The sequence below is a fragment of the Camellia sinensis genome, chromosome 3 (assembly GCF_055761805.1).
Source record: "Camellia sinensis isolate YWXY chromosome 3, ASM5576180v1, whole genome shotgun sequence".
Lineage (NCBI taxonomy): Eukaryota > Viridiplantae > Streptophyta > Magnoliopsida > Ericales > Theaceae > Camellia > Camellia sinensis.
Window position 1 is genome coordinate 52,323,170 of NC_138963.1, and position 144,179 is coordinate 52,467,348.

General features: G+C 40.1%; 4 protein-coding genes across 6 annotated transcripts; 3 read left to right on the plus strand and 1 right to left on the minus strand.

Annotated features, from left to right (window-relative positions):
- Nucleotides 1-38,008: 38,008 nt before the first annotated feature.
- On the plus strand, nt 38,009-41,116 carry LOC114312204 (uncharacterized). The gene is made up of 3 exons (XM_028258410.2): nt 38,009-38,511; nt 40,145-40,318; nt 40,428-41,116. The coding sequence occupies exons 1-3, from the start codon at nt 38,107-38,109 to the stop codon at nt 40,605-40,607; spliced, it is 759 nt and encodes a 252-aa protein (XP_028114211.2). The 5' UTR covers nt 38,009-38,106; the 3' UTR covers nt 40,608-41,116.
- A 3,553-nt stretch (nt 41,117-44,669) lies between these two features.
- GAF1 (Polymerase/histidinol phosphatase-like protein) lies at nt 44,670-69,534 on the minus strand. 3 transcript variants are annotated; one of them, XM_082919744.1, is made up of 7 exons: nt 69,011-69,534; nt 68,844-68,921; nt 67,779-67,859; nt 62,560-62,714; nt 61,326-62,470; nt 60,748-60,876; nt 44,670-45,103 (listed from the first exon to the last, which is right to left on the minus strand). In XM_082919744.1, exons 1-6 carry the CDS (start codon nt 69,440-69,442, stop codon nt 60,752-60,754), a joined length of 2,016 nt encoding a protein of 671 aa, XP_082775870.1. In that variant the 5' UTR covers nt 69,443-69,534; the 3' UTR covers nt 44,670-45,103; nt 60,748-60,751. The 3 variants fall into 3 exon arrangements, with proteins under 3 accessions (XP_082775870.1, XP_082775869.1, XP_028114214.2); XM_082919743.1 differs by lacking the exon at nt 44,670-45,103 and adding an exon at nt 59,669-60,054; XM_028258413.2 differs by lacking the exon at nt 44,670-45,103 and having other exon boundaries at nt 60,496-60,876.
- A 20,064-nt stretch (nt 69,535-89,598) lies between these two features.
- LOC114312218 (uncharacterized) lies at nt 89,599-91,617 on the plus strand. Its single transcript, XM_028258418.2, has one exon. The coding sequence runs from the start codon at nt 89,599-89,601 to the stop codon at nt 91,615-91,617; it is 2,019 nt and encodes a 672-aa protein (XP_028114219.2).
- A 1,665-nt stretch (nt 91,618-93,282) lies between these two features.
- LOC145821521 (uncharacterized) lies at nt 93,283-94,830 on the plus strand. The gene is made up of 2 exons (XM_082918042.1): nt 93,283-94,273; nt 94,442-94,830. The coding sequence occupies exons 1-2, from the start codon at nt 93,283-93,285 to the stop codon at nt 94,828-94,830; spliced, it is 1,380 nt and encodes a 459-aa protein (XP_082774168.1).
- Nucleotides 94,831-144,179: the final 49,349 nt, after the last annotated feature.

Below are 144,179 nucleotides of genomic sequence, written 5' to 3' on the forward strand. Positions count from 1 at the left end.
CGCCCAAAGCCCCGAGCCCAGGGGCCCGACCCACTAGGCCTAGGCTTGGGCTTAGGCCTAGTTTTCTGGCCCGTGTGCCGACCTGACCCAACCCAGCCCAGATGGGTCGGGCCGGGCTAAAATTACCCCCTTATATCTCTCCATGCAATTGATCGCACAGAATAACTGCTCGGACACAAGGCTGCATGGCCTAACTGTGGATATAGCAAATGTATTATTATTGTCATTTACCAATAGTGGTGTGTGTATATAAATTAAATGTATAAATTAAAATAAACAACAAAATAAAATAATTCAGAAAATAATTATATAAATTAAATTCCGAATTAAATATTTACAGAAATTAAAGTCGAGACTTGTGTTGGACACAATCTCTTTAAAGTAGATTTCACCCTTGCTCCGGTGCTTCAAGTTTTAACCAGCGTCTACTTCCCAGGATACAACGACTAACACTTGAATTTACAACACTACAAAATCAAGTCTAGTGAACTAAAACTCTGTTGTGACTCTTTCTTTTTTCTTCTTAAAATAAAACACAGAATAGATGTAGAAACAGGAGGACGAAAAGAGAAAGAAGAAAGAAAAAAAATTGTCCAAAAATTCAATGGGAATGAATGCTGTATGGCCAACTATTTATAGGAGGTATGATGGCTATTTGAACAGGTACCAACAGGAAAAACCTGTTCAGAACAAGAACAGATCTGCTCGAGTGGAAATTGCACATATTCAGGTGGACTTTTTAAACCTGTTCAACAGATCTACTCGGGTGGAAATTGCACCTGTTCAGGTGGACTTTCTGAACCTGTTTAGATGTGGACCATATGAACCTGTTCGGATGTGTTTGGGTAAAGAAAAAACTGGACCAATTTATTTTGAATTTTAAAACTAAAATTAAAAATAAATAAATAAATTACAAAAAAAATTGGCCCAAAAAAATAAGTATTTGGCCGAACAAACCCAACCCGGACGGACAACGGCGGCACGCATGTGGTTTTTGTTTTGGATCCAATGAATCTAACGTACTTTATCCATAACCTCACCATTCCACAAACTTAAGTACCCCTTGAGGCTCATCCCTAGTATTCCAATCTAAGGTATATAAGCTCATTCAAAACCTTAAGTCTTTCTAATGTGAGACAAGCATATTTTACAAATGTATAGGAAACCCACCTAAATCTATTTCCATAAACTCGAAAATGCGCATTGAATTCTCATTCATCCGGAAATGATTTTGAGCAACCAAATACACGATTTTATTCATTACGCGGCATTAAACATGAACCCGGTGAAAAAATTTAAAAATAATACTTGGATCTCACCTTAATTAATACTCAAAATTAACAAAAAAAAAAATAAGAATTTTACAAAGTCATTTTCCAACAATTACAAGTTATAGTATGAACAAGCAGTGTAGATTTTCTTCACTAGAGTGGATCTGGAGAGACAGCACTTCAAATCATTTCAAGAATATTAGAGAGAGAGAGAGAGAGAGAGAGAGAGCAATCTTATCTTTGCTTTAGGGCTATTTGACATTGACTTTGCCTTGGAAATTTTGTTCACACAATCACAAAAATCAACAAACCCCTCTGATCCAAATATAGGAGAATCTTGACATTACAATAAATAAATAACAAGCAAATATTATTTATTGAGTGTAAGTCACGATATATTTAATTTAGATTTTAAATATTTTTAAAAATATTTTTCTTAAGTGCAAGTGTTGTTAAGCACATACATACATGGGCACACAATCACACTTTCTAGTGGAGAGACTGCCGCGTTGACCCCATTTGACAAACCGCAAGACTAATGGTGAATATGGGTTACAGCCCAATATTTCATGATCTTTATTGGTATCTGCTAATGAAAAAACTTATGGTAGGCCATTGCCTATATATTTTAGTTACGGGTAATGATACATCCCATTAAAAGTGGTGCTTTAAAGCGTCACTAATGAGTTGGCAAACACTTTAACCAAAAAAAAAAAAAAACACAAGACACAAACAGTGGGTCCCGTCTACTACCACATCACTAGTGGTGCTTTTAGAACACCACTTTTAATGGTCTCAAGCATTATTGTTTTAGTTACAGAGATTTGGTATCTTAGTTATGAATTGATATGGGTGCATAGTTATGAAATTTTATAATGGTCAAATTTATAATAAATTTGATTACCAAACTTTGTGATGATTAGTTATAGAACTTTTCAATTGATTATGAAAATCTATAGTTATGAATCAGAGTGACCTTAGTCATGATATAGTATTTTAGGGAGTCACTATTCTAATTATATTTTGCTCTAAATACACTCTTGTTTTTATCCTTATTATATATAAAAAAAAATAGTGTAATTAGAACAAAGTGTAATAGAAATAGCGACTCTCAATATTTTATTATAAACTAGAGTGGCATTGACTATAAGACTTTTGTGATGTTTCTGTTATAAACCTATTTTAAATGGATCATAGAAACAAATAATATAAAAATTTTAATAATTTCAATATCCTTTTATATATTTTTATATAGATATAGATTTTACATATTTTTAAATATTAACAATAGTCTTATGAATTGTCTAATATTTTCCATTTAAAATTATTAAGGCTTAATTTGGACTATATGTATCTTTAGATGTTGTGTATGGCATAGTATTATTTTTTTCTCTTACCAATTATCTTTCATTGCATTTACAAACTGAAAAAAAAAAAAAAAAAAAAAAAACCACTAAAAATTCGTTTAGAATTTTCAATCAAAAACCAAAATTTGTTCTTATTATGAGCCCACAACAACGACATTAAATATGCACCATAAATCTACTATTCTTAACATTTTTATGATTAATTCATCTGAGACAATAGATTTTCGGGATATCTTTTCATCTAGAAGAATATTCCACCTTGTGTTTTTTCTATATATGTTCTGTTGTTTAAAATTGTGTCTTCGATAAAATAAATAAATTCAAAATTATCAATTTAGATTTCAGAGAGGAAAACCAACATGCTTAAAATTATAAGATTGACAAAACTACATAATAAATCAAATGGCACAAAAGAAGTAAATCGAAACCTGCAATAGACAGTGTCCTTAAAACACATTTGTCGCCTCACCAGTTAGGTGCTAGAGATTGTTTGACGTCTGTCTTTTAGGATACGACAGTTGGACCAACTACAGCAGGGCACCTACTGAGTAGCTTCGGCGAACAAAACTAAAGCAACGCTCTCTCACGGTAGGAAGAATGGAAAATTGGAATTTTGGAAGAACACAAAGAAAGCAAAAAAATTTGGTGTTGAAACCTGAAAAGGAGGGCCTTCTTTTATACACATGGAAGGAGAGAGGAAGAGACTCCTTTCATCAAATGCAAAATTTAACTCTGAGAATTAACCTACAAAACTAATGGATTAATCCATCATCATTATAGAGGAGTTACACACATTTTACACACACGTGTAATGTGTATAATTCTGCAACTCACAAATCTGACTTAGCCCAAAAGAATTTAAGATAGATGGGCCAAGCCCAACCCCCACACCTAATCTAGTCCAGCAAGCCTCAAGCCTTAAGCCTCAAGTCCCAAGATCCACGATCCATGACCTGCGACCCATGACCCACAGACCTGGACCCGGCCCAGTCCAGTTCGGATAGGCGAGCGGCGCACACACGCGTGTGGCAATTTTTTCATAACTAACTTGAACCATAGTCTTGGCCCAAGTCCATCCTTGAGGCATCCATAACTCCCTTCTTCTGAAAAATTTGGATGCCCCAAAGGGCTACCCTTAGGCAAAAAATGGGATTTAAATACCCATCAATACTCTCATCTACAATCAATGTGGGATATAAGGTTTTACATCTTTCCAAACACCTCTTTCATGGGCCAACTTAACGAGTCAATTTCTCATTCAAATCTTAATGGTTTTTGTCATTCTTTTTGTGGTATAAAGATTTCACTACAAAGAATCTAAACCCACTTTAATCCACCTCACTTGAGAATTGGCACCCACTTTAATATTGCATTAAAGTCATCAAAAAAAAATCAAAAATCACTATTTTTCAACAATTCCCCACATGAATAAAAATTGACCGAATAACAACAAACGGACAACACTTAACAACAAAGACTCGAAGAAAGAGTGCAACGGAATAACCCCTATATTGGAAATGGTAGCTTTTGACGTTGAACCCCTCCTAGTAAACTTTATCGAATTTACTGGCTGCCTAATGAATACGAAGTCTTGAACTATTCCGCCGTTTATGTAAACCAAAACAACAGACCTCACGTAGGAATTACTCCAACTATCGTTATGTTCTCACTGTTGTATCCGATTTGGCCTTGGAATACTAGCCTGGTTTAATGAGTCGTTTAAAGAATTCTGCCTTCGCAATTCTTATAGAAGCAGTCCCACTTCACACTTGCATAGGTGACTCTACCTGAGTATCCTATTATACTCAACTCAACTACTCAACACACTAGAGTCATTAAAATCTCAGCTTAACCTCTACAATTGCAAGTATCACTGATAAAAGGAATGGCTGGAGGTTTAACTTCCTCAATAACATATCATCGTTACACACAATTAAGTTGTCCCATTAAACCTAGATCTTCGGATCTCCAGTTAACTAAGTTGGGTTTCCATTCCGGTAACACCTTACACTAAAGGCCTTAAACCCATTCCTTCTGATGACTTCTCCACTAATAATCAATTTAACCCTTTGGTTAGCAGATTCACAATGTTGTCCTTAGACTTTACATAGTCTAAAGTGATAACCCCGTTAGAGAGTAGTTATCGTATGGAATTATGTCTACAATGAATATGTCTAGACTTTTCATTATACATATTACTCTATGGCCGTTCAATAGTCGATTGGCTGTCACAATGAATACAAATGGCTGGCACATGTTTCGACCAACGTGAAATATCTTCAACGAATTGGCGAAGCCATTCGCCTCTTCTGTTCCTTCATCCAACGCTATAAATTCTGATTTCATGGTTGATCTTGAGATACACGTCTGCTTGGAAGATTTTCAAGACACAGCTGCCCCTTCAAGGGTGAACACATAACAACTAGTGGATTTTGAATCCCTAACATTATATATCTAATTTGCATCGTTATAGCCTTCTATTACTGCTAGATATCTGGTGTAAGGTAACCCATAATCCCGGGTGAACCAAAGATATCTTAACACTCGAATGATACCCTTCTAGTGAGTGGCATCAGGATTGTTCGTGTATCTACTAAGTCTGCTAACAGAGTAGGCTATATCCGGCCTTGTATAACTCATCAAACTCCCAATGACCCGAGAATATTCCAACTGAGAGACACTCTCACCATTATTCTTGGTCAAGTGTAAACTCAAGTCTACCGGTGTCCTAAACACACTTGTATCTGATTTACTAAATTTCTCAAGTATTTTCTTAACATAGTGAGATTGAGAAAGTATAATACCATCACATGTTCTGGTAATCTTAATACCCATATCTTTCATGTCAAACTTAGAGTTTAACAATCTCTTAGTAGTTCTAATCATCTCATCATTACTACCAACAATGAGTATGTTATCAACATATGGACACAAAATGGCATAGCCTCTATCAGTGTCTTTGACATATATACATTTGTCACACTCATTGATTTTGAATCCATTCGACAACATAACGTTGTCAAACTTCTCATGCCATTGCTTGGGAGTTTGCTTCAAACCATACAATGATTTGACAAGCTTACAGACTTTCTTATTTTGTCTTGGAGTTAAAAACCCCTCTGGTTGCTCCATGTAGATTTCTTCATCTAAATCTCCATTTAAGAAAGCTGTCTTTACATCTATCTAACGTATCTCCAGACCACGTAAAGCTGTTATCGCAATCATCATGTGAATAGATACAATCCTTGTCACAGGTGAATACGTATCAAAGTAATCCAAGCCTTCTCGTTGCTCGTATCCTTTAATAACTAGCCTAGCTTTATATTTATTAATTGATCCATCCGTTTTCACATTTCTTCTAAAGATCCACTCACTCCCCAAGGCCTTACTACCTGGGGGTAAATCAACTGACTCCCAAGTATGATTCTGTAAGATGGAGTCAATCTCACTCTTAATTACTTCTTTCCACAAAGGACTTTCAGGTGAAGTCACAACTTCATGGAAAGTTCGAGGTTCTCTCTCTAACATATAAGTCAAGAAGTCCAGACCAAAGGATTTTGCAGTCTTGGCCTTTTTACTCCTTTTTGGCTCATCTACTTCCTCAGCTTGATCATCAACTTGATCATCTGCTTGATCATTTATGTGACCATTTTCACCTTCAACCTCTTTTATGGAACTTGAAACCCCTTTTTGGATACGATAAGAAAATACATCTTCAAAGAAAGATGCATTTCTTGATTCCATGATAGTATTCTTGTGTATATCTGAAATAACAGACTTAAACACAAAAAATCGACATGCACTGCTATTATGTGCATAGCTAATGAATATACAATCTACGGACTTCGGGCCTATCCGAACTCGCTTGGGTATAAGCACCGCCACTTTCGCAAGACACCCTCACACTCGTAGGTATTTATATAAAGGCTTGTGGCATTTTCACAACTCATATGGAGTCTTGTCTATATTCTTCTGAGGTATTCTATTAAAAATGTAATTAGTAGAGAGAATCACTTCTCCCTACAAGTTTTGTGGCAACCCAGAACTTATTAACATTGCATTAATCATTTCTTTTAACGTCCTATTTTTTCGTTCAACAACCCTATTTGATTGAGGGGAATAAGGCGCTGTAGTTCGATGGATAATCCCAAATTGAGCACAAATCTCAGAAAATATAGATTTATACTCACCACCACGATCACTTCTTAAAGCCTTGATCTTACGGTTTAGTTGATTCTCAATTTCATTATTGAAAAGAATAAATTTATCAATTGCCTCATCTTTGTAAATAAATATAACAGTATTTAGTGTAATCATCAACAAAAGTGATGAAGTACTTGTCACCACTACATGATTGTACGACTTTTAAGTCACACACATCACTATGCACTAAATCTAAAAGCTCGGTACTTCTTTCAATAGAGTGAAACGAAGTCCTTATCGATTTTGCTTCTACACAAGTTTCACATTTGTGATTTGGATTAATCTTAAAAGATGGAATGTGATCTAATTTGATTTATCTATGCAAAGAGTTAAAATTTACATGACCCAATCTACCATGCTATAAATTAAATGACTCAAGCATATAATCAGCAGAAGAAGAAGTTCTCTCATTAATTTTAGGAATAAGAGTCATTATATTAAGTTTAAACATACCGCCTAACATATACCCCTTCCCTACATAAACCCCACTCTTCGTCAACACAACCTTATCAGCCTCAAACATCATGCAGAAGTCATGCTTACTTACGAGCGACCTTGAGACAAGGTTCTTACGAATATCCGGCACATATAGGACATCGTTTAGAGTCAGCTTTTTTCCTAAAGTCATCTTCAGGACCACATTGCCTTTACCCTCAACAGTTGAGGTCACCGAATTCCCCATGAACAACTTCTCCCCGTTTCAAACCGGTTCAAAAATTATAAACATCTTCTTCTCGGCACAGATGTGGCGAGTGGCCTCAGTGTCCACCCACCATTTCTTCAGGTTAGACCCCACCATATTCACTTACAAGACGACAATTGATAGATGCATGTTGTCCACATCTTGAGACAATCCTCCATCTCAGCCATGTGAGCCCAACCTTTGTTTTGCGAAGCGTTCTTCTTGTAGGGTTTCTTCTTCTTGCGGCAATCAACCACCCGATACCCATTGCTTCCATTGTTGAAGCACTTTCCATTGAACCTATAAGTAGGTTCCGGCGGCTTGTAGACCGGCCTCTTGAAGACTCCACCTCTAGCCTACAACTTCAAGCTTTTGCTTGTCGGTAGCTTTTTCTTTACCTCCAAGGACTAGCCATGCTCAACCACGTTTACTTTCATTGTGGAGGTACTCCTCCCTTTCTTTCTGGTGTTTTCCTTAATTCAGAGCCTGACAATGAGCTCTTTAACTGTCAGCTCTTTTCATTGTGCGTTAAGTAGTTCTTGAAGTCTTTCCAACCGTTTGACAGCTTCTCAATCAGCGCAGCTGCCTGAAATGATTCACTCAAGAACATTCTCTCTGCATGAATCTTGTGCAGAATTACTTGGAATTCTTGGACTAGACTAATAACGATTTTTGGAACGACAAATTTCTTTGCCCCAGCATCCTCGGTTTTGTACTTCTTGTCCAAAGTATCTCATAGCCCCTTTGCCGACTTCTTGGCATTAACCATGTTAAAAAGTGAATCTACCAAGCCATTCAGAACATAATTCTGGCAAAGGAAGTCTGACTGCTTCCAAACATCTAGAGCCATGAGCTTTTGCTTATCTTGCTCATTCTCTTCCATGACTGGTGGATCTTCACTCAAAAACCTCACAAGGCTTAGAGTAGTCAGGTAGAACAGCGTCTTCTGCTGCCACCACTTGAAATTCATTCATATGAACTTCTTTAGGCGCTCATAATGGTTGAGCGGGCCTCCCGGAACAGCAGGAGTAGCAACAGGGTTGATCACAGATGTTACAGCAATCAGGTTAACCATAAAGGTCATAGCAGCATGGGTTGGCAAGCCAGTTGCCCCGGGGTTCTGATTTCCACCAACATTAGTAGCAGCAGCAGCAGTAGCATTGGTGACAATTGTCATTTCTGAAAAATACAAAAGAATTTCACTATTCTGCGTTTTCAGAAATTAAACTTAACACTAGAAAATTCCAAAGTTAGAAATTTAATTCAAAACTAGTCTCACTATTTCCCTAGAATCGAACATGGTTAGGAATGTTTCCATGAAGACTGGAGGAGTCACATCGGTCTCACTTAAAATCTAGTTAACCTTAGACAAAACTTTCAAGAGTATATTGACTCCTAGTCCATGGGAAATAATTTCTAGAATTAAGTTTTCAAAGGGATGAACTAGGTTAAAACAAACCAAGTTTCAAACTAACAAACAATTTAAAAATTACTAACCAAATTACAAGCAATGTAAAAATTTGCTACAACAATTACAAGCAAATAAACCTTGCTTAAATAAAATTGGCAATTAACCACTACTAAATCTCAAGAAAAAAAAAAAAAAATTGCTTCAATGATATAAAAAGTAACCAATCTATAAGGATTTTATTTGGTCCAAAATCCTTTCCACGCTTAGGCAATCTTGTTCATCACAAAGGTTAGTAGTCCAAAACTTTAGTTTTACAGTTCCAAATACTATCCACTTGGATTTGTATTTTTTTTCCCCCCTATTCTCTTTCGCATATGTATTCCTGTAAAGTAAGTTAGCAGAAAAACACAAAAAAATACAAACCAAACAATCTGAAGAAACTATAAATATAACAAATTATTTGAAACCATCTAACAAACTATTTAATAATAAAATTAACTAACAAATTAAGATGTTAGATGAGTTATAAAAATAAACCTATAACTCCATAATTAAATTAAATTAAAATTTTGATAGCCATGAGTTATGTATGAAATTATTACACAACTAAAACTTCAAAAATTAAATTTACAATTTAATTTACACAATAAACATGTAAAGAAATAAAGACAAGTTACAAACCTTTATAACTCCAAATACTTAAATTAAAAAATTTAATAGGCTAGAGTTATATAAGATTTTTACAAATCAATAACTATGTAAATAAATAATTCTAGAAATTATAAAACTATTAGCATGCAAATTACACTAAAAATTAGAAAGCAATTTAGCATGCAAATTACATTACAAATCTAAAAATTGTAAAACATGTGAATTAGCCTAAAAATTTAAGATCTAATAAACATGTGAATTTACTAGGAAAATAGAAATAATGCGCATGTATAACATATTCGAAACATAGAAACTAATTAGTATGTAAATGTATTAACATCTCATGTAAATAATTTTAGAAATCATAAGCATTTAAAACATAAATCAAAATCTAGAACAATTTAGAACATACACATTAACACATATATGAATTAAACAAGAAAAGTAAAACATATTTAGCATGTCAATTATACTATGAATCTATAAAAGAAATACACATACATATCACGGCAAAAAAATAAAATTATACTCATAAAATTAAATTATATTAGAAAGCAATACTAGGACCAACCACCATAAGACATACAATTATTTACTAAATTTGAAGCCAAATAAAGAACCGTGCAGTTTATGATGCAAATCAGTGCCATTTTCCAATAAAAAGCAACAAACAAATTTTATATTTGCTAAACAAAAACCGAATAAAATTATGTATAATTTGCTTACATAAATTAGAACCAAAATATATATATATATATATATATTTTTTAATATTCTAATCGTGCACGTTACACACCAAACGGCGGGCCTCGGAAACAGTGCAAGCATATATATATATATATATATGATACTAGTATCGTCTTTTATATGTAATCTGAAAATGATCAGTAGCTCGAATGTGTAGAGTTCGAATGGTTCGAATGATACGAAAAATATTATCTTATCGGTAAGGGAATAAATAAAAATTTTAAAACGACGTCGTTTTAGAATTTCGAGCCATTCGAACCTTTGATATTTCGAGTTACGTAACAGAGCCGATATGTAATCTAATGGTAAAAAAAAAATTTATGATTATTTTTATAATATTTTTTTTCATGATATCTAACATTACTCATTATACAGTAGCTTGTTGTACTTCTTTCCTAGGGATAAGCAACCTAAGGCCCTGTTTGTTTTATTGGATATAAAATAGATGATATAATATGATATGGATTTAATCAGAATATATAATGAATAGGATATATGTATTGGATAATATATTTCCCAATTCATGTTTGTTAACTTGATATATAAGACTGGATATATATTATCCTTGTTTATTTTATAAAATATATTGTAGGATATAAACAGTAATTTTCAAGATTGCTTTCATAATATATTTTAAATACCCATATTAGAACTAATGCAAATAAACAAATTCAAAATTCAAAACTAATGCAAATAAATAAATTAAAAATTTATATTATTTTTCATAATTAAAGATTCATGTTAAATTCAATAATTTTTCTAAACAAAAAAGAAATTATATTATATTAATGTTAACCGGATAATGATAAAAAAAATTATATTATATTAAATTCAAAAAATTATATTAAATTCAAAAATTATATTAAATTAAATTCAATAACATTATATTATATTAAATTCAAAATTTATATTAAATTATATTATATTATATTATATTAAATTCAATAATATTATATTATATTAAACTCAAATTTTATATTAAATTATATTATATTATATTATATTAAATTCAATAATTATATTATACTAAATTCAAAAATTATATTATATTATATTAGATAGACTAGAGGGTAAATTGAACATTTTAAATCATATCCCAACCTAGGGGATATGATATAATGGAGAGATGGTGGTATTGTATATTCTCTAATTTTGGAGGATATACGATTCCATAATATATTATATCATCTTCAAAAAAAAAATTATAAACATGAGATACGTAGACCTCACAAGATATAATATCCAATCACATCATTTATATCCTGCAATCGGGCCTAAGTAATTGAAGCAGAGGAAATACAGAAGTTAGGTCTTCATGGGAGTACAGGCGCTGGAATCGAATAACATGAATCTATTTGCTCAATTTGATGGAAAACCTAAAAATCTGTTTAAGAATGTTATTTAAAATTATCTACTTAAATAAAAATAAATAAAATAGATCATGCTAACAATCGGCTACTCTGGAACCTGGGTCTACGGATGCCATAATGACATCTCAGAACATCCTTTTTTTTCGTTCAAAAAAATGAATAAAAATAAAATAAAATAAATAGATTTAAAATTACTAATCTAGATTTTAAGGAGGAAAACCAATACACTTAAAATTAAAAAATTGACAGAACTACATAATAAAATAAAATGGTATAAAAAAAAGTAAATTGAATCTTAGACTAGACAGTATCTTTAAAACAGATTTGCCGCTTCACCAGTTAGGTGTTGGAGGTTGTTTGACATCTATCTCCCAAGATACGACGGTTGGACCAGCTACCGCAGGGCACTACTGAGTAGTTTTGGTGAACAAAACTAAAGCAACACTCTCTCACAATAGGAAGAATAGAAAATCGGAATTTTAAAAGAACACAAAGAAAGCAAAATTTTTGGTGTTGAAACCTGAAAGAGGGGGCCTCCTTTTATACACATAGAGGGAGAGAGGAAGATGCTCCTTTCATCAAATGCAGAATTTAACTTTGAGAATTAATCTACAAAACTGATGGATTAATCCATCATCATTATAGGGGAGTTACACACATTTTATACACATGTGTAATGTGTGTAATCCTGCATTGGATGGGCCAACCCCCACACTCAATCTAGTCCAGCAAGTCCTAAGACCCCCAGACCGGATCCAATCCCAAGTCCCCCGGACCTAACTCGATTCGAACAGTGAGCGTGTGACAATTTTTGCATAACCAACTTAAACCATAGTCTTGGCCTAAGTCTATCCTTGAGGCATCTATAACTCCTTTCATTTGGAAAATTTGGATGTCCCAAAGGGCTCACACTCTTAGGCAAAAAATGAGATTTAAATACCCATCAATACTCTATTTTACAATCAATGTAGGATAGAAAGTTTTACACATTTCCCAACACCTCTTTCATGAAATTATCTTAATAAGTTAATTTCTCATTCAAATCTTAATAATTTTTTGTCATTCTTTTTATAGTGTAAAGATTTCACTACAAAGAATTTAAATCCACTTTAATCCACCTTACAGGATTGACACCCACTTTAATATTATATTAAAGTCACAAAAAAAAAAAAAAAACCACGCAGTGTGTTTGGTTTTGAGTTTTCTGAATTAAGTTTTTTAAAAACTTAGTTTTTTGGTTTTCGTATTCTTTTGTTTTTAGTGAATATTTTTTTAATTTTAAACATTTTTTTTTTACTTTTTTAAATGCATCTTAGTTAGATGTATCTAAAAAGTAAAAAATTTGTGAAAAAATATTTTAAAAAATTAATAAATACATATAAATACAAAAAATATATTGAATTCTTGTATTTTTTTGCATTTTTGGTATTTAGTGAATTTTTTTTAAAAAAAAATTACAATTTTTTACTTTTTAGGTATATTTATGTTAGGTATGTCTAAAAAATAAAAAAATTGCTTAAAATATTAAAAGAATTCAGTAAAAATAAAAAATTACAAAAAATAAGAAAGTAAAATTTCTGAAAGTATTTTCTGAAAAATGAAAACAAGTAAGCTTATTTTCCAACCTGTTCCGCACAAGAAGCAGAGGATCATTACCAACCAGTAAGGTGTAGATATATAGGCACGCATTATTCTGCATACCCTAAGACTACTAGGCTTGACTTTCATCATTATTTTCCCACTAAAATAATAATAATACTAAATAAATAAATAAAAATATAGGAGGAGGAAAATTAACTCAATTAATTCTCTCTTTTTCTAAGAATATCTCCCCATTAGGCCTATATGATCCAAATCAGCCTGAAGCCTATAAATTTATATTTTTTAGTATATGGTTTAGGGGGGTAAATTTCAAAAATATGATATGTGTCAGCCCATTGATCAATCAAAGTGAATTGACTTAAGTCGATGTAATTTTAAGATTGGATCGATTCACTGCAAACACTAATGAGATAAAAGTAAAATTAAAATAGATTTAGTAAGTAAAATATTTAATGTGTTCATCATTGAGTGCCTTGTACTATTTTACAAATTATACTAATAAAAAAGAAAATAAAAGTCATATGTTCAAGTCATTGTCAAGAATGGCCAAACCAAATTAACTTGTTTGTAACTTGTACGTAAAATTAAGAGCTTTCAAATTTAATTCATAATTGTAGGACATCACAACAAGTGCATCAGCTGACCAATTGTAGAGAGTTTTCAACTTTAATTCATGTAATTGTGGGAAATCACAAGTGCATCAGCTGACCAATTGTAGAAATGGGTACAGTACTCCGTGGAATTGCTAGCTTCATACGTCTCAACACTATGCTTTAATCATAACTAACCTTTTTGTCATTCTAACGATGATTAACCTAAATTTAATAATCACTAACCTAATACAAAATGATTGAGATTATATATGCTCCTCACATGATCATCTATTAAATTTATGTTTTAGGCCTCGTTTGGGAACATGCTAATTTAGTAACTTTTTGATTATTTGGCTAAAAAAGTAGGTAAAAAAACTTATATGTTTTGGATGATTTTTTGACTAATTACGAAAATATGTGCAAAAAGTAGAGAGAAAAGAGAATCTTTGACTTTTTGATATGAATTATTAACTTTTTAACTAAAAAAATAACTTTTTGACTAAAAAGATAAGTCCCCAAACGAGGCCTTAATCTCTCTCGAACTCGAATCTGAAGTGGTGGGGCTTTACTTTATCTGCTGTCAAAGTGCAAGTTGCTTCTAAATCATTGTCGGCCAAAAAAACAAAAAAAATCACAAATGCAAAGACGTACTACTTTGGACCACATTGAATAGGTGCATTTCTATTGGAGGGCTTATGAAATAATCAGAGAAATGTTATATGTAATTGGGGAAAAAATAAATGAACTAATGTGTAGTTTTAATTTATTTTAAATGTAACTGTTGATATCATATTTTGTGCTTGTTTGGGATCGTCTATAATAGGTAAAAAGTCAAAAAATTATTAAAAAAAAAAAAAAAAAAATTAACATTATTTACTAATCAAAAAGTCAACCAACACAGAGGACAAAAAGACTAAAAAGCCCTTGTTGACATGCACACAAAAAAAAAAAAAAAAAAAAAACAGCGTATCAGTCAACAGTCCAATGCACTAACACAACACAATGCAAGTCAATGCTCAGAAAAGCACTTCTGTAATTTTGCTAGTTGATACGATACTTTAATACATATTTTTTCGTAAAAAGTCAAAAAATTATCTCAAACATATATCTTTTTTTCCTCTACTTTTTTAGTCAAAAAGTGTACTTATATAGCTCATCCCAAACAACTCTTTTATTTTCTTGTCAATTGTGACCAATTAATTGTGGCTAAATATAATCTTATTGTGGTTTGTAAATTAGATAGTTACAAGCCAAAAAAAAAAAAATCCACTACAGATGGCTATAATTTGAAAGAAGTTTGAGAATCTTGTTGATAGATTTGTGATCCATTGATCAGTCACAATTTATTTCTTACTACTTTTATAGCTATTTATGCTTTACACACACACACACACACACATATATATATATATGTGTGTATGTATAGTTCAAAATATATATACATACTATGAGTGCATGCATATTAAGAGGGTAATTTATGTGAAAATTGGGCCGAGCTGGGTAATGGGCCGTTATGAGCTGCAGTACAAAGGGCCGAGTAAAATGGCCATATAAGTTACTCCAGTCGTATGGATATTTTGAATCTAGTCCGGTCCTAAGGCCGTGAAGCTAGTCCGATCCGACAGAAGATCGAAGTTAGATCGGTCTAACGGTACTTTGGAGTTAGACCGGTCTTGGAGTTACACCGGTCATGAGATATTAGTCCGGTCTAACCACACCATGGGTTGTGCAGGAGAAGCCGATGTAAGAGCAGTAAAAGGAAGAGCTAGTTCGGCTTATTTTGTGGCTATGCATAGTCATGTTTACTTCGATCATATTGGAGTTCGGCCATGATAAAACCATCTCACTTGGTTTAAGCAGTGAGGGGGGTGTTGAAGGATAAGCATTATCTTTCAGGAGTATGAATCCTAGGAGGATTCTGCATGGAGAAGTAAAAGTCCTACTAGGATTGTGCCACACGAAATCTATAAAAGCTCACAACATCACCTTTGGAGTGGTAAGACACAACTTTGCTTTCTGAATACATAGAGCTTTTGTCTATTTGTCAAGCTTACTGACTTAGGCATCAGAGAGGTTTCCGGCACACACCCGCCGGCTAGCTCACGTTTGTGTTTTCAGGTGATAAAGCGACGACGTACGGAGGAGCGCAGACTTGATCAACAGGATTATACGAGAAGGTTTATTTCTTTCCCGTACAATTGGTGCCGTCTGTGGGAATTTCAGACAGAACAAAACCTCTTGATCAAGCTTTACCTCTTTAGGAACAATGGCGCACATTGAAGAATTACCACAGTCCGCCATCGACGGGCAAACACCAGATGGGGGTGCAAGGCGTGAAGGATTACCTTCTATCCCTCCCATGGCAGACTTGGAGCCCTAACGACATAACTCCAGGAGAGATACTAGGGGAAGGCGGACTCACAGCCCCCATCACTCTCATTCACAAAGTCTTGACAGACAAAGGCGGAGGATCGATCCTCAACTTCTGGAGGACCGCGTGAAGGAGCAAGACAAATTAATAAGGAAGATGGCGGCGGACATGGAGACCTTGAAACGCCAGATAAAGGGAAAATGAGTGGCGACAAGAGAGGGGCGCAAAAACAAGACGCCCCTTCGCCGCTCAGAAGGCCATTGAAGATATTCCACACCATCACAAGCAGAGAGTAGAAGCCTCAGGACAGGCGATACTCGGTCTAGAACCTCCAGAACTTGTTACTCCAAGTCTGAGAGAACGAGATCATTGAGGTCTTACACAGAGGGAAGTACCTACCGACCCTCGCACTCGCATCAGACATCATCCAAACAGACGGAGTTGCCCAAATCATCCGATTTGCGGATCATGCTGGAAGAAAAGGCACGATGGAAGGAGGACACCAGGGCGCGCGACCCTCGCAGAGTTTCTGCCCTTCAACGATTGGCTCCTCAATCGCATGAAAGCATCGAGGTTAGAATGCCCCTACCACGCCCTGCCTACGAACCAACGGACAAGGCATTAGCAAGGCTGCAGACCTCACCGTTCATTCCGGCAATCGAAAACGCGCCCCTACCTACAGGCTTCCCTCAGCCCAAATTCACTACGTATGAGGGGAAGACGGACCCCTACATTCACCTAAGCCACTTCCGCCAGGTTATGGCGGTATATCGGCGAAACGAGGCTCTAATGTGCATCCTCTTCCCGTCAAGCCTTGGCGATCTAGGCTTGACTTGATTTGAGAAACTTCCAGAAGGCAGCATAGCCTCCTGGGCGCAATTGGCAGAGGCGTTTGTCACAAGGTTCAGAACAAACACTAAAACCCCGGTGGAGATTGACCAATTACTCTCCATCGACATGGGCGACAAAGAGACCCTAAGATCCTACAATAGTCGCTACTGGGAGACATTCAACCAGATTGGGGACTGCCCCACCAACCTCGCCATTGCACAGTATAAAAGAGGCCTTCCAGTCGGGAACAGACTAAGGGACTCAATCACCATGACGTCACCCCTTACCATGGAAGCCTTGATGGAAAGAGTGCATCAGCACATCAGGGTGGAAGAGGATGGCGTACGTGCAAAAGCAAAATCTGGCGCGACCACAGTACAAGAAAAGAAGACCTTAGCAAAGGTCAACACGGTAGATCGACCTAACAGAAACAGACGTAGCAGACGAGACAACGGAAAGGACCTAGATAAAAGATGGTTGAGGGTCTGCACGGCCATAACCACAGTATTCAAGAAACCGATCTACCGAATTCTAAGTGAAATAAGAGATGAGCCTTTCGTCAGATGGCCAGCCAAACTAGGGGAAGCGCAGAAGGACTATGACGAAAGATCACGGTGCACCTTCCATAAAGAAAAGGGGCACCGCACTGAGAATTGCACGCCATTGAGACAGCACCTGGAGGAGCTGGTGGCAGTAGGACACTTGGATAAATACATTGAAAGAGGGACGCAACCAGCCCCCCAGGACCATAATAACCCCAACGGGATGCCAGTCGACGCCCCACCTCAAGGCATTTATCAATGTGATACATGGAGTCTTTGAACCTGAGCGTGTATGCGAGCTCAGGGGATATGCGAGCTCAGGGGATCAATCAAAAAGGCTGAGCACTTTAGAGAGGTGTTAAGTGCCCAACCTGCCATCAAGAAGGGGAAGACAGAGGCCACAAACGTCATGTCTTTTTCGGATAAAGACTTGGAACGGATATATTGCCCTCACAATGATGCCCGGGTCGTCACTCTCCGAGTCAAGAATTTTGACGTCAAGCGGATTCTGATTGACCAGGGTAGTTCATGTGAAATCATATACTACGAAATATTTAAACAACTGAAGCTACAAGACAAGGAACTGGCGCCAGCCGTATCTCCCCTAATTGGATTCAACTCCATGCCAGAATGGCCTGTCGGCAAAATAATTCTTCCAGTCAGAGCAAGAAGCGTGACGAAACAAGTGGAATTCTGGGTATTGAAGGTCTCCTCCACCTACAACATCATCTTGGGCAGAACATGGCTGCATGTCATGCAATCGGTGGCGTCATCCTACCACCAAGTAATGCGGTTCCCCAACGATACCGGGGTAATTGAAGAAGTCTATAGAAATCAGATCATGTCAAAGCTATGCTTCGTCACGGTGAATGGCAGCCGCACTGCCAAAGGATATGTTCATTCGGTGGAAGAACCTAAGAGCAATGAGCTATTCGCAGATGTTGGCAAAGTGGCGGATCAGAAAGCAGTGAAGGACTTGGTAGAGGTAAAAATAGATAAAAAGAACCCAGATAAGTTCTTTTTGCTCGGTTCGTCGTTGTCCAGCATTGAGAGATTAGAGGTCTTGAAATTCTTAACCTCTAACATCGAAGTGTTCGCCTGGATGCCCTACGACATACCAGGCATTGATCCAAACTTCATCTGTCACCAACTTAATGTCCACCCATCCGCCAGACCAATCATCCAACGCACACGCAGATCGGCACTCCACCACGTCGAGATAGTGGCGGAAGAAGTAGGTAACCTGCTGGAGGCAGGAGCAATTAGAGAAGTGCATTACCCAAGATGGATCTCCAACACAGTCGTAGTGCCAAAAAAGAATGGCAAATGGCGTGTCTGCGTCGACTATAAAACAGTCAACAAGGCGTGCCCAAAAAACAACTTTCCTCTACCACGAATAGATCAACTGGTAGACCTAACGGCGGGACACAACCGACTCAGCTTTCTGGATGCATACAGAGGCTACCACCAAATCGCCATGCATGAACCAGACCAGGAGGTCACATCCTTTACAACTCCGAGAGGACTATACTGTTACAAGGTCATGCCCTTTGGCCTGAAGAACGTAGGGTCAACATTCTAACGAATGGTCACCAAGATGTTTGAACCATTGTTAGGAAGAACGATGGAGGCTTACATTGACGACATGGTGGTCAAAAGCAAGGATGAGAATGACCATCTCAAGGACCTAGGAGAGATGTTTGAAATCCTAAAAAAGCACAAGTTGCGCCTCAATGCATCTAAGTGTGCATTCGGAGTAGGATCTGGCAAATTCCTAGGCTTCCTTGTGACCAACCGGGGCATAGAAGTGGACCCCTCCCAGATCAAAGCAATTCAGGATTTGGAGAGACCAAACTCAGTAAAAGAAGTACAGCATCTCACCGGCATGGCAGCCGCGCTCAATCGGTTCATAAGCCGATCATCAGACAGACTACGACCATTCTTTCAAGCTTTAAAAGCCAAGTTCGAATGGGACAAAGAATGTGACCAAGCTCTGGAAAGCTTGAAATGTCCTCTCCACCGTTGTTGGTCACCCCAATACCAGGAGAAGAACTCTTCCTGTACCTGGCAGTCTCTCAGCACGCAATTAGCGCAGTGTTGGTCCGTGCGGAAGGAATTCAACATCTGCCTATCTATTATGTCAGCAAGACATTGTTGGGAGCCGAAACAAGGTATTTGCCATTGGAAAAACTGGCATTAGCCTTGATGATGGCCTCCAGGAAATTGGCACACTACTTTCACGCCCACACCATAGTCGTCCTCACAGCTTTCCCACTAAAAGCTTTGTTTGAGAGGGCGAACTTTTCTGGGCGAATTTTGAAGTGGACAGTAGAGTTAGGACAATTCGACGTCAAGTTCCAACCTAGAACCGCAATAAAGGCCCAATCTTTGGCAGACTTCGTCGCAGAGTTTACTCTTGGAAGTCATCATATCTGTCCAATCGACCTAACTAACACAACCAAACTAGGGATGGAAGTTGACGCCGGAATAGCGCAACCCCTGGCAAAAGGCGCTCAGTCAGACTCCAAGACAGACCAGACTGAAGACAGCAAGGAAGAAGCAAACCAAGCTACACCAAACCAAAACTCACCAACAAATAAAGACTTGGTACAATCAGATAGCGAGGGGCAGACAGCACGCATGGACCTTGAAGAAAACACCAGCAACATTCTTGACCCCACAACATCATCCGACCCCTCCACTTGCTGGAAGTTGTTCGTTAGTGAGATGTGGAAGCTCTTTATGGATGGAGCATCCAACCGGCATGGTACAGGACTTAGCATAGTCTTTATCTCACCCGACGACCTGATTGTGGAGCAAGCAATCAACCTTGGCTTCCCAACATCAAATAATGAAGCAGAGTATGAAGCACTTCTTGCAGGACTCAAATCAGCATACTACATGAAGGCCACCGAATTAATGGTCTACAGCGACTCACAGCTGATGTTAAACTAAATTTCTGGCGACTATGAAGCAAAGGATGATAGGATGGCCAAGTACCAAGAATTGGTCAGAACAGAGATCAAGAAATTTGAAGTAGTAAGGATAGAACAGATAGGCCGGGAAGAGAACGGCAGAGTAGACGAACTAGCAGGCTTTGCTTCAATGGCAGATACATCTATCCCTCATCCCTTGCTCATCGACTACTTACCAAGACCAAGCATCGAAGACCCCGAAGCAGAAGAAGTATGCTGTGCCGATCTAGGCCCCTCATGGATGGATCCCATCATACTATTCTTGAAAGATGGCGTCCTACCGGAAGAAAAGAAAGAAGCCAACAAAATTAGAGCAAAGTCACAGCGATTTTGGCTCTCCCCATCTTTGGCATTATACAAAAAGTCGTTCTCAGGACCCTATTTAAAATGTGTCCACCCCAGCAAAGTGGAAGCATTCTTGTACGAGATACATGAAGGGGTGTGCGGAATCCATCAAGGAGGAAGATCGCTAGCTTACAGGGCCATTTCACAAGGATACTGGTGGCCATACATGCAGACAGACTCAGAAAAATATGTGAAGAAGTGCGAGAAATGCCAAAAATTCGCACACCAAATACATCAACCAGCTAGAGAACTCCTACCATTGACTAGCCCATGGCCTTTTGTAATGTGGGGCTTGGACATAGTAGGACCACTTCCAACAGCACCCGGCAATAGGAAGTTCTTTCTCGCAGCAACAGACTACTTCACAAAGTGGGTGGAAGCAGAAGCATTGGCATCAATCAAGGAAAAAGATGTGAAGAAGTTTGTCTGGCAAAATATCATTACTCGATTCGGCATACCTAAAGCCCTCATATCAGACAATGGCACCCAGTTTGATGGCAAAATTTTTAGAAGCTTTTATGAAGAATACAAGATAGAGTTCTACAATTCTACACCAGCGTGTCCTCAAGCAAATGGCCAAGCAGAAGCATCAAATAAAGTTGTCTTAGATGGACTGAAGAAAAGGTTAGAGAAGGCAAAAGGCAAGTGGGCGGAAGAACTTCCTCATGTTTTATGGGCTTACCGCACCACACCTCAACGATCAACAGGAGAAACACCATTCTCCTTAGCCTACGGAATGGAAGCAGTAATCCCACTGGAAGTTGGCCTCCTCACAATTCGAAGCGAAAATTTTGATCCCGACTTGAATGGAGAAGCCATAACATTGGAGCTCGACCTCGCCGAAGAAACAAGAGAAAGAGCACTAGTCCACATTGCCTCGTATCAACAAGAGTTATCCAGGAAATACAACAAAATAGTACATCCAAGGCAATTCAAGATCGGAGATTGGGTGCTGCGCAAAGTAATGGGAAACACCCTAGTGCTAGGAGATGGCAAGCTAGGGCCTAATTGGGAAGGTCCTTACAAAGTGGTTGGGTTAGCAGGCAAAGGGGCATACCACCTAGAAGACAAGGACGGCAAAGCAATCCCTAGGCCATGGAACAGAGCCAATCTCAAGTTATTTTATTTTTAGCTTTCCTCTTTCAAACATGTGTAATTTTTTCTTTCCTCAATAAAACAAATCGATTCTTTTCAGCATAAGTTATTCTCTGTAAAAGTTAGCTTTAGTGAAGTTAGGTATATTGCAAACATTATTCTAAGTTGGCTGGAAAAACTAACTTAGAGGTTGGCTGGATTAAACCAACACCCTTCCTAAGCCCAGGATAAGGATCCAAGCTGCAGGACGTTTGGTTAGAATAACCAAACATTATTCTAAGTTGGCTAGAAAAACTAACTTAGAGGTTGGCTGGATTAAATCAACACCCCTCCTAAGCCCAGGATAAGGATCCAGGCTGCAGGACGTTTGGTCGGAATAACCAAACATTATTCTAAGTTGGCTGGAAAAACTAACTCAGAGGTTGGCTGGATTAAACCAACACCCCTCCTAAGCCCAGGATAAGGATCCAGGCTGTAGGACGTTTGATCGGAATAACCAAACATTTTATTCTAAGTTGGCTGGAAAAAACTAACTTAGAGGTTGGCTGGATTAAACCAACTCTTAGTACTCTTTAGCCGAAGTAAGGACATCGGCTAAAAGAGTGGTTGGTTGGATTAAACCAACTCTTAGTACTCTTTGGCCGAAGTAAGGACATAGGCTAAAGAGTGGTTGGCTGGATTAAACCAACTCTTAGTACTCTTTAGCTGAAGTAAGGACATCGGCTAAAAAAGTGGTTGGCTGGATTAAACTAACTCTTAGTACTCTTTGGCCAAAGTAAGGACATAGGCTAAAGAGTGGTTGGCTGGATTAAACCAACTCTTAGTACTCTTTTTGCCGAAGTAAGAACATAGGCTAAAGAGTGGTTGGCTGGATTAAACCAACTCTTAGTACTCTTTAGCCGAAGTAAGGACATCGGCTAAAAGAGTGGTTGGCTGGATTAAACCAACTCTTAGTACTCTTTAGCCGAAGTAAGGACACAGGCTAAAGAGTGGTTGGCTGGATTAAACCAACTCTTAGTACTGTTTAGCCGACGTAAGGACATCGGCTAAAAGAGTGGTTGGCTGGATTAAACCAACTCTTAATACTCTTTAGCCGACGTAAGGACAACGGCTAAAAGAGTGGTTGGCTGGATTAAACTAACTCTTAGTACTCTTTAGCCGAAGTAAGGACATCGGCTAAAAGAGTGGTTGGCTGGATTAAACAAACTTTTAGTACTTTTTAGCCGAAGTAAGGACATCGGCTAAAGAGTGGTTGGCTAGTAAGCTCAGTCAGATTGCTCAGCTAAGACCGGAATAAAATATCTCGGCCACACTACTATTAGAAAGCAACCTCAAAACAGGAATTTAAACCGAGATAACAGTTGGAAGTGAAAAGATCATGGAAAAGTCATTACAAGTACAAACATGCAGATCAACCGAAATAAGAGTTCAAAACAAGAAAATTTTCATTCATCAAAGAGTAATTACAAAGGGGGGGCCATAGCCCGGTTACAAGAGCAAAAAGTAACAAAGAAAAGATAGTACAGAATCAAGTGAAAAGGTCTTCAAGGTCGGCGTCAATATCAACTTGAACACCGGTCGCAGAAGGAAGATCAGTCTCAGTAGCAACTGGCAGAACGATGTCAGTTGACGGCTCAACAGTCAGGTCTTCAACCGTTGGCTCCAACCGAGCTGATTGATCGTTGCCTTGCTCGTTGACTATCGGAGTAACAGTTGGCTCATTTTCTTCATCTTCATCATCTGAACCCTGTAAAAATTGTTGTTGGATAGAAGCAGCATACTCCGCTAGTGAGGCCGGAATGAAATACTGAGGAGCATTATAGACCTCGGTTTCGGGTCCACAGCCAAGCTGCTCCACAGCACTTCTCCAGCCACACTTGAAGAATAAATCTTTCGCTCCCTCACATTGTGGAATGTAGAGGCCTTCCGCCTCCTTGAAACCTTCGGCGTTGGCATCTCCCGCATTCTTCTTTAGTTCGGCTATTTCGGCGTCCTTTTTCCCTTCACGCTTGACTAGCTCACGAAGGTACTTGTCTTTCATGACGATCAACGCCTTCTGTTTGTCAGCCTCAGCTGAGGTAACCAGTCCAGTTAGACGAGCTACCTCAGCCTCTAGCTCGGCCGTCTTTTGATGGGATTCCTTCAGCTCGATTGTTTTTTCTTCAACCTCTGCCAAGGCTTGCCTAGCCGTTTTCCTAAGCTCCAATACCTTCTGATAAGCAATTTGGCTCTTCTGAAGAGATTGAAATGAATGGGAAAAGAATCAATGACAAAACCGAACTGAAAGTTAGAAAAAAAAAAAATTTAGAGACGAAGGGCATCATACCAGGATCATGGATTTAGTGGCCGATCGGATGGCCTTTAGCTCGGTCAGATTCTGGTGGTGTTCCATGTCTGCTGGAAGGCAAACACTCTTGGCAAGATTGAAGGCCATCAAGTGATCCTTCTCAGCAACCACCGAATCTGTATCTTGAATAAGGCGGTTCTGAAATTTCAGCTTCGGTGCCCACCTGGAAGAGCCAGTCCGGTTAGAAGGTTCCAGTTGTGGAATTGGTGAAGGCGTGGTTTCATGCTTGTCTAGTAGACGCTGCTCGGTTGGGGTAGACCGGGCGCGCTTAGATGGGCGTGATGAAGAAGGCTGTTGAGAATGAAGGGCCACAACGGCCGGTTGCGTTTGGCTTGGTAGCGGTACTTCGGATCTGTTGGTTTCGGTCAAAAGGACCCTGACTCGGTTTTTCTTGGCCATTTCTTCTTCAGCGGTCAGTAGGATTAGTCTAATTTCTGGCAAGGTTGGGTCCGGTTCTGGGGCCTCCTCTAGCAGAAAGTTGGTCACTCTCGCTTTTCGGTGGCCGCTGTATCTATAGGTCGGTTCGAACTTTAGCAGCTTGGCCCAACTACGTTCTGGATACCGTAGTGCGGCGCGTAAGGTTGCTAGATTTGGGTAGCTATACAGAGACCGGAGGTGGGCAGAATCTACGAAAGAAAACAACTGTTAAGTTTGGCTGAAAAATTGAAAACCGAAATATTGTAAAGCACGCAAGAAAACCGAAGTAATTATACCAGGTGTTCCTTTTTTCCAATTGATGCATCGGCCAGGAATCTGGGCTTGGTGATCCTCAAAGTTCCCAGACACCCAGAAAAAATCGTCGTCATTCAAGTCTTTATCCGATGTGTTTTTTATTATTTTCTCACGCCGACGGCATATTCTAAGATAGTACACCCAGCCGTCTTCCTTCGAACCAATGGAGTATTGGTGAAAGATTTCGGCCAGACCAAGGTTGAGACCGGCTTGGCGGTTTAATTCGGCTATTCCCATTATTATACGGTATGAATTGGTGGATAGTTGGGTTGGGCATAGTCTGGTTTGCCTAAGAAACTCACAAATTAAGGGTTAGACTGGAAATCGTAATCTGGTTTCAATTATGGACAAGAGGGTGAAGGGGACAAAGCCTTCATTCCCCTAGGATATGATATCTTTTTTGGCCAGAGTAAGGTGTACATCGTCAAGTATGCCATAATCCCTTCGGAATTCGGCTAGACCACCTGGCGTCTCTACTAGATATCTATACTTCCCCATTTATTGTATAATTTATAAATAGATTAGTTCGGTCCAAAAATTGTGCTTAGTAGCTCGATTGAGCGCGCAGAGGAGTGCCTGGGCAACCTAAGTCTGCAAAGTGAAGAACAAAGGTGTTAAGCACAGATTATTGGGTTGTGCTACAAATTAAAAGCAAGATAAAAAGAAGTCCTACTTCGACTGTGTGGGATACTATAGGTTCTGTCTTGGTTTCTGCAAAAGTGATTGGTAGCTCGGTTTGAGCAGGGCTTTTATTAGTTCGGCCTTGGCAAGCGTCACGATATCTCAGTTGTGGAAACGGTTCTGTTTGACAGGTTGATCGTCTAGGGCCAGCTTTCTGAGTTCCGTCTAAAAAACTAAGAAAGTTGGTTTAGCCCCAAGGCCTAGATTGGTTGGAGTTCAGGTATCTCAGTATGCTAAGTGCAAACTTAGTTCGGTTGGTTACCTCGGCTAAGGTAACGCAAGAGGCAGTTTGACTTATTAAAACTACTGGTGTAAACATGAAGTGTTAGTCCGATTGTAAACTGACTAGACTTTTACCTAGCTTAAACAGTGTCCTAGTTCGGTTGCATCATGATTTTGGATCGAAAACCAGTTTTCTACAGGATATTACATATACTCATGTGTTCTATTGTTAAGTTTTTTCCAGAAAAGTATAGAGCAAAGCGAAATGGAAAAATATGTTTTGCAAAAACACAGAAAACAAAATACGAAAACAAAGTAGATGTACAGTGCTTACCTGATGAAGAGGCAAGAGCTGGGGAGAGAATAACAGCTATGGAGAACACGAGCTCAGAAAGTTGAAGAAGCAATGGGGGCACAGAGAGGGAAAAGTTGCAAAGTGTGTCAAAATGAAGAGGCTCGTTTTAGGTAAAGGGAAAAAAGGCGGGACTGTTCAAATTTCACGAAGTACGAAGACGGCGTGACAGCTATCCTCAGTCAATCAGAGCATGCCACGTGCCATAAGAATGGGAAGCGTTTCAGTCTCTGTGATTGAAGAGACGTTACTACCGGACAGCCAGAGCTCGGTGTGAAAGTAGCTCGGCTGGATAGGCTAAAAATCTATAGCTCGGCTGGTTGACAGATAATCCCAGTCATGCTAGGCAGATGGAATTAAGGGGCAATTGAGAGGGTAATTTATGTGAAAATTGGGCCGAGCTGGGTAATGGGCCGTTATGAGCTGCAGTACAAAGGGCCGAGTAAAATGGCCATGTAAGTTACTCCGGTCGTGTGGATATTTTGAATTTAGTCCGGTCCTAAGGCCGTGAAGCTAGTCTGGTCCGACAGAAGATCAAAGTTAGATCAGTCTAACGGTACTTTGGAGTTAGACCGGTCTTGGAGTTACACCGGTCATGAGATGTTAGTCCGGTCTAACCACACCGTGGGTTGTGCAGGAGAAGCCGATGTAAGAGCAGTAAAAGGAAGAGCTAGTTCGGCTTATTTTGTGGCTATGCATAGTCATGTTTACTTCGGTCATATTGGAGTTCGGCCATGATAAAACCATCTCACTTGGTTTAAGCAGTGAGGGGGGTGTTGAAGGATAAGCATTATCTTTCAGGAGTATGAATCCTAGGAGGACTCTGCATGGAGAAGTAAAAGTCCTACTAGGATTGTGCCACACGAAATCTATAAAAGCTCACAACATCACCTTTAGAGTGATAAGACACAACTTTTCTTTCTGAATACACAGAGCTTTTGTCTATTTGTCAAGCTTACTGACTTAGGCATCGGAGAGGTTTCCGGCACACACCCGCCGGCTAGCTCACGTTTGTGTTTTTAGGTGACAAAGCGACGACGTACGGAGGAGCGCAGACTTGATCAACAGGATTATACGAGAAGGTTTATTTCTTTCCCGTACATATATATATATATATAATTTATGATAGTAGGCTTTGTCAGCATATGAAAAAAAAAATATATATATATATATATATATATGCATGCATGCATGCATGTGGTATATATATAATTGGTAATTTAGTTGGTTCAACAAGAAAGGTGCCCACTAGGTTAATCATCATTTGATCGGGTGGTCCATCGATAAAGAAGAATTGATAGTCTATCCGTCAGCCACAATTAATCTTACTGTTATAATCTTATGGCATAATGAGTGTGCCAGTAAGGTGGCACAATGATATATTAAATGGAAGACCAAGAAGATAGTCATTGTAGTAATTTGAAAGTTAGTTGATGACATCAAGGAGCCAAGATCAAATTAAGCGCCAAATCTGTAAAGTTGTTCCTATCAAACATGGGATGGGATATGGATAATGTAGAGGAAATTATGGGGTTGTTGAGAAAATCGTGGACTTAAGTTATTTTTTTCTCTCATGTGGCTAAGCTTATAGATAGGCCAAGAGAGATACAAAGAAAAAACTAAAATATCAACAACCATCAATCACACTCGTGAAGAATTATTTAGGAATAGTTCTAAATTAGCCGTTTTAAGAGTAGATTAGAAGTAGTTTTTTCCAACCGCTACATCTCTTCTTTCAGACGATTGATGCATTTTTCAGTTCTTTGTTTTTGTTTTAGTGCTTATAACTGATAGCAAGTGGCAATTTAATTGAATAAATACATATTCTTTTTTGTTCAAATCCTTCTTTACTTAATTACCTCCAATGAAGTCCTTAATCTATTTAAGGTATAGAATTCAACCACAAAAACTGATCTTTTTGTGTTTATTAAAACTGGTTGAACCTGTCGATCAACCACTGTCAATTGGGTTTAAATTGAATTTTTGCTAACATAAATTGGCACATCCAACGGGACTATTCTAACTTAGAGTAATGGTAATGAAGAAACAAACTAATGCGTATGAAATCATGCCCTCGAGTGGCATGTTTACAACTTGTAAACCCATGGATGCAAACTGCCAATGGAGTGGCAGTGTTTTCATGTATACAGATTATCCGTGGAATGCCTCATATTTTGAAAATTGTCAATGTTATAGTGGTAGTTCTATTGTTTATTGCCAACATAATGGCTTGACAAATGATGTGAAAAGAATGATTTGGCATTGTGAGGATGAAATTTATTAGTGGAGGAATGAAATTTTGCCCTTAAAAGAAGAAATTAATTCTCTTTATAGACAAAAATTTCAAATAATTTCATCATCTGCTTATTATTTGACGCAAAGAGATTTAAATTACTGTGATGGAAACATTCATCGATTTAAAGGCCAAATTTTTCTAATTAATGAAGAAATTCGATATTGGAAGCAAAAATTAGAAGGCATAATGACCAATGAAAAATTAATGTATGAAAATAATGTGGCTCATAGGATTAATACGCATATTTTTTAAGAGTCAATCATTCAAAAAGAGCCAAGGTATGTGGCTCGAATAGGTAGCACATCAAGTCACGAAGATAATATGACTTTGGAGAATTTTCATAGGCCATTAATGGCTAAACAACAATCATTTTTCTCAAAAAATATTAAAAATTCTGATGATAAAAATTCACTTAAGGGGCATGGATTTAAGCCAAAAGTGGATGAAAATACAGGGGGCATGATACTTTGCCAAACATGGCAAAGAATGACAAGTCGTTAATGACTAAAAAAAGAAGAACAACGCATTCTCTCAAAAAATATTAAAAATTCATCACAAAATGATGATGAAAACTCACATCGGAGGCATTATTTTAAGCTAAAGATGGTTGAAAATTATGAACGTGGGGGGCATGAGTTTACGCCAAAGGTGGCTGAAAATTATGAACAACTCACGTTTATTGGATGTGAATTTTTTGACATTATTCAAAATGTCAAAATTTGTGAATTTTGCATGACATTTAATTGTATGGGTTTTGAAATCCAACATCCACTTTGGATGTGTCGATCACACCAAAGATTAATCTTTGTGATATAGTTCGAAAAACAACAATGGTTAAAAAATATTTTTTTAATTGACCCAGATTTTTGTCTTTTAATTCATTTAAGGCAAAATTCACTTTTACCTTAAATGAGGGGACATTGTTGACATCATATTTTATTTTCCTGTCGATTGTGACCAATTAATTGTGGCCAAATCTAATCTTATTGTGGTCTGTCGATTAGATAGTTACAAGTCGGAAAAATAATCCACTACAGATAGCTATAAACTGAAAGAAGTTTGAGAAGTCAGTCGACAGATTTGTGATCCGTCGATCAGCCACAATTTATTTCCTATTACTTTTATGGCTATTTATGCTTTATACACACGCACACACATATATATAGTTCAAATATATATATATATATATATATATGCATGCATTCATGTGGTATATATATAGTTGGTGATTTAGTTGGTTCAACAAGAAAGGTGCCCACTAGGTTGATCATCATTTGATCGTGTGGTCTATCGGTAGAGACGAATTGATCGTCTATCGGTCAGCCACAATTAATCTTACTATTATTATCTTATGGCATGATGAGTATCCCAGTGAGGTGGCACGATGATATATTAAATGGAGAATCAAGAAGTTAGCCATTGTAGCAATTTGAAAGTTAGTTGATGAGATAAAGGAGCCAAGATCAAATTAAACACCAAATCTGCCAAGTGGTTCCTATCAAACATGGGATATGGATAATATTGAGGAAATCATGGGTTTGTTGAAAAAATCGTAGACTTAAGTTATCTTTTTCTTTCATGTGGCTAAGCTTATAGTAGGCCAAGAGAGATACAAAGAAAAAAATAAATATCAACAACCATCAATCACACTCATGAAGAATTATTTAGGAGTAATTCTAAATTAGCCATTTTAGGAGTATATTAGACACAGCTTTTTCCAACGCCCACTTCTCTTCTTTTCGTCGATTGATGTATTTTTTAGTTCTTTGTTCTTGTTTAAGTTTTTGTAACTAATAGCAAGTGACAGTTTAATTGAATAAATACACATTCTTTTCTGTTCAAATCCTTCTTTACTTAATTTCCTCCAGGGAAGTACTTTATTTGTTTAAGGCATAGAATTTAATCACAAAATCTGATCTTTTTGTGTTTGTTAAAATTGGTTTATCTGTTTAAGGCATAAAATTCAATCACAAAACCTGATCTTTTTGTATTTATTAAAATTAGTTAAAACCCGTTGATCAATCACTATCGATTGGGCTTAAACTGAATTTTGCTAATAGTAACAAAATTACATTTATAATGAATCTCATCACACATTATATGCACTAAATTTTCCAAAATAATTAATGCATTTTAGAAATTATTTTCTGAAAGGAGTTGTCTATGAAGTTATAACTTATAAAGACTATAGTCTTTTTTCTTTTTCTTTTTCTTTTTCTTTTTCTTGTGTGTGTGTGTGTGTTAGGGGTGCTCAGAGGATGTTTTAATCCGCCCATATTAACCTAATCGAACCGATCCGTCGCATTTTATACGGATGCATGATAATGAGTAGACGGTTGCATATTGCTTTTTTTCAATCTGCCTAGTTTTGGACAAATGGCGGATTTGAGATTCGTTTGGCCACAATCGAACTGCCAAATAGCGAGCACCCCTAGTAATTTGTAAGGCTTTTTTTTTTCAATTTGTTTAGATATTCTGTTTGTGTTTTTAATTGAAAAAGAGTTTAGATATTTTGTTGTGTTTTCAATTTTGAAATCCTTTTATCAAATGGTAATTGTTGATATTTGATATTTTTGTGTAAAAAATATAATACTTAATTTTTTCATTTTTTTTTTAAAAAATCAAATTAAATAGTTTTTGAATAAAAAAAAAGTAATGAAATAGTTTTGATAATGTATGGTTTTCTTATATGTATTGATTATTGTTATTTGACAATTTACTTGATAATCTTTCGGTTATGTTAAGTTGAATTGCTATACAAAAAAAATGTTGATAAGTTATTGTATTATGTTCAAAATTTGTAAAAGTTTAAACAGCCAAATTGATTCACATTCATCCGCCAATCCACCAATATGCTCAATCCGCATCCACCAATCCGGCGAACGGATGTAGATTGATTTTTTCTAATTGGCCAATTTGACGGACGGATAGCGGATTAGAAGTTCTCCGACCACAATCGAACCGCGAGCATCTCTAGTTGTGATAATCTCAATTATAATTTGTTATCATCACTAACAAAAAAAAAAAAAAAAAAATTGGAAGCAAAAATCAAAATTCCTTCATTTATGTTATGATAAAGTATATAAATTTTTGTATCCCAGCCGGTTAACTTTGCCTTTAGAACTTAATCATTCCATTCACACACACACACACACACACACATACATAAATTAAGTTCTAAAGGCAATGTTAAGCAACTGAGACATTGTGTGAGTGATTTTCTGACCACACTGCTCGCTCAGTAACCAGCTGGAGAGCACCGGTAGAATAGATGGCACCTGGCTGACTTGCAACAGAAAGAGAAGACTCCGGCGGTGGTTCGTCCACCCGGGGGCACTCCGACGATCAAGTCAGTATATCTCTCAAAGATAAATCAAGTGCTAAAGTCACAAGCTTGAGTATCAAAAGCATACCTTAAACCCATGGGGGTGCCCCTCTTTTATAGCCAACATAAACCTAGACCCAATAGAAGCCTAACTTCTATGGATTCAGAATTACTGCTAATCTTGGACTCCCAGTAAGATTAGGATAAACTCTCTAAGAGTTTTATCTTAATACAAACTGAAGTCTTCTCTCATTCTAGGACTCTTGCCCCTCATCCGCTTATCTCGGATTCCGATATCTTCGGAGGTAACCTCGGCCTATACGAGATGACCTCGGCATAACAACCAGGACACGTGGCACCTCGGCTGATACGTCGGCATCACCTTGGCCACGTGTTGGTACTCAGAAAATATATCCCCACAACTGCCCCCTAGGTTCTATTACTTCGGCATTCTGAGGTGATGGAACCTACACTGTTCGTTTATCTGTGCCTCTCTGTCCGAGATCAAACTCGCCGACCTCAAAGTTCCCTGGACTTTACTGTCCACTTCTGTCAAGTATCAAGCTTCATGCTTTCCAAGCTGCTCGAGATCACACCTCCTAGTCGAGGTTCTTGTTCCATTAATTCGTAAACTCCAAGAGCTTTGCAACTGCTCCACTCACATTCTTCGGTGGGTTCCCGACTTCCAGTCATCTATTTGACTCCGGTGATCTTCATATTGGCGTTCATTTCTCTTGGTAGGTTCATAAACTCTTTTATTAAGCTCAATCTTTCATAACTCTTCTGAATCCGTTTACTTGCCCTCTGTTGTCTTCTATTTTCGTCTGTTTTCAAGTTTTGAATTGTTTGAACACCTGACACTGTTCTTGCCATATCTGTTTTCTGTTGCTAGCATCGTGTCTGGGTCATTACTTTCTTGTTCTTCACATACTTACTTAGTGCCTGTGCACTTGGCTTTATTCTTGAACTTTGTCGTCTTCTTGACTCTGATTTTTCTCTTTTTTCATTCAATCCTCTGGCTTTTTCTCTTTCTAGCTCTTTTGCTTAAATCCGTCATTGTACCAAGCTTTCAAGCTCTGCAACTGTTTTCGTTCCTCTCCTCCGGTGAAGCTTTATGTCATTCTGTCATTTTCGCATCCGTCGTCAGACTTCGACAATTCTCATTCCGACTTCCCTCTTTCTGGTAAGCCACTGTTCCTCCTGGTTTTATTTCTTGTTGCTTTCCAAGAAGCTCTGCTTCATTGTTAATCACCATTGTTGTTTTACCCGTTGTTTCCAAATCATCTTCTTGAATACACACAGTTCACATATCTGTTGATTTCTGCCACTGTTCTTGGCTTGACACACCTGTGTAATCTTTTTGTCTTGATTTCCTGATAGCTTCATCACCATTCTTGATTACGAATTACATTATTGTTTCTATTTTCTGTGTCTTTTTCCAGATTTTTGCTTTCAATCCTTGCCTTCAAACTCCGAGGTGCCAATCGCCGAGAAGAGCTTTGATCAAACTCTTTCGGGAGATCGATGCTGAGCTCGAGGCTGAGAAGGGTGCTGAGAAGTCTTTCCAACTGTCTTCTATATCTTGCCATTGATGTCGAGTAGTTTTGTTTCCTTCTTTTACTCCTTGTACCTTGTACTTTGTCCTTCTTTGTATGCTTTTAATCCGGCCGACGTGCCATTTTTGTATTCTGAATAATTTATTTTTCAATATTCAGGCCGAAGTGCCTTATTTCTTCTTTAAATGCATTTCTCTAATTTCTTCTTTGAATGAATGTCTTCTTTTTTCTGCTCTTGTATGATTCTACACTTAGAATAATTTGTATGTCTTCAATGTACACCTTGACTGTGCAATCTCTTCGGGTAAAATACCTCTGTCATAACTTCTAATCTTGCTCATCTCGGCCTTGTCCTAACACTTGAAATAATTATAACAAATATTTTCACAAGTGTTGCTTAGGACTTGTCACTTTCTCAATGTCTTCTATTAAGACTTCAGTTTTCCATATTTCAAGTTTTGACAACCTAGTAGTCTCGGCAAGTACGCAGATATTGCCTGAGCTTGACTTTAACTTGTAAATTTTTCTCAAAAAATTCAACAAGTGTTTTAACCATCATCCTTTATCATAACCTTGGCTTAACTTCAGCTTGTAAATTTTTTTCAAAATTTCAACAAGTGTTAAACCATCTTCCTTTCGATACGACCTCGATTTAACTATAATTTGTAAATTCACAAAGAATTTCAACAAGTGTCTAAACTAATCTTCTTCCGATACGACCTCGGTTTAATTTCAACTTTTAATTCACACAGAATTTCAACAAGTGTTAAATATCATCTCAGTTTAACTTCAACTTGTAAATTCACACAGAATTTTAACAAGTGTTAAATATGACCTTGGTTTAACTTCAACTTGTAAATTGTCCACAAATTTCAACAAGTGTTAAATATCATCTCGGTTTAACTTCAACTTGTAAATTCACACAGAATTTCAACAAGTGTTTAAACAATAATCTGGGTTTAACTTCAACTTGTAAATTCACACAGAATTTCAACAAGTGTTTAAACAATAATCTGGGTTTAACTTCAACTTGTAAATTGTCCACAAATTTCAACAAGTGTTAAACAATGATTTCGGCTTAACTTCAACTTGTAAATTGTCCACAAATTTCAACAAGTGTTAAACAATGATTTCGGTTTAACTTCAACTTATAAATTGTCCACAAATTTCAACAAATGTTAAACATGACCTCGGTTTAACTTCAACTTGTAAATTTACACAGAATTTCAACAAGTGTTAAACAATGATTTTGGTTTAACTTCAACTTATAAATTGTCCACAAATTTCAACAAGTGTTAAACAATGATTTCGGTTTAACTTCAACTTGTAAATTGTCCACAAATTTCAACAAGTGTTAAACATGACCTCGGTTTAACTTCAACTTGTAAATTCACACAGAATTTCAACAAGTGTTAAACAATGATTTCGGTTTAACTTCAACTTGTAAATTGTCCACAAATTTCAACAAGTGTTAAACAATGATTTCGGTTTAACTTCAACTTGTAAATTGTCCACAAATTTCAACAAGTGTTAAACAATGATTTCGGTTTAACCAACTTGTAAATTGCTATAAATTTCAACAAGTGTTAAACATATTCTTCTTCTCTCTGCCCCCTGCATGGCTTCCACATACTCCTTTGCGAACCTTATAAAAGGTCTTTAACCTGGCCAACTACAGTCCAACCTTGTGTGTTTTCTTTTTTTATCTTCTGGGATCTGAGATCTGCTCACTGAGCTCTTCTTTTCTCGGACTTAAGTGCCGAGATCTTGTCTGCTAGAATCTTGGATCTACTCACTCAGGTTGAGCTCTTCTCTTCTTGGGCCTACTCATCTAGGCCGAGATCATGTCTTCTAGGATCCGGGATCCGGGATCTAGAATCCGGGATCTGCTCATTTAGGATGAGTTCTTCTATACTTGAATGCTATCTCCTTGGGAGCACTCATGTCCCCTGTCTTTGCATCCCTTCTGGAAGGGTCTTCGTTCCTCCTCAGGTATCTATCATTCCATACTTGGAGGTCATCTTCGTTGTAGTATCCGCTTCGATCTGTTGTCTTTGGTGTTCTCCCACTCCCAGCAGGAGCGTTGTCTCCAATTTGATCCTTCGGTCCGTCATTGACCATTTGTTCTTCTTTCTTTCATTGGCCATCTATTATTCTTTCTTTCCCACAGACGGCGCCAAATTGTGTGAGTGATTTTCTGACCACACTGCCCGCTTAGTAACCAGCTGGAGAGCACCGGCAGAATAAATGGTACCTGGTTGACCTGCAACAGAAAGAGAAGACTCCGGCGGTGGTTCGTCCACCCGGTGACACTCCGATGATCAAGTCAGTATATCTCTCAAAGATAAATCAAGTGCTAAACTCACAAGCTTGAGTATCAAAAGCATACCTTAGACCCATGGGGGTGCCTCTCTTTTATAGCCAACATAAACCTAGACCCAATAGAAGCCTAACTTTTATGGACTCAAGATTATTGCTAATCTTGGACTCCTAGTAAGATTAGGATAAACTCTCTAAGAGTCTTATCTTAATACAAACTGAAGTCTTCTCTCATTCTATGACTCTTGCCCCTCATCCGCTTATCTCGGATTCCGATATCTTCGGAGGTAACCTCGGCCTATACGAGATGACTTTGGCATAACAACCAAGACACGTGGCATCTCGGCTGACACGTCGGCGTCACCTTGGCCACGTGTTGGTACTCAAAAAATATATCCCCATAAACGTAATACTTTACCATAACATAAATGAAGGAATCTTGATTTTTATTTTTTGTTTTTCTATTTTTTTTTTTTTTTTTTAGTGTTGGTGACAAATTATAATTGAGATTATCACAACAAAACACATAATTTTATATAAATTTTCTATTATAAATACTACTTGAGTAACTTGTGGCCATGTAGAAATTTTCTAATTCGCTTCATAATTTTTTTTAAAATTTTTATTTATTTATTTATTTATTTATTTTTAATTTTTTTTTTTTCTAATTGTGGATCTGGCTCCCCTCTAGTTCAGGTCCATGATTGAAGAGTGTTGTCCACATTCATCTAATTTTTTTGGTAACAAATATAATAAATTAAATAATTTACGAGTATCAAATTAATCTTCTTCTTCTTCTTCTTTTTTATTTTTTTTTTTTTTTAGATGATATAAATGAAAAAACATTATAATATAAACAATTCAAATTATCAAAATCTATGGTGGGCCCACGCACCCTAACCACAGCTTCTAGTTCACATCATGAACAAAAAGAGAACCAAGTCCTTTTTAAGAAAAGAAAAAAAATTACAAATCAAGGGTAGAACTCTTTCTGTGGGTTATTTTACACAGAAAAATTGATTGAATTGCAAATAAAATTTATAACTACTCTCTTATGGAATAATAACATTATATGAATTATTAATTAAAATATATTTTTGACTTTGTTAAAATTATCTTTTTTGGGTGAATATTGTTAAAATTATCAGTTGACTTAATAATTTATTAATAAAATAAATAAATTATTATACGAGTAAAAACTTAAATGGACATAATGTAATTTATAGAACCACAAGAGCCATAGTTGCATTTTAAAAAAGAAAAAAAATTGTAATCTTAGGACTTGTTTTGTAACCATTTCATTTTTAGTTATCAGTTTATATTTACAAAATTTTTTAAAAATTTCATAAAAACTTGTTTGATATTTTTTTGGTTTATAAATAATTGTTTCAGTTTATAAATTTGAGAAAAAACAAGTAAATTCAAAAAATAAGTTTACGTTAGTTTTTAAATAGAAATTTAAAATTTTCGCTAACAATTTTTAATGTATATGATCCCATTGTCATAATTAATAAAAAATAAATATAAATATTTTAGATCTAAATAAACGTATTTTTTAGTTTATATTTTTAAAAAATTTTAAACATTTTATTCAAACGATATCTTATAATTTGGGGGGATGCACTAATAAATCTCAAATTAATAACTTATGCACTGTTTAGTCCTAAAAATTTTCTTATAGACTGAAAGGTCCCATTACAATGTTAATAACATCAGATACAATGTTAATAACATCAGAGTCATGTTACAAACATTGGATTTCAAACATCTAATGTTCATCAAATTTCAATAATGTTTGAAAATATAGGATGAAAAACATCTAATGTTCATCAGATTTCAATAAATTTTAAAATTATAGAATGAAACATCAGATCATTTACATCATTCACATCATGTTGATGTAAAAATGGGACTAAATGGAGTATAAGAAAACTTTTAGGACTAAATGGTTCAACGTTTCAAAAACTAGGACTTATGGGTAAATTTTCCTATAATTTGTCGTTTTTCAAAAATGAGTTTCGATGCGGGGACAAAGTCTCAAAAAATGACGTCAGCGTCCATGTCAGAGTCCAACTCGTCCAACTTCTTTAAGTACAAACCATACCAGCTTGTCTTTTTTCATCATCTAACTCTCTCTCTCTCTCTCTCTACACACACAAAACAAACAAACAAAAATATATTCTCATAAAGAAATCACAAGAACCAACCACACCACAAGCCATGTACGAACCCAATAGCCATTCACTATTCACTTACACTTCACCCTCCGACTTCTTCCTCGGCCATTTCCCCTCACTCGAGGTGGCGGCACTACCGCCACCTCTGCTCATCCCTACTGCTGCTGCTGAAAGCATCGAGTTCGACCCAATGACGTTGCCACTGAGGTCGGAAGTCGGTTACAGCAGCAGTACGTGCAGTAGCTACGGGTCACCGAGTTCGCTCACAAGTTACTCGACTCCAAGTCCTAGTTTAATGCAGAGGAGCGTGAGCAGTCAGTCGCTTCAGAAAAATAACAACAATAATAATAATAGCAATAATGGGTATAGGAAGATGGCTGAGTTGATGATGGAGTCGGAGACTAGTCCGGTGGTGGTGCGGAGGGTGTTCAGCACTGGTGATTTGCAGGTGAGCCTTTTCTTCAAAATTGACCCTACCTAAATTTCCTAGACATATGCCCACATTCATGTGTGATATGAGACTTCCCTCCTAAATAGAATTTCTCTCCTAATTACTACCAATTTAGGCTCCTAATAAGTGGGCAATAATAGAGGATATGAAAGAGATAGTAGTATTATTATATTTCAACATACTATCAGTTAAAAAAATAAGTATAACTTTTTAGTTAAATAACACTACTCATTTGGTAATTGTTGGTAATTGTTAGGGAGTAGCATGGCATTATTATTTAAGAAAGTCGAAGAAAAGATATCTCAGAAAACTTTACTAGTGAGATAATGTTATTAATCACATTTGTAGTAAAAAAAAAATTACTTTATTAAGATCTATAATATTATGTAGAATTTATTGTAGTTATTTCAGGATCTATAACTTTTGTTTTCCAAACTAATAGAAACTAATCCACTTTTAATCATAAATTACGCCTTATTGTGCTGAAAAAGTGCATAAGATTTCAATGATTTGTAGATGGTTCTACACCCACATGATTAGAAAAATGTTTGGGAGCACTAATTGGTGCTCCCACTAATTAGGTGGCAGTGGGTCCCGTTATTAATGATGTGATGTTTTGGTCTTGGAGTTGTGTTTTTTTTTTTTTTTTTTTTTTTTACTTTTTTAATGCATTAGTGCTATTAGTGGTGATATTTTTAGTGGGATAAATCATTGTTGCACATGATTATTATTACGTAGGATATTTAATAATTTTTTTTTTAATAAATAGAATTCCTAACATTTTTGGACAAATACCTACCAGGAAGTGTGTTGTTTGGTCAAATCATCGAGTATTCCATGTTTTAGTAGTGTCAAGTCAAGTCATTCACTTTGTCTACTCTCCTGTCAAACCAACGTTAATGCTTCATTTGGCGACTTTATTTTTCAGTTAATTTTTTTTTCTAAATTATTAAAAAGTCAAAAATTTATTACCAAAAATAAATATACATACGAGTTATTCATATTTTTTTATACAACTAAAAGAAAATTTACCCAAAATATTCATTTTTTTTTTTGCTTAAAAAAAAACCAATATGTCACCCTTTCAATTTTAGATCATATTTTGTATAATTTGAACAACCTAATAAATGAATAATTATTTATTATCATATGTGACGATAACATGATAATACCACAAAAAGATTTGGACTATTTATTTATATGGAGGTCCCATTGAATTCATATAAATAATCAATTCAACTTTATTGATGGCATTATTATATGTGACATGAAAATAATTTTTCTTGCCAAGTACAAAAAATTGTGAAAAAATATTTCAATAATAAAATAACAGGTGTCCGATCTTTTAAAACACAATTAGAGAGATGTCGTCGATTACGTAGTGTTAGTTTTTCACATATTGGATTTTTGGTTAACAAAGTGCGATGTTAATTTAAATGTGAATGCGATTTCATTTTGAATAATTTTGATGTAAAAAATAGTATTAAACATCTATTTCTGGTTCACATTAAATTGCCCTTTATAATATACTATAAATGTATTAGTTCACAAAAATTATGTTAACAAGCCTTTCTTACTTTCACTTTTTCATCTTTTCTATAATATCTTTTGTTTCGTTCTTTTAAAATAGGGGATTAATATAATGCAACATTGCCATCGATCAGAGAGCCCATTATCAAATGAGAACATTAGTATCATACAAGGTATGAGCAAGGCCTGTCGTTACAGTCCAGAGGAGAAAAAGGAGAGAATTGAGAGGTATAGGAGCAAGAGAAATCAAAGAAACTTCAACAAGAAGATCAAGGTTTCACTATATTTATTTCACTCCTATCTATGAACTTCATATTAAAATATAAAAAAAAACGTTGTAATTTTAGTCCGTGTATTGATACGTCTTCTCTTTCTCCAATCAGTATGTGTGCAGAAAGACATTGGCTGATAGTAGACCACGCATCAGAGGACGATTTGCTAAGAACGATGAAATTGAGAAGAACTTCCAAAACCAGTGGAGTCATATGGGTATGGAGAATGATGAATACTATGACAATTGGATCAATTTTCTCGACTCTTTTTCGACAAATCTAATTCCTTGAATTCAAAAAGTTTCCTCTAATATATCAATGTTCTAGCACAGGGCAATAGTGTGTCAAAATTAGATTTCTCGGGTTTAGGCAAAAGTTTACATACACAATTAAATCATGAAAGATATATATATCGAAAATATACATATCAGCATAATAAGATCTACTTCTAATGAAAATAATTACGAGATCAACGAATTAAAATATATTTGGTATGTATCATCATGCTGATATTTATATTCTCAATATTTCTCTGTGATTCAAATGTTGTGTATGTAAATTTACTCTCATTTTTATTGTAACGACTCGTTTTAGAAGCTATTAAAGTTTTTAATTGGGTAAGGCAAAACACGATTGATTGTGTAGCGTGTACCACAATAACAATTTGGAGCTTCCTAGACCTACCCAAAGGAGGGTAAGGTCTCTGACAGCAAGATTTTGTTTGTATTAGCACCCTTTTTTTTCTTGGGGGAATATAAAAGTACGCACCTTTGAGTTATTGTTGATTGTTTTGTTGATTATTTCAGGCATGGCCATCTTTTAATATGACCCATATGGTGACAACTTTGGTTCTCATAAGCCCCATGATCAGTAGGGTTTACCTCGCAATTTCCATAACCTAGTCTCATTTACAATTTTTTTTTTGGAATATATTTAAGAATTTGGGTTATTTTGTTATATTAAGGCTTCGTTTGGAAATAGGTTTTTTTAGTAAATTTTGACTTTTTGACTAAAATATTATGTAAAAAAAATTAGTATGTTTTTTGATTTTTTTACAAAAAAAAATAAAAAATTGTGCAAAAAGTAGAGAAAAAATGAAATCTTTGAATTTTTGTATAGGTTATTGACTTTTTAATTTTTTTAATAATTTTTTGACTTTTAAACTAAAAAGTAATGTTGCCAAACAAGACTTAAGAAAGGCAAACAGTCAAACTCCTAAGGTAGTATTTGGTCCTTAAATTTAATGAGAAATTTATGGGGTGGGGTGGGAAATAAAATAGAAAAAGCAAATAAAAAATAAAATAATTTTTTTTTTTTCTATCTGACTCAAGTAGCACTCAGATTACTATATGTATTTCGAAATTAGAAGGCTAGTGTGTCCTATCAAAGATGAAAGAATTTTTTTTTTCTATTTCGTTTTATTGATATATCCTTTTTAGAATTTAAAATCCAAAGGCTAAGGCAATAAGAAAAAGCACTCAAGTAGCACTTGGACTACTGTACATGTATTTGGAAAGTAGAAGGCTTGTGCATCCTATCGAAGATGAATATAGCTTACGGCAGTGATTGAGAGCTCTAGTAGAGCTGCTTTAATAGCTGCTCTACTGAGCTGACAGCCCCTTTTTTAAAAAAAAAAAAAAATAGAAAAAGACAAAACAAAAGAAAAAAAAAAGACAATTTAATGCCAATTTAAAGCTATATTTTTAGAGCTCCAAAGCAATTTCCATATAGCTTAATGTACCCAAGCAAAAATATGATAAAAGCTAGATTTTAAGAGACACACAAGCAAAAAATAAAAAATAAAAATAAAATCTATTTCAAGTACAAAACCATCAAAGCCACATTATTTTGATAATAAATTTTCTACGTAAATTATTTTAAAATAGAGTTCATATGATGTAAAAACCTCTGAGTATGAGAGGGAGATAGAGAGAGAGAGAGAGAGAGAGAGAGAGATTAAGACCTCATTTGTCAACTATACATTTTAATCAAAAAGTCAAAAAATTACTATAAATTGTCACATCTCTTTCTTTACGTTTCTGTACAACTTTGCGTAAAAAGTTAAAAAATTACTAAAATAATATATTCTCAAACGAGGTTAGCAAGAATGTAACTACATTTCATATACAAAAAGGAAGAAAGAAAAAGAAAGATGGTAACTACATTTCATAAACAAAAACTAGCAAGAATGTAGAACATCTCCAATGATTGCCATTTTGGTAATGCTAAACCCATATTTTGGCATGATACAATACTCAAAATGAAAGCCTTGTTAAAATTTGACGCAAGATTTTATATTTATCAAACTTCAACAGGTGATTAATAGACAATTGGCAAGCGTTTTTTGTTAACCTCTTGCAAAATTTTAACAGGGACATAATATATAACATACCATTGCAAATGTTGTTAGGGCTGCTTGTTGTTAACAATAATCGTATTGTAAAAGTGAAAAAAAAAAAAAAACTATATATATTGTTTCATAAGACAATGTCACATGCAAATTCTCACCATTTATTTGTGTAAGTAAACTATTCATCGCCACATATAACAACGCCACAAACAACTTCTCACATTCTCATCATTCATATTCATCGTCACATATAGCAATGCCACAAACAGATTCTCAACCTTCATTTGTGTCAGACATAAGTGATTGTGTGCCACCAGCGACAATGAATAATTGTTTTGGAAGTGGGACTTTTATTGAGCTACTTGTGCATATAAAATTTGTGATAATCTCATTAAATGTTGAATTTTATGTGGTTGCTGGTGATGGTTTTGGCAATGATAGAAGGAAAAGGTCACAGGCATTGGATACCCACACAAGGCCTAGAAAACATAGGCTTTTTATAGGCACCTCCCTTTTGCAAAGAAATTTTAGTCTGAATGCAATATAACAAATGGGTAATTGAATTGGGTGGTAATTTGAAATTACTGATCAATCTCAAATTTTCAAATCAGTAATGAAAAAACATGAAACCCAAAGGTGTTATTTCGTTGAAGGCACTATTTGCTATCAAATCTCACTTTCAATTGTGTTAGTGAGACTGTTTATCGGCACGTTTGTCTGTCAAATTAAGTTGGATAAGATTACCAGTACAATAAAATGTAATAAAATTAAATTAGAGATGTAAAACAAATTATGTTTATTTATACACTATTATATTAATTTGTTGGGATTAAATCTATAAAATTACGTAAAAACTCTCATTATATAATAAATGACTTTGTTATTTTTGTAGAAGAGGGGCAATAAAGTCATTTTATCTCAAATCCGGTGATAATAGAATAGCAATAAAGTCCTCCATGAGACTGCTAGTCCTATTATAATATTAGAGCAACTTCATAGTCCCATAACATTTTTTTCAAATTGAACGTGAATTTTGTGATTAACAATCCAATTCCCCATCATCCCCAAACACCTAAACAAATATGGCTTTTTACGCGGTGAAGAGACTTGGATTATTCTTTGTTTTCTGGAGCTCACACAATCAAGTGTCAAGCAGTTGAGTTTTTCAAAAATTAGTTGGTATAAAAATAAATAAATAAATAAATAAATAAATAACTCATTATTTAATATTATTTTCTCCTTTTTTTGGCCAAAATAATTTTTAATGATTCAAAATTAATTTTTTTAACGTTTATTGTTCTCTTTCTGTTTTTTTTTTTTTTTTTTTAATCTTTTTTGCCTACCAATAGTTCAAGCCATTGCAACCAATCGGATTTTGAATTGGCAACTTTGCAGTATTATATGTGATATTAGAGCATCTCCAACGGTGAACCAAAATTTTCACCAAATTTGAGTAAAAAAAAACCAATTTTCTCAATCTGATATGACTTGCTCCAACCGTGCATCAAAAGAGAAGGGTTGACCAGTAAGTGCAATTTTTTTTTTTAATCTGTTCGAACCTTTTGACCGGTTTGAACCTACCATTTGAAAGGGAACCGGTCGACCGGTGGGTCAACCGGCCGGACAACCGGTTGGTTGACCGGTTGGCCCACGCCAACGGTAACGCACAGTGAAATGGTGAAATCTGGAGCCTGTTCTCAATTTGATGAATTTTTTGTTCTATTCTCATTTCGATACCAATTTAGTGAAACCATTTGAGCTCCAAAAAGTGACTTTTTCACCAAAATTCAAATCTGATGCAAAGTTTGATGAACCGTTGGAGATGGTCTTAAGTACTTTTTTTGGACATTTTGATTCTGTGGCAATCTATGTAGTTTATTTTTTTTACACTCGTTAAAACCTATTCTCTAGCCTAGATCTAAGGGGAAAGGGAAATGGAAAGGGAATCACCCTCAACGCGCTACTCGTTTTCCCTGTTTTTCAACAAAAACAAGAAATGAAAATCATACGAATGGACATTTGAATAAGCTTCCTTGATAGTAAAAGAAACACATACTGACAGTGCAGGGCATAAAGTATAAACTAAAAATTCAGAGCTAAACTCAAGCATTCTCTTCCCTGCTCTTTTCAAATAAAAATTCCCCTTCAAAGTGTAGGTTTGGCTTTACAGGCAATACCATAATCACCCTAATCCAAAAGCAAACAATATCTTAACCTGCCTTTTACCACTAACCATTTTGTGTCACTCATGTTACTCAACCATGACTTGTGTAGCTTATAATAATGTGGATGATTAAAGTGCAATATTTCAATAACAATGTGTACCTGACTTTCTTTAAACAAAGGCTACGGTGGTCGGTGGGGCGGCCCCTAGAAGTGGGGAAGACGGCCTTGTCAATTCTTGTCGGATGGACGGCGGTGCTTCACCCATTAATTTCTTGAATGACATTAAAAGATTAAATTAAGATATCAGACAGACAAAGGCTTGTATATTTGACAAATTTAATACTGCTAAATCTGCATAAGATCCATAGTTTCTAAGTAAATATTTTCATACAACTCACCTGGCAACAGCTATGTTAATAGAGTGTAATGACAATGAGCTATGTCTACAAAAATATCTTATTATTTCGGAAAAGGCATTGCTAACTGATAATGATTGTGCATAAAACTAATCAATTTGTTGGTGGTTTGTCTCGGCTACAATGTCATTAGAGAAAATAACACAATTTTTATTTTGACTTTAGCAATAAAATAAGAAAGATCCTATAACCTATAGCACATGAAAAGGATCTGTTTCAACTTGCAAGTCATGAAAGTTGTATTGCAATTGAGTACTAATAACAAAAATGAGGTTGTAGGGGGCTTATAGTTTTTAATTTAGGTGGTGGTGGTGATAGAATTTATTAGCATCATTGTTTAAGTGATTCCTTCACCTTGTTATCTTTCTAGATTTCTTTATCTTTTTTTTTTTTTTTAAATAAAATAAAATAAAATTTAAAGATAGGAAGACACGAGCAGGGCATAACAATCCTTTTTGGACGTGATCAAAAGAGCCCCTGCCCACTGGGGAGTCGGACTAGAAGGGCCTTGATGGGCCCGGCATTGCCTGACAAATTTGAGTTGTAGCCTGATGCCAGCCCCACCGAGAGCATAGTGGCAAGGAGCCGGTGGCCCCTAATTAATTGGCATGAGTCTTGCCACCGAGCATCGCCCTAGAGACTCGAACTCAATCCTCCTAGCCACCAAACCACATGGAATGGGAGTAAGCCCCTAACCACCAAGCCATCACCGTAGGTGGTTTCACCTTGTTATCTCAAATATATCCATGCATCTTGTTAAAATCTAAAACGAATTCCAAATCGAAATTATACTCCTTTTGAATGATTTAAACCTAGACCAATCATTTGAAAACCCTCCATCCAAATGCAACCTCAAAACTAAAAACTTCAAATGATTAATAACATATTAAGTTTTCAAAATTTTGTTTTAATTGTTCATCCCATCTAAACCACCAAAGCTTGATACTATATTTGATTCTGGAAAAGGTCCCGAATAATGGAAACTCAGAGACCTTCAGCACCCATCCCCTCTGTAACCTTTACATGATTCCAGTATCTCTTTTTTTCCCCCATATCCTCCTTTTTACCCATTCTTTTAACTCACGACTTCATAATGGTCTCCCCATACATTAAGAGTTCATTAGACAATGAATCCAACAAAAAAGGCCATGACAAATCTGGCAATTTAAGCGCATCTTTTTCATCTTCTGCTAACGTTTTTCCTAGCAAATTAAAAGTGGATGTGGGGGCCGAATATTGGGAGACGTAAAGAGGCCGGATAATTGGACCTAGAGAGATGAAATATATACATCACATTCGGCCCCATCTTACACATTTAAATCCTACCCTATTCGGCCAAATAACCGGTTAAGTAAGGGACCGAATGGAAAGCAGTTTGCAACAAAAGGAGCCGAGAAAATAGTTATACGGCGAATTGAAAGTGGGCCTAGCCCCGAGGCCCAAGAAAGAAAAGATATAAATAGAAGAACCTCAGCCAGAAAGAAGTATGTGAGAATCATTGTGCTTAACTTAAAATACAAGTTACTAAGAGAGTATATACTGACTTAACCGTCGGAGTGCTAATTCTGGCACCCCCGACCGAAGTGTTTGTTTCTTTTCAGGTCGTCCAGGTCATCAGTTAAGGATCTCGAGCGTCCTAGTGGAGCAAAGGAGTATTTCCAATCCACTTCCCCACAATTGGCGCCGTCTGTGGGAATACTCAACTATATCCATGGCGGGCGCAACGAAAGATCCTCCGATAATCGCTGACGAAACTACACTGCGAGATGATCTTACCCCAACAAACATGCTAGGACCAGAGACTATCGCCGCAAGACGCGCTTTGAACTTCGACTCACCCTCGACTTCAGCGCATGAGACAATGCAAGCGATCATGGAACAAGCAAAGCAAAACAAACAAAGGTTGGAGAACATGATCGCTGAGAACGAACGTCTTCGTCAGGATTTGGCCTTGGAAGTGGCGAAGTCCAAACAAGCTGTACGCCAAGGTCCGGAACGACCTCTGAGGGCAGGTGGTCGATGACCTCGAGCCCGACAACAAGACACTAACAGCGACTCTGACTCATTATCCCCGGAGCCCAAAAAGAAGGGACGACCCGAAACTACCAGTTCCTCTGAAGAGAGTCCACGTATAAGGCATAAGCGAAGACGAAATGGTTCAGACGACGAGGACCAGCACGATCCCTTTGTGCGACGGATCGCAAAGGCAGTACTACCCAAGAAGTTCAAAGCCCTGTCGTTCACCTTGTACGACGGGAAATCGGATCCCACGGATCATATCCGTCACTACAAGCAAGCCATGACGTTGCATGCAGACGACGAAGCTCTCATGTGCAGAATATTTCCGAGCAGTTTGGGACCGTTGGCCGTCAGATGGTATTATAAGTTGGAGCCGGCGTCAATTAAGAGTTTCCATCAACTACAAAAATCCTTCAGGGCAAGATTTATCACCAATGAGGTCCAGCTGAAGCAAGCCAATCTCTCTGGGCAATGCAAATCCAGTTGGAAGAAACCTTACGAGCCTATTCGGCGCGCTATTGGGAATACTTTAATTTTGTTGATAACGCTTGCAACGACTCCATGGCCATTACCGCCTTTAAAATGGGTTTGCATCCTGATAGTGCTCTTCGCAGCTCCCTGACCAGAAGACCTCCCAAAACAGTCTGATCGTTGATGAAGAAAGTTAAGGAGTACTGCAAAGTGGAAGATGACGCCTTGCGGGTTAAAGCCGGAAACATGGCCTACAAGACGGCCCCTTCTGAAATTGCTCAGCCGTTAAATTCTGTACCACCTCAGAGCCCTAAACCACGACATCGGGCTAAACGAGACAAGAGATGGGATTCTCGCCGATCAAGCAACCAATACCCCCACCGCGCAAATGAACAACTGCAAGTCGATGGCAGGCGCACAAGGCGCGCAAACAAGAAATACACGAAGTTGTCAAAGCCGATCAGTGCGATTTTATCCAAAGTCCAACACCTACCATTCTTTAAATGGCCGTCTAAAATGGTGGGGACCTCCCAACACGAGAAGACGGGATAGGCGATGCAAGTATTACAAGGATCATGGCCATGACACTGAGAGTTGTTATGCATTGAAGGATCACCTGGAGGAATTGGTACAAGATGGTCGGCTGCAACAGTATGTCCGAAAAGGCAACTCAACCAAAGCAATAGCCCTAAGATAGGATTCGTCTCCACTCGGCGTGATCCACATGATATACAGCCTGCCAATGGCATCTGCGGTGCATACGATTCAGTCGAATCCCGACCCTCAAAATTAACTCACTCCGGTTAAACGGCCTCATAAAGCTGCGAGCATTACTTCGATGATTCAGATTTGGCTGGAGTGACACTTCCCCACATCGATCCCTTAGTAATCGAGTTACGCGTAAACCGATTCACCGTTGAGCGCGTACTCATTGATCCGGAGAGCACATCGGAAGTTATGTCTTACAAGACATTCACCAAACTCGGCTTCTCCGAATCGGATCTTTCTCCGGCTCCTTATCCACTTTTTAGCTTCAACGCCAATCCAGAATACCTGTTGGAGAAAATCACACTACCCGTTCGAGCGGGCTCCCGAACAGTGGATGTGGAATTCTTGGTCATCAAGTTGCCATCGCCGTATAATCTCATCATGGGGCGAACTTGGTTGCATACTATATAGGCCATACCAAGCACCTATCATCAGCTGCTACGCTTCCCGACAAAACGCGGCATTAAGCAAGTCTGTGGCTCCCAGAAATTGGCACAAGCATGTTATCTCCTTGCTGGAAAGACGCCAAAAGAGTTGCAAGTGAATTCTATTAAGGTGCCGGATCGAGAGAGCCTCAACGACGTTGGGCGGCTCCCAAGTGAAAAGGACACGGAAGCCCTAGATCGAGTTAAAATTGACGGAAACCCAGACAGGTTCTTCATGGTCGGCGCCTCCCTGAATCAAGCCGATAGACAGCAGCTAATTTCCTTCCTGCTCGGCAACCTTGATGTATTTGCGTGGACTCCATATGAGATGCCGGGTATAGATCCGTCTGTTTCGCAGCACCGTTTAAATGTTGACCCTAAATGCAAGTCGATTATTCAGAAAAGCCGGCGGTCAACCGCAGAGCACACTGTCGCCATTGTTGAAGAGGTTGATCGATTTCTTGACGTCGGGGCAATCAGGGAAGTGACCTATCCTACATGGCTCTCGAATACTGTGGTTGTGAAAAATAAAAATGGAACTTGGCGAGTTTGCATTGATTTTACAGACCTAAACAAAGCCTGCCCCAAGGATTGTTTTCCTCTCCCCAGAATAGATCAACTTGTAGATGCGACGGCACGCCATCAGCGTATGAGCTTCATCGATGCTTACAGAGGCTACCATCAAATTGTCATACATCCGGAGGACCAAGACAAAACTGCATTCCTCACCCCAAGAGAAACCTATTGCTATAAGGTTATGCCTTTTGGGCTGATGAATGCAGGGACAACTTACCAAAAACTAGTCACTGCCATGTTCAAAGAGCAACTCGCCACACTATGGAAGTGTACATTGACGATATGGTGGTCAAGTCCAAAGAAGAGCAAACTCATCTAGCCGATCTAGAAGAGACATTTGGCATTTTACGCAAATACAAAGTGAAGCTGAATGCTTCCAAATTTGCGTTTGGGATTGGCACTGGCAAATTCTTGGGTTACATTGTCAACCACCGAGGAATCGAAGCCAACCCGAGGCAAATCACAACAATCTTGGAGCTTGGCTCCCCTCGTTCAGTGAAAGAGGTTCAAAAATTGATGGAGATGGCTGCCGCACTCAATAGGTTCATCAGTCAGTCCACAGATCGCTGCCGACAATTCTTTCATACACTACGGCAAGGCAAGGCTTTTGAATGGACCGCCGAGTGCGAAGTCACTTTTAACGGCCTCAAGACCTACCTCCGATCAATTCCACTATTGACAACACCTTCGGCAGGTGACCCGCTCATTTTGTATCTGGCAGTTTCCAACCAGGCCGTCAGCGCTGTACTGATAAAGGAAGAGATGGGGGAACAGCGACTAGTGTATTATATAAGCAAGGCAATGGTTGACGCCGAAACACGCTACCTTCCATTGGGAAAACTCATTCTGGCCCTCGTCATTGTAGTAAGAAAGCTGATGCATTACTTTCAGGGGCATACCATCGGGGTATTAACGGACCACCCCCTCCGATCAGTACTCCGTAGTGCAGAAGCATCAGGGCGCGTTTCAAAGTGGGCTCTTGAACTCGGCCAGTACGATATTCAGTTTCTGCCTAGAACCTCAATCAAGGGACAGGTGCTTGCCGACTTTGTGGCCGAATTCACTGGGGGTCTTGCCGACTTCAAGTCTGATGAAATTCGACTTAAGCTGAACTGGAGAATTTATGTTGGGGACATTTGGCAGTTATACTGTGATGGATCGTCCAATCAACGAGGCAGCGAGGCCGGAGTAGTGATAATGGCTCCCGACGGGGCAATAATTGAGCAGGCTGTCAAACTCGGCTTCGAAGCAACAAATAATGAGGCCGAATACGAGGCCCTGCTAACCGGCTTGTGGAATGCACATCTCCTAGGTGCTCGGCGTCTGCTTATATTTTGCGATTCAAAATTGGTGATCAATTAGCTAAAAGGGGAGTACGCAGCAAAAAACGACCGTATGGCCGCTTACATGAAAACGGCAAATTCCTTACTAGCAAAATTTGACCATCATGAATTGACCCAAATAACCCGTGACCAAAACACACATGCAGATGCCCTGACTTGCCTAGCCTCCGCCATTAACTCAGAGATTAAACGGACCATTAAAGTTGGTTTCATCCCAGAGCCGAGCATTGGCCATTCTGAGGAAGTCCAGGTCAATGTCATAGAGTCAGGACCGAGTTGGATGGACTCCATTGCTGCTTTCCTGTCTTCTGAACAACTCGCAGTGGACAAAAAAAAAAAGCGCATAAGCTGCGAAATAAAGCCCTACGATACTACTTGGATCCGCAAGGAAAGCTTTATAAAAAATCATTTTCTGGTCCATACCTAGAATGCGTTCACCTAGACAAAGTCGAAGCACTTCTAACTGAAATACATGAAGGCAGTTGTGGCGCCCATTCTGGCGGGCGCTCTTTGGCTCATCGAGTCGTGACACAGGGGTATTACTGGCCGATAATGAGAGCTGATGCCGAATGTTACATGAAAAAGTGTGAATAGTGCCAGAAGTTCTCTCCTTTGACCCATCTGCCTGCTGAAGAGTTAAGCTCTATAACCAGTCCTTAGTTGTTCGCCCAATGAGGACTTGACATCGTCGGACCACTGTCTCGTGCCCCGGGTAACAAGTGATTTTTTATTGTTGCAACAGATTATTTCACAAAATGAGTAGAAACGGAGGCACCAACGCACATCCGAGATACTGACGTGAAGCGTTTTGTATAGAGAAATATCATAACACGATTCGACATTCCAAGAGCACTTATTTCAGATAACGGCACGCAGTTTGATTGCGGTGTCTACACGGAACTGTGCAGCAAGTATGGTATTCGGCCCTATTATTCCTCCCCGGCTTATCCATAGAGTAATGGCCAAGCTGAAGCCTTCAACAAATCTATTTTAGATGGCATCAAGAAGAGACTGGAGAAAGCTAAAGGAAGATGGGTAGAAGAGTTGCTAAGTGTGTTATGGGCTCATCGCACTACTCCGAGGCGGTCCACTGGGGAGACGCCGTTCGTTTTGTGCTTCGGAACGCAGGCAATTATCTTTTTGGAGATCGGCCTTCCAACCCCGAAATCAAGAGTTTTTTATTTGGGCCGAAACGACATGATGTTTGCTTTAGACTTCATTCTGATTGAAGAACGGAAAGACCGTGCCCTTGGCATGGTACCAGCAGCAACTTGCTAAGTCATATAATCAGCGTGTTCAACTACGCCGCTACTTGCCAGGAGAGTTGGTCCTGAAGAAGGTGCTTCCAGCTGCCAAGAATCCGACCGACGAAAAATTGGGTCCTAACTGAGACGACCCTTATCAGATCGACTCAGTCGCGGGAGTAGGGGCATATCGACTCAAAGACATGTCTAGGAGAAGTCTGCCACAGTCTTGGAATTCCATGCATTTACGTAAATTCTATCATTGACCCGACTTGTGGGGCATGATACTTGTTCTGAATGGTTCGCCATGTACATATTTCATTTTTTGCAATGCAAAGTTTCCCATTTTCTCATCGCGCAATTAAGTTCAAAAGCCTCCGGATTCGGAGCGCCCTTCGTGGATATCACGATTGGCCAAGATTTAAGTCTCCGGATTCAGAGCCCCATCAGTGCAAGACACTTTTGGGCCGATTAAGCCTCCGGATTCGAAGCGCCCTTCAGGGATATCACGATTGGCCAAGAATTAAGTCTTCGAATTCAGAGCCCCATCAGTGCAAGACACTTTTGGGCCGATTAAGCTTCCGGATTCGGAGCGCCCTTCATGGATATCATGATTGGCCAAGATTTAAGTCTCCGGATTCGGAACCCCATCAGTGCAAGACACTTTTGGGCCGATCAAGCCTCCGGATTCGGAGCGCCCTTCGTGGATATCACGATTGGCCAAAAATTAAGTCTCCAGATTCAAAGCCCCATCGGTGCATGTTATTTTTGGGCCGATTAAGCCTCCGGATTCGGAGCGACCTTCGTGGATATCACGATTGGCCAAGAATTAAGTCTCCAGATTCGGAGCCCCATCGGTGCATGACACTTTTGGGTCGATTAAGCCTCCGGATTCGGAGCGCCCTTCGTAAATATCACGATTGGCCAAGATTTAAGTCTCTGAATTCGGAGCCCTATCAGTGCAAGACACCTTTGGGCCGATTAAGCCTCCAGATTCAAAGCGCCCTTCGTGGATATCACGATTGGCCAAGATTTAAGTCTCCGAATTCGGAGCCCCATCCGTGCAAGACACTTTTGGGCCGATTAAGCCTCCGAATTCGGAGCGCCCTTCGTGGATATCACGATTGGCCAATGTTTAAGTCTCCGAATTCGGAACCCCATCAGTGCAAGATACTTTTGGGCTGATTTCACGATTGGCCAGTATTTAAGTCTCCGAAATCGGAGCCCCATCCGTGCATGACACTTATGGGCCGGATAAGACTTCGGATTCGAAACCTCATTCGCGCAAGACAATTATGGATCGAATAAGACTCCGAATTCGGAGTGCCCTTCGTAGATAAAAAGCCTTCGAACTCGGAACCCAGCCGTGCATGACATGTTTGGGCCGAATAAGACTCCGAATTCGGAGCGCCCTACATGAAAGTTAAAGCATACAAATATTCAAAGTGAAATGCTTCGTTAAGTTGAGCCGGCAAAAACCGTATACACATTAAAGCATACAAACATTCAAAATGAAATGCTTAATTAAGTTGAGCCGGCGAAAACCGCATAAACAAATTAAAACATGCAAACATTCAAAATGAGATGCTTAATTAAGCATGCAAATATTCAAAATGAAACGCAAACATTTAAAACAAAGTATTTTATTAAGTTAACCAATAGATACATAGCTGACGCCCAATCTGTGTTGGAGGGTTTACAATATATTCAATTCTATTCGGCATCACTCTCGTCATCGCTCTTCTCAATTTCGAAAGCGCCAAAAGGAAAGTGATGACGTTGATATAATGGCGACGCCGATTCAACTCATGCTCCTTGGAGTGCCTCCGCGGCTTGGAGAGCCTTAATCCACCCATGCCTAAAGCCCCGATTCTCACATCGACATACCTCCTCTGCGAGTTTCTCCTTGGTCTTCCCTATCCCGACTTTCCGGCCTTCGTGGAAGCCTCATTCATAGGCCGCGACCTTCGCATTCTCTACTGCGGACATACTTGCCGTATCTCGATCGGCAATCGCGTGGCTTAACAGCCATTGGGTCACTCTTTCATCCACGACTGGGTTGGATTGTCTGGCCGCATGCAGCTCGACAGTTTAGGCCTTCCTTAACTCACGCTCGGCCTTCGCCGTACGAGCCTCCAAGTTTCGAATTCGTTCATCCTTCTTCTCTATCTCCCACCATGCGGCACGCAGACGCATGCCGACTTCATAGGCGGTATACAGCCCTCTCACTGCTCCGTGGATGCCCTCTCGAAATACTTCGAAATCCTGTCGACCAACCATCGACTGCTGGACTTCCGGTGGAAAAATCTGCCGAGCGAACTCGACTGCTACACCTGGATCGTTAACGATAGAATCCGCCTCCGTCATCAGTTTATTCTCCACAAAAATCACAAAACTCAACGGCTGTGGCGTCGCGTTGGGCTCATTTCTCGATCGCGGTCGCGGGAAGCTTCCCTGTTGCTGTTTTTCTTTTCGGGGTAATCTGCTTCGACGGCTTGGGGGCTAACGTTTTTCCCGCTCCCTAGATGTCCTACCTCCGGTGCGTGTGGGCTCGCTGCTGCGATTCATTTCAGTGTCTGGCTCAGCCAATGTTCGCCCTTCTCCTCTGCTATTGAAGAACAGTTTATTTGACATTCGCACTTATCTAACCTTCCGCAACAAGCTGGTTTAAATTGAGTCTGAACACGATAAGTGGAATCACTAGCGCGCAGAACCTACCCCATTTATTCCTAATGCATGCAACGCCCCCAAGGTGACTTCATTAATGCTAAACTCCAAAAGCCCGATGCCGATCGATTTGTGCCGCAACCACTCTATGAACTAATAACATTCGACTTTTGGAGCTCATGCACTTGCTAGGGCAAAGACAGATTTATTAATCTGATCGCCTAAATATCTAAGCCCGATGCCAATCGATTTATGCCGCAGCCACTCCATAAACTAATAATATTCAGCTTTTAAAGCTCATGCATTGGGCAGATTTATTAATCTGATCGGCAAAATATCTAAGCCCGATGCTGATCGATTTATGTCGCAGCCACTCCATAAACTAATAATATTCGGCTTTTGGAGCTCATGCACTGGCTAGGGCAATGGCAGATTTATTAATCTGATCGGCTAAATATCTAAGCCCGATGCCGATCGATTTATGCCACAGCCACTCCATGAACTAATAATATTCGGCTTTTGGAGTTCATGCACTAGCTGGGGCAAAGGCAGATTTATTAATTTGATCGGCAAAATATCTAAGCCCGATGCCGACCGATTTATGCCACAGCCACTCCATGAACTAATATTATTCGGCAAGATCAGATTTATTAATCTGATCGGCTATTCAACAAGAATAAATTACTAAGTTGCCTAGTTATCTAATCGGCAAGTGTACACGAATGTTTCATCCAAGATAGCGAAAAGCAATACCATTCATCAGTAGCAAAATCAAGCACAAATAATTGCAAAGCGCAAAGGAAATTTTCATTAGTAAATTGGGCACAAACTGTAGCCATTTTACATATGAAAACTACTAAACAAAAAACTATAAGTTCGCATGGAAATGCCTAGCAAAAACTTAAAAACTGTAGTCATTTTACACAGAAAAACTACTAAACGAAAGACTGCGACAATAGATTCAAAATCCTTAAACAAAAATAACTAAAATGTCGCCTTAATCAATCCTCGGAGTCAGACTCCAGCGGCTCAACGTCCACTTGCTCGTATGGAATTGGCATAGCCAATGTCACATTAGCAGCAGCAAGGGCTTTGAGCCAGCTGTGTTTGAATCCCCGATTTTCAAATTTGGGGACTTCTTCCACATAACTTGCACGGGCAGCGCTTTGCCCAGCCTCGTACGCCTTGGAAGCCTCGGAGTCGGCTACTTCCTTCGCCTTCTTCGATTCTTCCAAGTCAGCCTTTAGTTTGGTAATCACCTCTCGGGCTAACTTGAGCGCATTTTCACTCGCATTCGGCCTCTCCTCGACGACCAATCTGAGCTGGTCCGAACTTCTTGCCCTTTCCATCTCGGCCTCGGCCCTTGCGCTTTCCATCTTCGCCCTCGCCGCTTCGAACTCGGCCCTGCTCCTCTGGCCCTCAACTTCCAATTGTAAACGGCTAAGTCGTTCGACGACGTCATGCTGGCGACGGCTTATCTCGGCTATCCTTCTGACCTTCTGCAAAACAGGAAATTAAAACCAAAACAATATTTGCATAAAAGGGAAAGACAAGGTCAAGGTATATACCAAAATAGTTGATTGAGCGGCTAATGCTATTGCCAGTAGATCCGGCTCCGCCCGGAAAGCCGCTTTGTCAGCTGGCAATAAGACGGACGTAGCCATGCTCAACGCCACAGCCGAGTCTTTAATAGCCGACGCGTCAAAGGAGATCGGCGTGTTTTTTATCTTTGGTGACAAAAGGCACAATCACATCCGACTCCTCTAAACGCGGCCATTTGTCAGCACAGTTTTCTTCAAAGCCAGCCTCGACCTCAGCAGGACGCTTCTCCGTCCACTCAGCCTCTTGATTGGCCTGCACAACCGCCTCGGACTCAACAATTCCGGTTTGAGCCATTTCCTCCTTGGTAACAGGCAGGGAGGGCTGAGCTTCGGCGGCAGGTGGCACTTCAGATCGAATGACCTCTGCTCTTCGTCGCGTGGCCATTCTTTCCGCGTTTTTCTTTTTGGCGAGTTGTGTGAGGCTTAACCTAGCCATGTCTTTGGGGTATGCGCCGGAAAGGTCTTCTAAACCGATAAAAATGTCGTCAAACGGAAGGTCTCCTCGGCCCGAAGTGGACGGAGGGTTGGCTAAATTGAGGCCAGCTTCCTCAAAGGCCAACTTCAAAGCCTCGTCTACTTCGACTTCGGACTGGCCTGACTCAACGACCTCAGCTACTTCTGCCCTCTCCGAATCGGACCCCTTGAAACCAACTTGCCGCAAGTTTTTGAAGTCGGTCAAAATAAGAGACATAAGAAACTCTTCACCCATCGGAATTGGGATGTTTTCTGCCGCCGAAAACGTCGTATATGTCGGCTGGTACCGAAGGAGAACGTGGGCCGCCCTCCCTTGTTTCTGAAGACTCGGACAGCCGAAATATTTGAGCGCGACTTTAATTTTCAAAAGAACAGCGTCGTCGGTTGAAGTCAAGACTTTCTTCAAATCGTTTTCTGCACAAGCAAAACCATGAGATCTCAAAAATGAAGTTTTGTAAATATAAGAAAAATAAACGCAAGAAGCTATACGCCCACCTGGTTCGCCCCTCCGTCTAGGAATAGGATCAAGGTGATCCTCACCTTCGCCGAATTCCCAGTTACCTCGGACAACGACCATAACATCATCGACTCGCTTGCCTGAGCTAGAAAGCATAGTTACTAATTGATGGTTGGTGTCCTTGGCCCTAAGGAAATAATGTCCATGCCGACCAAAAGACTTGGCCAAGGCATAACAATGCCAAATAACAGGTATACTGAGGTTAATCCTAAGGCGACAGTTTAGCTCTATAATTCCCATTACGATTCTAAAAAAGTTGACATTGGGTTGGGAGGGGATTAGACCCCAATGGCAAAGGACAACCCTAAGAAATCGGTGAAGCGGGAAACGGATTCTGCCCTCTCCAATTGATAAGAGATGGAAGACAATTGTGCTTTCATCAACCCTCTCCATATCGAGGGTGCCGTCTGTCACAAACGACAGACGGACGTCATAAGGAATAGAAAAATGGCATCGAAAGCCAGAGATTCAGTTCACGGAGAGGAGGTCTTTCAGATGCTTTGCCATTTCGGTCAACTTATAAGAGTGTACTAAACTAAAGGCAAACCAGAAAAAGGGATTCAAAGCAGAGAGGAAAAGAACTTACAAGAGACGGAGAGGACAGTGAAGGATGAATGGAAGTTGCAGAGGTGAGTCGGAAGGCAGTCCAAAAACTCTAAGCATCCAAAAATGTGTGATCGAAAAGACGACAAGATTTTAAATCACAATAAATGGAAGCGTACGAAGGGGCGGGAAGTTGAAATGATAACCGAGAGGCGTGTGCTCTGACATTCGCATTGGAATGAGGTTAGCCGCCGAATTTCGGCTCTGACTTTTCGAGTTCGAAACCAAGCACTCCAGCTAACTGTCGTTAGTGGAGTGCTTGGGGGGCAATTGTGGGGGCCGAATATTGGGAGACATAAAGAGGCCGAATAATTGGACCTGGAGAGTTGAAATATATACATCGCATTCGGCCCCATCTTACACATTTAAATCCTACCCTATTCGGCCAAATAGCCGGTTGAGTAAGGGACCAAATGGAAAGCGGTTTGCAACAAAAGGAGCCGAGAAAATAGTTATACGGCGAATTGAAAGTGGGCCCAGCCCCGAGGCCCAAGAAAGAAAAGATATAAATAGAAGAACATCAGCCAAAAAGAGGTATGTGAGAATCATTGTGCTTAACTTAAAATACAAGTAACTAAGAGAGTATATACTATACTAACTTAACCGTCGGAGTGCTAATTCCGGCACCCCCGACCGGAGTGTTTGTTTCTTTTCAGGTCGTCCAGGTCATCAGCTGAGGATCTCGAGCGTCCCAATGGATCAAAGGAGTATGTCTAATCCACTTCCCCACAGTGGACAATAGGAATAGAGGAAATTCTGCAATATTTTTAACCATACTAGTCAATAAAGTGCTTTGTCCTCCCATCTAATATAAAGATCTAGTGAAACTCTAAAATGTTTTCCTTCATATAATTATCCACATCGTAAAACATCATCATTCTTTGGGAGAGTTGCTGATAGTGCAAGAAGTAACACTCATTAGCAGAAGAGAAGAGAGGAGAAGAAAAGAGAAGGAGAAGAAGAAGATGAGGGCCACAGCCTTTAGATACTCAATATATTAATCCAAGATGACTATTATAAAGCAAAGTTTTCAAAGGCTTTACTGAGGCTCATCTGAATGCTCACCTCGAGACTAAGATAAAACGTATTAAGACTTTGATTTTTAGTCTATACTCCCTAAAGGCTTGCGCATCACAATCTAAGACATGCGCCTTAAGTGCGCCTTGTATGCCTTTTGCAGATAAGCCTATGACGCGTATGCATATGAAGCGGTTGCTTTAGACTCTTGTTAAACTTAGTCTAGTAAATAGTTTAAACATCAAAAGGCCACACACAAAAGAAGAAAAAAAAAAAAAAAAACCTTTTGTGACTATATTCTATAGAAAACATTAAGTAAATAAACAATGAAAGCAAACCTTATTCTCTGCAGAAATGTTTGATGCCTTAAGGAGAAAAGTAATTATATCTTCTTCTTTAATAGTTATTTGTTTTTCTCTATTTCAAAAGATTTAATTTATTTACTACCTATTAAAATTTAAAATTCGAAATGCTTATGCTCACGCCTCAATACTTATGCCTCGCCTTATGAGGGGTAAAACGCCTCGAGTTACACATTCGTCTTTGAAAACTTTGTTATAAACTAACAACCTAATATTTATACACTAAAAGCCTAATTCAAAATATTAAACTAAATCTCTAAAATTAATAAACTAAATATTGATAAGATCATCCTAATTAAGCTGTAATTAAAAAGCTATAATAAAAAATAAAAATATTAAAGACATAAAATTATACAATTGTAATTAAGATTTCCATGCCAAATTGGTGCATGTACATTCCGAATCATCGCATTTTCACATTTTCAAAAAAAATATGACACATTACTGAAGAGTTTGATATACATTGTTGGGTCTATTCGCTAACAACTTAAGCTTTCAAGGTAATTGACAACTTAACTCTTGTATCAAAGTTTGAGTTCATAATGGTCTTGAGTTCAAGTCTCTTTGTTTGCATTTGGTGCCCGTTTGCATTCTTTCTTCTCTCATTTGCATTTGAAATTCTCAGTATGTATGAATGTTTGCATCTCCACTTGCAAGATGGAGTTGCACATCAGAGAGGGTGTTGGAGAGCTTCATATTTTTATTGTTTGACTCATTTCCTAACAAATAAAAGCTTTTAGGACAATTGGTGACTCAACAGCACCTTTGTTAGCATATAAATACAAGTATGAATCAAGATAACAACCATTATGCTCAATACACGGCTGGCCATAATAGAATAGAACAGCTCTAAGCCTCAAATGATAATATGGTAACTCAATGAAATCTCATCTTGGGCAATAGGATGATTAGGATTACCTATGTCGTTTGGCTCAAAAGCAGTGGTTATTATTGACCAGACAATATAGGTGTTAAAACCTGAATTTTATACCCATGGCTTGTTTTCAAAGCCAATTTGCTGCAAACTGAACTAATTGACATGAACCAATCCAGTGCAAATTGAACTAATTAACAAGATATAACAATTCAAAACTAGAATGCCCACAAGGACACCTGTGCACTAGCACACAAAGGTCTAATATGAAAGCCATATTACAATCTTGACCAATTTGACCTTTCACCATAATAAATTGCAATATTTTAACAAAAAATTGGAGTGCATCGTCTTCAACTATTACAAATATTGATGCCAATACCAAAATTTAGAACCCAAATGATGAAGGGTTGAGATAGATGCATAATAGTTTACCCTATATGTTAACAAAGAAAGCAACTAGGAAAAATTGTAAGAGCATCCGCAGCTGTTATTATTGCGTGAACCAACACAATATAACTAAAATAGGATTACTTACCCAATTACAACAATTTAATCTTAGTTTTTGGCTTCCGAGCTTTCCTCCTGAAAGGTGTAGGATTCAACAAACGCTTAAGAGGGAACAAATTGGCTCGGTTACGTATCCTTTTTTTCACTTTGCGCTCCGCTGCACTCGATAAAACAAGGAAAGAATAAGTAGGTGCTGGATAAGAAAGATTCAAAAAGGATAAGTATCATTGACTTCTTCTTTTTTCAAAAAAAAATGGAGCAAGTTTGATTCCTGAAATTGAATGAATTTGCTTTTTTTTCAGAATGTACCAAATCCCAGTCTACACAAAGAACATTAAAAAAAGAGGGGGGGGGGAATTAAAAAATTAAAAAGAAAGAAGATAATTGACCAACAGAAAAGAAACATTAGCCCAGAATGAAGGCACAACCAAAGATGGATTTACTAATAACATTTATGTAATAAAATTAAACCAGTACTGCAGGGAAAAGATTCTGCATAACTTATGCAATTGTGATTAAAAGTCCAGCGTCTAAGATTGTTAGTAACATTCTGACAGAATTGAGGAACGGCTGAATATTAGTGTATATGTTTTTACACAGCATTACCTGGTGAATCATCCAAGGCTGGACAATTAATTTCAGCATGATCTTCAATTTGCATTTTCTCTTCCATTTCCCCTTCATCCGGTGGCTTACAGTTTCTAACAGTATGATCATCATGATCTTTCATCTCATCATAAGACTCCACAACTGGCAATACATTAGCAATGGAAACTGAATCATCTCTTTTTTCCCCGAACTGTTCTCTTCCCGTAAAATCTTCATGCAAAGACACATCATATGAACCCGATGCTAAACCTTCTTTAATTTCTGTATTTGTCTCAATTAAGACTTCTTTCATTGCATGATCTTCTGTACCTAAAACTACACCGGGACTACATTCCCTCTTAGACTCTTTATTATAGAAAACAGAAAAATCAGTGTCCTTGGAGCGAGTGGAATTTTCTGTACCAGCAACAGCAGTATTGACAGCAGCAATCTCAGTGTCAATTGCCGAAGTGTGAAATGTTGCATTATCATCTGGTAACAGAACATGAGCATCACAACCAGTGATGCAACTTTGAGATAGAAAATTATGCATTTCAGTTCCAAGTGGGGTCAAATATACATCCAACCCATTTGAGATTTTAGATTCTTCCTCGGTGTTGGTGGTATGGGTTTCAATTTCTACAGCATTACTGAAATCTCTGAGAGTATCAATTGGTGAAAATGACTTTATAGATTCTTCACAGCTGTAGCTCTGATGTTGGGATAGCATATCGTATGATGAAGTCTGATCTGCTTTACGAAGATCATCAAGACTCTCTGGCTGTTGAGATAATCCAGTAACTGCAAAAGACACCTTTGTTTCCCCAGCAGTAGACAAGTTTTTACCAATATCCAGTGGTTGCACTGCAGCCTCTGCTGCAGATTTCATGTCCAAAACTTGCAGGCCACGTGATGGCAAACTATCAACAATCGAAGCAAAGTCAATGGCTTTCACAGTTTTGGATACTTTAGTGGAGGCAGAAAAGAACCTTGCCATGTCATCTAATAGCAAATCGCCATCACCACTAGAGATCGGATCCCATTTAAGCCAGTCACTGAAACAAGGTTCCTTGGAGTCAAACCGTTCCCCTGATGAAATTACTTCAACTCTGATGGTCTCCTTGTAATACTGTTTTTTCCTTAAAGCATTAGCTATAAGAGATCTGCAAAACATTGGAACAAAAATGTTTCACGTTCATTAAACATCAGCACAACATCCTAAGATGGTCAACATTTTTGCAAACTGCCATACCTACAATTTTTGGAAATAGCTGCTTTAGCACGTTCCATAGGGAGCCCGAGCAGTGACGATAAATTCGCAACATCATATGGCCCTCTTAGTTCATTCACAGAAGGGGCTGCACTTGAAAAAATGAGATTCTTTCCTCGGGTCCAATCCACCAGTAGCTGGAAGTACAGAATAATCCGGATGATTAGTTGCCTGGGGCATAAAAGATTAGAAAAGCTTCCATAGCTGATTCATAGTTCCAAAATTATTAAAATTGATGAATGTTGACCACCAACTCATCTAAAAAGCTTAAGATCTTAGAGAGGGGCAAATTTATTATTTCTATAATTATGTATCTTCAGCAGGCCCCCTCGTGTGGCCAAGCCCTTTTTCATAAGCAGGCCAAATCACATGCAAGTATCATGATAATATTGGGTAGTCAATGAGGTTCCAGGATTTATTGTTTGCTCTGATACGTGATAAATTGTTGACCACCAACTCGTCTAAAAGCTCAAGTTGTTTGAGAGGGGTAGATTTATAATTTATATCTAATGAAAAACTCTGCCAGGGTTGTTAACAACTTCGCCAGTCCCAAGCCCGGGTTAAGGAGGAGGGTTGTGTGTTAGGCAACTGACAGCCAACACGTAAAAAAACCGCTCGGATCTCTTATGATATGATAATGAATCCTACTTAGAATCATTTAAATGCTAAGTCGTTCCCCTCAAGTGATGCATTGCGCCTGCCTCCAGGTATTTCGAAAAGTGAGCAAGGGGCGCCGCATCAACGTCTGGGTGTGATGAAAAGTGGGCAAAGGTTCCCGCGTTTTTTCTGGACGAGCGCGAATAAAGAAGTTAGTCCAAGACTACAGATTTAGGGTAGCTACTTGGAATATAGGAACCTTAACTGGTAAGACGATGGAATTGGTAGATGTTATGATTAAGAGGAGAGTTAGTATAGCTTGCGTACAAGAAACTAAGTGGACAGATAAGAAAGCTAAGGAAATTGAGGATACCGGTTTTAAACTGTATTATAGTGATAAAGATAGACGCAGGAATGGGGTAGGAATCATAATTGCCAAGGGTCTTGTGGAGAATGTAGTGGCGGTCATTAAGAAAAGAGATAGAATTATGTTAGCTAAACTAGTTATTGGATGGAATATAGTGAACATTATTAGTGCATGCGCCCCTCAAGTAGGATTAGATAATCAAACTAAGAGGGATTTTTGGGAGCAAATGGATGAGCTCTTACAGGAGATATCCTTAGGAGAAAACCTGGTTATAGGTGGAGATTTTAATGGCCATGTAGGCATAGATAAACTAGGCTATGAAAGGGTGCATGGTGAATACGGTTTTGGTGACAAAAATGAGGCTGGAGAGAGTGCCTTAGATTTTACGTTGACTTCTGACCTAATGATGGCCAATACTATATATAAGAACAGGGAGGAACACTTGATAACCTTTAAGAGTGGGTCAGTTAAGAGCCAAATAGATTACTTCTTAGTGAGAAAAGTGGACCGCCTAAAATGCAATGATTGTAAAGTGATTCTTGAAGAGAGCCTGGCCTCTCAACATAGGATTTGGGTACTAGATTTATGTTTTAGAGAGCAATTCCAAGCTAGGAAGGATGGTGGGCTCCGTAGGACGAGATGGTGGGACCTAAAAAGGGATAAGCTAGAAATATTTAAGAATAGAATAGATAAAGAAGGTACTTGGGACTTGGAAGATGATGCTAACACTATGTGGAACTCGATGGCCAATTGTATGAGGAGAATCTCAAGGGAAGTGCTTGGAGAGTCGAAAGGGATAAGACCCAGCTCTAGGGAAACTTAGTGGTAGCGAGAAAAGATTCAAACAGTAGTTAAGGCAAAAAAAGAGTGCTTTAAAAAGTGGCAGAAAGATAGAACTGAGGAAAACCTTAAGAGATAGATTGACTAATAAGGAGGTCAAAAAAGTAGTAACAGAGGCTAAGTTGAAAGCTTATGATGACCTATACACTAGACTAGATAGTAAGAAAGGAGACAATAGGGTATATAAACTTGCTAAGATAAGGGAGAGGAAAACAAGAGATTTTAATTAAGTTAAGTTCATCAAGAGTGAGAATTCTAAGGTATTGGTGAAGGATAAAAAGATTAAGGAAAGATGGAAGAACTATTTTGAGAAACTATTAAATGAGGAACATGGAGATACAGAAATAGGGGAAGAAATAGCCAGTAATACGATAAACTAAGACTATAGGTTTTATCCCAAGATTAGAAACTTTGAAGTGGAGATTGCACTTAAGAAGATAAAATCAAATAAGGCTTTGGGACCCGATGATATCCCTATTGAAGCTTGGAAGTGTTTGGGTAAAAAAAAGGTTGCTTTGTTGATTAAGTTGTTTAGTAAAATTTTGTTGACTAGGAACATGCCAGATGAGTGGAGGAAGAGTATTTTAGTGCCAATCTATAAGAATAAAGGAGATGTCCAGAATTGAAACAACTATAGAGGAATCAAGCTGATGTGTAATATAATAAAAATGTGGAAGAGGGTGATAGAACGCCGATTGCGAGATATAATAGAGGTGTCAAAGAATCAATTTAAGTTTATGCTTGGCAGGTCAACAATGGAAGTGATTTATCTTTTGAGGAGAGTAATAGAAAAGTATACAGAAAATAAAAGAGACATTTATATGGTATTTATCGACCTTGAGAAAGCATACGATAAAGTGGCCCGAGATACAGTATGTTGAGTATTAGAGAAGAAAGGGATAATAAAAGGTTACATTAATGTGATTAGGGACATGTATGAAGACAAATGAATTTCCTATCACTGTAGGGTTACACCAAGGATCTACTTTAAGTCCTTATCTTTTTGCTTTAGTTATGGATGAGTTGACGAGAAATATTCAAGATGACGTGCCATGGTATATGCTTTTTGCAAACGATATCGTGCTAGTGGATGAGACTAGAGGAGGAGTTAACACAAAGTTGGAGATTTGGAGAAAAGCTCTTGAATTTAAAGGATTCCAGATAAGCAAAACTAAAACAAAGTACATGGAATGTAAATTTAGTAACAATAACAATGAAAACAGAGGAGAAGTGAAGATTGAGAACCAAGAATTGCCTAAGGGTGAATTTCATTATTTAAGATCGATTATCACAATAGCCGGAAACATTGATGCGGATGTGACCCATAGGATTAAGGCGGCATGGTGCAAGTGGAGAAGTGCGTCTGGGGTACTGTGCGATAAACGAATACCCACTAGACTAAAAGGTAAGTTCTATAGAACGGCTATTAAACTAGCGATATTGTATGGAACGAAGTGTTGGGCAACTAAGAAACAACATGTAGATAAGATGAGTGTGGCTGAGATGAGGATGCTAAGGTGGATGTGCGGCAAGATTAGACAAGACAGAACTAGGAATAAGTATTCGGGAATGGGTAGGAGTAACACCGATGGAAGATAAATTGAGAGGGAATTGATTGAGATAGTTTGGTCACATTCAACGGAGGCCAACAGAGACAGTAGTGAAGAGATACAATGCTGTGACGATAGATGGGAGTATTAGGGGACAGGGTAGGCCTAGATTAACGTTGGTTACCATTGTAAATAGATATATAGATCTACTTAATTTGACTAATGAAAAGCCTTTGATAGGACTGCGCGGAGAAGAAGGATTCATGAAGCTGACCCCATTTGATGGGACTTAAGGCTTGGTTTAGCTTGGTTTGGTTTATCTAATGAAACACGATGAGCATCTAATCAACATCCACAGTAAACCAAGAGAAGTTGGGTAGGAAATTGATCAGAATAGACTTCCCCAATTTGCAATGAACGAGATACACATGGAGGGATTCATTGCAACTTGACTCAAAACCAACAAGCTGGGTGGTTATCATAGAATAAAGCAACCCTACAAGCCTGTTTTACCACCTTTCCAAAGGACCCAGACATGAAAATAGCGACATTCAAGCTCAATTCATAACAACTAAAAGAAACACAAGACGCAGAGGACCAGAATAGTCATAAAACGATAAATGAATAAATAAACAATCCATATATGAGTAATCTAGAAAAAAATGTAGCAATAAATGAAAAAAAGGACATCTCATAGAGATCTGTAATTTGGATGCTTCTAGTAGATTGTCCAATACTATATATGATTATTCAGAACATGTGAACATTTTCCCTGCGATACCACACTATTACTTGACATCAAACCAACCATCATGTTCACATTTTGTAAGAACTCAGAATCTCAAAAACATCAAATGCAACTATTTTTGCAAGAAAAAAAATTCTATCATTACTGAATACAAAAAAAGCATTCCCCTACCATTTCATGCAAGTTAATTTTGTGATAAATAAAACAAACATCTTAGAATGAGACCTCTAACTTCTCAAGAAGTCTACCCACCACTACTAAGGCCATAAATCTTTTTGTTACACCGTACGCATCACATCAACTAGACATCAAAAAGTTTAACCCACCATTTAAATAAGCTTAGACTTTTTTATTTCTGACAAAAGCATGGATGTTGGCATTATCCAGTCAGCATACGCACTTACACTTACAAGGAAAGGGCTACTAATTTTCTCACTCAAGTGCCCCTAGACTCAATTAATGAGCCCAAGAGCCCATGCTTACCCACAATTTTCAGAGGGAGCACGAACCATATGAATTTAAACACTCCATGGACCTCCAACATCACATCATAAACAGTTCAGTCAACAGCAATTCATACGATACACAATATTTAAATTTTCTTTAAAATTTTATAAAAATTAATACTACTGGAAAAGTTCATTAACTTATTAAAAAAATATTTTTAAGATGACAATGGTAATTTTTCCTTTAGTTTGTCTAACCTTTTATACAAATATCTACTCATCACAAGATTTGGTTCTCTTAGGCTACTCTGACTCTAACAGATTGGACGAAACACCTAAAGTTCTTGCAAAAAGATTTAGTTCTTGTCATCCAATGTTACACACAAAATATTAAGTCACTTTGGCATCCAAATACCGTTGTCTTTTCATGATCCCCTCCACTGAATATGCATTTTCATGTCACGGTTAGCACAACTACTCTTAAATTTATCTGGCATTTACAATATCATCATCAAGGGACTAAACTAGCAAATGAACCCATTAATTTGATTTTGCAAGGTGCAATTGCAGGGCATAGTAGAAAATTTGTACAATAAGTTTCAGTCATGTCGTGTCTAAACACTCTACTGTTGGGAATATATCTCAATCCTTACCTTAGCATTAGATATCATTTGTCTCCTCATTTGAGCATTCATGATCAGACCTGAGTATGTAATTTCAAAATATACACCACGCTGCAAATAAAACACAAGAAATAAATTAGCAACCCAATAATTTATATTATATCCCACAATTTCAACATAAATCCGGCACCATATATCAAAAGCACTAAATTAAACCCTATTCTACAAAAATGCATTTCCCGTGAACTTATCAGAAGTTATTAACGCCTAGAAATATTGACAATATACACAGTACAATCATTGATTGAAGTTGCAAATGTATTATTTTGAAAGTATCATCCAGTCAACCAACTACAAATACTCTCTAGGGCTGAAATTTTGGTTGAGTTTAAACAAATCAATAATTTTTAACTTTTTTCTGATTCCATGGCGAAATTTCATAAATTTGTTCATATTTCCACACAATACACGCCTAATCATACAAGAATAAAAAAACAATGTAATGAAATTTGGTCCAAATTTTTTTTTTCTCCTGTCCGTCTTTTTTTACTTTAGGGTTAATTTCACTTTTGTCACCTAAATTATCACTATTTTTTTCATTTCATCCCTAAACTAGCAATTTCATCTATTTAGTCCTTCAAGTTTCCTATTGCAGTTCTTGTAGCCTTTAAAAAAAAAAAAAGGTTATTTCAAAACTTGAACAACTCATATCACAGAACAAAACATTCCATTTTTCATACTATTTTGAAAACAAACTATTCACCACCACAAACTACTATTTTGAAAACAAAACATTCATAGTATTAATTTCACCACCACAAACTACTCAAAAAGCAAAAAAAAAAAGGGTTATTTTGAAAACAAAACATTCATTTTTCATACTAATTTGAAAACAAACATTCATTTTTTATTTTTCATCTATTTGGTTGTATGATTTAAGTTGTCTGAATAAGAAAATTACTTTTTTGCTCATCAAATTAAGCTTCATCTAACTAAATAGATGAAATGAATAAATGGTGATAGTTTAGGGATAAAAATGAAATTAATTCTATATATAGTTTAAAAAACATAGAGAAAAACAAGTGAAGAATGAACCTCAATTGCAGCTTTAACCATCGGTTGCTTCAACCTAAATGGCAACTTCTCCGAAAAATCAATCGAAATCAAATCCACCTACACAATCACAATCACAATCACAATCACAACAACTCAAATAAACTTCCAAAAAAAAATCCAAATTTCCAAAAACATCAAAATCAAACCTCAGAAGCCTGACAAGCTTGCTCAAACGAGTTCTGATTGAGAGGCCGAACCGCCACAACATCATAAGTCTTCAGAATCGGATTCCCGGAATTGAGAGCCGAAGCCTGAGAGGAAGTATCGACGGTGACAGTCAAGCGAGAGTACTGACGAAAGGGGGATGAGGAGGGGACGTTGAGGAGGTGGCGGTGGAGCTTGACAGAGGAGGAGAGAGCAGGAGAGAGATTGAGGAGGGAGGAGAGAGGGAAGAGAGGGGTTGAGCAACGGTCGGATTCGGACATGACGCCTTTGATCGTACGGTTGTAGGCGACTCCGGAGTAGCCTAGCTCCATTGCCTTGACGAGGAGCTTGAGACGAGTGGTTTTAATGGAGGATTTGTCGGTGATGTGTTTGTTGGATTCGTAGTAGGGTATGTTTAGGTCGAAGAACCCCATTGTTGAGCAGAGTCGGAAGGGGAGAGATTCCAAGTTCAGTATTTGAACCGTAGCCGTAGGGTTGTTTTACAAGTTATAAATGGCTATGTTTCACATGTGAGTTTGGAGTTTTTTTTTTTAATATTCAAAAAAAAAATTAAAGAATTTATCAACTTTTTAAACTATTTAAGAAATTAATCTATTTTTTGAAATCATATTTTAAAAATATAATTTTAAAATTAAAATTGTATCTTTAACATATAATTTTACTTTAAAATCGCATGTTGAAAATATAATACATCTTAGTGAAATTCATGTAATAAATTGTATTTTTAACATGCAATTTCAAGATAAAATCACATGCTAAAAATGTAATTTCAATTTAAAATTATATTTTCAAAATGCGATTTTAAAAAGCAGGTTAGTTTCTCAAATAGTTTGAAAAATTGGTCAATTCTCTAAATTGTTTTTTTTTAAGAATATTGAAAATTAAAAAAAAAACTCTATGTTTGGGAATATTTTAGCTCTAAAAAGATAAAATAGATTAAAAATTTTAAATTATAATTTTTTTTATAAAAATTAAAAAAGTTAAAAAATCAATTCTAAATGAGACTTTTTAGTTCAGGTTAAAATAGTTAAAAAATCAATTTACTTGCCAAGCGAAGCTATAACTTTACAAGGCTGTTGTTTGAGATGACCTAAATAAGTGTACTTTTTGTCTTTTTACGAAAAAATGTGCAGAAAAGTAGAGAGGTGATGTAATGAAAAAATGATAAAAAGATAAAAAATGGATTATTTTGTGTATGCCAAACTTGGCCTTAATACGCACCAATTAGTACATTAATTAGTGTATTAACAGATGATATAACATAATTTTATTAGGTTTAAGTTTTTGTAGTTTATATAATAAGTGGGATCTATAATTTTGAATTTGCAATATTATAGCATATGTTGGTATACTAATTGGTATAGTAATTGGTGTGTTATTGTAAAAATAATGGTTAATTTGTTATGAAAATTTACTACAAAATTATGTAAATTTTTATAAATTTAATTGAGTAATCTCATAAAAATGTATAAGTGGAATATAAGTTTGTATTATTTTATTCATAAAAGTGAATTTACGTGCATTTATATTCAATTTATGCATTTTTGTGAAATCACTCGTAAAATTTAAATAATTTTGTGATAAGATTACATACGATGTGCATTACACATGGAAGTATTACTAGTTTGTCATATATAAAAAATTAGCATATTGCCCGTGCTATGTACAAGTATAAATGAATAATCAAAATTAGTTTTTAATTTCAAATAATAATAGTAAAAATTATTTATAATCAATTAAATTTTATACATTTTTATCAGAGTCACACATAAAAGAAATTTTTATTCTAATGTCATTAATTGTGTATTCTAACTTTTTAATAAAAAATTACACGTCATAATTTAATTAGTAAAAATTTAAGAATAAATTACAAAAATTATATTTACTATAAAAATACATTTTGTTTTATAAGTTTTGTAATTTTAATTTATCAAATGATAGTAGTAAATTACATTTGTTCACATACTACTTTTTTCATATCGTAAAGCCTAAAAATTTGTCTACTCAAATTAAAATTGTCATATATCATCACTCTTATATAAAAATGAATTAAGATTGACTTATAGTGTTAAACTAAACATTAAAAAAGACCTAAAAACTACTCGACTCAATATTTATATTAATGTGACTTTCACCTAATCATTAAAAATTGTCTTTATCAGTTCGTGACCGATATGAGTTATTTTGAGGATTCTAATGTTCAATTAAATATTCAAAATTAGCTTAGAAAATCTAGTTTGAGTCGCCTTTCTTTTTTTTTTCAATAATTCTTGATTAAGCTATAATACAACATATTTTAATAACTCAATATCATTAAAAAAAAAAAAAAACTTAATGTTTATGGTACTTTTTATCAATCAATACAAAAATTATAAATATTAAGATAATTATATTTGAACAATTTCTAATTAAAAATTTTTTATTTTAAAACTTTAGGACCCACAAATTTTCTTTGACTCTATAACTAATTTTTAAGCCCTGGTTTGGCTATCATTTTGAGGTTAAAAAAGCATAAAAATAGGCTAAGTAAACTAATAAGACAAAATATCACATGCAACTCATAATCATTATATTTTTTCTCTCTCAAAAGTCAAAAAGCCAAAAAAATTCAAACCAAATGAGGCTAAAAAAACCAAACTAAAAAAGTCCCAACAAAAAAAGTTTACTATATTAACCAACGCCAAACGAAACTTAAGATAGCAACTAAAATAAATTTCAATCATTATTATATGGAGAGACATATGTGATAAAAGTTTGTAGTACACAATTTTAAAAAGTAATACTAATTAAAAATTTTCAGTATGGAGAATATGTATCCAACTCTGTGTTATGTTTGATTCATAAATTTGGATGGGAATTCGGAATGAGAAAAGAAAAAAAAAAGGTGAAATGTGAATGAAATGTAATTATATTTTACCTAATTTCACAAACCTTTTTATTTTCACTTTCAAATTTTCTACCCAAAATCTTGAACCAAACGCATCATCAATGTTTGAAAAGAAATTTTCTATCCTTTATTATATTGATATATACTATCTAAAAAAACAATCTATACAATATTTGGTAGGAAAAGCAAGTTCTTAAAATAGATCATCGATTATATTATAACGGAATAAAAGCTAGCCAATATTTTTTTTAATTATTTAAAAAATTAAACATAAGGAGAAATAAACTAAGAAATGTGCGAATTGATTTCTATATTTTTAGGAGTACAAAAATCTAAATTTTAAAACCGATCCTTTTCAAATTTATAAATTTAAATTTTTAAATGGATCAATTAACTTTCTTTTTAAAATGTGTAAATTAAGCCATAATGAGATTTCTTTTTTTTTAAATGATCTAATAAAAGCTATAAGATTTAAAAAAAAAAATCTAAAACTGATTAGTTAAGTATCCTTTTCAAATTTCTAAATTTAAATTTATAAATAGATTAGTTAACTTTCCTTTTGAAATGTGTAAATCAAGGCATAATAAGATTTTTTTTTTTAAAATGAATCAATTAAAGTTAGAAGATTTTTTTTTTTTAAATTTAAAACTAATTAGCTAACTTTCCTTTTCAAATTTTAAATTTAAATTTATAAATAGAAGTAACTTTCCTTTTGAAATGTGTAAATCAAAGAAAATTAAGATTTTTTTTTTAAATCAATCAATAAAAGCTGGAAGATTTTTTAAAAATTTTAAAACTGATTAATTAACTCTCCTTTTTAAATTTTTAAATTTAAATTTATAAATGGATTAATTAACTTTCATTTTGAAATGTGTAAATCAAGACATAATAAGATTTTTTTAATAATTCAATAAAGTTAGTTAATAGAAAAAAATTAATTATTTAAAAAATAAGAATTTTGGAAAAATAGTATATGAATTTTGAGTTTCACAAGGCTCTTCTCATAAAAACCCTCTTTTCCTTAATATCTAGTATAAATAGATGGTTGATACTCTTTAAAAAAATAAAAATAAAAAGCTTTCAATTTAGTTGATAAAAATATGAACATCATAGTTGTTGATTTTAATCTATCACAAATTTATTTTACAGAACTCACTTCTCTTGTCATGTGATTGTGGATTATTGTGTAATTTTTTTGAATTGTTACTAATACAATGATGATACAATGGCCCTATTTGGAAAGAGACTTGGAAACTAAAATAGTTAATAAAGATAAAATAGGTTAAAATAATTAATAAGATAAAATATTATATTCAAACCATAATTATTTCACTTTTTCTCCCGTAACCATAAAACTAGCTATAAAAAAATTATTAAAAAAAAAAGTCAACTATCTTTCCAAATAAACCTTTTCAGCAAAGTTAAAATAGTCAAAAAGGTAACTAAAATAATTATGTTCCCAAACATGGCCAATTAAATGTGATACATGAATATGATCATTATAACAAGTTTAGATTTGATAAATTTGAAAATATGATATATTAATCTAAATTGTTCATCTAATATGAGAAATTGAGAAACATATGCAAGAAATTAAGCTGGTTAAACATAAATAGTCACATAATCAAATCACATATATATTATTACACATTTGTAAAAACATACAAGGTATACGGATAAAAAAAGAGTTAATAGTATGTCAATTGATATTGAATCAACTTATTTTTTTATATAACTAATTTTCGTAATTAATTATATAAGATACCTATCTAAAAAAAATTAATTGTATAAGATAAATGACTTAAATCATCAAAGTGAATCCAAGTTAATTTAAATATAGATCAACTTCACCATAAAGTTAAAATTTTCAACTTTAACAAATCTAAACTCCATTATAACATTAATGTAATTATATACATTGATCTCCAAACTATTAGTTAATATCATTGTACATTTTAACTTTTTTACTTTTTCAAAAAAGGACATTTGTCTGTTATTTTTTTAATAATTAAAAATGTCAAAATATATACTTCTATAAATAAAAAACAATGTAATATTCACTATTAAATAAAAAAATGTTGATATTACAACTCTACTATTATCAAAACTTTTATTTAAATTGATTCTTATATCTAGAATATTTCATATTGAACAAAAATTTTACTTGGGACTATGTTTGGCTTGTGAGGTTGGGGTTAAAATAACCACAAAAAAATAAAATTGACTAAAAAGTCAATAAAATAAAATGTTACATTCAAACCATAATCATTTTATTTTTTCTTTCACAAAAGTCAAAAAAATTCATCCCACCGACCAAACGATGGCTAAATTTAATTACAAATTCAAATAAAGGTTGAGCTAATCTAAAAATATCTCCAACCATTAACTCAAACTTAAATCAATTGTTAATTAACAACCAATTGTTAGAGTAGCATCAAAAATAAAAAGAAGCCAATTCACTTCTTTTCATCAATTTTTTTAAAAAAAAAAAATTGCAAATTTATTCTAAAAACCAGTTTTATTCATTTTTTAAAAAAGAAAAAAAAAATCAATCATTGGCCTTTATAACATTTATCAAACGTGAATAAAACTATAATTGTTTTTTTTTTCGTTTTTTTTTTTATATGAATAAAACTATAATTGTTAAAAATTTGATAGAAGACATATGACTTCATCATTGATTTAATAAAAATGTCACCCGATCCTCAATTTTTTACATTTGTTACAAATTTGATAAATGATTGACGCATATTTTTAACTTCTTTTTTACCAAATTTGATTTTTTTTTTTTTTTTAAATGAAGGATGATCTAGCAAATGAAAAAAATTAAAATATATATATATATATATATATACATTAAAGGCCAGCAATCAAAGGCCAGCATTATCATGAAACCATTAGGATCAGCTTAAAAAAATTGGCACCCAATTTTTACATGCCGGAGAGCAAAGAAAAATCACTTCTGAAATAGCAATCTAAAGCTTCCAATTTTTACATGCTGGAGAGCAAAGAAAAATCACTTCTGAAATAGCAATCTAAAGCTTTTCCCTTACCCAAAAGAAAAAACATTAGGGCATCACATGAAGTGAAGTTCACTACAGAATATAGTAATTACAGAAAGAGAACTAAAAAACAAAATCCTAATTTAAAGCAACCCTAAAACATACCCCTAACCCTAACCCCCAAAAGACACCACAACATACGATATGCCTTTGTCCTCCTCTTTCTTGACAGCAAGACTTTTCTAGGACAAAACCCTAACCCCCAAACCCATAGAGAGTCCTTCCCTGCCTCTTCAACGCATACACTACGTCCATGGCCATGACAGTCTTGTGACGAGCATGTTCAGTGTATGTCACTACATCACAAATCGCATTCTCTAAGAATATCTTGAGCACGCCACTTGTCTCCTTATAGATCAGACCACTGATACGCTTCACTCCTCCTCTGTGTGCCAGTCCTGATTGCCAGCTTCGTGATGTCCTGGATGTTGTCTTGGAGTACCTTACGATGTTGTTTCGCTCCTTCCTATCCGATTCCCTTCCCTCCATTTCCACGCCCGACATTTTCGATCACCTCCCAAAGCTTTCTCAATCTCTGTGGAAGACGAAACAAAGCGATTAGCAAATTAAAAAACAGAAAAATTATACAAATCAATACACTATTTCAGCTAAACCTCACGTAATAGGAAGATTAGCAAGTTAACAAGAAATCAAGAGCTATAAGATCAAGTGATTAGCCGAAATTACACAAATTAATACATCATTTAGCAGATTGTAAATTATTATGGAAAATGTACGGGGAGCAAATTTTTTTCGCTTTCGTACTCCTTTCGTCCAAGCCTTGCGTTATTCCAAATGACGTTGTTCAGCCTGAAAGCATAACGACGGTAAGCTATCCGACGGGTGTGTGGCCGGAAAACTTCTCCGATGATTAAGTTAGCACCCTTAGAGAGAGAATAAAAACAAAAGCAAAGGTAGCTCTAAGTAAGGAAAGTTGCAAACTTTGTGCATGAACGCGTCAAAGGGCTTATATAGCTTGTTCGTGCACTACTTCTGCTGTCCTTTTCTAGATGCGTGACATTATTATCCTCTCTCTTCTTTACACGTGTGTGCATTAATGGTGCCAAACAACATTGGCCAAACTACCAAACGGTATTGAAGCGTACTTCAAGCGGATTCCTTGCCATACTTCATTGGGCTATGTCAAATATCCTAGCCGAGCAGTCACTTGTGAAATCCTTAAGTTTGCTCACTCCACAAGTCCATACATCGAGCTAATCCAAGTAGGTCTAACCTAGCCATCTTCAAGGCCGACTTAACTCTGGCCAGACCGCCGCAAGAGGCTTCCTTAGCCCGATTCACTTCATGATCCCACAGCTCAATCAAACTTTGTGCAATCCTACATGATTTAGTCTGGTCTATCATTGATGCAGCAACCTAGCTCAGCTACGATCCTCACCTCGATCAAGGATAGCGTTCTCATTCCACCTAGCCCGGTCCACGATTCAAGCCCATCATCTATCTCGGTAGAGTTGTGCACGCAGAGCTCATTCCAACTCTTTTGCTCTTTAACTTGATCAATTGCAATTAGGGATCTTTTAATTCAATTGGCATTAATTTGATTTGTTTTGTCACCATATCAGTCATGAGTTATTGCTTGGTCATGAATCACTCTAGCCTGAGACTTGATGTCATGGGCTCGCCTCTGCTAGGCTTAACTTTTGTGACCTTGCAAACGGATCTTGCAAATGGACTATGCAAACGGACCTTGCAAACAGACTTTAATAGGCTTGACCTTGGTGACCTTGCAAACGAACCATGCAAATGGACAACTCTAGTGACCTTGCAAATGGACCTTTCAAACAGACCTTGGATATCAACTTTGCAAACGACATGCAAGTGTCAGCCAAAAAAATGATACATGATGTTGACCTTGTAGTATGGACAAATATCAAGTTATTGAGATCGACCTTACAACTCTTCCCCTAGTCTGGGCTCGTACTCGAGCAAAATCTGCTAGGCAAGGAATTCTAAAGTTGAACAAAACACCAACTTTCATCTTGCTAAGCAAAATTAGCCCGACAAGGAATTTTGATCTTTCTGTCAAATGATCATTAGTTGCCTCTTGGACCGTGCTAAATTTGCTTTGAGGGACAAAATACAACAATTTTTAAGAAAGCGGTCTACTTGTTTCATTACGTCAATAGTAGAAAGAGTTACAAAAGTAGAACTAAGAATAAAACTTTAGATTGACAGTGTTCGATGTTCTGGAAATAGATTAACCATTTATATTCTGCGAGTTGTATGCCCCTTTTCCTCAGCCTTTTTACTAACGTCTTCCAAAACTAAACTCCCTAGATCTCTTCAATCGATCACTCCTTGAGGGGAGACGTCTTCGATTGTTAAGCCATTTGGTGAGGTCTTCTCATGAGGAGTCGCCATAACCCTTTCATCAACGTAGTGATCCAAATGCCCTGAAGCCACCAACTCTGCCAAGTATAGTTTAAGTGACATGCAATCTTTTGTTTTGGTGCCCTTTCTCATCATGAAAGGTGCAACAATATCTTGGATTGAACCCTTTCTGGGCATTCTCCAACTTGGCCAACCACTGGACATATTCCTCGTCGCGGATTTCACTCAATATTCGATAGATCGGTATCTTAAAGATCGTAGTAATGCTAATCCAGGTTTTAAACTTTCTCTTAGCATCATTCTCCACATCACATGGGTTATTAGCCCGATTATTGATACGACCCTTATCCCGGTTGTTGTGGTTAGCGCTGCGGCTATGCTCTCTTCCACGGTTGTTTGCATAGCCATCTGTAGACACCCCATTTTTGACCGTCCTCAAGACTTGGACGTCACCGTTTGAACACTCGGCGATCATCCTTGTTTGTGTTCGTTTGAAGTTCCCGGGGGTCTCGGCTACGCGCCCTGCCTTAGGATCTCCGAACTTGACCGTTTTGTGTCTGGTTTTGCACCAAACACTTGTGTTTTGCCTTGGAGGGGCAGGGAATGCCTTGTGAGGCATCCCCACACACCACCGGCAGTGGCTAGAGGCCACCGGCTGGTTTTTGCTGCCATCGGCAATGTATATTGTCGGTCGGCACTGTTTATTGTCGGTCGGCATTGTGTTTGGTCGGCCGGCCACTGTTTCTGATCAATCGGCCACTTTTCCTAGCCGAAACCTTTTCTTGAGGGAGCTTGACCCTCTTGAACCTTTTTTTAGCTTCTTGAGGAAGCTTGAACCTTTTTAGCTTCTCCAAGAAGCTTGACCCTTTTGAATCTTTTTTTTAGCTTCTTGGGGAAGCTTGAACCTTTTTAGCTTCTCCAAGAAGCTTGACCCTTTTTTTAGCTTCTCCAAGAAGCTTGAACCCTTCTAAGCTTCCAAGAGAAGCTTGCACCTCTTGAACCCTTGTCTAGCTTCTCCAAGAAGCTTGACCCATTTGCCTAGCTTCTCCAAGAAGCTTGGCCCTTTTGTCTAGCTTCTCCAAGAAGCTTGGCCTTCTTGGCCCTTTTGCTCCAAGCTTCTAAGAGAAGCTTGGCCTTTTTGGTCAAAGCTTCTAAGAGAAGCTTTGCCCCATTGGTTTCTCTATATAAGGAGAGCCTCTCCTTCCATTTTGGAGGTTAGAAAAATCTGATATATATCACATATATATCACTCCCTCTCTATATCCCCCTCTCTCTCTACATTTGGGTGGGTTAGAGGGTCCAAAAGGGGCTAGTTCTTAGCCATTTGAACTACACCTCCTAGCACAACACTTCCATCATCACTTGGAGGTTCTTGGGTCTTGTTTTCAGAGGTTGGGGGTTGCATTTTTGGGTCTAGAGGCTGCTGTCCCCTTTTGGCTACAAAGGTAACCCATTTTCCCTCTTTATTTCCCGTTTTTGCATACCATTTTAGCCTGTCTTGCTTACTGATTTGAGCTTTGTGTATAACATAAAAAAGTTCTGTTTTTTTATGTTTAAAATACTTCATTAAGGACACTTTTTGTGTTTGGGGTCGTTTACCCCCTCTTAGGCCTTGTTTGGCCCCATTTTGTGCTATTTTTGGTGAACTTCGGGACCACCTTGTTTGGGCCTCCTCACCACTGAAATCTTGAGGGATTTCAGTGGTGAGGATGGTGGTTTAAGGTCCTAAGAAGGAGAGGGCCATCCCTTCTCCTTGTTGTCTTCAAAAAATGCCATTTTAGCCTCATGTGTGAGCACCATTTTTAAGTTCATGTTGGCCATGTCTTAAGTGTTATTTGTGCTTATTTTGCCATGATATAGCACTATTTTTAATTGGTTTAGACACACCATGCTTGCTTTGCATACTTGTCCTGTAATGCCATGAATTGCCTTAACATGTGCCTAGCATTTAGACTACCATGCTCACTTGTTTTGGCTTAGCTTTGTGAAGCTTTTGTGCATGTTTTAGTGTGCTTGAGATCTGTTTTGGGTCATTCGGGTCATCCATGCTTTGCTTTGTATAGCTACCATGTAATCCCCCTTGGCTTGCCTTGAGTTTTAGACCATTGTTGCATGCTTGGCTTGTCTTATTTACTTGGTTTTGCACCTTCTATAACATGATTTCAGAGCTTTCTATGCATGCCATGTATCCATGTTTATTCTCTTTTAAGTGTGCTTAAAAGTTGCTCTTTGGTGCCTAAGTGTTGAACCTTGTGTGCATGCATGCTTGTATGTGTTTTGGCCCTCATTTCCATGGCATTTGGCCACTGATTTGGACCTAGTAGAGAGTTGTCCAAATTAGTTTAAGACCATCCCTTTGGCATGTTGTTGCATGCTATACATGTTTGTATGTTTAGGCACTTAGTCTATTAACATGTTGCATGTTTAAGTGTCATCGCATTTGGCATGCTTCTTGTGTTAAGTTGCTTTGCACATTTACATGTGTTATGCCTTTCATGATGTGGCATGCGTGTCATTAACATTGATGTTATATGCCTTGCATGCTTACTTGTTTAGTTCATGGCCCATTGCACATGGTTTTGTTGTTTGCATGATCATGTTGCACACTTAGCTCACATGCCTAGGTTGCATTACATTGGCATGCATACTTTGCCTCTTGAATTGAGTATGATAGAGGTCGAGTTCATTGTTTGTTTATGTGCATTTCATTCCACATTGAAATTGCACACTTTGGCTTCTTGGGCCATCATGCATTGAAATGCGTGATTGGTGGTCCAAGGGTCGAGCACCATACTCCCTTGAGTCTTAAACATGATATGGAGTGTGGTGGTGCACACATTTGCTTGAAATGCATTGCCATGCCATGTTTTGTCCTCTGCTGTTGTCAAACCAGTTTTTGCAGGAAGATTTGGCCGGCCGGCAGTGTTGAGTGCCGACCGGCAAAGAGTGTTTGGCCGATAGTATAACGTTTAGCCGATGACCATTTTAAATGGCCGGTGATGATCCCACTCAGCCGGTGGTGTTCCAAAACACTCAGAGAAGCAACCTTGGGAGTTATGCAATTTTCAGAGGAGCAGAGCGGGGAAAACAGAGGCAAACTTGTGCATGGCGTTGGATTTCCGAGCAAAGCCGAGCATGCATGCGTTCATTCCTCTTCCCGAGGCCTTTTACTGCTTTCCATAGCTTAGTTAATTTATTAATTAATTAAGGGCTTGTAATATTTAATTAGCTTGTAGGTTAATTAAATTGTATATTCTTTTGGTCCCTCCGTGCGAGGGCGAATTTGTAATAAGTGTGGGTGCGTGTGTGTATGTCTTCCAACCCCACGTCTTTCTTCCCTTTTATTTATCTGCTTTCAATGGTTAGTATTAGGGCATATCTAAATTAGCATACCTTATGCTATGCATGCGTGCATCCATACATTTGTCTTACATGCATCGGGCTCGGCACATCATGCTAACTGCACTTGTATTTCAAATCCAAGTTGAGTACTTGTTAGTTGCAGCATTTCACATGCCATTCTTTAGGATAGTCGAGCCTATTATAGTTGCATTTTGCATGTGCTGCATTAGCCATCTTAACATGAACTAGGATCATGCATATGATTACTAACTAGTTTATTGTTTTGGCACGGAGTACGATGTAAGTATTTATGCTTTAGCATCTCACATGCGTGTGAATGTTAACATGATAGCATGCTTACCATGTGGCTAGATGCTTATGTGATATAACTGCTTGAGTGCCTGTGGATGGAGGTTGAATTACCTAAATTGGGATAACGCATTAAAACTGTGAGTTTTGAGCCCACTAGATAGTGGCAAAACCATCTTTTCTAAAAGTCCACTCGAGGGTGGCAAAACCTGCATTTTAGCTTACTCGCGAGTAGCAAATCACTTTCAAAGCAAACCTGAAATGTTTTATTCCAATTTGGGCGATTTGGTCTATACTTGTTTGCTGTGCGCATAACATAGTAATTCTAGGCTAATAACTGGAATAAGAATACATAACGTTTTCAAAATTAGATATCACGATTAGTAGAGGCCGGTCTTCGGACTGGCCGAAAGGGGGTGCTCATAGCTGACCTTCCCCGATCGTACCCAAGCCCCCGAGCCGAGATAGCTCCGGTGATGACAGACATGTGGCCTTCGGCACCGAGTCAGGGTTTCCTAAATTCCCCCATAAAAATATTTAGGTGGCGACTCTGTATCTGGCAAAGCAGTCCATGTTTGGCACTTCTTTCCTAAAATCTGTTTTCTCAAAACGATTTGTCAGATTTGGACTCTTTGGTTCAAGATTAAGAACCGTGACAACAAATCGAGTCCGAACTGTAGCGAGGGCCCCACGCGGGCGCGTCTACACCATCCTCTTGTCCAACTGTGTTGACTTTTTCCATGAGTCTTTTGTCTGCCACTACTGGATTTGTCTTCACAATAGCTATAGCCACATCATTTTTAACTCTGATGTGTTCATTGATCCTTTGTGTCAATAACTTCATTGTTGCGGATTGATTCATCGTGAACGCATCCCTCAGCCTATGTTTAACTAGAAGACCACGCTTATATTGGGTGATCGCCAAGTTTGTGGGGCATTCATGTATCTCGTTAAATGTCTCTCAATATTTGGCATTATATGCTTTCAAGGTGTCGCTCGACTCTATCTTCACTCCTAAAATATGGTCGATTTCTTTTGGAGTCTTTGTGTTGGTTTTGAATATGGTAATGAATGCCTCCACCAATTGCTACCAACTCTTAATACTCTCCTCTGGCAGCCTCTCGAACCACTTCAGGCCCAACTCGCCCAAACTCGTTGGGATAATAAGGCACATCAAGGCATCGTTTCATCTATACCTAGCTATAACTTGACGATAATGCCTGACATGCATGTACAGATCCGTCTTTTTGTCAAACAACATGAACTTGGGCTGTTGGAAGCCGGCGATAAGCGGCGTGTTCTCAATCTCAAGGGAAATAGGGGTGGCGCTTAGCCTCACCAAATCTCTGTCCACCGGTGCATTCACCATCAAACGTGGCAGCGACATAGCAACCTCTTCACTTGCATAAACTCTAAGGGCCAACCTTTGTAGCGTCGGCACCCTCAGGGTTTCCCTCCGAATTGCTTATTCCTCCAAAACGTCCTTTAGGTCCTCCAAATGAGTTGAGTATAAGTATCTCAATATCGGCGCTAAACAAGAGGGGCGGTAGCTACTGTCTTGAGTATAGGACCTGTTCGTCGGCAGTATGAAATCACCACCTCTATAACTCCCAGTGATGAAAAATAGAGGAATCTCCCACCGACTCCGACTACTTAAGCAATGAGACTGGACGCGCTCACTGTGGTTTCCTATTCTAGCGACACCTTTCCTTTTCAGTTGTTGCTTCATAGCCTCCATCTCTCTTGTCATTTTTTGAATAATGGCATCTTGATCCCTCAACTTGCTTTCCAAGTGCCAAATGTACAACTCTCGCCGTCGATAACGTCTTTTAAGGCTCTACGAGTGCACAAAACTCCTTTCGTGCTTGTCACACGCATCTCTGTATGGCTCTCGTATGGAGCTCTCTAGACCAACCATTGTCAGAACAGTGGGCAAGTCATCACGACGCTAGATAGACTCTGGTGTAATGTCGTCGATGGAGGACAACAAAATGTTGTTGTTGATCGCCATTGAAATTGAACAGAAAAGCTTGAAGGACAAGGTTTTGTCTGTTCGATTCCCACAAACGGTACCAATTGTACGGGGAGCAAATATTTCTGCTTTCGTACTCTTTTCGTCCAAGCTCTGCATTAATCCAAATGATGTTGTTCAACTTGAAAACACAACAACGGTGAGCTACCCAACGAGTGTGTTGCTGGAAAAAACCTCCAACAATCAAGTTAGCACTCTTAGAGAGAGAATAAAGACAAAAGCAAAGGTAACTCTCAATAAGGAAAGTTGCAGACCTTTTGCATGAACGCACTGTAATGCTTATATAGCTTGTGCATGCACTACCTCTACCGTCCTTTTCTGGACGCGTGCCAATATTATTGTAACATGCCCAGGGAGTATCCGCGCGCGTTAAATAGTTTGGACTCCCAAGATCTCTTTGATCTAGTCTCACGAGTGCAATGTGAAACATAGACAAGAGTCCATATTTGGCAAATTTTAGAAAATCCATTTTATTGCAAAAAAAAATATTGAAAATGGACTGCGTCATCAGATCTCAGAGTCACCACCTAATATTTTGAAAAATTAGGAAACCCATGGCTCATGCCAAGGCCATTGTTCGTCACAACCAAAGTTGTCTTGGTTCGGAACCTTAGGTATGAAACGGGAAGGTCATTAATTGAGCACTCCCATTCACCCGATCAAAAGATCGGCCTTTACTAAACCATGATATGAATTTTATATACTTTATATATTCATATTCTGATTATTTAATAAATCCTAAAAAATATTACTATGTGAAGCATACAAGAATAGACTATGTCACCACTTTGGAACAACTTGATTTCATGTAGTTTTGAAAGAGTTTTGAAAATGTACAACCCAAATAAATTGAGTTTACAAACATGAAAATCAACATCATTCCAAATTAAGCGACACAACCTTCATCCGCTAGCATTTATAGAGTTATATCACATAAGCAAACAACCTCATGGTAGAATGCTAAACATAGTAAGAAAAACATACACAAACAGGATGCTAAAGTATAAAAACTTACATGTTTGATGTGCTGCGAACAAGCTACAAAATAAAGTTAGTAAAACATGCATAATCTTATATACAAATTTTTAATGCAATTCACTCATGAGATGCAATTAAAGATTCGGCTTCTAAGATATGACAAGTGAATTATCTCAAGAACATGAGATAGCGCACATAATCATATAGGAATTGATTAAATCCACAAAATGCAAAATTAGCTGAATCAAGATGCATGAAACATGGATCCAAAGTATGGATATAATGAAAGACAAAATATGATGCATATTCACAGATAAAGAAAGCAAGTAAAAGAACGGGATAGAGAGAAGTGGGGCGGGGAATTATTACAAGACTTGAAAGAATAATTACAAATCAAATTAGAGAGGGATGATGAGAATATTACATCAAAATAAAAACCTCGCAAAACACTAAAAATAAAAATAAATAAAATAAAAGCTTCACGTTCCTTGGAACCGTCTGCGGAAATTGATCAACATTGGGAGATTACGCTATCTTGTCCGAAAGAAGCTAACTGACCGGCCAAATAGGCCGGCCGGCCAACTAGGCCTAGAAAAACCTGTCTTATTGCGAAACCAAGAAAAAGAACAAATAAGAAATATGTAAGTGGCTCAACTATCCACTACTAGTTAGATTAAAAATAAGAAAACAAATATAAAATAAAAAAAAAAAGTGCAAAGTTACAACAAAACTAACATGAACCTAAAATAAGAAAATAAATATAAGGTAGAACATGCAATATTACAAAAAACTAATATGAGATCAATACAAGAAAAATATAAGGTAGAAAATGTAAGATTATAACACAATTATTATGAAACTAAAACAAGAAAGCAAATATAGGATAGAACATGCAAGATTACAACAAAACTAATATTAAATTAAAGCAAGCGAATAAAAATAAATAAATAAATAATTATGAGCTAAACAAACCACTTAGATTACAACAACATACTATGAAATATAAAGTAAGAAAATAAATATGAAATAAACAAACTACTTGGATTATAACTAAACACTATAAAATAAGAAGCAAGAAAATAAATATGAGATAGCAAATATAAGAAAATGAAAGACTAGAAATTCATCTTCCAAAGAAATATTGAACTTCTTGATTTTCAAACTTCCTCTTTATTACCCTCAAGTTTAGGAAGTGGGTTCTCAATCCTCAATTTGAAACTAGAATGAAACTCTGTGTATGCATGGTGAAAAAGTGGCTAACTATCTTATTTTTTTCTCACTTTCAACAGCACTCACTCTTTCCTTTGATCAATCACTACTGAAATTTAGCTATTTCAGAATTTTTGGAGGAGTTTTGGGTGTAGAAAAGATGGAATTTCAGTTTGTATGGAAGGTATGGGGTGTATATGGAAGATAGGAATGTTTTTAGCTTAAAAACTCAATTTTTTTCTCTTTTTCACCCTTTTCTCACCTTTTTCTCTTCAATTTCGTGGCCCTCTCTCTCTCTCTCTTACAATATGATCATTCTATATAGGCAATGAGAAAAGTGAAGGTCAAAAAGAAGGTGGGAGACAAGAATGTGATAGGAGGGCAAATTTTCAAGGTGGTTGCATGGGATACTTCTTTATGAATGCAAACAAAAACTTTTTTTTGACAATGGGGGGTGAGTGAAGATAATGGAGAATGAGTGGGTACACTTGAATAGATTAAAAAATGGCTCAATGGGGTGTTCCTACCGAGCCAAAACAAAAAAAAAAAAGGGTCTGCTGTTGTTTTGGGCCGAGTCAACAAAATCTACTATTAAGCCCTACTTCAAACGGACATATCTCCCTTATATAGACTTGGTTTTAGGTGGTTCTTGGGTCTAAATTGAATCCCCAAAAGTCAAATTTCCAATGGTGGTGGTCTCATATCTAAATTCCAAGTATAGAAAGAGATATACCTAATTTAGTAAAGGCTGTTCATTTCCCTCACACCAGGTCAACAAAATCTGCTCTTAAACCCAACTTCAAATGGGCATATCTCTCTTATCCGGACTTGGTTTTAGGTGGTGCTTGGGACTAAATTGAAGCCCCAGAAGTCTACTTTTTAATGGTGGTCGCCTCACATCTAAATTCCAAGTGTAAAAAAAGATATGCCCAATTTAGTGAAAGTTGTTCATTTCCCTCGAACCAAGTCAATAAAATCTGCTCTAAAGCCCAACTTCAAATGGGTATATCTCCCTTATTTAGGCTTGGTTTTAGGTGGTTCTTGGGTCTAAATTGAAGCCCCATAAGTCTAATTTCCAATGGTGATAGTCTCAAATCTAAATTCCGAGTGTATAAAGAGATATGCCTAATTTAGTAAAGGCTGTTCATCTCCTTCTTAATGATTTGATGCTCATTTTTTTCCTAAACCAGTTTTCTTCCATCTCCACTTGTTTCCTTCAAATCCAAACCTATCCAAACCTATAAAGAAGATGTTTTTAAATTTTTTTTTAAAGAGTTCACCTCCCTTCTATTTATTTCCACTTTGTCCTTACTCGGTTTACTGAAAAGTGCAATATTTTAATTGAAATTGGAGCCTCAAAACATCGTAGAAACATTTGAAAAAATATTTTGAAAAAAGAGTTTTAAGGTCTAAAATAGTTTGACCAAATATGTGTGAAGATTTGGAATAAAGCTCAAATTCCATTTTTCTTATTGAGGACTGCTGGGAAACACATTTTGATTGTCATCATCGGGTAATCAACAGAAAGCACCCAAGTCTTAGGGCTGGTCAAAATGGGGTGTCTACAATTATCCTCTCTCTTCTTTACACGTGTGCGTCAATACTTCCAAACAGTATTGGATAAACTGCCAAACAATATTCAAGCGTACTTCAGGTAAATTCCTCACCATACTCTATTGGGCCACGTGAAATGTCCTAGCCGAGCAATCACTTATGAAATCCTTAAGTGTGCTCGCTCCACAAGTCCATACGTTGAGCTAATTCAAGTCAGTCTAACCTAGCCATCTTCAAGACCAACTTAACTCTAGCAGACTGCCACGAGGGGCTTTTTTAGCCCGGTTCACTCTGTGATCCCATAGCTCGGTCAAACTTCATGCAATCCTACACAATTTAGTCCAATCTATCACTGATGCACTGACCTAACTCGGCTACAATCCTTGCCCCGATCAAGGATAGGATTCTCATTCCACCAAGCTCAACCCACAACTCAAGCCCATCATCTAGCTTGGTTCCAACATCCAAGACACATGTAGCCTAGTAGGTAGGTCAAAAGCAAGGTTCATATTAGATTTTGCTTGGCCCATTTGTTCGGCATAAATCTCCCTCTTAGAAAATTATTGTGATTAATAGGTTAATAATTGATAAAATCCATATAAATACAATATATGAGAGAATTAATAGCATATACAAGAAATCAAAAGCTATATAAGATCAAAACATGAGTGCAATCGAGAGAGATTGTAGAAAAAGTTATTTAGAAAATTGATTACCGATTTGCTGGTTAATATCATTAACATAAGCGCTAAATTATATTAGACGTTATCGAAGAACTATGACAAAACTACCATTGATAGATCAAAGAAAGAGAAAACAAAATCAAAGAGATTAAACTAATAGTGAAAACATACAGAGGGAAATACCTGAGACTTGGAGCTCTAATTCTTCTCAGCTATAGGAAAACTCGAGAACGAATGGATTTTAGGTGTGTGATTTGCGAGTGAGGTTATATATAGGAATGGGATGAGACTTCGATCCGTGTTACAGACAGTTGAGATGAAAGATTTCGAAACCACAAAGATTGCTGATGTGGCAATTTTTTCTCTTTTTTTTCAGATTCTTTTTGAAAGTGTCTGATTTCAGCAAAATTGCGCAAGATGTTGCTGCCACGTCGTGAATGTGGAATTCGTGAGAATTTTTTAGTGGAGATTATTTTTTATTGGGTATTTGGTGGAGATTATTTTAAAGTAAAAATTGATAATTAAAAAGTAAAAGTTAAAATCACTCCTCACATAGATTCTGAAAAATCAATTTTTTCAACTTATTTAAACTATTTATGTTTAATAAACTGAGAGGGAAGATTTGCACCGGTTAACACGGCCGAGCTACGATAGCGCGGGTCGCAACGGACCGCTAGGCATCGAGTTGAGTTCTCTCCTGACACGGCCCGTCGGCCTGACCTGCACGATCGAAAAGATTGACCGACCGAGCATGAACTAAGGCCTGGCCGAGCTGTGACTTGTAGACATTCGACAGGGCACGCAGTCGAGTGGAGAGACCGAGCTATGGGTAGCCCAAGCTAGACTAAGGACGAGATGAAGGCTGGTAAGCCTCACGGTCGGTCAGCCAGGATGGGTCGGTCACGCGCAGCTCGGGCATGAAAATCAGACCTTCGGATAGGTCGGCGAGACGCAGTTTGGATATGTTGCTTGTGGTGGCAATTTTTCTCAAGCAATAGGCCGATCGTGGTACTCTGGTTAAGCGTGCCACCTGGGCCAATGGTGTGAGGGAGAGGACATCTGCTCCAAGCACGCGTCAATACCGTTGGGCAGTTCTGCGTGTACTGGTTGGAGGACTAGGCCTTTACACGCGTAAGGTGGTGAGAGGCGAACACTGCCACCTATCCAGGGAAGGACAGCAGAGGTAGTGCGCGTGCAATCTTGAGGCTGCATGGCCAGCCTAGAAATAGGAGAGGAAGAGGAACGTTTAAGGAAAGCAACTTGCGCTATCTAAAACACACTCTCTCTCTCTCTCTCAAAGAGCCTCCTTCTTCCTCAAGTGATCTGACTTGATCGTCGGAGGGTCTATCCGGTACACCACCGCCGGGCAGCTCACCGTTCTCTGTGTTGTCAGGTTAGACGCCGTCACGTGAAGCTTGAACTCCAAGGAGTACGGAAAGCAGAGGATATTTCACCCCCGTACAATTGGCGCCGTCTGTGGGAAGTTCTTTGATACTCAAACCTTGTTTTTCAAGCTTCTTCAGCCATCTCCATGGCCAACAATGACGAAACTCCACTGTCCGTCGTCGATGGCGTCACACCAGAGTCTGTCCGATGGAGAGAAGGCCCCCCGAATGTTCCAGCCATGGCGGGCCTAGAAACCTCTTCGCGAGGTGCGCAAGACAAATGTGGAAGGAGTACTGATTGCTCGAAGAGTCCATAGGGCCGTCGGCGGCGGGGGGAGTTCCGTGCGCAGCACTTGGAGCACAAACTCAAAGACCAAGATGCCCTCATTCGTAGGATGGCGGCGGAGATGGAGATGTTGAAACGTCAGATTAAGGGGAAGGGTGTTGCTGGAAAGGGAAACCTCAGTGAGCGCACCCGTCCCCTCATTCTAGCAGTCGCCGCCAGGAGAGGACCCACTCTCTCTCCATCACTAGGAACTATGGGGTTGGAGATTCTGACCGAATGGAGGGCAGATCCCTCACTCGAGACAGCACATACCGCCCCTCACGCCATTCTCTGACGTCACGATACTCTTTCTCCACCCGTTCCAGAGACCTGAGGGATGTATTGGAGCAGAGGGCGCGCCGTCGAGAGGCTCAGAGAGTGCCGGCGTGGCAGAGATTGAACACCTCCCATTCACTGTAGCGAAGAAGTGGCGATGCCAGCGCCCAGAGTGATGGCCCATGCGCTAGTGGACAAAGAGCTGGCGAGACTTACAGCCACGCCGTTGTCTCCGGAGATCGAGAGTACGCTACTCCCTGCCAGATTCCACCAGCCTAAGTTCACCTTGTACGACGGAAAAACGGATCCGTACATGCACGTGAGTCATTACCGGCAAGTAATGGCTGGCCACCGGTGCAGTGACGCCTTGATGTGCTTCATATTCCCAGCCAGCTTGGGAGAACTGGGCCTGAAATGGTTCGAAAGGCTTTTAGAAGGGAGTATAGAGGGGTGGCAGCAACTAGCGGAAGCCTTCGTCACCAGATTCAAAACCAACACTCGAACGCCGAAGGAGGTCGATTATCTTCTGGGCGTCAAGATGGAGTCAGGGGGATCATTGAAGGCATACAACGCGAAGTACTGGGAAACTTACAACGAAATCCGCGATTGTCCTACCAATCTGGCAATCATTCAATACAAGCGGGGTCTCCCAATCGGGCATAGGCTGCGGGACTCGCTCACAATGCACCAACCCACAACCATGGAGTCCTCGATGCAGCGGATCAATGAGCACATTCGTGTGGAGGATGATGCCGCCTCCGCGACCGAGAAGGTTAATCCAGTCGCAGAGGACAGAAGGGTAGCAGGGAAAGTTCACTCGATCGGGCAGGAGGATAACCGCCCAAGCAATCGGCCAAAAGATCGACGACATGGCCAAAACCGCGATGACAGAAACAAGGGTCGCAGAAACGACCGAGCTAACGCTCCCCGTGATGCAGCGGAGGATGCTAAGAGAAAATTGAAGGCGCGGACTGGAATCACCACGGTCTTTAAAATCCCTATCTACGGCATCTTGAGTGAGATCAGAGGCGAGCCTTTTGTCCACTGGCCGGCCAAGTTGGGAAATGCACAGAGAGGCTTCAACTCAAGGTATCGTTGCACCTTTCATGAGGAACGGGGACACCGAACGGAAGACTGCTTGCCGCTCAAACAACATTTAGAAGAGCTAGTAGCCGCGGGACATCTTGACCAATACATAGATGGGGGTATAAAAGCTGCGCCATTGGAGCAAACCGAGCCAAACGGCCTAGCCGCCCTAGAGGCAGAACCCCAAGGTGTAATCAACGTCATCCATGGCATCGTTGAACCAGCAAGGGTCTGTGAGCTCAGAGGGATGATTAAGAAAGCTGAGCACATGAGGGAAATGCTCTTCGTTCGGCCCGCTGTGAAGAAAGGGAAGACCGAGGAGAAGGATATTCTTACCTTTTCGAGCAGGGACTTGGAGCGGATCCAGATGCCACACGATGACGCCCTAGTGGTAACTCTTCGCATCAAAGACTTTGACATCAAGAGGATCTTGATTGACCAGGGAAGTTCGGTCGAAATTATGTACTATGACGCGTTCAAACAAATGAAGTTGGAGGACAAGGACTTGGCCCCTGCGACGTCCCCTTTGGTTGGCTTCAACTCTCAGCCAGAGTGGCCGGTAAGGAATATCATACTGCTGGTCAAAGCGGGTTCAGTCACAAAGCAAGTAGAGTTCTGGGTGCTCAAAGTCCCATCCACCTACAACTTAATTTTAGGCAGGGGCTGGTTGCACGCCATGCAAGCAGTAGCGTCGACTTACCGTCAGGTCTTGCGCTTCCCGGCGCCAAACGGACAAATAGAGGAAGTTTGGGGAGACCAGGTGATGGCGAAACAATGCTTCGTTGTAGTAAATGGCAACCGAGCAGCTAAAGGATTTGTCCAAATGATTGAGGGACCCGAGGGAAAGGAGGTCCTTGAAGACGTAGGAAGAAAGGCCGAGGAAAAATCGGTCGAGGATTTGGTAGAGGTGCGCATCGACGAGAATGACCCAACTAAGTTCTTCCTCTTGGGATCATCTTTGTCCAGCGCCGAGCGGTTGGATTATGCCAACTTTTTGGTTTCCAACATGGAGGCTTTTGCGTGGACGCCTTACGATATCCCTGGCGTCGACCCTAACTTCATTTGCCATCAGTTGAACGTCTTCCCAAATGCGCGGCCGGTCATTTAGAGGACTCACCGCTCGGCTCTGCACCATGCCGAGGTAGTGGCGGAGGAGGTCAAAAATCTGTTGGAAGCAGGAGCGATAGAAGAAGTGCAATACCCACGTTGGATATCCAACACGGTGGTAGTCCCGAAAAAGAATGGCAAGTGGCGAGTCTACGTTGACTACAAGACAGTTAACCGTGCATGCCCAAAGGATAGCTTCCCCCTCCCTCGAATTGACCAGCTGGTGGACTTGACTGCTGGCCATTAGAGGTTTAGCTTCCTGGATGCATATCGCGGCTACCACCAGATAGCCATGTATAAACTGGACCGAGACATCACGTTGTTCACTACTCCTAGAGGCCTGTATTGTTATAAAGTCATGCCGTTCAGACTGAAGAACGCCGGGGCAACTTTTCAAAGGATGGTGACAAAGATGTTCGCTCCTCTTTTGGGCCGAACAATGGAGGCCTACATCGACGATATGGTGGTAAAGAGTAAGGAGAAGTCTCAACACCTCACCGACCTAGCAGAAATGTTTGCCATACTTAAGCGCCACAAACTTCGTTTGAATGCCTCCAAGTGCACCTTCGGAGTCGGCACCAGGAAGTTTCTGGGGTTTTTGGTCACAAACCGAGGGATTGAAGCTGACCCATCACAGATCAAGGCTATACAAGAGCTGGAGCGCCCAAACTCCACGAAGGACGTGCAATATCTTGTCGGGATGGCAGCCGCGCTGAACAGATTTATCAGCCGGTCTTCAGATCGTTGCAGACCCTTCTTTAAAACTTTGAAGGCCAAGTTCTTTTGGGATGACGAATGTAACCGTGCATTGGCAGACTTAAAAATATACCTCTCCTCAGCCCCTATCCTAGTCACACCTCGGCCGGGCGAAGAGTTGTATCTCTACTTGGTAGTCTCTCAACATGCTGTGAGCACCGTCCTAGTCCGCGCTGAAGGCATCCAGCACTTGCCCATCTTCTATGTAAGCAAGACTTTGCTCCTGGCCGAGACGAGGTATCTTCCGCTGGAAAAATTAGCGCTGGCCCTGATGATGACATCAAGAAAGCTGGCGCACTATTTTCATGCCCATACAATAGTTGTGTTAACTGAGTTCCCACTTAAGGTGCTTTTTGAAAAGGCAGACTTCACCAGAAGAATTTTGAAATGGACCGTGGAATTTGGGCAGTACGATATCAAGTTCCGCCCGCGCACGGCAATCAAGGCTCAAGCTCTTGCAGACTTTGTGGCGGAATTCGCCCCTGGAACGCATCCAGTTTGCCCGGTTGATTTGGTTGGTGCGGATTTAGCGCAGCCCATGGTTCTGGCAATAGAGACAAGTGTTGGCTCAAAAGCGGGAGAAGGCCGAAGAGCAACCGAACTAGAGGAGCCGGGTGACTTCTTGGAAGACGTGCTCAATCAAGACAAGGAAAGAGACTAGAATGAACCAATCAGAGACTTGGAATTGAGAAGCTCCCAGAACCCCTTTGATTGCTGGAAGCTGTTTATTGGCGAGATATGGAAGCTCTTCGTCGATGGGGCATCCAACAGACATGGGGCCGGGCTGGGTATCGTACCGACTTCACCGGATGGGCTGATTATCGAGCAGACAATTACGCTCGGCTTCCCAATATCCAACAACGAAGCAGAGTATGAAGCCCTCTTTGTCGGGCTAAGAAGCGCATTGAGAATGAAGGCGTCAGCCCTGATGGTATTCAGCGATTCCAAGCTGGTGGTCAATCAGGTCTCGGGGGAGTATGAGGCAAAGGACGAAAGAATGGCCAAGTATCAGGCGCTGGTACGCGCAGAGATCAAGAAATTCGCCACAATAAGGATGGAACAAATCAACCGCGAGGAAAACAACGCGGCTGATGAATTGGCCGGACTTGCTTCTGCTCATACAGCTTTTCCTAACCCCTTGATGATAGAATTTTTACCTCAGTCAAGCATTGAGGAACCGGAAATGACCGAGGTGCTCTGCACCGACTTGGGTCCTTCCTGGATGGACCCCATCATCGTCTTCCTGAAAGATAGAGTTCTACCAGAAGAGAAGAAGGTGGCCAACAAGATCCAGGCCAAGTCAGAGCAGTTTTGGCTCTCCCCGTTTGGAGCCTTGTATAAGAAGTCTTTTATCGGGCCGTATCTGAAGTGCGTTCACCCCGCTAAGGAGGAAGCCTTCCTTTATGAGATCCATGAAGGCATCTGCGGCAGCCATACTGGGGGTAGGTCATTGGCTTATAGAGCAATTTCCCAAGGTTATTGGTGGCCGTGCATGCAGGCGGACGCGCAGAAATACGTTCGCCGATGTGAAAAGTGCCAGAAATTTGCTCACCAGATCCACCAGCCAACAAGGGAATTGCTTCCCCTTACAAGTCCTTGGTCATTCGCACTCTGGGGATTGGATATAGTGGGGCCACTCCCAGTAGCCCCGGGTAATCGCAAATTCTTCATCGCCGCCACCGACTACTTCACAAAGTGGGTTGAGGCTGAGCCACTGGCGACCATAAAGAAAAAGGATGTGAAGAAGTTTGTCTGGCAAAATGTTATCACTCGCTTCGGTATACCCAAGGCCCTCATCTCAGATAATGGCACTCAATTCGATGGGAAACTCTTTCGCGGATTTTGCGAAGAGCTGAAGATCGAATTCTACAATTCAACGCCGACCTATCCTCAGTCAAATGGTCAAGCAGAGGCCTCAAACAAGACCATCCTGGACGGGCTGAAGAAGCGGCTTGAGAAGACCAAGGGGAAGTGCGCTGAAGAACTCCCTAACGTACTCAGGGCGTACTGCACTACGCCAAGACGGTCGACCGGAGAGACTCCGTTTGCCTTGGCCTATGGCATGGAAGCCGTTATCCTGCTGGAAATTGGCATGCCAACCATCCGGTTCGAAAGCTTCCAGCCAGATTTGAACAATGAAGCAGTGGCGTTGGAGCTAGACCTTGCCGAGGAAAGGAGGGAGCGGGTGCTAATCCACATAGCGGCCTATCAGCAAAAACTCTCCAAGAAATACAACAAGGCTGTGCACCCCAGGCTGTTCAAGATCAGGGACTGGGTCTTAAGAAAAGTGCTGGGCAACACGGTGGTCCCTGGAGAAGGAAAGCTCGGTGCAAATTGGGAAGGACCATACAAGGTGACTGGTCTCGCTGGCAAAAGGGCATACCATCTGGAAGATTTAGATGGCAAAGCTGTCCCCAGACCGTGGAATGCAGCCAGCCTTAAGATCTTTTACTTTTAAAGTGTAATTGCTTGTATTACTTAACTTTCTAGACCTTTAGCCTTTTGGCATTTGATGTAAGGATAGCACTGCTTTTTGTAATGAAAAATAGCCCTCTTGTTGTTTTGTATCACATCTTTCTGTACAATGACACTGCAAGGATACAAGGCCACTGTGGATGCCAGGGGAAAAGGGACCGACCTGAATGGGACCGGACTAATCTTCTTTCGCCGATATAGAAGCGGACTGCACCAACAGTTGGTGTATTATTGTCCAATGAAATGATTGGTATATGGAACAATTCACGTAAGGGCTGAGCTAGTTTTTTGCTCACCCAGTTGGGATGTTGGCGTCATGACCAACCTAAATGAAATATTGGTGTTTTGCCCAATGTTAAGGCCGAGCTGATTCTGCTCGACCAAAACAAAATGTTGGTGTTGTCCAACAAATAATAGCCGAGCTGACTTTGCTCGGCCAAGCGCTATGTTGGTGCCTTGCCCAACTTACAAGAGGCCGAGCTGACTTCGCTCGGAGAAAGGAAATGTTGGCGTTCTATCCGACTCCATGTCAGAATATTGGTGTTTTGTCCAATTTAATGGCCGAGCTGGTTTGGCTCGGCCGAAGTGAAATAACTGAGATTTGTCCAACTTCCTTTAGGGCCGAGTTGATTTTTGCCAGCCCAAACACAAGACTTGAAGTGTTGTCAAAGCCAGAATGGCAGTGGTAATTTTTGCTCGGCCGAATGAAAATTTTTGTGTTCGTTCAAAAACAAAAAAAACCGAGCTGAGAGTAGCCGCGAACATTTAAATCGAAGAAATTCTGATTTTAGTTCGGCATATTGCGCGGCCAGCCGGCCTATCAGTTATGGTACATTAAAGTTTCAATCAAGACATTTTACACGTTGCAACCGAACAAAAAGAGAAGATCAGCGGGCAAAAAGTTCAAATTTCATTGATTAAGGAAATTGCATTACAATTATGGGGCCCTAGCCCGGTTACATTAAACAAAGAAAGAAAAGAAATGAAAACAAAGCAAGAAATAGGAGGGGGCATTTCAATCCAATTCCAGGTCAACCGTCTGCTCGGCGACCTCCACAATCTGCTCGGCAACGTCCGCAGTGTGCTCGGGCAAGCCTTCTTCCGACTCATCATCCGCGTGCTCCACCACGACAACTTCCTGATCGGCTACTTGATCTTCAGCATCCTGAGATGCTTTAGGCGAAGTTTTCTCGGTTTGTTGCGCAGCGGCGGCTTCTTCCGCGACTTCCTTTTTGGCCTCCTCTATGAGCCTTTTCTGTGCGGCGCTCGCATAGGCCTGCATATAGTGCGGTATGAAGGCCGCAGGCGGATGTAGGAACATGTCAGCATCTTGACCAAGGCCAACTTTCTCCACGGCAGCTTTCCAACCGCATTGGAAAAAGATGTCCTTGGTCGCCTACACCTGCCGTTCATACGTTTTTTCGCCTTGAGCATAACCCCTGTCTTCGGCGTCGCTAACCGCCTTATCTTTCTCCTCTTTATGGGCATCGCGCAGCTTCCTCAGCTCGGCGAGATACCGGGCTTTGGTCGACTTCACAGCCCGCTGTTTGTCCGCTTCAGCTCGGTCAACCTTTTGGCTCAGGTTATCTCGCTCGGCCACAACTGCTTCCTGCGCGGCCTTCAGCTTCGCTATCTCGGCCTTTTGGGCCTTGTTCTCAGCTATGGCATCCCGTAGGCTCTGCCGCACTGCGATCATTCGGTCGTGCGCTAAATAGTTCTTTTGCGCGGCCTGAAAACAAATGAAAGATCGTAAACGCTCAGAAAACTAAGCAAAAACTGGTTAATAACTTCCAGAAAAAAGAGTGGAACTTACCAAAACGATCGATTTTGCTGCCGAGCGAAACACCTTCAGGTCGGATAGCTCGTCGTGCTTCTTCATGTCGGCGGGAAGGATCAGCCCCTTGGTCATGTTGAAACTGAGGGAGTAATCCTTGTCCTCGTACACTGAATCGGCCTCAGAGACAGCCCGGCCTTTGTACTTAATCTCGGGCGCCCAGACCAAGGGGGTCGTTGGGGCTTTGGATAGCCCGCTTAGTTGTTCGGTCTGGTCACCTAACTCGGCGGATGCGTGCTCGGTTGAATCTTCGTCGATCAGTTGTTGCCTTGTTTGGTCTTTTCTCGGTCATTTCTTTGACCGGCCTGTTGGATGTTCGCTTGCAAGAGCCAGCACAGCCCCCTCCCTTTGCTCAGCTAGAGTGGAAGAAGTCCCCCCAAGTACCTCTGGCGGCTGGGAGTCGCTCGGTTCTCCGGTGATCATTGATTTGATTGCCCAGATTTTTGCCATTTCTTGTTCGGCGGTGAGGGGAAGAAGTTTGATCGCTGGGAGATTTTGATCTGGTTCTGGAGAGGGCACACGAAGAAAGTCAGTCACCCTGCTCTTGGGCAGTGCTGTGTAGTGGTAGGTCGGTTCGAAGCCGAGGAGTTTTGGAGACTCTCTTTCCTCGGCCGGATGACGAAGCAGAACTCTGATGGCCTCTTGATTAGCTCGGGGGTAGTCGTCGGCCAAGAGCTTGTAATCTGCAAAAAAGAGGACAAGTGTTAGATCGGCAAGAAAGAAATCAGTGCAAAAAGAAAGTAGTGCAGTTTGCCGAGCTACTCACCAGCACTGCCAAAATCTTTCCTAATATACCAGCCCGGTATGGGCGCCTCGGTGTCCTCATAACGACCGGACATCCACAAGAAGTCATCGTCGTTTGTCTCCTTATCTAGGTTGCCCTCTATGAATTTTGCTCGGCCCTTCTTGACCTTCAGGTACCAGCAAAACCCACCCTTATTTTTGCTAAGGTTGTATTGATGTAATATCTCGGCAAGACTGAGATTGAGACCGAGCCTCCAATTCAGCTCGGCCACACCATTTATTATCTTGTACGTGTTGTTCGAGACTTGGGTCGGACAAAGCCTTGTCTGCCTCAAAAATTCGCAGATCAAGGGTTGGACCGGGAAGCGAAGCCCTCCTTCCACGATGGATACGACCGTGAAGGGGCACCAATCTAGGTCATCCCATGGGGTATCTCCCTTCTTGGCCAGCTCTAAATGGACATCGTCTGGAATGTTGTACTCCCTACGAAACTCGGCTAGTGCACCGGGCGAGCTCACAATGAACCGGTACTTCCCCATCTACCTCGGTTTTACTTATTTGGTGGTTTAATTTGTATCTCGGCGGACAATTCTGGTGTATTTGCTCGGACTTTGAGCTCTACCAGTGGTAATGCTGTAGGGGCCTGGTCGGTCCTAGTTCTGCATTGTTAAAAAATAAGCCCAAGGGTTAGCGCGACATAAATTGCACGGCTCCTATTGGTTCTCCTAGCTCGGTCAAAATCCCCCGTTATATGTGGCCGGTCTACCCCTATCTCGGCTCGTCTATCCGGTCGATATGGCCTTCCTAGTTTGGTTCTGACTCCCTATATCTAGCACGGTCGCGGCCTCAACGGGAAGCCGCAAATTGATCTTTGCTCGGCTGAAGATTTGTTTATGGATCCAAGTTACCTATTTAGCTCGGTCCTACCCAGATTCCAGTTGTTCATCATAGATTCAAAGTTGGTACGTTTTACTCGAAGAAACAAGGGGCATGGGAGCCCCATCTGCTTTTCTGATTCTAGTTCCAATTCTTCCTAGGGTATGCAACTATTGCTCTAAGGTGTGCCAATACTACCCCAGGGAGGAGGTATTGGTAGGTGCCTAGCATTTCCAAGTAAGAACACGAAGAACACGAGATGGAAAACATGAAGAACAATAGCACAAGAATGAAGAACAGGTTTGAAGAACTGGAAAATGGAAACTAAAAACACAATGGAGTAGTGGGGAAACTCACCGCAACCTGATGACGAGCTGGGTTCAACTCCGCAAGCTTGTAAGCAGCTTCAGAAGTAACAGAAACGATGGGTAAAGCAAGAGGCAGCAACGGCAGTGAAGGAAATGGAGTTTTTAGAGTTAGGGTTTTGGCTCAAGGAGAAGATGAATAGTGAGGGAGAAGTGACCCTTCGTGTAAGTGTTTCAGGAAGTGGAAAAAACCAAACGGCTGCGCCGTTTGAATTTCGCGCTTCAAAAGACAACTTTTGGGCGGCACGCGGCCAATGGGATGAAGTCGCGTGGTATGAAAGGACGGCTGTCAGTACGGTTGTACGACCCTTGACGGGACTACGGGCCGACCAAACGGGATAGCTCGGCAGTGGATTTGGTGCCAATCACGCTCGGCCTATACTGGTGCAACTCGGTGACTGTTAGCTCGGCCATGGTGGTAACCCTAATCACGATTAGCTCGGATGGGATTAAGGGGCAATTGAGAGGGAAGATTTGCACCAGCTAGCACGGCCGAGCTACGATAGTGCGGGTCGCGACGGACCGCTAGGCGTCGAGTTGACTTCTCTCCTGACACGGCCCGCTGGCCTGACCTGCACGACCGAAGAGATTGACCGACCAGGCATGAACTAAGGCCTGGCCGAGCTGTGACTTGTAGACATTCGACTGGGCAAGCAGTTGAGTGGAGAGACCGAGCTATGGGTAGCCCGGGCTAGACTAAGGACGAGGTGAAGGCTGGCAAGCCTTACGGCCGGTCAGCCAGGATGGGTCGGTCACGTGCAGCTCGGGCATGAAAATCAGACCTTCGGATAGGTCGGCGAGACGCAGCTTGGATATGTTGCTTATGGTGGCAATTTTCCTCAGGCAATAGGTTGGTTATGGTACTTCGGTTAAGCGTGCCACCTGGGCCAATGGCGTGAGGGAGAGGACATCTGCTCCAAGCACGCGTCAATACCATTGGGCAGTTCTGCGTGTACTGGTTGGAGGACTAGGCCTTTATACGCGTAAGGTGGTGAGAGGCGAGCACTGCCACCTGTCCAAGGAAGGACAGCAGAGGTAGTGCGCGCGCAATCTTGAGGCTGCATGGCCAGCCTAGAAATAGGAGAGGAAGAGGAACGTTAGAGGAAAGAAACTTGCGCTATCTGAAACACTCTCTCTCTCTCTCTCTCTCAAAGAGCCTCCTTCTTCCTCAAGTGATTTGACTTGATCGTCGGAGGGTCTATCTGGCACACCACCGCCAAGCAGCTCACCGTTCTCTGTGTTGTCAGGTTAGACGCCGTCACGTGAAGCTTGAACTCCATGGAGTACGGAAAGCAGAGGATATTTCGCCCCCGTACATAAACTATAAGCAGAAACTGCACCAAATAGTCTAATACAAACTCCCATATTAAAATAAGCTAGAAGTTGCTTCCACCATAATTCCCACCAAACACCCCAGTAACTTGTTTGGTGGAAAATATTTTTTAGTAAAAAATATTTTTTTATGGAAATTTTTTTGAAAAAAATATTTTTCTATATTTGGTAGTGGTGGTGGTGCAGTGGAACAAATGTATATGTAAAGGTGGTGGGGAGATGGCGGCAATGATGGTGGCAGTGGTCGTGATGATGGTGGTCTAGTGGTGGATGTGAGAGTGGTTGTGGTAGTGTGGTGACATTAGTAAAGTTTTAGTTCGGAAAATGTTTTCTACCTTTTAAAAGTAAAAAATATTTTCTACTCAAATAGGCTTATTTTTCATTGACCATAAAAAATATTTTCCGTTGATTTTCATTTTTCACTATACCAAATACCAAAAATACGAAAAATATTTCTTCCTAAACAAACGAAGCGTAAGACCATCTCTGATCATTCTTTGAATTTTCATTTAATTTGATTTTAAATTTGAATAAAAAGATTGAATTGATATGAGCTACTCCAATGTTTTTATCAAAATTTTATTAAAATCTTTTAAAAAATTACTTTCTCATTCCAATTTTCACTTTTCATCAATTTTGGTTATAAAATAAATAAATAAATAACTAGTTTCAATCCTTAATTTATAACAATTTCATCAAATTTAAGTGGGAAAAGGCTTGTTGAAAATTTAGTGAAAGATTTGATTCATTCTTCATTTGTTGAAAAATTTGCTTATCCTTTTATTTGATACAAGTTTGATGAAAGGATTAGATCTTATTTTTACCAAAATTTTCATCAAATTTAAATTTGATGAATGATTGGAGATGCTCTAACATACTAATGCTATCTTTGTAAAATTTTTTAAAATAAATAAATAAATAAATAAATAAACTTTTGACCAATAGTGTTATAGTTTTATAGCTTAAGGTGTGGTGAGAAAAATACTACAAGTTTGAGTTGATGAAATAGTAACGATCCTTTTGTAATCTAATTTTACAAACAAAACTAACATCCTATAATTTTGGCCAAAAAAATTTTGAAAAAAAATATTTTTATTATTTTGGTACTTTTTATTTGAACACCACAAATTTTTTTAATTTATACTATCTTGTTATTGAATAAATATCAATTATTTTGATATCAACTACTCAGAAAATCAAAAAATTATAATAAAAAAATTTCAAAACTTGACACTTATAATAAAATAAATGCTTAATTTTTTAATTTTATTAATTTAAATCTTAATATTTTAATTTATTTTTAATCTAGAGAAAATTATTGAAAAATCCAATCTAACAATTGTCTAAGGCATTAAGTCCAATAGACATTTTTTTGTTAATGAGAGATCAATAATTTGTGAAATAGTTTGGTGAGAAATCCATTTATTATTTTGAAGGACATTTTTTTCCAATTTTATCCTTTTATCTAGCTGTTTAATTTTTTTAACTATATTGTCAAATAGTTTACCTGTTCAACTTTTTTGACTATTTGTTTAAATATTTTTTATCTGTTTAATTTTTTTGACTATCTATGAAATTTGTATCTATCTATTGGTATTTGCCTGTTTAAATATTTTTTTTTATCCGTTTAATATTTTTTGGCAATCTGTGAAATTTGTATCTATCTATTGGAATATCTATTTATTGAAATTCCTATTTGTTGAAATTATCTATCCAAATTTTATTATTTTTTCAATTCTTTAGCTTATCTATTTAAATATATATGTTAAATTTTTTATTAGTTTAAAATTTTTTCAAATTTTATTATCTGTTCAAATTTTGAACAAAAAAAATCTGTCATTTTTCTGTTTAAATTTCTGTCAGAAATTGAATCAACAAACCCACTTCACAGCTCTTTTCTCTCTATATCTCTCTCTCTCTTCCTAATCCAAATCTCTACCCTCTTCCAAACCCATCAATGATCTGTGGTTCATGATCTCCCTTTACACATGCTCATTAATCTATAAAAACAAAAGAAAAACAAAAAGAAACCTCCCAAATCATCAATCAACCCATCCACATAAACCCAGCATAAATAAATAAAGAAATAAAAAGTGCAGCAAATGCAAGGCATCAACTTAGTCCAAATCGATTATTTAAGAAAATAAACGTACCATTAGTTTGGTATGCCACTAGGGATGGCAATTTAAACCTAGCCCAACGGGGACCCGATCCCCCAATCCTGATTCGAGCAATTTTTTCTCGAAAAATATCCCCAACGGGGCGAGGATGGTATTCAAAAATTAATCCCCGATTAGTTTCGAGCCGGGGACGGGGATAAGTGTCTCAGCTCCGTACCCGGCCCGTCTCCGTCCTCATTTCCATCCCCATTTGTCCCTGAAATGAAATTACTATTTTACCTCTCTATATATATATAAACCAAACCCTCATCTCACTTCTCTCTGTCTCAGATTGCGTCTCTTATCTCTCTCTCCCTCACTCACTAAGATTTCTCTCTCTCATTCTCTCACTTCTTATCATCATCATCATCATCATCCAGAACAAATCATGAACAGATCCGTCGATCCTCCACCACCACTGCCTCTGCCGCCATGGCTTCCTCTTCGACTCCCCAACGCTGCCACCTCACTCTCATGTCCGCCAAAAAAGTGGCTGCAAACGACAATCTACTCAAGTAGATCTTCATTCAGTTACCTTTGAAGCCACCCATCTCTTCATGTTGGCCTAGTGTTGATTCTGTACACACTCGCTACTGTGTATGTGTGTATTATGTATATATGTGTGTGTATACAAATTTTTTTTTTAAGTTGTTGATGATTGTTGTTCTTGTGTGTGTGTTGAACAGATCTATTGGGGATTTTTCGGGGTTGGCAAAACCCGATCCCCGTTAGGGGGCAAGGGCAGAGGAAGTGATGGGTTCCTCGCCGAGGATCGGGGGTGGGGGCGGAGATTTTTTTACCTTCGAGGATCGGGGACGGGGAGTGTCATCCCCAACCCCGTCCCGACCGGTTGCCATTCCTATATGCCATAACTAATTATTCTGAACTATATTGCAAACAAATACAAACATAAGGCACTGATGAATAAATTTACTTGATCCTTGACAAACACTCAAATTTACTTGAAAATGAAGAACAATCAAATAAAAAAGCTATAAATTTGTAATAACCTATTTTGAGTGACTACTCAAACGGTCAATTGGTTGCTCGAGCGGATAAGCTAAGCTCCCAGAATCTTACTTGTTTACAAGCGAGACTGCTCGAGCGGTGTAATGGTCGCTCGAGCATGGATATTAAGCTTTTAATTTTTTCATAGTAACTCTACAAAACTTCTAAGACCTTGCATTTATCTCTCGAGCAGTGGATAGTTCGCTCGATCAGTCTGCTTATATTGTGTGCATTGCTCGGGCAATGGAAAGTTCGCTTAAGCAGTCTGTTCGAAACAACAGTTTTAAATTTCAATCTAAACATTTTTTGGTCTTACTTTTTCACACACTCTCTCTCTCTCTAACACCCATATCCGAAAACCCTAGCTCCTAAACACTAGATTTCATCTATTTTTAGCTAGAATCCATCCTTACTCTATCGTTAAAGTCACTAATCAAATCAAAAGATACATTCTTAATAGATTGGATCACGTTGTTTTGGAGGTTTATTCCTTGGGTCTTCACTTCGTCTCTCATAACATTTGAGGTAGGAATATCTTTACACTTTTATATCTATATTTTGGTTTAAATGTGTGTTAATCTTATGGTATAGATGAATGATTTGGGACAGTGATATATACACACATATATGGACATTAATGGTGATAATGAGTTTTGACTAAATTGGTGAAAGGATTGATTATCTACTAATAAAAGATAGTGTAAAAGCATAAATCAAGAAAAATAAAGAAGTGAAAGGAAAAGCCCTAAAATTCTTGGGAAACCCTAAATGTTATTCATGGGTCATGATTGGTAATGGAAGAGAAAATTAATGGGTAAATTGGAAGGGCATTAGGGTTCCTTATGTTGTAATGAAAATTGAGTTTTTGAAATGTTGCTTGTTGTGTGTTATGGTTTTACCCACGTGGGAAAATTGAGGTGTGCACTTGCCCAATCATGTTATGACAATAAATGTGGAAATGTTCTAAGGTGTCCACGTGCCCGGTCGTGTGAGGACAACAAATGTGGAAGAGTTGAAGTGCCCACTGGCCATCTGTGTGAGGATGGAGAAATGTGGAATTACGTAAAAGGTTGTACATTGTAATATGAATTTGGAAAATTATCATTCATGGGTAAAGATCATGGTCATGCATATTTTAAATCAAACGTTTATATACCTAGTTAAATATATTCTATACTAGGCAATTGTTCATTCCTATCTAACAATTTTTAGAACTTGGAGAGCAGCAACTTCCCTAATGAAATAGAAGTGGTCCAACCTTTTGTTTTTGCTAAGGACATGATGTATATGGAATATGATAGTCCCCATGTTTTTGCTTTCTTTTGAGGCTAATAGTCCTTTTGTTCTTTTGAAACTTTGATCTAAAAACTTGTAAGCCGTAAGGCAATTGTGATAATCCTCTCTAACTTTTTGAACTGTAATGATTTTCATATAATTTCTAACTCTTAATCTATAGTTCAATGAGGAAGAGAACTTTTGAGATCAATTTTGTAGTTGTCTTTGGTATATTGTGCTTATATATAACGTCATGTTAGGATTATTTTATTTTGAATTATTTGGGGGCATTACAAATTGGTGTCAGAGCTAACTGGGTTTGAATATCTTGAGCTCGTGGGACGTGGCTCATGCCATAATGGGTTTTTCATGTTGGGATGGGACATTACTTACCTTACATGTTTGGATGTTTATGTGCTTGTGTGACTATTTGGATATGGGGCCAAGTTTCTAGGATATAACTAGTATATGTTACATTCATCGAAGTCCCTTTGGAAAAGCACACTTCATCAATGCCTCTTCCACTTGGAAATCTTTGAGTGTCATGGAACGAGTTGAAATCTTAGGAGGGTGACTCGTATGTGCTCTAATCGTTTATGTGTACATGTGTTCGGAGTGAAATTAAGATTTAACTAGGAGTAACGTGTGAGGTGATGTGTTAGTATGTGAACTATGAATTAATTCTATTTTACATCTACTCTTATATAGGATATTGTGGGGGCCGAATATTGGAAGTCGTAGAGATTCCGAAGAGTCGAACATTGAAGAATCAAGATTCGAAACATTCAGCCATTGCCGCAGAAACTCGGACCCAACCTTATTCGGCTAGATAATCGATTAAGCAAGGGGCCAAGTAAAGATCGGTTTATTACAAAATATGCCGAATAGGAGGTTGGATTTGGAACTAATCCCGAGGCCCAAAGAAGAAAATATATAAATAGAAGAGACATCAGCCAGAAAGAGGTATGTGATAATGGTGGCGTTTAACTTAGAATACAAATAATCTAGAATGAGAGACTAACTTGTCCGTCGGAGTGCTAATTCCGGCACCCCCGACCAGAGTGTTTACTTCCTTTTAGGCGCCTATCGGTGGATCACGAGCGTCCCTCAGGATCAGAAGAGTATTTCCAAAAACCACTTCCCCACAACTGGTGCCGTCGGTGGGAATACTCAAGCATATCCATGGCGGACGTGATAGAGGACCCTCTAATAGTCACTAATGAAAACACGCAGGTAGACGTTTTCACTCCAACAAACACGCGCGGACCGGAGCTTCTCCCAGCAAGACGCGTTTTGAACTTCGCCTCATTTTCGACTCTAGAACATGAGGCAATGCAAGCGATCATGGAGCAGGCCAAGCAAACTGAGTAGAGGTTGGAAAATTTGATCGATGAGAACAAGAGCCTTCGTCAGGATTTGGCTTTGGAGGTAGCAAAATCCAAACAAGCCGTGCCCCAAAATCCAAAGCGACCTCTGAAAGCAGGTGTTCGACGACCTCGAGCCCGACTTCACGACACCGATAGCAGCTCTGACTTATTATCCCTGGATCCCAAGATGAATGGACGATCTGAAGTTTCCAGCTCCTCCGGAGAAAGTCTGCATATAAAGTGGGCCCCCTCGTTCTACACCAGGCCATCAGAAGCGGTGGCACCTCCTGACACGACAAGAAGGGATATGCGGTGTGAATATCGCGAAGATCACGATCGTGATAGTAGCTATGCCATAAAAGCCCTTCAGGAGTTGGTTCGAGATGTTCAGCCCCAGCACCATGCCCAAACGTGCGCAACCAGACCAAGTGTACTTCGGCGGGAATCACCTCCTCTTGCAGTCATCCATATGATATACAGCTTGCCAACGCCCTCAGCCATGCATACAATTCAAACACACCCTGCATCCCAGAAGCAACTCACGCCGGCGAAACGACCGCGTGAAGCTCCGAGTATCACCTTCAACGATTCTAATCTTATCGGCAAAACAGTCCCCCACATTGATCCACTGGTCATTGAACTACGTGTCAACCAATTTACTATCCAGCACGTTCTCATAGACCAGAGAAGTACTTCTGAGGTTATGTATTACAAGACCTTCATCAAACTTGGCTTAAATGAATCAAACTTGTCTCCGGCTCCTTATCCATTATTCGGCTTCAACGCAAATCCAGAATATCTGTTGGGAAAACTCATACTACCCGTCCGAGCAGGCTCCCAAACAGTGGATGTGGAATTCTTGGTCGTCAGGCTGCCTTCGCCGTACAATCTCATCATGGGGCAAACTTGGTTGCATACTCTGTCCCAAGCACCTATCATCAGCTTCTGCGCTTCCCGACAGAATACGGCATCAAGCAGATCCGTGGTTCCCAACAATCGGCACAAGTATGCTATCTCCTCTCTGGAAAGACGCCAAAGGATTTGCAAGTTAATTCCATCGAGGTGCCGGATCGTGAAAGCCTCGACGATGTCGGGCGGCTCCCGAATGAGAAAGCCACGGAAGACTTAGACTGAATTGAGATTGACGGCAATCCAGAGAGATTCTTCATGGTCGGCGCCTCCCTGAATCAAGTCGACAGACAATAGCTAATATCCTTCCTGCTCAATAATCTTGATGTATTTGCATGGACTCCAGATGAAATGTCAAGCATCGACCCAACTGTTTCCAAGCATCGTTTGAATGTTGACCCTAAGTGTAAGCCTATCGTTCAGAAAAGTCGGCAATCTGCCGCAGAGCACACTACCATCGTGATTGAACAGGTTGACCGGCTGCTTGATGCAGGGGCAATCAGGGAAGTTACCTATCCCACATGACTCTCTAATACTGTAGTTGTGAAGAAGAAGAACGGTACATGGTGAGTCTGCGTTGATTTCACGGACCTAAACAAAGCCTGCCCCAAAGACTATTTTCCTCTCCCAAGGATAGACCAACTAGTAGATGCTACAGCACGCCATCAGCGCATGAGTTTCTCGATGCTTACAGAGGCTACCATCAAATTGCCATGCATCCGGAGGACTAGGAGAAAACTGCATTCCTCACCCCAAGAGGAACCTACTACTATAAGGTTATGCCTTTTGGGCTGAAGAACGCCGGGGCAACCTACCAGAGACTAGTCACCACCATGTTCAAAAAGCTACTCAGTCGCACAATGGAAGTGTACATTAACGATATGGTGGTTAAGTCAAAGGTAAAGAAAAATCATGTACCTGATCTTGAAGAAACATTCGGCATCCTACGCAAATATGGAATGAAGCTGAACGCTTCCAAATGTGCCTTTGGAATCGGCTCTGGCAAATTCTTGGGATATATCGTCAATCACCGAGGAATCGAAGCTAACCCAAGGCAAATCACAACAATCCTGGAGCTCAGCTCCCCCCGATCAGAAAAAGAGGTGCAAAAGTTAAGGGGATGGCCGCCGCGCTCAACAGGTTCATCAGCTGTTCCACAGATCGCTGCCGACAATTCTTTCATACACTACGACAGGGCAAGGCTTTTGAATGGTCCTCCGAATGTGAAGCCTCTTTCAATGGCCTTAAGACATACCTTTGCTCAGTACCACTCTTGGCAATGCCCTCTCTTGGTGACTAACTCATTATGTATCTGGCAGTTTCCGACCAGGCCGTCAGCGCCGTGTTGATAAAGGAAGAGCTGGGAGAGTAACGGCTGGTGTATTACGTGAGCAAGGTAATGGTTGATGCCGAAACACGCTACCTTCCGCTGAAAAAGCTCATTCTAGCCCTAGTCATGGCGGCGAGAAAACTGATGCATTACTTCCAGGGTCATAGCATTGGGGTGCTAACAGACTATCCCTTCCGGTCTGTACTACGTAGTGCAGAAGCTTCCGGACGTGTTTCAAAGTGGGCTCTAGAACTCAGCCAATACGATATTCAATTTCTACACAGAACCTCAATCAAAGGGCAGATGCTTGCCAACTTTGTCGCTGAATTCACTGGTGTCCTGACCGACTTCAAGCCTGACGAAATTTGACCGAAGCCGAACTGGAGGATTTATGTTGGGGATATTTGGCAGTTATATTGCGATGGATCGTCCAATCAGCGGGGCAGTGGAGCCAGAGTTGTCATCATGTCTCCTGACGGTGCAATAATTGAGCAGGCCGTCAAGCTTGGCTTCGAAGCATCAAATAACGAAGCCGAATACGAAGCCCTCCTGGCCGGTTTACGGAACGCGCAAATTCTTGGCGCTCGGCATTTGCTTGTGTTTTGTGATTCAAAACTGGTGATCAACCAGCTAAAGGGGGAGTACGCGACAAGGAATGACCGCATGGTGGCCTACATGAAAACGGCCAATTCCTCGTTGGCAAAATTCGACCATCATGAGTTGAACCAGATAACACGTGATCAGAACACCCATGCAGACGCCTTGGCTTGCCTAGCCTCCGCCATCAACTCAGAGATTAAACGGACTATCGAAGTAGGTTTCATCCCGGAGCCAAGCATTGGCCCTTCGGAGGAAGTCCAGATTAACGTTATAGAATTTGCCCCAAGCTGGATAGATCCCATTGCTGCTTTCCTGTCTTCGGACTAACTCCCAGAGGAAAAGAAAGAAGCACACAAGTTGCGAAACAAAGCCATGAGATACTACTTAGATTCGCAAGGAGGGCTCTATAAAAAATCCCTCTCTGGTCCATATTTGGAATGCTTGCACCCAGAGAAAGTCGAGGAGCTTCTGACTGAGATACATGAGGGCAGTTGTGGTGCCCATTCTGGCGGGCGTTCTTTGGCCCATCGAGCTATAACGCAGGGGTATTATTGGCCGACAATGAGAACGGACGCCAACTGTTATGCGAAAAAGTGTGAACAGTGCCAGAAGTTCTCCCCACTAACCCATTTGCCCGTAGAAGAGCTGAACTCTATTACCAGTCCCTGGCCGTTCACCCAGTGGGGGCTTGATATCGTAAGACCATTGCCGAGGGCCCCAGGGAATAAGCGATACTTGATCGTCACAACAGATTACTTCACAAAATGGGTAAAAGCGGAGGCATTAGCACACATTCGAGACGTTGATGTTAAACGCTTTGTGTGAAGGAACATCATAACACGATTCGGCATTCCAAGAGCCCTTATTTCAGATAACGACACTCAATTTGATTGTGGTGTTTACCGAGAACTGTGCGACAAATATGGTATCCGGCCGTATTTTTCTACGCTAGCTTATCTCCAAAGCAATGGTCAGGCCGAAGCTTCGAACAAATCCATCCTGGACGGCATCAAGAAAAGGCTAGAGAAAGCCAAAGGCAAATGGGTCAAAGAATTGCCGAGTGTATTGTGGGCTCATCGAACCACGCCGAGGAGATCAATTGGAGAAACTTCGTTTGCCCTATGCTTTGGCAACCAAGCGATCTTACCCTTGGAGATTGGCCTCCCGACCCTCAAGTCGCAAGTTTTTGATACAAGCCGAAACGACATGATGCTAGCTTTGGATTTGATTCAAATCGAGGAACGAAGAGACCGCGCCCTTGCGTCCATGGCATGGTACCAGCAACAGTTGGCGAAATTATACAATCAACGAGTTCAACTGCGCCGCTACACACCAGGAGAATTGGTCCTAAAAAAGGTGCTTCCAGCTGACAGGAAGTCGGCTGATGGAAAAATTGGTCCAAACTGGGACGGCCCCTATCAAATAGATTCCATCACAGGAACAAGGGCATATCGGTTGAAAGATATGACAGGAAGAAGTCCTCCAAGGCCTTGGAGCTCGACCCACTTGCGAAAGTTTTATCATTAAACCCGACCTGTGGGGAATGATTTTAGTGTTAAGCGATTCGCCATGTACAAATTTCACTTTTGTAATACGAGGATTCTAGTCCAAAATTGTTCTAAAAGTGTTCCGGAAAAGCCTCGGAATTCGGAGCGCCCTTCGTGGATATCACGATGGGCCAATCAAAGTCTTCGGATTTGGAGCGCCCTTCGTGGATATCGCGATTGGCCAATCAAAGTCTCCGAATTCGGAGCCCCTTCGGCGCATGATGTCGTTGGGCCGATAAAGCCTCCGGATTCGGAGCGCCCTTCGTGGATATCACGATTGGCCAATCAAAGTCTCCGGATTCGGAGCCCCTTTGGCGCATGACGCCGTTGGGCCGAAAAAGCCTCCGGATTCGGAGCGCCTTTCGCGGATATCACGATCGGCCACTCAAAGTCTCCAGATTCGAAGCGCCCTTTGTAGATATCATGATTGGCCAATCAAAGTCTCCGAATTCGGAGCCCCTTCGGTGCATGATGCCGTTGGGCCGAAAAAGCCTTCGGATTCGAAGCGCTCTTCGTAGATATCACGATTGGCCAATCAAAGTCTCCAGATTCGGAGCCCCTTCGGCGCATGACGTCGTTGGGCCGATAAAGCCTCCGGATTCAGAGCGCCCTTCGTGGATATCACGATTGGCCAATCAAAGTCTCCGAATTCGGAGCCCCTTCGGCGAATGACGTCGTTGGGCCGAAAAAGCCTCCGGATTCGGAGCGCCCTTCGTGGATATCACGATCGGCCACTCAAAGTCTCCAGATTCGAAGCGCCCTTTGTGGATATCACGATTGGCCAATCAAAGTCTCCGGATTCGAAGCCCCTTCGGCGTATGACGCCGTTGGGCCGAAAAAGCCTCCGGATTCGGAGCGCCCTTCGTAGATATCACGATCAACCACTCAAAGTCTCCGGATTCGGAGCGCCCTTCGTGGATATCATGATCAGCCACTCAAAGTCTCCGGATTCGAAGCCCCCTTCGGCGCATGACATCGTCCAAGCCTAAGCCTGGAGCCGAATAAATACCTAAAGAAAATGCTGAATTCAGAGCCTTATCAACACCATTTTTGGGCAACGTAATGAGCATACTGAATAAATATTTAGTGACGTGCTCCATTAGGACGAGCCGGCTAAAACCGTTTATTCGAACAATCTCTGTCCAACAAAGCACAAAACATGCAAACATATATACGCCAAAGAATTACATAATCACGCAATTTGACAAGTAATTATAAGGCAACAGGAATATTAACAACATAGCATCTTATTCATCTGACAAGTAATTACATAATTTTTGACGCAATCCGCGCCTGAACATTACAATGAATATTTTTATGCAGCCTCTCCCTCATCGTCGCTCTTTTCAACCTCAAAGGCGGAAAAGGAAAAATGATTGCATCGGTACCGCGGCAATGCCGAATCGACACCCTTTGCTTGAAGAGCCTCTGCGGCCTGAAGTGCCGCGATCCAACCATCGACTGCTGCACCTCCAGTGGAAAAATCTGTCGAGCAAATTCGACCGCCACCACTGGGTCCCTGATAATGGAGTCTGCCTCCGTCATCGGTCTATTCCCCACGAAAACTATGAAACTCAACGGTCGCGGTCGCGGAGAGCTTTCCCATTGCTGTTTCTCTTTTCGGGGTGATCTGCTTCGATGACTTGGAGGCTGACGTTTTTTCCATTCTTTGGACGCACCACTTCCTACACGGGTGGCTTCTTTGCCGCGATTCATCGCAGTATCAAGCTCAGCCAAAATTCGACCTTCGCCTCTGCTGTTGAAGAAAACTCTATTTGCCATTCACGATAAGTTGCCTTGAAAACACAGTAAGCGAAGTTACTGGCGCAAACAGCCACCCCCCATTTATTTCTAATACTTGCAGCACCCATGAGGCAATTTCATTAACGCTACTCTCTAAACGAACTATCTAAACGGAAATTTTTGATCAATGCCTTCGAAGTTCATGCACTGGCTGGGACAATGGCAGATTTATTAATTTAGCCGGCCGCGTACCCTGGCCTCATGACGATCGATATGTGCCGCAGCCAGTTCATTCACCAATTTTTGGCTTTTAAAACGGCCTGACTATCTAAACGGCAATTTTTTATCAATGCCTTCGAAGTTCATGCACTGGCTGGGGCAAGGGCAGATTTATTAATCTAGCCGGCCGCGTACCCTGGCCTCATGCCAATCGATATGTGCCGCAGCCAGTTCATTCAATTTTTGGCTTTTAAAACGGTCTAACTATCTAAATGGAAATTTTTGATCAATGCCTTTGAAGTTCATGCACTGGCTGGGGCAAAGGCAGACTTATTAATCTAGCCGACCGCGTACCCTGGCCTCATGACGATCGATATGTGCCGCAGCTAGTTCATTCACCAATTTTTGGCTTTTAAAATGGCCTAACTATCTAAATGGTAATTTTTGATCAATGCCTTCGAAGTTCATACACTGGCTGGGGCAAGGGCAGATTTATTAATCTAGTCGGCCGCGTACCCTGGCCTCATGCCGATTGATATGTGCCGCAGCCAGTTCATTCAATTTTTGGCTTTTAAAACGGCCTAACTATCTAAACGGCAATTTTTGATCAATCCCTTCGAAGTTCATGCACTGGCTGGGGCAAGGGCAGATTTATTAATCTAGCCGGCCGCGACCCTGGCCTCATGCCGATCGATATGTGCCGCAGCCAGTTCATTCAATTTTTGGCTTTTAAAACGGCCTAACCATCTAAACGGAAATTTTTGATCAATGCCTTCAAAGTTCATGCACTGGCTGGGGCAAGGGCAGATTTATTAATCTAGCCGGCTACGTACCCTAACCTCATACCGATCGATATGTGCTGCAGCCAGTTCATTTACCAATTTTTGGCTTTTAAAATTGCCTAACCATCTAAACGGTAATTTTTGATCAATGCCTTCGAAATTCATGCAGTGGCTGGGGCAAGGACAGATATATTAATCTAGCCGGCCGCGTACCCTGACCTCATGCCGATCGATATGTGCTGCAGCCAGTTCATTCACCAATTTTTGGCTTTTAAAACGTCCTAATTATTTAGTCGGCAATTATACAACATTTGACCCAAAGCAATTCCATTCATCAATAATAGCGAGGTACAAAATGAATTTTCATTAAGTAAATTGGGCACAAATTGTAACCATTTTACATATGAAAATTACTTAGCAAAAAACTGTAAAAAGCTGAAAAATACACGCAAATCTTAAAACAAAAAACAAGCGCCTTTGAAATCAGCCATCGGAATCAGACTCCAGCGGCTCAACATCCACTTGCTCATACGGAATTGGCGCAGCCAAAGACACATTAACGGTAGCAAGGGCTTTGAGCCAGCCGTGTTTAAAGCCCCGATTCTCAAACTTGGGGACTTCGTCTACGTATTCATCATAAGCAGATTTTTTCCCAGCATCAAATGCGCTGGAAGCCTTCAGGTCAGCTGTTTCCTTCGCCGCCTTCATCTCTTCCAACTCAGCCTTCAATTTAGAATTCACCTCCTAGGCCAATTTAAGCGCGGCGTCGCTCGCATTCGCCCTCTCATTGGCGACCGATCTCAAATCTTCAGCAATACAGTCTCTCTCCAACTCGGCCTCGGCACGAGCACCCTCGATCTGCGTGTAGACACCCCATTTTTGACCGACCTTAAGACTCAGACGTCACCAGTTGAGCACTCGGTGATATTGCATGTTGTGCTTGTTCAGAAGTCTCAGAGTCGCGGCTACGAGCCCTGCCTCCGGACTTCCGAACTCTCTACTGTGCCTTGCCTCGGTTTGCGAACCAGACTCGGTTTTCTCTGTTTCTTTTCTTGAGGGGAAAGAGAGGTCCTATAGACCATCTCTCAGTGGCCGTGGGCTACATTTGGTGGCCGTAGGCCATTTTGCCCATTTCGGAGTCCGGTTTCCAGTTTTTCGGGACCGTTGGCCGTGTGCCTCGGTTCGGGACCGCCTAACCATCTCCGTTCGCTCTGAATTTCGGCATACTTCTTATTTACTCCCTTTTGAGGGACACTGGGGTTGGAGAAACCCACTTCGTGGCCGAACGCCACTTTCGGTGCTTAACAGGCAATTTTCGGGACCCTGAACTGCGTGTTTTGGCCCCCGAGCATTCGTTTTGCATTGCTTTTCGTTCATTTTTGGCAGGTGCCTCTGTTTCATCACCAGGAAGGTCACCGAAGGGTAGGAGGCCAGCAATTATCTTGGCAACCAGTTATATTCCATTTTCGCCCTCCGACGCCCGTTTTTCGCGCTTCCGAGCCAATGTTGAACACCTTGGAGCCATTTTCTTCAAACCCAAACCACATATTTGTGATGTACACACATGGGAGGACCCTAAAAGTTCATGGCCGGCCACTAATGTTTCTTGACCCTTTTGAACCCCTCATTCCGAGCCAATGTTGAACACCGTTAGGCCACTTTCTTGAACTTTGAACCACATATTTGTGATGTACACACATGGGAGGACCCTAAAAGTTTATGGCCGGCCATCAATTCCATTTGAACCTTTTGAACCCCTCCTCAAGATGGCTTGTTCTCTCTCCTATTTTAGAGTTTCCAAATTCGAACCACAGGGTTGTGAAGAGGGGACCTGGGAGGCCACCAATATGTGGTGGCCGGCCACTAAAGCCACTTGGCCTTTTTGACCCCTAGCCCGGCCACCTGCAACAAAAATACCTGGCCGGCCTGCTTCCTCATTGTGTGTACTTTACAGCTGTACAGCTGTTTCCCCCAGAAAAGATCTATATCCGGGGGATATTTTGTGGGGGAACAAGAGGCCTCAATTCCATCCACTTTGGCCTAGAGTCTTCTCTCCCTCTCTTGCATAGATTGTTGGCCTCCCAACTCAAGAAAGAGGGTTAGAAGGATTGGTTGGAGCATATACATACATATCACCCCATTTCCTTCAAGTTTTGGGCTCCATTTCTTCATCATCTTCAAGCTCTACCATCACCACTCCATTTCAGCAGCAAGGGGAGGAACTCCAACAGCTTAGAGTCATCAAAGTTGGTCCAAGAAGCAACAAAAGCAATGGTCTTCAAGGGTGAGTAGCATTTCCCCCTTTTTGGTCCATTTCTTGCACCTTTTGTAAGCCATACATGCTTATTGATTTGAGCTCCGACCAAAACTGAAAAGGTCATTTTTTTGAGCTCATTTTCTTGTTTCATTAAGGGCTCAACCCGGTTTGAGCCCTCCATATTGCACTTGCTTCAATATCCTCCTTGAATGCCATTTTCTTGCATGCTTTGGCAGCCTATCATGCTTCTGTTTTTGGTCTTTTTACAGGCCTAGAAATAGTCTTATTTTGACCTTCTTAACATGTTTTATTAAGGGTCTTTGGCTGTTTGGTGAATGCTTTGCATACTTCATGTTATAGCCTCTTTTTGAGCCTCATTTTGCATTGCATTTCTAGCATGTTTTTATTCTGTTTTTGGGTTTTTATAGTTCTGTAAATATGCTTAATTTTGGTCCCTCTTCAATGTTTTAGAAGGGAATTTTTCATTTTGGGCTTTGCATATACCACTTGCCTCTTTGGCCACCTTTTGGCCCTTTTTCTTGCATGGGAGTGCAGCCATACTTGTGTTTGTTTTTGGGGTTTTTACAGTTCTGGAAACCATCATATTTTGGGCCCCTCTTCAACTTTGTTGAAGGGCCCTAACCTGTTTGAGGACAACAGCTGTGAGTTGCTTCTTAATCCCATGTTTGGGGCCATTTCTTGCGTGCTAGTTTTGCACTGTTTTTGCTTGCTATTTGGCCATGTTTTGAACTGGAAAAATGCTTATCTTGGGATTTCCTTGCCTCTGTATTTTCATTGCATGTCCATATTATGCATGCTTTGTATAGCTGTAAGCCATTTCACGTACTTAATTTTGCATTTCGGGAGAGATTCCATGCATCGGGTGTGTTTTCGCCTCATTTCGGGGCTGTCTTCCCCCACATTTCATTGCTGAAAATCCATGTTGCATTCTATATGCCATTTCCATGCCATTGCATTGCATATACCATTGCCTCGGTTTGCGTGCCCGTGTGCACGCATTTCGAGGCACTTCATTTTCATCCATTGGCCTCTTATGTGAGTGTGGCTGAGGCTCTCTCATGTTAGTATAAGTCCATGTTGCATTCTATATGCCATTTCCATGTCATTGCATTGCATATGCCATTGCCTCGGTTTGCGTCCCCGTGTGCACGCATTTCGAGGCACTTCATTTTCATCCATCGGCCTCTTATGTGAGTGTGGCTGAGGCTCTCTCATGTTAGTATAAGTCCATGTTGCATTCTATATGCCATTTCCATGCCATTGCATTGCATATACCATTGCCTCGGTTTGCGTGCCCATGTGCACGCATTTCGAGGCACTTTATTTTCATCTATCGGCCTCTTATGTGAGTGTGGCTGAGGCTCTCTCATGTTAGTATAAGTCCATGTTGCATTCTATATGCCGTTTCCATGCTATTGCATTGCGTATGTCATTTTCTCGGTTTGCGTGCCCGTGTGCACGCATTTCGAGGCATCTCATTTTCATAGCATTGTGTATGTTAAGACTGTATCTTAGTTGCATTCATGCATATCATGCATATTGCATCATGTTCGGGATAGGAGTTAGCCCGGGCACGGGAAACGAGGTGCGTTTCGTACTCCGAGTGACGAAACATGTCTGAATTCCCCAGTCACCGACACTCCGGATTATCCATGATGGAGTTAGGTCTTGTTGTGTTTTTATGTGCATTCATTCCATATTGAATTGTGCAATTCGACTCCTCGGCCATCATGCCTCGGTATGCGTGATTGGTGGCACGAGGATCGAGGCATGCATATATTTGTGAAATACATTGCTATGCCCCTTTCCTGCTCTCTGATGCAGTAAAAATCAAGAATCAGCAGTCTTCCGAGGCTTGGCGCGCATTTCAAGAATAACTACTAAATAGAGGCTAATTGGGGCATCCCGGTGGATTTTCGCGCAAGACAGCCCAGACATATAGCATCCATCAGAAGCAAGGCAGTCCCTGGCTTGCATGCCAGTTTTATTTATTTTCTTAGTTGATTTGTTAATTAATTAGGAATTTGTATATTATTCGGACTGTAATATTTGGACTGTAATATTCTTTTATTCGGGACTGTATATTTATTCGGAACCTCTGCGCGAGGGCACAACTGTAATAAGTGTGCGTATGTGTGTTGTATGTCTTCCAACCCCACGTCTTTCTCCCTTTTATTTACCTGCCTATGATGGTTAGATTAGGGCATATTTCAATTAGCATACAGTATGATAGCATGTTTGCATTCATTCATCTGTATTGCATGCACCGGGCTCGGCGCATCATACTAACTGCATTGTATTTTCAATTCCAAATTGAATACATGATAGTTGTAGCATCTCATATACCATGTTTTGAATAGCCGAGCCTGCTATAGTTTGCATTTTTGCATGTGTTGCATTAGGCATTTCTGTATACTTAAGATTCATGCATGATTTCTAATGAGTTTCTATTTTGGCTTGGAGTACTCGGTAAGTTTTATGCTTTAGCATCCTTGCATGCGTGTGAGTGACTGCCATGAATAGCATGCTTACCATGAGGCTATATGCTTATGTGATATAACTGCCTGAATGCCTGTGGGTGAAGGTTGGGTTACTTGGATTGGAATAAATCATCAATTGTTTGTTTTAAGCCCACTAGATAGTGGCAAAACCATCTTTTCTAAGCCCACCCGAGGGTGGCAAAATCTGCATTTTAAGCCTACTTGCGAGTAGCAAACCATCTTTCAAAAAAAAATATGAAATGTTTTGTTCCAATTCAGGCAACCCAGTCTATACTTGTATGCTGTGCGCATCACATAGTAACCTAGGCTAATAACCGGAATAAGGACATACAAAGTTTTCAAAAATAGAAATCATGGTTAGTAGAGGCCGGTCTATGACCGGGCGAGCGGGGGTGCTCACGAAGTGACCTTCCCCAATCGTACCCAAGTTCCCGAGCCGAGGCAACTTTGGTGACGACGGACACGTGGCCTTTGGCAACGAGTCAGGGTTTCCTAAATTTCCCAAAATAAAATATTTAGGTGGCGACTCTGTATCTGGCAAAGCAGTCCATGTTTGGCACTTCTTTCAAAAATCTGTTTTCTCAAAACGATTTGCCGGATTTGGACTCTTTGGTTCAGATTAAGAACCGTGACTACAAATCGAGTCCGAGCTGTAGCGAGGTCCCCCGCGGGCTTGTTACACTGCGCCCTACTCCTTTGGCCCTCAACCTCCGCTTGTAAACGGCCAATCTGCTCCACGGCATCGTGATAGTGATGACCCATGTCGACTATCCTTTCGACGGTCTGCAAAACAGGAAGTTAAAACCAAAATAATATGTAAGGAGAAAAGATAGAGTCAAGATATGTACCAAAAGAGCCGATTGCGCGGCCAATGCGATTATAACCAGATCCGGCTCCGCCCGAAAAGTCACCTTATTAGCAGGCTATGAAACGGACGTCGCCAAACTAAGTGCAACCACTGGATCTTTGATTACCGAAGCATCGGAGAAGATCGGCGTATTTTTCATCTTCGGCTGAATAACAAAAGGTACAATCACATTCGATTCCTCCAAACGAGGCCGTTTTTCGGCGCGATCTTCTTCTGAGCCGGCCTCGATATTAGCAGGGCGCTTCTCCACCCTTTGCTCAGCTTCTACACTGGCCTGCACCAAGGGTTCCATTTCGATGCTTCCTCCTTTTGCCATCACTTCCTTAATAACGGGCAGCGAGGACTGAGATTGAGCCTGAGATTCGGCAGCCCGAATCTCCTCCACCCTTCGCTGCGCAGCTAGCCTTTCCGCATTCGCTTTCTTGGCAAGCTTAGTGAGGCTCAGCCTAGCCATATCTTCTGGGTACGCACCAGGAAGATCCTCTAGATCCTGATAAATATCGTCAAGTGGATAGTCCTCTCGACCCGAAGTGGACGAATTATCAGCCGAATTGAGGCCGGCTTCCTCAAATGCTAATTTCAAAGCCTCGTCAACCTCTGTTTTGGCTTCGACTGATTTGGCAGCCTCAGCAACTTCCGGTCCCTCCGAATTTGATTCCTCGCAGCCGACTTGCCTCAAATTTTTAAAGTCAGTCAAGATACGGGCAATAAGAAACTCCTCACCGATCGAAATTGGCGTATTTTCCACCGTCGAAAAGGTCGTATAAGTCGGCTTGTAACAGAGCAGAACGTGGGCCGCCCTCCCCTGCTTCTGAAGACTCTGTCGGCCGAACTACTTGAGTGCAGTCTTGATTTCTGAAAGGACGGTGACATTAGTTGAGGTCAAGATTTTCTTCAAATCGTTCCCTGCAAAAGCAAAACCATAAGGTCCCAAAAATGAAGTTTTATAAATTTAACAAATGAATTTGATTCCTCGCAGCCGAATTCCCAGTTTCCTTGGACGACGACCATAACATCATCGACTCGCTTCCCAGAGCTGGAAAGCATAGTCACTAGTTGATGGTCGGTGTCTTTGGCCCTAAGGAAATAACGCCCGTGCCGACCAGAAGACTTGGCCAAGGCGTAGCAATGCCGAATAGCGGGGATGCCAAGGTTAAGCCCAAAGGCAGTGGTTTAGTGCGATGATCCCCATCACAATCCTAAAGAAATTGACATTGGGCTGCAAAGGGATTACCTCCCAATGGCAAAGCACGGCCCTAAGGAGTGGTGAAGGGGGAAACGGACCCCGCCCTCTGCGATTGATAGAAAAGGGAAGACGATGGTGTTTTCATCAACTCTCTCCATATCAAGGGTGTCGTCTGCCACAAAAGACAGACGGACGTCATCAGGGATGGAAAAATGGCGTCGGAACCCAGAAATTCGATCCGGTGAGAGGAGATCTTTCAAATGTTTCGCCATTCTCCCCAGCCAATATGATTATGCTAAGCCAAAAAATGAAGCAAAGGAGGAGAGAACTTACAAGTGGCGAAGGAGGTAGAGAAGAGTAGGAGGTCGCAGAGGTAGTTCAGAAGGTAATCCAGCGACGGGCGTCTAAAAGCGTGTATCTATTTGAAAAGACGTCAAAATTTTAAATCACAATAAATGAGAGTGTACGAAGAGGCGGGAAGTTGAAATGATAACCGAGAAGCGTGTGGACAGACATTCGCGTTGGAATACGATTAGCCGCCGAATTTCGGCTCTGATTCTTCGAGTTCAAAGCCAAACACTCCAGCCAACTGCCGCTAGTGGAGTGCTTGGGGAGCAATTATGGGGGCCGAATATTGGAAGTCGTAGAGATTCCGGAGAGTCAAACATTGAAGAATCAAGATTCGAAACATTCGGTCATTGCCGCGAAAACTCAGACCCAACCTTATTCGTCTAGATAATCGATTAAGCAAGGGGTCGAGTGAAGATCGATTTATTGCAAAATATGCCGAATAGGAGGTTGGATTTGGAACTAATCCCGAGGCCCAAAGAAGAAAAGATATAAATAGAAGAGACATCAGCCAAAAAGAGGTATGTGATAATGGTGGTGTTTAACTTAGAATACAAATAATCTAGAACGAGAGACTGACTTGTCCGTCGGAGTGCTAATTCCGGCACCCCTGACCGGAGTGTTTACTTCCTTTCAGGTGCCTATCAGTGGATCACGAGCGCCCCCCAGGATCAGAAGAGTATTTCCAAAAACCACTTCCCCACAGATATCTAGACATGACAGAAGCTGTGGTAGACCTCGCCAAGGCGATCGGGACATTTTGGCCCAACTGGAGATCCCTCCTTAGAAAGAAGGGTTGGGTCAAAATAATGTGGCCACTCCACCGGCCTAGGACGCTATGGGGGCATTAACCCGAGAGATGGTTAGGACTCTTAGAGAGTCCATGGATATTCTTAGAGCTAAGAAAGTGGCTAGGACTATTGAAGAAGAGTCTAGGACTTCATTTTTGAGGAAATAGTTTTTTCACTCTAATTCTGCCGAATTTCACGACAGCTCCGAACCATTGAAGGCCAAAAAATGGCTAGATCAAATCATTAAGTCTTTTAAGATTTTAGACATCCATGATGGTGAACTTCAGGTGGCATTTGCCACCTACTAGTTGAAGGGAGGGGCAAGCCAATGGTGGAAGTACCCCAAAGGGAAAATTGAGCACACTTAGGAGGCGTTTCCTCATGCCTTTCAAGAGAAATACCTTCATCTTACCGCGAGGGAGCGTCTAAGGAGGAAATTTGAGGAGCTTGAGCAATTTGATTCTACAATGGTGGAGTTTGAGGCCACCTTACTAGCCTATCTCATTTTGCACCTGACCATGTAATGACTGAAAAGCGTCAATGTCTAGAGTTCGAGAAAAGGTTGAGACCGGGGATTTTGATGAAAGTGATAAGAAATATGATTTGTGATTATGATAGGTTGGTGGAGTCCACTGCACATGTGGACGTGATGTTGGAGGCCAAAGAAAATAGGGGACAACTTAAGAGGCAAGGGTTTTTAGAGTCATGGGGAATACGAAATCATCTAAAAAATCAAAGGGTTCGACATTTTTTCAGTCACCACCTCTACAAGCTGTGTCATCGGTTCCTAGGCCAGGGAAGAGTACGGACAGTACGGGGTAAAGTGGAGATACTTGTTATCGATGTGGCAAGCACGGTCATAAGTTCGTTACATGTCCACAAAGAGGTAGTCAAAAAGGACAAACTTCGACTCGTTCTCAGAGCCAGACATCAGATGGAAGTCAATCACCCATTTGTTATCAGTGTGGCCAATCTGGTCATATAAAGAGGTCTTGTCCATAGATAGCTAGGATGACTAGCGTTTCAAGGTTCCGACCGATAGAAGATTTTCAGTTAGGCCAGAGTCAGAGGTAGACTTATCAGCCAGTTCAATCTGAGCAGACATCTAGGGTGGTACAGGGGGCCACTTTCGCACAGTCAGTACAACTGACCTACGTTTAGAAGGAAGATCGGAGCAAGCAGGGACCATAAGGGCGAGTTTATCTCATTACCCCATCTAAGCAGTCATTTAGGCCATCGGTAATAAGATGTACATATTTTATCTTCATTACTTGGGCCAATGTGCTGATAGATACCAAAGCATCACACTCATTCATAGCATCTTCATTCGCATCCATTTTGGGATTAGAAGGTGAACAACTAGAGTCTCCACTCATGGTAGAGTCTCTTGTTGGAGGTAAAGTTATCTTGAGTCAGGGATGTCGCCGGTGTGAGATTGAAGCCGCTGATCACCGACTCCCATTTAGTTTTGTGTTATTAGATATGTTGGGTTTTGATGTCATCCTCATTATGGATTGGTTGTCATCCTACCATGCTGTTATAGACTGTCACCGTAGGAGAGTTACCGTGTGTACATTAGGTGGTGATTGTTTCTCTTTTTTGGGAGATAGAACTGATAAATTGTTCCAGCCATTGTATGACTCACATGGTTGAGGTGAACTTAGCTCTCTTCTTGCAACCTTCTTAGATGATGGGAATAGTAGGATTCGGGGTGTATTCCCTAGAGTGATTAGCAAATATTTTGATGTCTTTCCTGAGGACCTTATCGAATTACCACCTCATTGTGACGTCGAGTTCTCTATAGATTTAGTGCCCAGCACGACACAACACCTAGCTCCATGTCACCATATAGAATCATGTTGGCTAAATTGTTTGTCTTGAAGGAGCAGTTACAAGAGTTATTGGACAAGGGCTTTATACGCCCCAGTACTTCGCCATGGGGAGCACCGACTCTCTTTGCTAAGAATAATGATGGGTCGTTACGGTTATGCATTGATTACCACAAGTTGAATAGTGTCACTGTTAAGAACAAATATCCATTACCTAGATAAGATGATCTTTTCAACCAATTTAAAGGTTCCCAATGTTTTTCAAAGATAGACCTAAGATCGGGTTATCATCAGTTACAAGTGAAAGAGGAGGATATTTTGAAAACGGCCTTTTATACACAATATGACCACTCTGAGTTTCTTGTAATGCCTTTTGGCTTGACTAATGCCCTTGCTACTTTTATAGACTTAATGAATCGAGCCTTCCATGAATATCTCGATAAATTTTTCGTAGTCTTCGTGGATGACATCCTTATCTACTCACCTTCCGAGGAGGAGCATGAGGAACACCTCCGTATTATTTTACAATTGCTTAAGAATGGTGAATTTTGGCTTTTCGAGGTGAAGTTCTTGGGCTATGTAATTTATGGGGATGGGGTCACAGTGGATTCTTCAAAAATAGAGGCTATCCAAAATTGGAAACAACCAAAGAATGCCTTTAAAATTCATAACTTTTTGGGCTTCCGACTATTATAGGCGGTTTGTGAGAGATTTTTCTACTCTAGCATCTTCAATGACTAGGTTAACTAGAAAAGGTGTGAAGTTCGTTTGGGGGGAGGCATGCGAGAAATCTTTCCTAGAGTTGAAATATAGATTAACTACCGCACCAATTTTGATTATTTTGGATAGAGAATTGGGTTACACCTTGTATTGTGATGCTTCAAGAGAAGGTTTGGGGTGTGTGTTGATGTAAGAAGACAAAGTTGTGGTGTATGGTTCATGCTGGTTGAAGACTCAAGAGAGAAATTACCCAACTCATGATCTAGAGTTAGCAGTTGTTATCTTTGTTTTAAAACTTTGGAGGCACTATCTATACAGGGAGAAGTTTGAGGTGTTCCGGGACCATAAAAGCTTTAAGTACCTATTCTCTCAAAAGGATTTAAACATACGTCAGAGGAGGTGGATGGAGTTTATGGAAGATGACAACTTTGAATTGCATTATCATCCGGGAAAGGCCAATGTGGTGACTGATGCCTTGAGTAGAAAATCTGTGAGCACCGTTGCTAGTCTTGCTATTAGAGAGTAACAAATGTTGGGTGATCTAAGTGAGTTTGACTTGCATGTTGGTGAGTCTCTTGAGAATGCCACCTTGTTTACAGTCCTTGCATAGCCACCACTTGTCACACGGGGTATAGAAGCTAAACATGGTGATCCCAAAGTGGAGGCAATCCAAGGAAGAATCTTCCAAGTGAAAGAAGAAAAGGGATTAAGGATACATTCTAATTCAAGTGTTCAATATTTTGGACATATTTTTGTACCAGAATCCTATAAAGACGAAGTTCTTCAGGAATTCCATCATTGACGCCTTGCGGTACATCTTGGAGGTATAAAAATGTACCGTGATCTTAGCCATCAAGTTTGGTAAATGGGTATGAAGCGAGATGTCGCATTGTTCATGTCTAAGTGTCTAACTTGCCAACAAGTCAAAACAAAACACCAAAAGCCAATTGGGTTATTGCAATCCTCAGCTATAGCCAAGTGAAAGTAGGAGCACATAATGGACTTTGTTTCAAGCCTTCCTAGAACACAGAGAGGTAATGATGCGGTTTAGGTTGTCGTGGATGGACTAACTAAATCGGATTATTTTCTAGCTATGTGCATGGGAATTCGGTAGATTCCATACCTAAGCTTTACGTTAGAGAGATTGTTAGACTTCACGATGTTTCGATGATTATTGTCTCAGATAGAGACCCTCATTTTACCACATGATTGTAGCAAAGTTTGCAAAATGTTTCGGGTACTCAATTGACTTTTAGTACTACTTATCACCCTTAAATTAATGGGCAGTCGGAACGCACCATCCAGATCTTAGAAGATATGTTGAGGGCTTGTGTGTTAGATTTTAAGAGTTCATGGAAGAGGCATTTGCCTCTAGCGGAGTTTGCCTACAATAATAGTTATCAAGCTAGTATCGGGATGACACCTTTTGAAGCCTTGAATGGGCGTCCATGTAGATCACCTGTGTGTTAGACCAAGGTAGGGGATTAACCCATGCTTGGACCCAAATTAGTCCATGAGACCATCGAGAAAGTGGCTCTTATTCAGAAAAGGTTGATCACAGCTCAGATCTAACAAAAGAGTTATGCCGACCTGAAGAGAAGACCTTTGTCTTTCGAAGTAGGGGATCATGTATTTTTGAAAATATCACCTAGAAAGGGTTTGATGAGATTTGGGCCAAGTGGAAAATTATCACCTAGGTTCATTGGCCCTTTTGATATTATAAAACAGGTGAGGGAAGTAGCTTATCGTCTTGCCTTACAACCACAACTCTCTGGGGTACACGATGTATTTCACATTTCCATCCTTCGTAAGTATGAACCCGATCCTTTTCATGTTTTGGATTGGACAAGTCTCGAAGTAGATAAAAATGCCATTTATGAAAAGAGACCGGTAAAGATCTTGGATTCTCGAGAGCAAGTTTTGAGAGGTAAAGTTATTCCCTTTGTGAAAGTGTTGTGACACCACCACGGTATGGAAGAAGCTACTTGGGAGCGAGAAGCCGAGGTCCATGGGAAATATCTGAGCATTATGTATTTTGACTTATGGAGGAGATGTGATGAAAAAGTGTTATTTTCATAAAAGTTTGAACTTTTAATCTCATCATATGAATTCTGGTTTGATTTTGTTCTCCTTTGATGACATTATGCATGTTGGGACAGTTGTTACTATGATATTAGTCATTTGGGATTGTTGGTGTTGTTTTTAGCAGGAATCACGAAATTTCAAGGACGAAATTCCTTAAGGAGGGTAGAATGTAACTGCTGACACCTGTAGACATCTCATTTTTGACCGCCCGTAAGGGTCGAGCACTTTGCCCGGTACACTCGATGATGAAAGTGGTGTTGTGCGCGGTTCGAGGTCTCAATGAAGGGGCTATGTTTAAGCTCCGAAACAATCCCAAACCTTCTATATTCACACTGTTTGTACCTCAGAAATCCATTTTTACACATTGTACCACCCTATGCTGAGTTTAAAGCACAGAGACAGTGGATCACATTGAGTCCCGGCCGTGTCTCATTGGGAGCCGGCCGCGGCCATTTATGGCCGGCCGTGCTTTAGTAGCGAGAAACACTGTTCTAGGCGAGAGCCCGCCAACTGTCTATTTTTGAAGATATTTATGACCTTTTTTGCTCAAATTCTATAAAAACGAAGTTGTATGTCTGTTTTAAGGGTTGAACAATTTCGAAAAAAGTTTATATACCTTCTTGAGAGCTCCTTCTTCTTATGCAAACAACCTTTGAGCAAGCTTACCACCTTTAACCTATATCCATACACCATATACACTTTCACAGCCTAGCCTTAGAACCTTGGTTGAGCCTTGAGCATCACAAATTAAGCTTGAGAGTGTGTTTGGACCTAGTTTAATTCACAACAAAGAGCTTACCTTCTTGAGAGGTATAAGCTTACTATCTCTCCTCTTACTCTCTTTGGTATCTCTTGCTATCTATTTCTTGTGTTTTTATATTGTCTTAAGCCTATTTTAAGTGTCTAAGCTTGGGTTTGGATAGCTACCAAAGGGTAAAGAGAGTTACCACTCTTTCTTGCACCTTCACCTATAGCTCAAACCCTTGTTTTTTACACCCTTTTCTTTGCTTTCTAAATTGATTTTCAGAGTTTAAAAAAGGCTAAAAATCATTCTTTGAGGTTTCAAAGGTGCAGGGGTTAGCCACCCCTCCTTGTTCTTGCTTACTAGCCTTATTTTCTGTGCTCGTTGTTTAGTTTTTTGGGCTCTTTTCATGCACTTTGAGCCACTGTTTTTCACCTATTAGGGATTGTTTTAGGGCTGTCCTAGGTTTTTTAATTAGTTCAAGCTTTGATTAGTTTGTTTGTTGCATCGTAAGTCCTTATACATAGCTTGTTACATGTTGTTCTTGGCTTTTCTTTAACTAACTTCCATGTTAAGTTGCCTTATTTTAACAAGAAACCTATCATCAATTTCTTTCATTTGAGAGTTGTTTCAACCGGTTAACAGTTATTCAAAACATGAACAAAAGGTCTATGCTTAATGGCTTAATCTCTACGAAGGTTCATCGCCAATGGCATGGTCTCTTTTTCATGTTGAGAATCACCTCCCGTTTGACGTGCTTCTCATTTAGTGGACATAATCTTTAGTGGACGTAACGATCACCTTGGACAAATGGATTAAAGAATGGCAAAGACTAATGAATTTGGCTTAAAATGAACCAACTAACATAAATAACATGAGTTATATTGCTTGAGCTCGGCCGGACGTTATGCCAAGTCTATTGTGTCAAGAGTCGTCACACGTCAATTCATGGTGTTTTGACGACCCTTGAAGCGTCTTTACTCCTCTTTTTTGAGCTCACTCCATGATAAAGAGGGAGGGATGGTTGTTATTCATTGCATTCATTGATCTTTGTCCAAATTGTGGCCGAAATCATCAAGCAAGCAAATTGCTCATTGATGGTTTTGGAAACGATTCCAACCTTCTCTTGAGGCTTTCCATGATAGAGTAGTGTGAGAAGGACAAACAGAGCTCAGAAAATTCTATCTCCACTGTTTTCACCTCATATCACAAAAACAGAGTTTTTCATAAAATTAGGGCACGGTCTGCCCTATTTGGGCCCGCCGGGCTTCATTGGGGGCCGACCGGCCATCAATGTTTGGTAAGGCAGTGTGTTTTACAGAAGCAGAGGGCAGTGACTGAAGCTGAAAGAAGACAGATTCCAGTGAAGTTAGACAGAGTTACTTCTGAAACCGCTACGCGCATGCCATCCTTGTGCTTCCATTGTAAATTGTAAATTAATGATCTCAATATGATTGTAATTATTATCATCGTAATTAATATTGTTGTAGCAATGATTCGTTAGATAGTTAGCTTATTTTGTTGCAATAAATTAGCTAGTAAGTAAATTATGGCTTAGCTAGTTAGTTATTTATTCATTCATTCGGCTTTGTAATAGTTAGTTTAATTCGGATTCTTAAACATTCACTCGCACCCTCTTGCGTGAGGGCAAATATGTAATAATGTGTATGTCTTCCAATCCCACGTCTTTCCCTCTTTTACTTATTTTCTTACAATGGTTAGTATAGAATATCATTTTTCAAATTAGCATTTTTTATGATTCGCATCCATCGTCTCGCACGCATTGGGGTTCGGCTCATCATACTAACCCAATGTCAAAATTTGAATTCATTGCTTGAATACGTGCTTTATCGCATGTCTTGAATTGGATCATATACCATGCTCATAGCCGAGCCTATAAGTATTGCATAAATGTGTGCATTGCATTAGTCACATTGTATTGTTTAGGAACATGCATATTTTCTAATCATTTTTCTTTATTTGGCTTGCCTTGGAGTACTTGGTGAGCACTTATCACTTTAGCATATCGCATAAGTGTGCTTGTTACCATGATACGCATAATACCATGAGGCTAATTGCTTAAGTGATATAACTCTTTGAAGTGCCTGTGGATGAAGGCTAATTGCTAAAATTAGGACAAATTGATTAATGTACAAACGCACTGTTTCAAATGATGCATACTCAAAACTATTTTGAAAAACAAACATGAAATCAAATGTTCCAACTTTTGCAAATTAGTCTATACTTGTGTGCAACACATAGTAATGTTAGTCTAATAATCGAAACAAGAGCATATAATGTAAATAAAAAATCACATCATGATTAATAGAGGCCGATCTTTGATAAAGCGAGTGGGGTGCTCAATTCATGACCTTCCCTTCTCGTACCTAAGTTCCGAAGTCAAGACACATTGTTGATGACGAATAAGTGGCCTTTGGCATGAGTCACAGGTTTCCTAAATTTCCCAAAAATATTTAGGTGGTGTAGACACCCCATTTTTGACCGACCTTAAGACTCAGACGTCACCGATTGAGCGCTCGGTGACAGTGCATGTTATGCTCGTTTCGAGTTTCCGGAGTTTCGGCTGAGAGCCTTGCCTCCGAGCCTCTGAACTCTTTGTGCTTTGACTCGGTTTGCGGACCAAGTCTTGTTTTCTCTTCCCGGAGGGAGGGAGAGGTCTTGTAGACCATCTCTTAGTGGTCGTAGGCTACTTTTCGTAGTCGTAGGCTACTGTTCCCATTTGGAGACTAGTTTTCGATTTTCGGAGCCGTCGGTCGTGCGCCTCGGCTCAAGACCGCTTAATGTTCTCTGTTTGGCTTGGTTCTTGAACCACACCTTGATTCCTCTCCCTAGAGGGACACTGTGGTCCGGGAGACCACTTTTGTGGTCGTACGCCATTTTTGATGCTCGGCAGCTGGTTTTCGGGGCTCCCGACCGCGCCTCTTGCCTCCCGAACCCTCGTCTTGCATCCGTTTTGGTTTGTCTTGGGTAAAAACCTTACTTTCCATGTTTGGGAAGTGGTACAAGGGTGGGAGACCAGCTTTTATCCTTGGAGACCACTTTTCTCCCCGCCAGCCAATTTTCTGGTCGGGAAACTGGTTTTCTTGGTCTTTGGGCCACATTTTCTGATTTCCCACCCCACCATTGGCTTACTTTCAGTGTGGAGACCACCATTTTCCTTGGCCGACCACTTTTTACTTGGGAAACCACTTTGGGTGGTCAGCCGACCACTAAAAGTAGCAGGCCGACCACCTTTTTTGGTCGGCAGCTTTTCTCCTATTTTGGCAGACTGTATGGATGCCAGCTGTGCCAGCTGGAGGGCATAGACTGTATCTTCCATATACGTGTATGGAGGGATTGCATCCAAGTTTAGCTTCTCCAAGAAGCTTGAACCCTTTGTTTTTCAATAAGAGAGGGTCTCCCTCTCCATTCCAGAGGTTCTGAATTTTGCCTAAGGCATAAGTGTATATCTCCCTCTATATCTCTATATTTGGTGCTTAAAGTGTGTGTTGTTCTTCACCTTTACACCACAACTCTTAACCATACACCCCACCATTGAACTGAGGTTCTTGGAGGACCTTTTTGGAGGTTGAAAAGCTGGTTTTTGGCTGAAAAACTTACAAGTATTGCAGTGCTTCAAGGGTAACCTTTTTTCTCCCCTTTTAAGCTTTGTCTTGATTATTCTCTTAGCCATACTTGCATGCTTATTTGAGCTTTGTTTTCAAGTAAAAAAAGCTTCATTTTTGAGCACTTAACATGTTTGTTTAAGGCCTCTTGGGTGCTGAGAGTCTCCTACCCTCTTGCATGCCTTGTTTGGCCTTGTTTTGTGCCATGCCTTAGGGCCTTTGAGCTAGTCCTTGCTTGGCCTCCTAGCCACTGAAATCCAATGAATTTTCAGTGGTAGGCATGTGGTTTTGAGGCCTAAAACCAGAGGGGGGTGTCATGACCCGAACCCGCCCCTATGGGTTAAGGACATAACCGGCCAGTAATCCTGGGATTACCTACGGCCTCAGACCAAAACAGACATATCTTGTCAGAGAAAGGGGCCAAACGGAAGCAATAAATAAAAACTTTGTCCATAGAGCCGTGCTTATATGCACATTAACAGACCACATTTAGTTACGTTAATAACCCACAGTTCAAAAGTACAGTTTCATAGAATTCATTACAAACAGGATCATCCAAAACGAGTCAACCTATGACAGACCATTTACATGATTACATAAAGTCCCTGCCGACAAGACGAAACATAAATACATAGCTAAAGGCAAGGGTAGGTCTCAAGAGTGAGACGCAAGGCTGACTTCCTCAAAACTCGGATTTATCCTAGCAGACTTCACTGGGGCTGGGTTTGGACTTCCCTTGGCTCACCTACAAACACATGAATGAGCGTGAGCGATAGCCCAGTGAATAATATCGAATATAGCAGTTACATAACAATATGTAGAACAACATGCTCTAAACGGCCTTGGGCCCAATTCTTACTTCTATTTAACGAATATATATAACTATACGAAATTCAAAACAAGTAACTGTAGTTCTAAACATTCTGGCCTTCGGCCCATTCGGATTTCCATTCATGGCGAAACGGCCTTCGGCCCATTCACTTATGTCGAAACGGCCTTTGGCCCACTCTTTTATGTCAAAACGGCCTTTGGCCCACTCTTTCATACCAAAACGGCCTTCGGCCCACTCATTCATGTCAAAACGACCTTTGGTCCATTCATTTCCATCAAAACGACCTTTGGTCCATTCATTCTTATCGAAATGACCCTTGGTCCATTCATTTACATCAAAACGACCTTCGGTCCATTCGTTCTTATCAAACGACCTTCGGTCCATTTATACCAAAACGACCTTCGGTCCATTCCTATCAAAACGACCTTCGGTCCATTCCTATCAAAACGACCTTCGGTCCATTCATTTACTCCTGTCGGACTTTTGTCCACAATCCCAATTAACAACTTATAGAGTTTATAGGGGAATAACAATTGGACATTTGACAAGCTTTCAAATATTGATATTACTCACAGTGATCGGCTTGTGGATGCGCCCTGGAGCTTGACCCTACACATTTCATGAATACAAAAGGGTCACTAACAGTTCAATCCGTTCTTTAATTCACATATTCCTCTTTAGGCTTTGTTCTTATCTCATTAACTCATTTACAATGCTTAACACATGCCTAAGGGTGCTTACAGGTGAAAGAGAACGGAAAACGAATCACAGAATGCATGAACAAAATTCCAGGAAACAGGGTCCCCGCTCGAGCGTAAACTTCTCCGCTCGAGCGGACCCTTAAGGCCTGCAAAGTACTGGTTGCACGAAAGATGCGCTCGAGCGTGGAATAGAGCGCTCGAGCTGAAGGTCCGTCTACAAAAATCCACGCTCGAGCGTGAAGTGTCCCGCTCGAGCGGGCATCCAACTCTGCAAAAATGCTGGGAGCACGATTTTCCCGCTCGAGCGGCCATTACCCCGCTCGAGCGGACCTCAAAAATCTGGGTTTCCCAGATCGTGTTTTTGAGCTCCAAATCAGTTTTCCATCTACATTTCTTGCATGCAATGGTTCAAATTACACATTTACACATGCTAACATGCTACTAATGCAAGATTACAACATTAGGAAGCTCAATTACATGAATTATCTACATGCATGTCCCAAATTGTCTCAAACCCATCATTAACATGCTCAAATTCAAACATTCAAGACTTATACTCCCATGATTTGTACATGCATGTGGGAGATGCTCATCATTCTCAACTTAGGTGGTACAAATGGTGACTACAACATGAGCTTTACCCAAAACTCCACATGAATCATGTGTTTCAAGCTCAAACATGCAAATTCAAAGTAATTTCTTACATGCATGAGTTCTAAGACTTCAATCTCAACAAAATCAACTCATTATATGTTCTTGATCACAAACAACCCTTGAACTTACAAATTACAAGTAAGAGTTCAAGAAATCACTTACCTAAGAGCTTCAACACTCAAGCTCTAGCCAAATCTTGAGCTAGATCTTCAAATTCCCACAAGCTCTAGCCAAATCTTGAGCTAGATCTTCAAATTCCCAAGTCTTGAGCCCAAATTACACAAATCTCTCCCTTTTTCTCTCCATGGCCGGCCTCTCTCTCACTCTCAATTGTCTAACTCAGATTTTGAGTTTTAAGAGGGCTAAAGGAGAGTGCAATACAAATATACAACAAGCCCCACTAACAAATATTTTAATATAAAATAATGGGGTACTTAATTTATCAATTTAATCAGTTTAAATTGACCAGAATCAAATTTCAATTAAATTTCACCGTAGGCCCTAAAAATTATGCCAACCACAATGGCGTAATCAATTTCGGGTTCCGTGGCCGATAAGGCCCTCAATTAAATTTCCAAAACAGACTACTCAAACAGATATTCCTACGATGAACAGATAAAATTTCAAACCACATATTTTCACATAGTGGGACACAAAATCATATCAAAATACATAATCACATCATGTTAAGGACCAATTAACATATTACGGAACAGGGGTATTACAGTCTTCCCCCCTTTAGGAAGTTTGGTCCTCCAAACTTAATTTACCTTCGTCGGGAAACAAATGTGGATAGCGTAGACGCATTTCCTCCTCTTTTTCCCACGTAGCATCTGTCCCATAGTGTTCCTTCCATTCCACTTTCACCATTGGAATGGATCTGTTTCTCAATTCTTTTACTTGTCGGTCAAGAATTCTTTCCGGCCATTCAGCATATTCCATATTTTCATCAATAGCAATCCGGTGATAATCAATCACATGCAGCGGGTCTCGGAGGTGACCCCTCAACATTGACACATGAAACACATTGTGGATTTGCTCAAATCCCGGTGGCAAAGCAACTCTATAAGCAACTGGACCAAGTTTCTCCAAAATTTGAAACGGTCCAATATAACGGGGCGTCAACTTGCCCTTTTTCCCAAACCTGACTTGGCCTTTCATTGGAGAAACACGGATGAACACATGGTCGCCGACCTCATACTCAAGAGGTCTTCTCCGGACATCTGCATAACTCTTCTGTCGGTCTTGAGCTGTTTTGAGCCTTTGCCGAATAGTCTTGATCTTTTCAGAGGTGTCTTGTACAATTTCAGGCCCGAGCAAAGCTCTGTCCCCGACCTCTGTCCAACAAATAGGTGATCTACACCTCCTACCATACAAAGCCTCGTATGGTGCCATACCGATGCTGGAGTGGAAGCTATTATTATAGGCAAATTCTGCAAGTGGCAGGTAATCTTCCCAACTCCCCTGAAAATCCAAAGCACACATGCGAAGCATATCTTCCAAAGTCTGTATTGTTCGTTCTGACTGCCCATCTGTCTGTGGGTGGAATGCAGTGCTGAACCTTAGTTCTGTTCCCATAGCTTCCTGCAAACTCTTCCACAATCTAGATGCAAACTTCGGATCTCTATCCGACACAATGGATACTGGAACTCCATGTAAGCGGACAATTTCATCAACATAAATAGTAGCCAACCTGTAAGCAGTAAATGTAGTTTTGACAGACAGAAAATGTGCAGATTTAGTCAGTCTATCAACTACAACCCAAACAGAATCCATACCGCGGGAAGTCCGAGGTAGGCCAACAACGAAATCCATAGTCACATGTTCCCACTTCCACTCAGGAATGGGGAGAGGTTGAAGTAGACCGCCTGGTTTCTGATGTTCAGCCTTAACTTGCTGACACCGAAGGCACTTGGACACATGTTCTGCAATCTCTTTCTTCATTTTAGGCCACCAATAGGTTTGTTTCAAATCCCGATACATTTTATTGTTACCCGGATGCATAGCAAATACGGATCTGTGGGCTTCATCTAAGACCCTCTTCTTTAGCTCCAGAATAACTGGAACACATATTCGGTTTCGAAATTTCAACATTCCATTCTCGATGCTGAACTCTGCTTTTGGGCTGACTTCAAATTCATCAATTACCTTTCTGAGGAACTCATCCTCTTTCTGTTTTTGCTTGATTTCATCAACAATTGCCGGCTCGGCTGTAATAGCGGCTATCAATCCGCCCTGTTCACACACTACCACTTCAATTTCAGACTTTTCAAAGTCTTGCAAAATCTCCCTTTGTTCAGTAAGCAAACAAGCCATACTCCCTGTTGATTTCCTGCTCAAGGCATCAGCCACTGTATTAGCTTTTCCGGGGTGATACTGAATTTCTAGGTCGTAATCTTTTATCAATTCCAGCCATCTTCTCTGGCGCATATTCAACTCTTTCTGCGTGAAGAAGTATTTTAGGCTTTTATGATCCGTGTAGACTTCACACTTTGCCCCATACAAGTAATGCCGCCAGATTTTCAAAGCAAAAACAACCGCGGCCAATTCTAGGTCATGTGTTGGATAATTCTTCTCATGTGGCTTCAACTGTCGGGAGGCGTAAGCAATAACCTTTCCGTTCTGCATTAACACACAACCCAAACCCTTATAAGATGCGTCACTGAAAATCACAAAATTTTCCGTACCTGAAGGTAGTGTCAAAATTGGTGCGGTGGTCAATCTTGTCTTCAATTCATGAAAGGCTGATTCTCTTTCACTATTCCACTCAAATGGTTGTCCTTTACGTGTCAATTGGGTAAGAGGCACGGCTAATTTCGAAAAGTCCTTTACAAACCTCCTGTAGTACCCTGCCAAACCCATGAAACTGCGAACTTCTGTCACATTAGTTGGTGTAGGCCAATTCACAATTGCTTCTATTTTCTGCGGGTCCACTGAAATTCCTTCCTTGTTGATCACATGCCCTAAGAAAACAACCTCATCCAACCAAAACTCACATTTCTTTAGTTTAGCAAATAATTTCCTTTCCCGAAGTATTTGTAAAACAGTCCTCAAATGATGTTCATGTTCAAGTCTATCTTTAGAGTATATCAAAATATCATCGATGAAGACTACAACAAACTCGTCAAGGTAGGTTTTAAAAGTTCTATTCATTAGGTCCATAAATGCTGCCGGAGCATTAGTCACTCCAAATGGCATAACAAGAAACTCAAAATGACCATACCTCGTTCTGAATGCGGTTTTCTCAACATCCTCTGCTTTAACCTTCAGCTGATGATACCCGGATCTCAAATCAATCTTAGAAAACACCTGTGATCCCTGCAACTGGTCAAATAAGTCATCAATACGGGGTAAGGGATATTTGTTCTTTACCGTTACCTTGTTCAATTCCCGGTAATCAATACACAGGCGCAGAGTACCATCCTTCTTCTTTACAAATAACACTGGTGCACCCCAAGGCGAAGCGCTAGGCCGGATAAACCCTTTATCAAGAAGGTCTTGCAACTGTTCCTTTAATTCTTTCATTTCGGCAGTAGCCATTCTGTAGGGAGTTTTAGAAATAGGCTGGGTGCCTGGTACAGTCTCAATAGTAAACTCTATTTCTCTGTCTACCACTTCCCCTGGTAGTTCATTCGGAAACACGTCTGGAAATTCTCTAACGATAGGAATTTTATTCAATTCAACATTCACGGATTGTTCAGTCAATACATAACACAAATAACCCTGGCACCCCTTCCTGATCAATTTGCATGCTTTCATTGCAGATATCAAATATGGTGGAGGCACTACCCCATTTCCTACAAACACTATCTCTTTCTGTTCTGGGGGTCTAAACACAACCCTCTTTGTCACACAATCTATAGTGGCACAATATTTGGTCAACCAATCCATGCCCAAAATTACATCGAAGTGTCTAAAGTTTAAGGGCAACAAATCTACATATAGGGTAGCATCCTCAATATGCATGTCACAAAACCGATATATATAGTCACATAACACAGATTCCCCCGATGGAGCAGACACACATAACAAATATGGCAACAATTCTAGGGGTCTTTTCAGTCTAGATGCAAATGCATATGTCACAAATGAGTGCGTCGATCCAGAATCAATTAATACAAAGGCATCCTGATTACATATTGAAATAGTACCTGAGACAACGGTATTGGCATTCCGCGTATCGCCCGGAACGAGTGCAAAAACTCTCCCTTGTCTCACTGTATCCCCAGTAGTAGCAGATCTCAAAGTGTTTCCCGGCTTTGGGATCGATGCAGTGGAGCTAGCAGCTACCTTCCCACTATTCTGATTACAATCTCGAGCTATATGCCCTTGTTTCCCACACTTAAAACAGGCTCCCGACGCACGGTAACAGACTCCACGGTGCCTTTTGCTACAAGTGTTGCACATGGGAGCCGTGTCTCGGGAAGAACTTGAGGTAGTTGAGGAGCCCGTGTTTTGCTTTTTCAGAAATTTCTTCTTCGAAAAGAAGCCTTGTCTTTTGTTGCCTCTCCATTCGGTTGTTGGCTTAGCTTGTCTAGCTATATTAGCCTCTGATATGATGGCCCGGTCAAGCACCCCGATGTAGGTTTCCAACTTCAGGACATTCACTCGCTCTAGGATGTCACTTCGGAGCCCACCTTCAAAATGCCTTGCCTTCTTATAATCAGTGTCAATTACGTGTGGTGCAAACCTGGCCAACTCAGTAAATTTGGCCTCATACTCAGCTACAGTCATACTGTCTTGTTTGAGTTCCATGAACTCTGCCACTTTCCTATCCCGGACACATTGCGGGAAGTACTTGTCATAGAAGATTTCCAAAAATTTCGCCCAATCAATATCTCTGTGGTTTTCCCTCATCAACATCCACCATCTTCTCGCTTCATCTTCTAGCATAAAGGTGGCTAGAAGCACTTTCTGTGTATCCGAGCACGGAAACACCTCAAACAGTTTTTCAATCCCAAGTACCCAAGCTTCGGCTTTTAAGGGATCTAGTCCACCATGGAACTGTGGTGGTTTCATTTTCTTGAATTCCTTGGTGAGAGCGATTATCCGATCATCATTTTGATTATCCGGCACAGGTGGTGCCGGAGGTGGAGGTGGCGGGTGTGGTTGCTGCCACTGTTGTTGCCACTCCTGTTGCTGTCTCAAAGCTTCTGCCATTTCCTGGATCAGTCTTTCCATTCTGTCCAGTCTGGCAGTAGAGGATTCCTCTAACTCATCACCTCTGGTCCTCACCATCTGATTAAACTTGCATTATATTTCATACAAAAGGTACACAAGTACGCATACACTAAGGAGCACATATTTCCAGATGATTTGCAATGCAAGTAGTTCACAACTTACGCATATAATCATTCATAACAAAACATTTAAGCATATAATCAATGCTTCCAAACTCGTACTTATCACATGAATGCATCCTAGATCTTATCTAGACGCTTATTGCTCTTTTTGGACAAGTGTGTGAGTTATTAACTCGTGCTCTGATACCACTCTGTCATGACCCGAACCCGCCCCTATGGGTTAAGGACATAACCGGCCAGTAATCCTGGGATTACCTACGGCCTCAGACCAAAACAGACATATCTTGTCAGAGAAAGGGGCCAAACGGAAGCAATAAATAAAAACTTTGTCCATAGAGCCGTGCTTATATGCACATTAACAGACCACATTTAGTTACGTTAATAACCCACAGTTCAAAAGTACAGTTTCATAGAATTCATTACAAACAGGATCATCCAAAACGAGTCAACCTATGACAGACCATTTACATGATTACATAAAGTCCCTGCCGACAAGACGAAACATAAATACATAGCTAAAGGCAAGGGTAGGTCTCAAGAGTGAGACGCAAGGCTGACTTCCTCAAAACTCGGATTTATCCTAGCAGACTTCACTGGGGCTGGGTTTGGACTTCCCTTGGCTCACCTACAAACACATGAATGAGCGTGAGCGATAGCCCAGTGAATAATATCGAATATAGCAGTTACATAACAATATGTAGAACAACATGCTCTAAACGGCCTTGGGCCCAATTCTTACTTCTATTTAACGAATATATATAACTATACGAAATTCAAAACAAGTAACTGTAGTTCTAAACATTCTGGCCTTCGGCCCATTCGGATTTCCATTCATGGCGAAACGGCCTTCGGCCCATTCACTTATGTCGAAACGGCCTTTGGCCCACTCTTTTATGTCAAAACGGCCTTTGGCCCACTCTTTCATACCAAAACGGCCTTCGGCCCACTCATTCATGTCAAAACGACCTTTGGTCCATTCATTTCCATCAAAACGACCTTTGGTCCATTCATTCTTATCGAAATGACCCTTGGTCCATTCATTTACATCAAAACGACCTTCGGTCCATTCGTTCTTATCAAACGACCTTCGGTCCATTTATACCAAAACGACCTTCGGTCCATTCCTATCAAAACGACCTTCGGTCCATTCCTATCAAAACGACCTTCGGTCCATTCATTTACTCCTGTCGGACTTTTGTCCACAATCCCAATTAACAACTTATAGAGTTTATAGGGGAATAACAATTGGACATTTGACAAGCTTTCAAATATTGATATTACTCACAGTGATCGGCTTGTGGATGCGCCCTGGAGCTTGACCCTACACATTTCATGAATACAAAAGGGTCACTAACAGTTCAATCCGTTCTTTAATTCACATATTCCTCTTTAGGCTTTGTTCTTATCTCATTAACTCATTTACAATGCTTAACACATGCCTAAGGGTGCTTACAGGTGAAAGAGAACGGAAAACGAATCACAGAATGCATGAACAAAATTCCAGGAAACAGGGTCCCCGCTCGAGCGTAAACTTCTCCGCTCGAGCGGACCCTTAAGGCCTGCAAAGTACTGGTTGCACGAAAGATGCGCTCGAGCGTGGAATAGAGCGCTCGAGCTGAAGGTCCGTCTACAAAAATCCACGCTCGAGCGTGAAGTGTCCCGCTCGAGCGGGCATCCAACTCTGCAAAAATGCTGGGAGCACGATTTTCCCGCTCGAGCGGCCATTACCCCGCTCGAGCGGACCTCAAAAATCTGGGTTTCCCAGATCGTGTTTTTGAGCTCCAAATCAGTTTTCCATCTACATTTCTTGCATGCAATGGTTCAAATTACACATTTACACATGCTAACATGCTACTAATGCAAGATTACAACATTAGGAAGCTCAATTACATGAATTATCTACATGCATGTCCCAAATTGTCTCAAACCCATCATTAACATGCTCAAATTCAAACATTCAAGACTTATACTCCCATGATTTGTACATGCATGTGGGAGATGCTCATCATTCTCAACTTAGGTGGTACAAATGGTGACTACAACATGAGCTTTACCCAAAACTCCACATGAATCATGTGTTTCAAGCTCAAACATGCAAATTCAAAGTAATTTCTTACATGCATGAGTTCTAAGACTTCAATCTCAACAAAATCAACTCATTATATGTTCTTGATCACAAACAACCCTTGAACTTACAAATTACAAGTAAGAGTTCAAGAAATCACTTACCTAAGAGCTTCAACACTCAAGCTCTAGCCAAATCTTGAGCTAGATCTTCAAATTCCCACAAGCTCTAGCCAAATCTTGAGCTAGATCTTCAAATTCCCAAGTCTTGAGCCCAAATTACACAAATCTCTCCCTTTTTCTCTCCATGGCCGGCCTCTCTCTCACTCTCAATTGTCTAACTCAGATTTTGAGTTTTAAGAGGGCTAAAGGAGAGTGCAATACAAATATACAACAAGCCCCACTAACAAATATTTTAATATAAAATAATGGGGTACTTAATTTATCAATTTAATCAGTTTAAATTGACCAGAATCAAATTTCAATTAAATTTCACCGTAGGCCCTAAAAATTATGCCAACCACAATGGCGTAATCAATTTCGGGTTCCGTGGCCGATAAGGCCCTCAATTAAATTTCCAAAACAGACTACTCAAACAGATATTCCTACGATGAACAGATAAAATTTCAAACCACATATTTTCACATAGTGGGACACAAAATCATATCAAAATACATAATCACATCATGTTAAGGACCAATTAACATATTACGGAACAGGGGTATTACAGTCTTCCCCCCTTTAGGAAGTTTGGTCCTCCAAACTTAATTTACCTTCGTCGGGAAACAAATGTGGATAGCGTAGACGCATTTCCTCCTCTTTTTCCCACGTAGCATCTGTCCCATAGTGTTCCTTCCATTCCACTTTCACCATTGGAATGGATCTGTTTCTCAATTCTTTTACTTGTCGGTCAAGAATTCTTTCCGGCCATTCAGCATATTCCATATTTTCATCAATAGCAATCCGGTGATAATCAATCACATGCAGCGGGTCTCGGAGGTGACCCCTCAACATTGACACATGAAACACATTGTGGATTTGCTCAAATCCCGGTGGCAAAGCAACTCTATAAGCAACTGGACCAAGTTTCTCCAAAATTTGAAACGGTCCAATATAACGGGGCGTCAACTTGCCCTTTTTCCCAAACCTGACTTGGCCTTTCATTGGAGAAACACGGATGAACACATGGTCGCCGACCTCATACTCAAGAGGTCTTCTCCGGACATCTGCATAACTCTTCTGTCGGTCTTGAGCTGTTTTGAGCCTTTGCCGAATAGTCTTGATCTTTTCAGAGGTGTCTTGTACAATTTCAGGCCCGAGCAAAGCTCTGTCCCCGACCTCTGTCCAACAAATAGGTGATCTACACCTCCTACCATACAAAGCCTCGTATGGTGCCATACCGATGCTGGAGTGGAAGCTATTATTATAGGCAAATTCTGCAAGTGGCAGGTAATCTTCCCAACTCCCCTGAAAATCCAAAGCACACATGCGAAGCATATCTTCCAAAGTCTGTATTGTTCGTTCTGACTGCCCATCTGTCTGTGGGTGGAATGCAGTGCTGAACCTTAGTTCTGTTCCCATAGCTTCCTGCAAACTCTTCCACAATCTAGATGCAAACTTCGGATCTCTATCCGACACAATGGATACTGGAACTCCATGTAAGCGGACAATTTCATCAACATAAATAGTAGCCAACCTGTAAGCAGTAAATGTAGTTTTGACAGACAGAAAATGTGCAGATTTAGTCAGTCTATCAACTACAACCCAAACAGAATCCATACCGCGGGAAGTCCGAGGTAGGCCAACAACGAAATCCATAGTCACATGTTCCCACTTCCACTCAGGAATGGGGAGAGGTTGAAGTAGACCGCCTGGTTTCTGATGTTCAGCCTTAACTTGCTGACACCGAAGGCACTTGGACACATGTTCTGCAATCTCTTTCTTCATTTTAGGCCACCAATAGGTTTGTTTCAAATCCCGATACATTTTATTGTTACCCGGATGCATAGCAAATACGGATCTGTGGGCTTCATCTAAGACCCTCTTCTTTAGCTCCAGAATAACTGGAACACATATTCGGTTTCGAAATTTCAACATTCCATTCTCGATGCTGAACTCTGCTTTTGGGCTGACTTCAAATTCATCAATTACCTTTCTGAGGAACTCATCCTCTTTCTGTTTTTGCTTGATTTCATCAACAATTGCCGGCTCGGCTGTAATAGCGGCTATCAATCCGCCCTGTTCACACACTACCACTTCAATTTCAGACTTTTCAAAGTCTTGCAAAATCTCCCTTTGTTCAGTAAGCAAACAAGCCATACTCCCTGTTGATTTCCTGCTCAAGGCATCAGCCACTGTATTAGCTTTTCCGGGGTGATACTGAATTTCTAGGTCGTAATCTTTTATCAATTCCAGCCATCTTCTCTGGCGCATATTCAACTCTTTCTGCGTGAAGAAGTATTTTAGGCTTTTATGATCCGTGTAGACTTCACACTTTGCCCCATACAAGTAATGCCGCCAGATTTTCAAAGCAAAAACAACCGCGGCCAATTCTAGGTCATGTGTTGGATAATTCTTCTCATGTGGCTTCAACTGTCGGGAGGCGTAAGCAATAACCTTTCCGTTCTGCATTAACACACAACCCAAACCCTTATAAGATGCGTCACTGAAAATCACAAAATTTTCCGTACCTGAAGGTAGTGTCAAAATTGGTGCGGTGGTCAATCTTGTCTTCAATTCATGAAAGGCTGATTCTCTTTCACTATTCCACTCAAATGGTTGTCCTTTACGTGTCAATTGGGTAAGAGGCACGGCTAATTTCGAAAAGTCCTTTACAAACCTCCTGTAGTACCCTGCCAAACCCATGAAACTGCGAACTTCTGTCACATTAGTTGGTGTAGGCCAATTCACAATTGCTTCTATTTTCTGCGGGTCCACTGAAATTCCTTCCTTGTTGATCACATGCCCTAAGAAAACAACCTCATCCAACCAAAACTCACATTTCTTTAGTTTAGCAAATAATTTCCTTTCCCGAAGTATTTGTAAAACAGTCCTCAAATGATGTTCATGTTCAAGTCTATCTTTAGAGTATATCAAAATATCATCGATGAAGACTACAACAAACTCGTCAAGGTAGGTTTTAAAAGTTCTATTCATTAGGTCCATAAATGCTGCCGGAGCATTAGTCACTCCAAATGGCATAACAAGAAACTCAAAATGACCATACCTCGTTCTGAATGCGGTTTTCTCAACATCCTCTGCTTTAACCTTCAGCTGATGATACCCGGATCTCAAATCAATCTTAGAAAACACCTGTGATCCCTGCAACTGGTCAAATAAGTCATCAATACGGGGTAAGGGATATTTGTTCTTTACCGTTACCTTGTTCAATTCCCGGTAATCAATACACAGGCGCAGAGTACCATCCTTCTTCTTTACAAATAACACTGGTGCACCCCAAGGCGAAGCGCTAGGCCGGATAAACCCTTTATCAAGAAGGTCTTGCAACTGTTCCTTTAATTCTTTCATTTCGGCAGTAGCCATTCTGTAGGGAGTTTTAGAAATAGGCTGGGTGCCTGGTACAGTCTCAATAGTAAACTCTATTTCTCTGTCTACCACTTCCCCTGGTAGTTCATTCGGAAACACGTCTGGAAATTCTCTAACGATAGGAATTTTATTCAATTCAACATTCACGGATTGTTCAGTCAATACATAACACAAATAACCCTGGCACCCCTTCCTGATCAATTTGCATGCTTTCATTGCAGATATCAAATATGGTGGAGGCACTACCCCATTTCCTACAAACACTATCTCTTTCTGTTCTGGGGGTCTAAACACAACCCTCTTTGTCACACAATCTATAGTGGCACAATATTTGGTCAACCAATCCATGCCCAAAATTACATCGAAGTGTCTAAAGTTTAAGGGCAACAAATCTACATATAGGGTAGCATCCTCAATATGCATGTCACAAAACCGATATATATAGTCACATAACACAGATTCCCCCGATGGAGCAGACACACATAACAAATATGGCAACAATTCTAGGGGTCTTTTCAGTCTAGATGCAAATGCATATGTCACAAATGAGTGCGTCGATCCAGAATCAATTAATACAAAGGCATCCTGATTACATATTGAAATAGTACCTGAGACAACGGTATTGGCATTCCGCGTATCGCCCGGAACGAGTGCAAAAACTCTCCCTTGTCTCACTGTATCCCCAGTAGTAGCAGATCTCAAAGTGTTTCCCGGCTTTGGGATCGATGCAGTGGAGCTAGCAGCTACCTTCCCACTATTCTGATTACAATCTCGAGCTATATGCCCTTGTTTCCCACACTTAAAACAGGCTCCCGACGCACGGTAACAGACTCCACGGTGCCTTTTGCTACAAGTGTTGCACATGGGAGCCGTGTCTCGGGAAGAACTTGAGGTAGTTGAGGAGCCCGTGTTTTGCTTTTTCAGAAATTTCTTCTTCGAAAAGAAGCCTTGTCTTTTGTTGCCTCTCCATTCGGTTGTTGGCTTAGCTTGTCTAGCTATATTAGCCTCTGATATGATGGCCCGGTCAAGCACCCCGATGTAGGTTTCCAACTTCAGGACATTCACTCGCTCTAGGATGTCACTTCGGAGCCCACCTTCAAAATGCCTTGCCTTCTTATAATCAGTGTCAATTACGTGTGGTGCAAACCTGGCCAACTCAGTAAATTTG

What these genes read in the sequence shown, in the direction of transcription:
- LOC114312204 (XM_028258410.2), top strand. Translation starts at nt 38,107, where the DNA reads ATGTACGAACCCAATAGCCATTCACTATTCACTTACACTTCACCCTCC. An exon ending in TCAGCACTGGTGATTTGCAG is followed by an intron (nt 38,512 to 40,144) that starts GTGAGCCTTTTC and finishes CTTTTAAAATAG; the next exon opens with GGGATTAATATAATGCAACA. An exon ending in ACTTCAACAAGAAGATCAAG is followed by an intron (nt 40,319 to 40,427) that starts GTTTCACTATAT and finishes TTCTCCAATCAG; the next exon opens with TATGTGTGCAGAAAGACATT.
- GAF1 (XM_082919744.1), bottom strand. Translation starts at nt 69,442, where the DNA reads ATGGGGTTCTTCGACCTAAACATACCCTACTACGAATCCAACAAACAC. An exon ending in TGGTTAAAGCTGCAATTGAG is followed by an intron (nt 67,860 to 68,843) that starts GTTCATTCTTCA and finishes TTTTATTTGCAG; the next exon opens with CGTGGTGTATATTTTGAAAT. An exon ending in GCTATTTCCAAAAATTGTAG is followed by an intron (nt 62,471 to 62,559) that starts GTATGGCAGTTT and finishes AATGTTTTGCAG; the next exon opens with ATCTCTTATAGCTAATGCTT.
- LOC114312218 (XM_028258418.2), top strand. Translation starts at nt 89,599, where the DNA reads ATGGCCCATGCGCTAGTGGACAAAGAGCTGGCGAGACTTACAGCCACG.
- LOC145821521 (XM_082918042.1), top strand. Translation starts at nt 93,283, where the DNA reads ATGAAGGCGTCAGCCCTGATGGTATTCAGCGATTCCAAGCTGGTGGTC. An exon ending in GACCTATCCTCAGTCAAATG is followed by an intron (nt 94,274 to 94,441) that starts GTCAAGCAGAGG and finishes ATGGCATGGAAG; the next exon opens with CCGTTATCCTGCTGGAAATT.